This window comes from Lytechinus variegatus, chromosome 9, assembly GCF_018143015.1.
Source record: "Lytechinus variegatus isolate NC3 chromosome 9, Lvar_3.0, whole genome shotgun sequence".
NCBI lineage: Eukaryota > Metazoa > Echinodermata > Echinoidea > Temnopleuroida > Toxopneustidae > Lytechinus > Lytechinus variegatus.
The window spans coordinates 31,878,684-32,010,221 of NC_054748.1; the positions used below are offsets into that span (position 1 = coordinate 31,878,684).

The 131,538-nt window shown below is 35.8% G+C and overlaps 8 protein-coding genes and 1 long non-coding RNA gene across 9 annotated transcripts; 7 read left to right on the forward strand and 2 right to left on the reverse strand.

Moving 5' to 3' along the window:
• The first annotated feature begins 23,357 nt into the window (after positions 1-23,357).
• Positions 23,358-33,818, forward strand: LOC121421971 (mucin-17-like). Its single transcript, XM_041616772.1, has 7 exons — positions 23,358-23,364; positions 24,608-25,683; positions 25,798-26,874; positions 27,136-27,345; positions 29,323-29,626; positions 31,925-32,807; positions 33,803-33,818. Exons 1-7 carry the CDS (start codon positions 23,358-23,360, stop codon positions 33,816-33,818), a joined length of 3,573 nt encoding a protein of 1,190 aa, XP_041472706.1.
• A 2,593-nt stretch (positions 33,819-36,411) lies between these two features.
• Positions 36,412-39,494, forward strand: LOC121421972 (cell surface glycoprotein 1-like; the record flags this gene model as incomplete). The annotated part of the gene is made up of 2 exons (XM_041616773.1): positions 36,412-37,056; positions 39,414-39,494. Coding segments are annotated over 2 exons (726 nt in total), but the record flags the coding sequence as incomplete, so codon positions are not given.
• A 502-nt stretch (positions 39,495-39,996) lies between these two features.
• LOC121421002 (cell wall protein DAN4-like) lies at positions 39,997-40,671 on the forward strand (the record flags this gene model as incomplete). Its single annotated transcript, XM_041615576.1, has 2 exons — positions 39,997-40,066; positions 40,220-40,671. Coding segments are annotated over 2 exons (522 nt in total), but the record flags the coding sequence as incomplete, so codon positions are not given.
• Positions 40,672-48,404: 7,733 nt separating this feature from the next.
• Positions 48,405-49,424, reverse strand: LOC121421973. The gene has a single exon (XM_041616774.1). The coding sequence runs from the start codon at positions 49,422-49,424 to the stop codon at positions 48,405-48,407; it is 1,020 nt and encodes a 339-aa protein (XP_041472708.1).
• Positions 49,425-49,577: 153 nt separating this feature from the next.
• On the reverse strand, positions 49,578-52,474 carry LOC121421974. The gene is made up of 2 exons (XM_041616775.1): positions 51,928-52,474; positions 49,578-51,865 (listed from the first exon to the last, which is right to left on the reverse strand). Exons 1-2 carry the CDS (start codon positions 52,472-52,474, stop codon positions 49,578-49,580), a joined length of 2,835 nt encoding a protein of 944 aa, XP_041472709.1.
• Positions 52,475-53,483: 1,009 nt separating this feature from the next.
• LOC121421976 (mucin-like protein) lies at positions 53,484-85,064 on the forward strand. The gene is made up of 21 exons (XM_041616776.1): positions 53,484-53,495; positions 56,138-56,323; positions 60,109-60,333; positions 64,190-64,445; positions 65,018-65,215; positions 66,184-66,300; positions 66,948-67,153; positions 69,725-69,809; positions 71,323-71,529; positions 73,510-73,623; positions 74,082-74,330; positions 74,749-74,940; positions 75,409-75,593; positions 78,149-78,335; positions 78,923-79,054; positions 79,749-79,841; positions 80,704-80,832; positions 81,060-81,185; positions 81,577-81,689; positions 83,739-83,958; positions 84,931-85,064. The coding sequence occupies exons 1-21, from the start codon at positions 53,484-53,486 to the stop codon at positions 85,062-85,064; spliced, it is 3,366 nt and encodes a 1,121-aa protein (XP_041472710.1).
• A 1,610-nt stretch (positions 85,065-86,674) lies between these two features.
• Positions 86,675-91,499, forward strand: LOC121421977 (fibropellin-3-like). The gene is made up of 6 exons (XM_041616777.1): positions 86,675-86,765; positions 87,089-87,208; positions 87,734-87,847; positions 88,848-88,961; positions 89,966-90,079; positions 91,297-91,499. The coding sequence occupies exons 3-6, from the start codon at positions 87,796-87,798 to the stop codon at positions 91,497-91,499; spliced, it is 483 nt and encodes a 160-aa protein (XP_041472711.1). The 5' UTR covers positions 86,675-86,765; positions 87,089-87,208; positions 87,734-87,795.
• Positions 91,500-91,684: 185 nt separating this feature from the next.
• LOC121421978 (cell wall protein DAN4-like) lies at positions 91,685-95,388 on the forward strand. The gene is made up of 5 exons (XM_041616778.1): positions 91,685-91,892; positions 93,364-93,497; positions 93,798-94,029; positions 94,380-94,493; positions 95,240-95,388. The coding sequence occupies exons 1-5, from the start codon at positions 91,685-91,687 to the stop codon at positions 95,386-95,388; spliced, it is 837 nt and encodes a 278-aa protein (XP_041472712.1).
• A 797-nt stretch (positions 95,389-96,185) lies between these two features.
• LOC121421026 lies at positions 96,186-98,273 on the forward strand. Its single transcript, XR_005970923.1, has 3 exons — positions 96,186-96,263; positions 97,268-97,339; positions 98,234-98,273. It is a non-coding gene; the product is annotated as an uncharacterized LOC121421026 (long non-coding RNA).
• Positions 98,274-131,538: the final 33,265 nt, after the last annotated feature.

Sequence of the window (131,538 nt, forward strand, 5' to 3'; positions counted from 1 at the left end):
ACTGTCGGATAAAACACCCGACAAGACCTTTCATAAAACACTTCCCAGGAGTTAATCAATTTCAAAATGAATGTTTCTTTAACTTAAGAAGTCGGTGTTAAGGATTCACAGACGTGTAGTAACATATCATTATTTTAAATACTCAATTTAGTTCCTTATATGGAAGAGCAATTTACCATGGCTCTGAAATCAAATTTAAAATGAATAGTGAAAGATAATCATATCTATATATTATACACAGAACATATAGTACGGGATATATAAAGGCTATCTTCTTGTCTGGGGTGAATACTTCATTTATAATATTATTTTGTTTTATATTATATTTAATTTGATTTCAGATCATATCCAATAGGTACACGTATTTCAGTAACAGTTACTGTTCAACATGTTTCAGATACAGTACTTGATAAAGCAGCTTATTAATGGCATTTCAAATTTGAATATTTTTTTGAAAATATGGTCACATAATTATTCCAATAACAAGTCTGAAAGGATATGCAGTTCCAACGTTCTTCCGAATGAGTGCCTTAGTACAGTGATGTGTACGTGTGATTGAAGTGATAGTGAAAACTAAGTGCCCTCTCTTTTTTGCAGAAGAGAAGCATTTTAGAGGGCGCACAAAGTATTCATTTCAGGTACAAGACAATGTCTTTCATAAAAAAGGCTGCTCCTGGTTGAAAAAAATATGTCTATCTAAATAAATAGCGTAAACATTACTGAGCAAAATGCTGAAAATTTCATCAAAAATCTGATAACAAATGACGAAGTTATTGAATTTTAAAGTTTTGCAATATTGTATGAAAACATTTATATGCACGTCGACATGAATATTTACTGGGTGGGGTGATAATGTCTCACCCCAACTCTCCCTTTTTATGTTATTACATAAAATCATAATCATTTCAGATTTTCATGCATGCGTGTATAATATGTCTCCCTTATAACAAAATACGTTGAAGCAATGAATATTTCTGTTTCTGTTTATGGTAACTCCCATAGGAACTCGGCAGGACAGCGTTTTGCTGGTAAACGCTAAGCTGGTATATAATCAATTACCTATAGGAAACATTTTTCATCTAGGTTTATCAGTCATAGTGGCTGACGTTATAGACGACAAATATCACCATCGGGCCTTTTTTTATTGAATTAAAGACAATCGCAGAGTTGGGATTCGAACCCACAACAATGCGATTATGAGTCCAATGCTCAAAAAAATGCAATTAATGTAAGTGCAATAAATCGGTTGTCAATCCAATTGCTTTAGTTTCTAAATGACAAAATTCAAATCAACATAATTTTACATGTGTGTAATAAAAACAAAAGAACAAGTGAGGACATGACATCATTAATCTGCTCATTGAATATTCATGAACACATGCTTAGAACTGTTTGACCGAAATAATGTAAATCTTTGGAATATCATAGCTTTAATCCTTTAAATGAAACTTCAGTTATTTACCCTATGGTATTACTATTAGCCTGAATTATTATTTGGATATTGTATTCTATTTGTGCATAAATGGCTGAGGAAGAATATATATGTGTTTGTTTTTCTTTACGTGAGAGAAAGAAGTAGGATTTAGGATGGGGATGCGCACTTGATTATGATTATATATTTACAATGCCTAGTCTTTCAGTAATATGAACTATCTTATTCTGAAATATTTTGTTTAATTAGGCTTAATTTGATTTACACTTATATCTACGTGATTCTTGTTTATTATATTTTTCATGTTGAATGAAATAAATAGAATTGAATATGGGTAATCATGAAATATCCTTTTATACGTTTGTGTGTGTGCATCCTTTTAATCACATACAAACACCACTCTTTTCTGTTTAAGATATTGTTTAACTTTGTGAGCAGCAGATTCAAAAAAATTCTCAAACCAAGATGAAATATGTGTACAAGTGCATATATTAGAACTAATAAACCCTGAAAACAACCATTACTGAGAATGAAAAGGTAAAACTGCAAGGCAAACCACGATTTTGTAAATAGGCGTCTTATAGACGCCTAAATAGTACACATAAGTGTATGGGATGAAATTAAGATGGTGTTTCCGGTCACTTCATACTTCCATTTTTGAAGCACTAAATAATTATTTTCGAACGCAATTTTCTCTGGGCTTCATTTTCTGTAACATATCACAGACACAGGTGACAAGTGTAACCTAACTCAGATTTTTAAAAGTCAAACCAATGTTAACCAATCACTTTAAGTCCATTATTGTTATGCCTGTATGTTGTCATTTATTGATATTTTTTTACCTCGCCGCTGTAGGTACTTTCAAATTGTAATCTGTTCGTGAAATATTGTAACTTTTGTTATAAGACTCGTAATCGTTAGCAGTTGGTTTCGAATGAAGTAATTTGTATGCCTACATAATGATGCCAATTGAAGATGTTTGTTTGCATACTTGTATAGTAAAACGTGCAAATCAATACCCATTAATCTGAAAGTACAAAAACGCGTTTATTAAGGTTTATACATCCAGATTTATTATACTCAGAGAGCAATATAATTGAAATATATGAAGACGAATATATCTATGGTGATCTCCTTTTTGTAATTGTGTTGTTTTATTTGCGTGCTTTGTTTGTTGAAGTGAAGAACAATGCATTGTGCATTTAATAATCAGCTGGTTTAAAGTTCTATTTTTAGGGGTATGGTTCACACAAAACGGTGTTATCGAGATTAAAAAACTACCACGTCCTTGATCAAGTCCAGAGACGTTAAATTGATTCTTACCACAAATCTAAAGATTACCCCTGAGAATGGTTAATATTCAAGTACTTTTTTATAGGAGCCTTAAGTTTTCGAAAGGGAGTGGGGGTTGGTCACGGATCACAAACATACATATTGGTAAATGTTTTTCTTTGGTGATTAAGCCCACTGCATGCCTATTGCCATCAGTAACCATAGGTATTAATGTACACACCATCACCATTATCATCCCATCATCATCATTATCATAATCATCATTACCCTTATCATCATCAATATCATCATCATCACTACCACTGTCATCAACGTCATCACTATCCTATCGTCATCATCACCACCGCCACCATCATTATCATCATCATCATCATCATCATTACCAACATCGTCATTACCATCATTCTCATCATTATCATCATTACCATCATCATCATCACACTAGTTTTACATCCTCCCCAATCATCATTATGACCCCAAGGAAGAACAGCAGTATTTTCCAAATACAGCTGAATTGGGTGATCTTCCGTTATTGTATGTATCTCTCTTGTATATTGTATATTTTTTTTAAATCTGATTTCGGAAATAAAACAAACAAACCACCACTATCCTCATAAAAAAAAATAAAAATCGTTCTCAGGGTCCTGGCAGAAGATGAATTTATTACTGCACATATCACAAAATCATATCTGTCGACTAAATATTATATTTCATAATCACCAGATGGCTGCACATATTTCTCCTAGTGAAAAACGTGTCAAAATTTAAAATGAATATATTTCTTCAACGATCATAATCCGTTTCAATACTATAGAAAATAAGAAATAATGGTGCAGGCCCAAGGTAATATTACCTGCATTATTGATATTTCTTAATCATATGGTGCAGTTTGTAAGTACTAGTATATAATCGAGTGTCATACCAATTCACTTGGGTACTATTAAGGAAACGGATAAACTATCAATTTATTCATGCACTTCATAATCCACATGAATTACGTTCTCCTTGTGACGTCATTCATTGGACGCTCACAATATACTCAGCATCACTGAGTTACTCTTTCAAAGTGATTACAATAGTCCAGGATAGGCCCCATAGAAACTTGACCAAACCTTGTTTTTTTATATATACAATATTTTTTGATGGTTTCTTGTCAATTCGAGGGTGCTGATTACGAATCTGGATGATGCCACTCGTGTAACCTTGAGCATTTTCCGCAAATTGGCAAAATCCAATATGGCCGCCAAAATATGCAAATTACCCATAAAAATCCTAAAATTGTCCGCACATTGGCTATGAAATGCATGGAAGCGTGTGGCAGGAGTAAAATACACTCTGAAAAAATAATTTTTTGACAAATATTTATTTTCCTGATATTCAAAATGGCCGCCATAGTCCATTGTATACTCTATTATGTACAATATGAATAGGGAAAACTAATTTTTACAAAAATGAGCACTAAACCGTAAAAAATCGCGATATATGAACGAAGTAATATTATGCAAATCATCATTACTAACGAGATATATCATTTATTATGTCATAAATGGGAACATTTCTGCATTTTGATGTCTAAAATGGTCGCCACAGGCCCAAACAGTATTGCGTACAATGGCAATGGGGGACAAAAAATTCACAAGAGTGATCACTAAAATGCATATTATTAAGATTAAACGAGTGGAATACTGACTAGAAACATAATTGTTAACGAAATATATTATCAATATGCCATGTATGTGATGAATGTTGTATTTAGATATTCAAAATGGCTGCCAAAGGCCCTAAAAGCATTATCCACAATGAGAAAGTGGGGCAAAGAAATCACAAGAGTGATCACTAGAATGCATATTATATGTGATAAATTCATGGCATACTGTTTGAAAACGTATTTTCTAACGAAATACATCATTCAGGTTTAAAGTTTGTGTTAAATACTGTATTTTTACTTTCAAAATGGCCGCCAGAGACATTAACAGTCTTATGCACAATGCAAAGTGGGAAACCAATATTCACAAGAGTGAGCACCATAAATGCAGATATTAGTGATCTATGAGTAAGATATTGTCTGAAAGCATAATTTCTATTAAGAGATATCATTTATTATGCCAGATAGGTGATAGATACTGTTATTGGAAAGTCAAAATGGCCGCTACAAGCCCTACGATATTATACACAATGTGAATGGGAACAAATTATTTCAGCATAATTTGGCTTTGCTTGGCCAATTGGGGATGTATGAGTGAAATATCGTCTGAAAACATGATTTATAACAAAATATATGATATCTTATGTAATTTATGTGATGAATGCTGTATTTTGACATTCAAAATGGCCGCCATAATCCCTATATTTATCATGTACAATGCGAATGGAGAAACTAATTTTCACAAGATTGAGAATCATGAAATGCATATGACTGTGATATACGAGTAAAAATATTGTCTTAAACATGATTTCTAACTAAATACATCACATATTGGTTGTGGAGGTTATGAATGCTGTACTTTGAAATCCAAAATGGCTGCAATAGGTCCTAAAAGTGTTATGTACATTGTAACATTAGACATATAATTTTGACAGAATTTGGCTTTGTTTGACTCTAAATATTGCCTATTATTGTGAATTCTGATGCAAGGGTGAAATATTGTCTAACACCATGGTTTCTAACGAGATATATCATAATGTTGTGTATTTAAGGTGATAAACACTGCATTTTTAAATTGAAAATGGCCAACATAAAGCCCTTATCGTATAATATACAATTTTAGTGTAGACAAATAATGTTCACAAAAAGGGCATATGGCAGCCATTTTGTATGTTGAAATACAGTATTTATCACATAAATTACATAAGATATGATATATTTTGTCATAAATCATGTTTTCAGACGATATTTCACTCATACATCACCATTTGGCCAAGCAAAGCCAAATTCTGACGAAATAATTTGTTCCCATTCACATTGTGCATAATATCTTAAGGGCCTGTAGCGGCCATTTTGATTTTCCAATAACAGTATTTATCACCTAACTGGCAGAATAAATGATATCTCTTAATAGAAATCATGCTTTCAGACAATATTTTACTCATAGATCACTAATATCTGCATTTATGGTGCTCACTCTTGTGAATATTGGTTTCCCACTTTGCATTGTGCATAAGACTGTTAATGTCTCTGGCGGCCATTTTGAAAGTAAAAATACAGTATTTAACACAAACTTTAAACCTGAATGATGTATTTCGTTAGAAAATACGTTTTTAAACAGTATCCCATTAATTTATCACATATATATGCATTTTAGTGATCACTCTTGTGATTTTTTGCCCCTCTTTCTCATTGTGGATAATGCTTTTAGGGCCTTTGGCAGCCATTTTGAATATCTAAATACAACATTCATCACATACATGGCATATTGATAATATATTTCGTTAACAATTATGTTTTTAGTCAGTATTCCACTCGTTTAATCTTAATAATATGCATTTTAGTGATCACTCTTGTGAATTTTTTGTCCCCCATTGCCATTGTACGTAATACTGTTTGGGCCAGTGGCGGCCATTTTAGATATCAAAATACAGAAATATTCCCATTTATGATATGATAAATGGTATATCTCTTTAGTAATAACGATTTGCATATATCACTTCGTTCATACATCGCGATTTCTTTGCGGTTTAGCGCTCACTTTTGTGAAAGCTAGTTTTTCATATTCATATCGTACATAATATAGTATACAATGGACTATGGCGGCCATTTTAAATATGAGGAAAATAAATATTTTGTCAAAAATTGTTTTTTTCAGGGAGTATCTCACTCCTGCCACACAATTTCATGCATTTCGTAGCTAATGTGCGGACAATTTTAGGATTTTTATGGGTAATTTGTATATTTTGGCGGCCATATTGGATTTTGCCAATTTGCGGAAAATGCTCAAGGTTACACGAGTGGCATCATTCAGATTCGTAATCAGCACCCTCGAATTGACAAGAAACCATAAAAAAATATTGTATATATAAAAAAACAAGGTTACGCCTCTTCTATCCTGGACTACAAATATCATTTATACATTCAGGTTATCCCGAGAACATCTCCAACGCGGCATCTAAGCAATACCCATAATAAACTAACAAGTTAAAATTATTAAACTTCTGTTTGTTAGTGGTGTAATGGACCATAAAAGGAGGGGTCAAAACATGTGGAAATGTTTCTTTAGAATTCCAAGCGAACAAAAACTACGACCTTTCAAAATTAAAATCTGATTATGTATCAGAATTTGACATGGCTCTTGAATGAATAAAAATATGAAATGTAATTTTCTACAAAAAATATAACACATGCTAGTTTTAAACATACAGTAAATATCTTTTCATACGTAACGCTATTTGATTTGTTATGACTGTGTTGATTTTGTTTTAACTATTATATTCAAAGTTATGGATGAAAGCCATATTCACATGCTATATATTGTCAAGAAATGTCTATTTTGATAGCACTTATCTGTTTACTTTATGTTGAGTGCCTGATTTTAAGACTTATTTTGTCTTCCTTGGCTCCCCACAATAATGTACATTTCTTTGTATTACTTTTGAATAGCTCGGTTCACTTTTCTTTCCTTTTTTATAATGTTTGTTTCGTATTTTGTACATATTTGTAGTGTTATTATATTATTTTGGAAATAATTTATTTGACTTGAATGAGATGTGATACTTTCGACATGCAGGCTCCTTTGTGGAAAAGGATCCAATGAAATCGACACAGCAACGTCTCCTCTATCTATGAAACAGAGGTTCCATAAAACTACAACTATTATTATTATTTGTTTGGCGTCACCTGTGCCTGGGAGGCGAAAAGCCAACTGAATCACTATGACCCGCAGGTCTCTCCTCCCGATATAACTGATTGGTGGACCACTACACCGGATAGTGCAGTGGGTTCCTAACGTGCAAAGGTGGTGACTCTCCTCTACACGGGGCCTGCATTTAACATCCTATCCGAGAGACGGAGTGTTTTCCATTGTAACATAGCCTGCATACTTGATTTACTAGGTACTAAAGACACCTTTTTGCCACAATGGGGGCTACAAAAACATATAATATTTAAATATAGTCAAAATATGGAAACGGACGGGGAACTAAAGCTCCCTGTGAACGATTTTTTTTACAGAGGATGCTGATGTAAATTTGAAAAGCACTATGAAATAAAGGTCGCTTTGGTCCAAGAAACTTAACAAGCAAAGAAACAAAAGGAATTGCACTATAACATGAAGGTCATTTTGGTAACGTTTTTTTTTTTGGTCGCTGAAAAACACGATATTATTATAGTGTTGAAATACGAAGAGAGAGGTGTGGTAAATTCGGAGGGCTCCCATGGGCGCAGGCTTAAAAAAACAAAAACTTTCTTCAGGAAACATTTTGACTGATGCCTCATAGATCTATTTTTTCCAAGTCGATTTTACAAGTCACGCTGCTTTGTAAAGTAGTGGGAATGCAGTTTTGCCATTTCGGGGTCTCCAAAAGATAGATATTTTAATAAAGTTTAACCATGGATTTAGGTGGAGGTACATTCTTCATGATTCATGCGCTTATATTTTTGATGTGCCAGAGCTTCATTATATTAACCTGTAAAGCAATGTCTCCTCTAAATTTTCCAAGAGATGCTATAAAACAAATGGTGTTTTACCGATACCGAAATGCATTTTGCCCATATTTACCCATATCTTACGTTGTGGCAGACACACCAACAAAAGCGATATGAGAAGCGGATGGAAGCTATTGTGTTGGGATTGTGTTATCTCGAATAACATACCACTAACCACTTTTTGGTCGGATTCATGAGTGTGACTGTGACACAGAGCTTTGCTTTGGTCTCGTTTTAGCCCAATGTCACGTTATACATTCTGACATATTTGCCCTCTTTCGAATGAAATTAAGGCACTAATACTGTCATGAAGCATATCAATGTTTTCGATAGTATATTCTCTTTCATGTAGAATGTTGACATTGTGCATTACTTGCTGTTATTCATAAAACAATTCAGGGTTCATGAAAAAAATACTCTGTTTTTTATTATGATCTGCTTAATTCATGCAAATTACTGAGGTTATAGTATACAAGGATATCCAAATACATTTTTATGACAATTTTCTTTCCTTTTTACCCAATGTCTTTGTTTCCAATTTTAGAGCAGTTCTGGTCTACTTTTTCACTATATCGACATAATATGCAAATTTATGCAAATTACTTTATTATTTGCATAGATACAGCGTGTCTCTTTAGATGAATATTTTCTTTGACTCAAGGAACATTTGTGCCAAGTGGGACATCTTTACTAAAAAAAATGCAGCGTTCAAAATCTAAATAAGTCTACTAGAACTTGTCCATTGGATATCATTTACTATTTGGCTTTATAGCCCTGCAGCCTTTTACAGCGCAGTGGAATTTTTCAAGGATTAAATTCCTGATAGGTACCCATTTACCTCACCTTGGTTTAGTGCATCAAAATGAGGATAAATTCCTTGCCGAAGGAACTGACGCCATGGATGGGATTTGAGCCCACGACCCTCTGTTTCATAGTCAAAATACTCATCCACTGGGTCACAACGCTCCACATGATAATGTTCCAAATGATAACATGTTTAATTTTACCATTCTCCTCTCCTTTTCGTTCCTCTTCTCTCTCTCTCTCTCTTTGTTGGCATTGACACTCCGTGGGGTCCACAGCCACCCAAAACCCCATCTGTATACCCGTGAAATTTTCTGTTGAGTTGCAATTATCATTATACTTCTCCTGACATGAAATGTCATTTAATGTGCTATTTACTTATGCTCCGGCTCTTTGCCCATGGAAGGAGGTGTAGTACTATTTAACTACAGCAAATATAGCCCCCTTCAAAGTTCAATGCCAATTCAAACAGGATCCTGTCTTGAATTCTGTTGGCTAACTCTCTCATGCTCAGCGGGCCAGTCACACCAAATTAACCGACTCCAAACGAACGATGGTACATGTATGTCATTGGAAGTAACGTAATAGATTTGATCGGTCTGGAGTCGGTTTTGTTGGTGTGACTGTAACCGAAACCGACTCCAAACCGATCGATGGTATGTCATTGGAGATAACGTAATATCTTTGATCGGTCTTGAGTCGACTTTGGCAGTGTGAAGAGCAACAATAATTTTACCAGCATATTCTGCTGATTGTTGAGAAATAGTTCTTAAACATCAAACTCCTCCGCGCTCTTGCTCTTTATATACGAGGGTGGATGTTTAGCACAAGCCTTGGAAATTGAAGTCAAGAAAAAAATTTTAGTTACAATTTCGGCAAGTATGACATTCTAACTCACATCATACTCATAAAAGTGTTTCTGTTCTTTCTTTTTACATTTGATTTTATCAGACATAGGTATTCATAATTTATGATGAAAGTTATAGATATTCAACCTAACGAAATTACTTTGTCGTTGCACACGAGAATCTTCATTAAATCATGATGTATTATACGCCTACACTTTTATAATTTTCTGAGTTAGAATGCATAATACCCCCACCAATATTAATTTTTCTCTCAATATGTAGAGCCTTCTGTTATCATCAGGACGTGTTATTCAAAGTATTTTACAAGTAGGAATTTAATAGATTTCTCTGAACATGTTGAATTTATAGGTGATTGCGGCGACTTGAAACGGTATCGATATTCCTCTAAATAGCAAAAGGTCTTTATGATAGGCTAATCATTTCAGATTCAACTTACTATCAAAACCTTTAATAATAGATATGAGTAAAGCGTAAATCACGAGGATATATATTAATTCAAATATATTTAGCAAGCTGAGGAAAAATGATTTATTATAAGTGACGACGTATGCTACGGTATACAGAAATGAGGAAGCTAATCGTTTCAAAATTCAAATTTCAATTTGAAATATAAATTCAAATTCAAATTCAGATCGCTATCAAAATTTGAATTGAAACTGGTATTAGTGTTCCCATTCAATACCAAGTCACTTTCAATGTTAAAATCAATATCAACTTCAATTTTTAATTGAAACTGAAATTCAAATCCGAATCGTAATTTGAATATAAATCTGAATCCTAATCAAAATTCGATCTAAATTTAAGTCAAAATTTAGATCCGAATTCAAGTTCAATGCTAATTCAAATCTTGTTTCGTTTCCCAAAATCGTAAATCTAAGGTTTTTGCCGCCACTAACCGGATATAACAAAATAACCGATAATAACAAATTTGAGAATTTTTTTTGGATCCTAATTTAAATGATACCTGGTATATATGATATGATATACAGTTAAGGACAGAAGATGATATAATAATAGATGCGTAGCGTAGAGAGTTGCCACAAGTTGCTTGCAATTATCTATTTTTTTCAATAAATAATAATAGTAATAATAATAATAATTTATATATATATATATTATATATATTACAAATTCTGTTTTATACAGTATATGACAAACGTGTTTTGTATTTCCCAACTGGAAAAACAGAAATGGAAAATAATAAAATTAATTAAAGAAATTATACTTTCCATTATTCTGATGGGAAAAGTGTGTAAGATTTTTTTTCTTTATTTATGCAATAAATTAATAAACTGGTCTTTTGCCTTTTTTCCCTGTAATTCACAACTGTTTTATGATATTGATATCATTATCATAGTATGTCACAAATGATTTGTAGAACGTCATTATTGATTGTGATTACATACTCAAAGTGGTTCAAGATGTATGAAAGAAAAAAGAACCAAATATAAACATTTTTTTAATATCTTTTATTTTTCGTTCTGTTATAGTCTCTGAATGTTTAAAATATGTTTGTTCTTTCATATAGGTGAACAAATTCCTTCTACTAAAGGTTCTTACTTTTATACCACAGGTCAGCATGATGGTTTAGAAAATACTGCTGCACAGAGTACGCTTTCTTCACTGACTCATTACCCATGGAAACAGTGGGATAACATATTATATATAACGGTTAATTGAGAGGTCATAGGTCAGCATGAAGGTCAGTGAAGGGATGCCGAGGCCTGTTAAGGGGGCTGACCTATTAAGAACAATATGGGTGACAATTTTTTTTCTCGTCATGGTGAGTCTTACTTTAATTTCACTAATCTGTGTGTGTGTTAGTGTGTGGGTGTGCGTGTGAATGCGCGTGAGATAGGGTGGGTGTGTGTTCGAGTGTTTGTTGCTTGTAAGTGTTTTGAGTTTTTTTTAGTCGTTTATCAACCACATATGATTATTTATGTGTGAATTTGACCTTAAATGTCATTATCCAAAAGATTTGACCAACAACGGCGCGGCTCGAACCGCAAACCTACGTATCAGATTATAGGTTGGTTACAAACGGACCGTTTACGCTTAGTTCAATCAATTTCGAGTATTTCAAAGAGGTGCTCTGGCATGAGGTTGCCATCGTCTCAATTATGTACAATAAAATCAGTGGGAATTTTCCAATCCATTAAAATCAAATCTTATTTAATTGTTCATAGAGTCTAGTGCAACGGCAATTTTCTGCGAGCCATTTTGGCCTATTTTGGAGAATTTAAATGATTAAAGTTGTGTTTTATTCATATGTGGGGCATCGTGGTTTAGTGGTTACGAGCTCGTCTTTCCTTCAAAGGGACGCTGGTTCGAATCTCAGCCACGGCGTGTTTTTCTTCAGCAAGACATTTATCCACATTGTGCTGCACTCAACCTAGGTGAGGTGAATAGGAACCCGGCATGATTTATTCCTTGAACGCACGAAGCGCCAAGCCGGAGTTACAGCCTGGGTAGTACATACTGCGCCATTGAAAAGAAAACTAGAATTATGCGCCTCATGAATTCTATATAGTTATATATCATTATTATTATGCATTATTATGTATCTTTCAGTTGAAAATAATTATTTGTAACACATTCGGTTAAAATCTTGTTCCTAGATTCTTGTAACAGATTCAGATGGAATAATTTCAGGTTGGTATGTGCTGGCTGTTTAGGGGGTGTGGTACACTCTAAAAATGAAGTGCTAATTCAGCTCTTAAAGAGCGTGTATAGTGCTGATTTGTCTAGTTCAAATTTGAACGAAAAAAATCAGCACTCCGAAGTGCAGTCACTATACACGCTCTTTACAAGCTGAATTAGCACTTCATTTTTTAGAGTGTAAGGTGGGTGTGGTAAGTGATATCAGAAATGGGATGAAATCGGCAGCTAATTTATTGCATATCAATGACCACATTACTGTTTCAACATGATGATGTAATGATTAATAGAATTTGCTTAAGCAACCAAAACTGGTTTCGGTTGATCATTAATTTACAACGCCCTTAACTTCCCAAAGGATTTTCCTCTAAAAAAAACTGGCATAAACTCCGGCCCAGCCTAATTTTCATACCCTTTGTTTCAGTCGGCAGTGCTCACTCAATCGTTTTCCAACTTTCTGGTGTCATTTGAAAGTTGACTTTATTGGCTTCAATATATAAATAAGTGTTTTCCTATAAAGTGATCTATATTTTATATTTGACGGCCATTTAAAAAAGTGTATAGTTTTATTATTATTATTTTGGCTACATTCTATGCATTCAGAGATAATTTGTTGGCTATGAACAAGTTAGTTTGGCTCTTGCCTTGTTTACCGTCACAACAAATGTTTTTATGTTACTGTTTCTCATAAGTGCACAATTATCGTCAGCAAACAGGGAAAACTTGAGAAGAAAAGAAGATTTGATAATATCATTGACATGTAAAAGGAACCAGAGAGGGCTCAAGTCAGATCCTTGAGGGACACCACAGTTGAGATTCTATATTGAGGATCTGACGCCATTGACCATCATTATATTGACTTCTGCGAGGTAGATAATCTTCACACCATTTTAGGGTAAGACCTCTAACACCACAAGAATAAAGTTTTTTGTAGTATGTAATGGTCAATGGTGTTAAATGCCTTTAAGTCTATACAAAGCCAAATAGAACAAAAATATCCTTTCCAAGTTCACTTTGAATAGAATTACATGAATTAGAAAAAATATAATTTTGAGGGTCGTGGGTTCGAATCCCAGCCATGGCGTAATTTCCTTCAGCAAGAAACTGATCCATAATGTGCTACACTCAACCCAGGTGAGGTAAATGGATACCGGTAGGAAGTAATTCCATAAGAAGCTGTGTGTGCTATGAACTCCTAGCTTAGCCGGGTAATATAGGAGCGCCTTGAGCACCTTATTATTATTCACAATTTTGAAAACTGGTGCGACCTTTGCAAACTTTTCAAATGATTAGGCACGATCCCTATAGAAATTGATGCATCAAATATAAAGCATAGGTTTAATGAAATAATGTTTAGATTTCTTAATAACTTTTACATGTTTTATGATCTATACCATCGGGGCCACTTGATTTTGAAGCATTTCAAGTAGAAACTATTTTTAATATTTCATTTGGAGAAGTAGGTCTGAGAAACAGAGAGTTTGGTGATTTATTTTTAGTTAAAAAAGAATCATATGAAACACTCACAGCGGGAATATTATCAGCAATTTTCTTACCGGTATTAAAACAAGAAGAATTAAAATGTTCTACTATATCTCCTAATGAATTAAATTTTGGGTTATTGCAATACATAAATGAAAGTAACTTCTTAAAGCGTTTGTTACCCAGGATATCATTTATAATTTTAAAATCTTTTGTGTGTTTCCTTTTATTTGATTAAAGATTTAAGAATAATATTCAGATTTAGGTTTGCGTAATAAGTTTATAAATTTGTTCTTGTACTTAATATTTCTTTCGTTTAACGTACTTTTCTGATTAACAAATTAACAGGAAATGAAAGATTAAACATGTTAAAAGTAGAGTATTCAAATTCTAGGAACAAAAGGCATTGTATAGACGAGTGGCAAACGCACAGAAGCGTTGTTTTTAGCGTACCAGTACGATAACATTAGGGGCAGTCACACCTTTCACGGGCGACCACCGCTAGACGCATTGTTTTCACTAACAGAGCACTAAAAGTAGGCCTACCGGTATCGATAAACTCACAGAAGCTTAGTCGAATTCCTAATAATCTAGCAATGAAAGGCTAAGTATTGTAAATACACATAGAGAGGAACTGAGACAGGCAAAGAGAAGCAGAAACAGACAGAGACAGAGAAAGAGGAGGGCTAAACTGTATGCCTCGTAGAATAAATAAAGAACAATATCAAATGGAAATTGAAAAAGAAGGGTTGCGTTTAAAGATCAAGTCCACCCAGAGAAATGTTGATTTCAAGAAATAGAGAAAAATCCAACTAGCATTACGCTGAAAATTTCTTCAAAATCGGATGTAAAATAAGAAAGTTATGACATTTTAAAGTTTCATTTAATTTTCACAAAACAATGATATGCATAACTAATTGATAAGCAAATGAGACAGACGATGATGTCCCTCATTCAAGATTTCTTTTGTTTTTTATTATTTGAATTATACAAAATCTATTTTAATACAGATTTGGCATTAAGGACCAACTTGACTGCACCATACATGTATAGTATTAGACATTCGTAATTCCACATGTTCAGGGAACAATCAATTGTTGTTTCATTTGACAATGAGTAGAAATTAGAATATTTCATATTATTTGATAAAATACAAAAGAAATAGGGAGTGGATGACATCATATGTTTCCTCATTTGCATACAAACCAGGAAGTGCATATAACTGTTTTGTGAAATTTTAAAATGTCACATCTTTTACATCCGATTTTAATGAAATTATCAGCATTATGCTAGTTTGATTTTTTCTCTATTTATTAAACTCAACATTTTCTGGAGTGGACTTGACCTTTAAAGAATGACATTGTGAGTGACTATGTATAGTTACCGTTCCCGAAGCGGTTTCAAAATCCGTGCCATATGGGCAATGGTTGATTTTTTTTCCGTTGAATTTTAGTACCGTGGGGAAGACCAGAGATACCGCATAAAATTGTTCGACGCTCAAGGCAAACCTAGATTTGGACAGGGTTCACTAACCGCCCTTTTACACGGTAAAAAATCGTAATTTTAATGATACCAGTGAATAATAAGACGAATGACGATTTTTTTAGCACGTGTGAAACCCATACTAGAACATGATTAGAATAAAAAAAAACGCCTGCAGTCATCATTGCAATGTTAATTCAAGATCCACGCGTGACATAAAGCCCTAAGAGGGTTCGAAAGATTTTCTGTCCAAAACCTTAACAATTTGTTTTAGTAAAATATTTTATTTTTCTAATTGAGCAAGTCTGAAACTGTCATGATTCGTTAAATTATTCTTTATTCACCAAATCAGCGTTTCGCTGGGAGTAAATTTTACCTAAATCAAATCTTATAAAATCGAAACTTAGAGAGTCAAAAGGGGCCGAAGCTTTCGATCCTAGCATAATCTTCGTCGGAGGCAAAAGGACAAACATATAAAGTGGAACAAACATAATATAGACCATAGCCATGCGACAGCAACACTAGAAACAAGGAGTCAAAAGGGAAAATAGAGAGTTGTAATTACCAATCAGGTTAGAGAAGGGGATAAAGGCAATTGAATAGGCAGACACAAAGGAAAGTAAGTATAATTAAGGCCAGTAATAGACCTTAAGCTGTGAGGGAATCGAAACTTGTAAAGAGATATCATCTAATGCTAGACAAGGAGTTTATTGACGCCAATTTATGATTTAATTCAAACATATAACAATTCTTAATGATAGCGTGATATTTTGGTTTAATGACTAACCATTTTCCCCATAAAAAAGATTGTTTGAACAGGTTTTGTATTATTACGACCGAAAACAAATGATTGATAACGATAAGAACATTGAAAATTGATGTTTTTATATATCCAAATTAATCGTCTTCAGTGGGCGTGTCATACAGATCTGCAATAAAATGCAACTAAAAATCTATTGCAACTTGATTTTCAACAAATGAAATGATATCGTATTCTGTTGTATGTAAGCTATGGAATGGTAAAGCTGGATTTCCCCAATACCCGATTCCGAGAATTGCCTTTTATTACGTGCAATTACGTCGGTATGCCCTGTGAGGAACTTGCCATTAGGCAGACGTCCACGAGGCCGATTTTTTCGGTATCAATGCGACTATCGTATTTGTTGTGTAATATTCTTTATAACTATGCTAAAAAATACGACTACTACTAATAATAAACTTCCGAAAATGACTTTGGGTAGGCCTATTTTCGTTTACATTAAATAATAGGCCAAACCGAAAGTCTGTAGTTAAAGTAGACAATCATCTTGAGGAAAGGAAAAACAATACTAGAAAATCGGCCTCGTGGACAATCGGCCTAGTCGACCCTCGCCTCGTGAACACCCCCCCCCTCCCTGGTTAAACATGTATGGCATCCCCTCCTGCACGTAATGAAACACAATGGCATACATTAAATTCTAATCTCCATGATAAAATCACCAAGAAGCAATCGTCACGTCGAAGACCTCCATAAAAAAACGATTAAGAAGAGATTATAAAACCGTATTAGAATACATTTCTGTTTCTGTTTGTGGTAACTCCCGTAGGAACTCGGCAGGACAGCATTTTGCTGGTAAACGCCAAGCTGGTATAAAAACAATTACCTATGAAACATTTTACGTCTAGGTTAATCAGTCATAGTGCCTGGCGTTATAGACGACAGATATCACTCTCGGGCCTTTTTTATCAAAGTGGAGACAATGGCAGAGTTGGGATTCGAACTCACAACCTTACGATTATGAGTCCAATGCTCTAACCACTGGACCACAACGACCTGCCACCCCCAAAACCAACAATAGGTCGACCAAAATATTGATTTTTTTTTATTGAGCTTGAATTTGATTTCCTAAGTTTTAAAATGATATATAACATGTTCAAATTGACCAATAATAGCCATTACAATTACTTAATTGAATACAGAATAAATTCACCAAGAGCTTATAGTCGGGTATGATCAAAATAATGGTTACACTTCGTAATTCTGAAGGTTCGTAATTCCGAAACACGTAAATTGCCTATACCTCAATGTTCGCTAATCCGAAAACGCAAAGGGTTCGTTAATCCGAGCATTTGTGGCGTTATTCCGAAGGTTCGATAATCCGAAAACAAAACAAGATTCGATATTCCGAAGGTTCGTTAATCCAAAAACGAAATAAGGTTCGTTGTTCCGAAGGTTCGTTAGTCCGAAAACGAAATAAGGTTCGTTAATCATTACGTTTTCGGACTAACGAAGCTTCGGAATTATGAACCTCATTTCGTTTTCGGATTAACGAACCTTCAGAATTACGAACCTCACTTTGTTTTCGGACGTACGAAGCTTCGGAATTACGAACTTCATTTCGTGTTCGGACTAACGAGCCTTCGGAATTACGAATCTTCGGAAATACGAACCTTCAGAATAACGAACCTTCGGAAAATTTGAATCTTCGGAAATACGAAGCTCCGGAATTACGAATGTATGCGAAAATTATTGCATGACCGTCAAGTTGGGTAGGACTTCGATTTTTTTTGCTGGAAGTTGTAGTATGGGGTGTCTACTTAAAAAAATCCGATGAGTGCCACCGGGGCACCCTTGGGCATTTTTTCTATTGACGTCATAGGCCACGCCTACATTTTCATATACCTCTTAAATATGAATTTCAAATTTTAAGGAATAAACATGTCATGTTTGGTATCAAATTAAAGCTAATGAAAAATTAAATATAAATTTATGGATGAAATGACATTTAAATCACGCGTAGGTTAGTTAAAGGTCATTAAAGGTCCAATTGCCTTACAAATTTAAACAATACTTATAATGTGGAAAATATCATGTTTTAAATGCAAACAAGTTGCATATTATGTGAATTTATTAGCGAAGATTAAGCCGAGGGTGTCCATATTAAGAATCCGACTGGAGCTACTAGTCTAAATCGGATATATCGCTGTTACCATAGTAGCAACCATAATTTTTTCACACGAAACGCATATTAAATGTTTCCGTTGTAGATGCAAAACGAAAAAAATCTCATGTCACACAATTTGCATTGCAGGACAATTACGACCATGACGACGAGCCCAGTAGTCTCTTTCAATATCAACTACCGTCGTAGATAAGCGTTTGCGTCCTCCGGCGAAAGGTCGGGAATTACTGCGAGCACGAAGCGCGAGCAGAAATTTTTAAAATGACCATATGATTGTCAAAACGTATAAATGACCATATGATTGTGATTTTTTGCATGGTTAGCTCCCCCTCCCCCTCACTTTGAAAACCGTTCCGCGGCCCCTGGGATATTTTGAGCACTTGAAATCAGAGTAGGATTCATGGGTTGATATATTTTAACAAATAATGCGAGCGCAAATCGCGAGCCAAAATTTTTCATAAATTGTCATAAATGCGGGATTTTTAATAGTTTGTTATAGAATTGATATAGGTATACATAACTCACCAATCTAAGTGCGAGCGCACAGTGCTAGCTAATAGGCCTTCATTTTTTTAACAATCAGACACCTGAAAAGGGATATTTTGATAATCTTATGGAATACACAAAGTCATTAGGTAGGCCTACTTGGCAAATCAAATAATGAAAGCGCACAGTGCAAGCTGCAAAATGTTGACATTTTATAGAGCACTAAAAAAATCAATTGGTAAATGAAACAAAACAATGAAAGCTCGATTTCCGAGCTGAAACATGTTTTGTTTATTGACTTAAAAACTTGATATTTAAAGCTACATATCACCTTATTGAGCAAGATATGTATCCCATCAAACAGGCAATCCGAACGCGAAGCGCGGACGAAAGTTTAATAAAGTGATATCAAATATTTTTAAAAATCATTTTCCAAGTCTTCCCCTGACCTTATTTTATTAACTCGTATTCCTCCTCTTATTTTTCCTCTTCTTTTTCCCCTTTTTTTCTTCATTTTTGCTCCGCCAATAGGGGGGGGGGGGGGCGGGCCCCTCCCCCCTTGATCTGCCTATGCAATGTTGTTTACATACGATACACGATAAGTGGCAAATGCTTAGCCAAGAGCATGGTACGTAGCCCCGATTTAAATCCACATGGAACAAGATATGATAATTCCTTGAGAGTCAAGTTGCATGGGAGTCATTATAATCAGTCGCTCTCCAGATAAAGCTCCTGAGGAAGAGCACCTTTGATAATCATGCTCTTTTGCTGATTTGTGAGTTAGGGGTAGGCTCATGATCTTTGAAGCATCTGTCTTCTTGCTAAATGATGTGAAGTAGGTGCTAAGTAATTTTAGAAAGACTATATTTTGGAGATACGATGAAACGTATAAATATTACACCTTTAATTGATCCAGTCCACTTCTCCTGCATCGGACTCTATAGATTAAGATCTTATTCGAGAGGAAATCTTTCCCTTGCCAATTTTACACAATATGGTATCACAACCTGATAGGGAATTATGTGTGCAAAGCTAGTTTTTTTTTCTAAAAACTTCAATGCCATATCTTTAATGTCAATTTCTTTTCCATCAGTATGCACAAGACTTGTAAGTTGTAAACCGAAAATGATAACACTGGTAGAACAGAAATGTCAGTGTCGTCGAAGAAAAATTATATATGCTTCTAACCTTTAAATGCACATTCCATTTTCCATAAGCTCTAATTTGATACCAAACATGATATGCTTATCCTGTACACTAGATATGTCATAATTAAGAGGTTGACCTTTGTGAAAAGGATGGCGTGGTTTATAACGTCAAAAAATGACGTTGCCCACGGTTGCCAAAGTAGCCTTTGTCAGATTTTCAATCTGCACATCCTCAACATATCTTTCAGCAAAAAACAAAAATAGACCTACATTAATAATGCCCAATGTGTTTATATTCTAAACATGATTTACACTCCATATTGTTGCATTACTTACATTTGTGACCCAATTTGACCTCTTATGACCTTAAAGAGAAATGACAGTAGTTGCAGTAAACACTGATTTCATGAGAGAGTCTGTTGTTAGTATATCATCGAAGATCTAGATCTGGTACAGTTACATAAACCGAACCTTGTGAAATCTTGAAATCTACGCTGAAAAATGTTGACGCTGAAGATCACCATCACAGATAAGCGCACGTGGGGCAGTGTATAATTATTGGTTTTGAGTGTCGGGCCCGACGCTTGACCCGAATCCTGTGCTTATTTGCTGATTTCTCAGCAGTTAAACAATTTCTTCCATAATCCTTTGGCACATATGTTTATTTATACAAACAAACACTTTGGTGGTCATTTTATCGGATTTTGTACGAACTCATTTTGAAATCGTTACCAAAACTGGCATTTACCTTTAAATGACCTTTAATAGCCCTGGACACGATTTAAATGCATAGCGATTCATATGATCATATGTGGATTTTATTTTGCATTTCATTTAATGCAGCAGTCTGAAGAAGTAGTGTCCAAAAACTCTTGTATCTTTTCTTTTCATTCAACTTCATGACTTCAAATTTTCACAGTATGAAAAAGAAGAATGGCTCTTTCAGGGAAGTTATATTTCTAATTTTGTATTTTGGAGACTAAATTACTATTTTGGCTATTGGCTGTCGAATTATTGGGGGTTTTGGGGTGGTATGTCACTATCATGATGTCTGTCATGGGGGTGGGGGAGGGGGGTTAATTGCATGGGTGGTAACTAGGAGCAGATTTTTGCTGTTATGGTGTTTGTGATTTTGCTGAACAGGTTAAATTTTATTCATTTTTGTTCATATCATTGATTGTATTTTGTTTATAATTGTGCCTCTATGTGATTGTGCATTTTTAAAGAAGCGAATGAAGAAATTATAATTTTGTTGCGTTATTATCATCATTATTGTTATTATTATAATTATCATCATTATCATTGTTACTTCTACTTACAGTACATGTACTTCAATATCTTTAGGCTGTACCTTCTTCGAATGAATGTTCAGACTTAAATCAGCGTTTTTATTTACCAGGCATGTAAATATTTCTACCGTGTAGACAGTATTGATTTGATAAATTTTCTTAGTAACTATCCTTTATATTAAGCATGGGCTAATTTGTACAAAATCATACAATATCCGGGCGTCGTAGCGCATATCTTTAATACAATCCAAGCTACGTAAGGGAGTTAAAAATTAAAAGAGGTTCGAGCCCTGGTCACGTCATTCGGATAGTAACGTTAAAGGTCTGATCCAGACGTAAATAATCAGATGTGTTGACACACGTCTGTAATAACTCCATTATACACACACACACACACACACACACATACACCACTCCCTTAAGGTGGTATGACATAATACATACCTCCATTACGAGCGGGTATCAATTGTTATCAAGAGAAATATTTTGCGTTGAACAACAGTAATATAAAATTTTCTATGCTTTAGTATGACATTTGTAACTGTGAAAATCAAAGGGTTGTTTTTACAGGCAATTCCAGCAATCCAAAATGAGCACGTGCGCGTGAGGGTGTGTGTTTGTAATTTTAGAGGGTGTGGTTGGGTGTGTTTGCCCTTACTCTTTTCATGTAAGAACGACGAGTATCAATTTAACCAATATAAAGTATATTTCTGACCAGCCACTTCAAAACAAGCAATAGTCTCTCTGTTAATTACAGCTGAAAATGTCATTTTAATGGGTAATTAAAATCAAGTATTTACAGGGTCATTTTCGTGGTGCACTTTGGATGATTGTATTCAAAGTTAGTTTTCTACAAGTACCCCATTTCGGGTGCTTGGATATGTATTTCTCCTTGCCGAAATTAAGTGCACTGCGAGAGTGACCCTTTGATTTTAATTTTAATTTAACTTTGATTTTAATTCTTATGATAATACTCTATATTGCTTATTGTCTTGTAATTGTTTTTATCTGTGATTCATGTTCATTACAGTTTGTACTGCAGACATGATGTTTTTAATAAAATCCATTTATCTATCTATCTATCGTAATTATTTTCCTTAAAAATTCCAAAAATCTGAAGTTGAAGAGATGAATAAAAGACTAGATAGAAGACTTGTTGACATCATTTTTGCGGACTTCTTGGCACGATTGCATAGTGTGCACATCCCCAAAACTCTCGCAGAATTTCTTCTCATTTCAACCATTTGATATGAGTTATTGTTGAGCATTAAAAGACAAAAAAAAAAAAAAAAAAAACAGGGATTTTCAAGTTAAACGAAAATCTCCAATTTTTTTTGGCAACTTATTGTTGATTTTGGGTGGCAAGTCACATTTTAAGAAGTACCCCTCTTCGTTTTTCTTATAGGTTTACTTTCAAAACAAACCCAGCAAAAATTGTGGTGTTAACCGGTGTACATAGAGGACCACACCAGTTGTTTCACACCGGTGTTAAATTGGTGGTGTTAGCTTTACACCCAAAGGTGTTATTGCAACACGTTTGGTTGTTACATTTACACTCTTTGGTGGTATGTTCAATCTCTAGAATGTAATTTTATCACCTCAGGGTGTGGTCCTCTATCAACACCAACTGGTGTCAGTTTTAACACCACCGCTTTTACAGTGAACGTATCCCAGAATAAGTGCAATATGTGCCTACCTGTGACTTCTATTTTATTAGTACAATTTTCCGCTACTGATAAACCATGCCCTTCCCTCAACGAAATCATTCCAATAATCTTGCCTCGATTGTTCTTGAATCTTACAGATCCCCACAGCGTGCTGGGCGCAAACTACAATGACTGGTAAGCCCGGGGTTCATGGCTTCTGATATGTGTTTTGTTCGATTGACCTTGGAGTAGTTTGCAGCTGCAAACACCCTGGTTTGTTAAAATTGGCTCAAATATCAGGAATAATTGGAATCTTAATATGGGGCACCGAGTGTAAACCAATGTACCTAAACAAAACATGCAATTCTTATTTTGTTACAAAATAAATGGACAGTCATTATTTTATAACCCAATCAATAGACAGTCATGATTTTGTTACGAAACTGACTGTCAACTGGGGCAGATCTTGCAGGAACGCTTTGTGTAAAAAAAGGAATGCAGCATTTAGAATGTATGAATTGTAGACCCCGTAAAATGAGCGATCATGACTTCTTTTGGGGGACGAATTCATCACACATAAACAAGGACCCTTTTTTGCTTTTCGAATTGATCGTATAACAAGAATACCTCGATTTCGGAATGAATACCTTCATTTTGGGGTTGAAAAAGTCATCAATGATCAATAAAAGACTATAAGGGATTTTAGGAGACCTTATACTTTGGGATGGATGGTCAAAGCAATGATGTTTTTCAGCCTAAGAATATTTACTTTGCTTGTTCTCGATTTAAATCTGAGTCACAAATAATATATATATACATAACAATATATAGAAAAAGAAAGGAATTGTGGTCTTGCTAAACATTTCGAAGAACTATTGTCAAAAAGGAATACATAAACTAATTGTTCTAGAACAATTAAATATGGGTTTAAGTCTATTGTTCTTTCCTTTTTTATCATATGCAGCGAGTTCAGCAATTAGTACAAAGACTGAAGGTACCACAACAGCTGATACAACAACAAAACAAACTGGATCAGCTAATACAACAGGAACTACATCACTAGATACAACACAAGAGACTGCACAAGCTTATAAAACAACGGAAGAGACTACTCCAGCTGATACAGCAACAGATAATACTACACCAGTTGATACAGCAACAAATGAAACTACACCAGCTGATACAGAAACTGAAGAAACTACATCAGCTGACACAAAAGCTGATGCAACAACTGAAGAAACTAGACCAGCTGATGCAACAACTGAAGAAACTACAAAAGCTGATACAACAACAAAAGAAAATACACCAGCTGATATAACAACTGAAGAAACTACACCAGCTGATACAACAACTGAAGAAACTACACCGGGTGATACAACAACAGAAGAAACTACACCAGCTGATACAACAACTGAAAAAACTAGACCATCTGATACAGCAACAGAAAAAGCTACACCAGCTGATACAACAACTGAAGAAACTACACCAGGTGATACAGCAACAGATGAAACTACACCAGCTGATACAACAACTGAGGGAACTGCATCAGCAGATACAATAACTGAAGAAACTACTTCAGCGGATACAACAACAGAAGAAACTACACAAGCTGATACAACAACAAATGAAGAAACTACACCAGCTGATACAACAACAGAAGGAACTACACCAGCTGATAAAATAACATATGAAACTACAGCAACTGATACAACAACTGAAGAAACTACACCAGCTGATACAACAACTGAAGAAACTACACCAGCTGATACAACAACTGAAGAAACTACACCAGCTGATACAACAACTGAAGAAACTACACCAGCTGATACAACAACTGAAAAAACTACACCATCTGATACAGCAACAGAAAAAGCTACACCAGCTGATACAACAACTGAAGAAACTACACCAGGTGATACAGCAACAGATGAAACTACACCAGCTGATACAACAACTGAGGGAACTGCATCAGCAGATACAATAACTGAAGAAACTACACCAGCTGATACAACAACAGAACAAACTACACAAGCTGATACAACAACAAAGGAAGAAACTACACCAGTTGATACAGCAACATATAAAACTAAACCAGCTGATACAACAACAGAAGGAACTACACCAGCTGATAAAATAACAGATGAAACTACAGCAACTGATACAACAACTGAAGAAACTACACCAGCTGATACAACAACTGAAGAAACTACACCAGCTGATACAACAACTGAAGAAACTACACCAGCTGATACAGCAACAGATGAAATTACCCAGGCTGATATAACAACGGATGAAACTACACCAACATATACAACAACTGAAGAAACTACACCAGGTGATACAACAACAGAAGAAACTACACCAGCTGACAAAACAACTGAAGAAACTACACTAGCTGATACAAGAACTGAAGAAACTAGACCAGGTGATACAACAACAGAAGAAACTACACCAGCTGACAAAACAACTGAAGAAACTACACTAGCTGATACAAGAACTGAAGAAACTACACCAGCTGATACAACAACAGAAGAAACTACACCAGCTGACAAAACAACTGAAGAAACTACACTAGCTGATACAACAACTGAAGAAACTACACCAGCTGATACAACAACAAAAGAAACTACACCAGCTGATACAGCAACAGAAGAAACTACACCAGCTGATACAGCAACAGATGAAATTACCCAGGCTGATATAACAACGGATGAAACTACACCAACAGATACAACAATAAAAGATACTACACCAGCTGATGCAACAACAGAAGAAGCTACACCAGCTGATACAACAACTAAGGGAACTACACCAGCAGATACATTAACTGAAGATACTACTTTAGCAGATACAACAGAAGAAACTACACCAGCTGATACAACAACGGAAGAAACTACACCAGCTGATACAGCAACAGATGAAATTACCCAGGCTGATATAACAACGGATGAAACTATACCAACAGATACAACAATAAAAGATACTACACCAGCTGATGCAACAACAGAAGAAACTACACCAGCTGATACAACAATTGAAGAAACTACTCCATATTACACAACAACGAAATTGACTACACCAACTGATACAACAACAGAAAAAACTACTCGAGCTGATACAACGACTGAAGAAACTACTCCTGATGATACAACAACTGAATTAACTACACCAACTGTTACAACAACCGAAGAAACTACATCAGCTGACACACCAACTGATGCAACAACTGAAGAAACTACACCAGCTGATACAACAGCAGAAGAAACTACACCAGCAGATACAATAACTGAAGATACTACTTTAGCAGATACAACTGAAGAAAGTACGCCAGCTAAAACAACAGAAGAAACTTCATCAGCTGACACACCAACTGATACAACAACAGAACAAACTACACAAGCTGATACAAAAACAAAGGAAGAAACTACACTAGTTGATACAGCAACATATAAAACTAAACCAGCTGATACAACAACAGAAGGAACTACACCAGCTGATAAAATAACATATGAAACTACAGCAACTGATACAACAACTGAAGAAACTACACCAGCTGATACAACAACTGAAGAAACTACACCAGCTGATACAACAACTGAAGAAACTACACCAGCTGATACAGCAACAGATGAAATTACCCAGGCTGATATAACAACGGATGAAACTACACCAACATATACAACAACTGAAGAAACTACACCAGGTGATACAACAACAGAAGAAACTACACCAGCTGACAAAACAACTGAAGAAACTACACTAGCTGATACAACAACTGAAGAAACTACACCAGCTGATACAACAACAAAAGAAACTACACCAGCTGATACAGCAACAGAAGAAACTACACCAGCGGATATAATAACTGAAGATACTACTTTAGCAGATACAACAGAAGAAACTACACCAGCTGAAACAACTGAAGAAACTACACCAGCTGATACAGCAACAGATGAAATTACCCAGGCTGATATAACAACGGATGAAACTACACCAACAGATACAACAATAAAAGATACTACACCAGCTGATACAACAACTCAAAAAACTACTCCAGCTGATAAAACGACTGAAGAAACTACTCCTGATGATACAACAACTGAATTCACTACACCAACTGTTACAACAACCGAAGAAACTACATCAGCTGACACACCAGCTGATGCCACAACTGAAGTAACAACACCAGCTGATACAACAACAAAAGAAACTACACCAGCTGATACAACAACTGAAGAAACTACACCAGCAGATACAACAACTGAAGAAACTACAGCATCTGATACAGCAACTGAAGAAACTACAGAAGCTGATACAACAACTGAAGAAACTACACCAGCTTATACAACAACTGAGGAAACTACACCAGGAGATACAACAACTGAAGAAACTACACCAGCAGATACAACAACTGAAGAAACTACAGCATCTCATACAGCAACTGAAGAAACTACACAAGCTTATACAACAACTGAGGGAACTACACCAGCTGATACAACAACTGAAGAAACTACACCAGCTGATACAACAACTGAAGAAACTACACCAGCTGATACAACAACTGAAGAAACTACACCAGCTGATACAGCAACAGATGAAATTACCCAGGCTGATATAACAACTGAAGAAACTACACCATATTACACAACAAATCAATTGACTACACCAGCTGATACAACAACAGAAAAAACTACTCCAGCTGATACAACGACTGAAGAAACTACTCCTGATGATACAACAACTGAAGTAACTACACCAACTGTTACAACAACCGAAGAAACTACATCAGCTGACACACCAACTGATGCAACAACTGAAGAAACTACACCAGCTGATACAACAACAAAAGAAACTACACTAGCTGATACAACAACAGAAGAAACTACACCAGCAGATACAACAACTGAAGAAACTACAGCATCTGATACAGCAACTGAAGAAACTACACAAGCTGATACAACAACTGAAGAAACTACACCAGCTTATACAACAACTGAGGGAACTACACCAGGAGATACAACAACTGAAGAAACTACACCAGCAGATACAACAACTGAAGAAACTACAGCAACTGATACAACAACTGAAGAAACTACACAAGCTGATACAACAACTGAAGAAACTACACCAGCTGATACAACAACTGAAGAAACTACACCAGCTGATACAACAACTGAAGAAACTACACCAGCTGATACAGCAACAGATGAAATTACCCAGGCTGATATAACAACGGATGAAACTACACCAACATATACAACAACTGACGAAACTACACCAGGTGATACAACAACAGAAGAAACTACACCAGCTGACAAAACAACTGAAGAAACTACACTAGCTGATACAAGAACTGAAGAAACTACACCAGGTGTTACAACAACTGAAGAAACTACACCAGCTGACAAAACAACTAAAGAAACTACACTAGCTGATACAACAACTGAAGAAACTACACCAGCTGATACAACAACAAAAGAAACTACACCAGCTGATACAACAACTGAAGAAACTACACCAGCTGATACAACAACTGAAGAAACTACACCAGGTGATACAACAACTGAAGAAACTACACCAGCTGATACAACAACTGAAGAAACTACACCATCTGATACAGCAACAGAAGAAACTACACCAGCTGATACAACAACTGAAGAAACTACACCAGGTGATACAGCAACAGATGAAACTACACCAGCTGATACAACAACTGAGGGAACTGCATCAGCAGATACAATAACTGAAGAAACTACTTCAGCGGATACAACAGAAGAAACTACACCAGCTGATACAACAACAAAGGAAGAAACTACACCAGCTGATACAACAACAGAAGAAACTACACCAGCTGATAAAATAACATATGAAACTACAGCAACTGATACAACAACTGACGAAACTACACCAGGTGATACAACAACAGAAGAAACTACACCAGCTGACAAAACAACTGAAGAAACTACACTAGCTGATACAACAACTGAAGAAACTACACCAGGTGTTACAACAACTGAAGAAACTACACCAGCTGACAAAACAACTAAAGAAACTACACTAGCTGATACAACAACTGAAGAAACTACACCAGCTGATACAACAACAAAAGAAACTACACCAGCTGATACAACGACTGAAGAAACTACACCAGCAGATACAACAGAAGAAACTACACCAGCGGATACAACAACGGAAGAAACTACACCAGCTGATACAGCAACAGATGAAATTACCCAGGCTGATATAACAACGGATGAAACTACACCAACAGATACAACAATAAAAGATACTACACCAGCTGATGCAACAACAGAAGAAACTACACCAGCTGATACAACAACTGAAGAAACTACACCAGCTTATACAACAACTGAGGGAACTACACCAGGAGATACAACAACTGAAGAAACTACACCAGCAGATACAACAACTGAAGAAACTACAGCAACTGATACAACAACTGAAGAAACTACACCAGCTGATACAACAACTGAAGAAACTACACCAGCTGATACAACAACTGAAGAAACTACACCAGCTGATACAACAACAGAAGAAACTACACCAGCAGATACAATAACTGAAGATACTACTTTAGCAGATACAACAAAAGAAAGTACACCAGCTGAAACTACAGAAGAAACTACACCAGCTGATACAACAACAGAGCAAACTACACAAGTTGATACAACAACAAAGGAAGAAACTACACCAGTTGATACAGCAACATATAAAACTAAACCAGCTGATACAACAACAGAAGAAACTACACCAGCTGATAAAATAACATATGAAACTACAGCAACTGATACAACAACTGAAGAAACTACACCAGCTGATACAACAACTGAAGAAACTACACCAGCTGATACAACAACTGAAGAAACTACACCAGCTGATACAACAACTGAAGAAACTACACCAGCTGATACAGCAACAGATGAAATTACCCAGGCTGATACAACAACTGAAGAAACTACACCAGCTGATACAGCAACAGATGAAATTACCCAGGCTGATACAACAACTGAAGAAACTACACCAGCAGATACAACAACTGAAGAAACTACAGCAACTGATACAACAACTGAAGAAACTACACCAGCTGATACAACAACTGAAGAAACTACACCAGCTGATACAACAACTGAAGAAACTACACCAGCTGATACAACAACTGAAGAAACTACACCAGCTGATACAGCAACAGATGAAATTACCCAGGCTGATATAACAACGGATGAAACTACACCAACATATACAACAACTGACGAAACTACACCAGGTGATACAACAACAGAAGAAACTACACCAGCTGACAAAACAACTGAAGAAACTACACTAGCTGATACAAGAACTGAAGAAACTACACCAGGTGTTACAACAACAGAAGAAACTACACCAGCTGACAAAACAACTAAAGAAACTACACTAGCTGATACAACAACTGAAGAAACTACACCAGCTGATACAACAACAAAAGAAACTACACCAGCTGATACAACGACTGAAGAAACTACACCAGCAGATACAACAGAAGAAACTACACCAGCGGATACAACAACGGAAGAAACTACACCAGCTGATACAGCAACAGATGAAATTACCCAGGCTGATATAACAACGGATGAAACTACACCAACAGATACAACAATAAAAGATACTACACCAGCTGATGCAACAACAGAAGAAACTACACCAGCTGATACAACAACTGAAGAAACTACACCATATTACACAACAAAGAAATTGACTACACCAGCTGATACAACAACAGAAAAAACTACTCGAGCTGATACAACGACTGAAGAAAATACTCCTGATGATACAACAACTGAATTAACTACACCAACTGTTACAACAACCGAAGAAACTACATCAGCTGACACACCAACTGATGCAACAACTGAAGAAACTACACCAGCTGATACAACAACTGAAGAAACTACACCAGCTGATACAGCAACAGATGAAATTACCCAGGCTGATATAACAACGGATGAAACTACACCAACATATACAACAACTGACGAAACTACACCAGGTGATACAACAACAGAAGAAACTACACCAGCTGACAAAACAACTGAAGAAACTACACTAGCTGATACAAGAACTGAAGAAACTACACCAGCTGATACAACAACAAAAGAAACTACACCAGCTGATACAGCAACAGAAGAAACTACACCAGCGGATATAATAACTGAAGATACTACTTTAGCAGATACAACAGAAGAAACTACACCAGCTGAAACAACTGAAGAAACTACACCAGCTGATACAGCAACAGATGAAATTACCCAGGCTGATATAACAACGGATGAAACTACACCAACAGATACAACAATAAAAGATACTACACCAGCTGATACAACAACTCAAAAAACTACTCCAGCTGATAAAACGACTGAAGAAACTACTCCTGATGATACAACAACTGAATTCACTACACCAACTGTTACAACAACCGAAGAAACTACATCAGCTGACACACCAGCTGATGCCACAACTGAAGTAACAACACCAGCTGATACAACGACTGAAGAAACTACACCACCAGATACAACAGAAGAAACTACACCAGCGGATACAACAACGGAAGAAACTACACCAGCTGATACAGCAACAGATGAAATTACCCAGGCTGATATAACAACGGATGAAACTACACCAACAGATACAACAACTGAAGAAACTACACCAGGTGATACAACAACAGAAGAAACTACACCAGCTGACAAAACAACTGAAGAAACTACACTAGCTGATACAAGAACTGAAGAAACTACACCAGGTGTTACAACAACAGAAGAAACTACACCAACAGATACAACAATAAAAGATACTACACCAGCTGATACAACAACTCAAAAAACTACTCCAGCTGATACAACGACTGAAGAAACTACTCCTGATGATACAACAACTGAATTCACTACACCAACTGTTACAACAACCGAAGAAACTACATCAGCTGACACACCAGCTGATGCCACAACTGAAGTAACAACACCAGCTGATACAACAACAAAAGAAACTACACCAGCTGATACAACAACTGAAGAAACTACACCAGCAGATACAACAACTGAAGAAACTACAGCATCTCATACAGCAACTGAAGAAACTACACAAGCTTATACAACAACTGAGGGAACTACACCAGCTGATACAACGACTGAAGAAACTAAACCAGCAGATACAACAGAAGAAACTACACCAGCGGATACAACAACGGAAGAAACTACACCAGCTGATACAGCAACAGATGAAATTACCCAGGCTGATATAACAACGGATGAAACTACACCAACAGATACAACAATGAAAGATACTACACCAGCTGATGCAACAACAGAAGAAACTACACCAGCTGATACAACAACTGAAGAAACTACACCATATTACACAACAAAGAAATTGACTACACCAGCTGATACAACAACAGAAAAAACTACTCCAGCTGATACAACGACTGAAGAAACTACTCCTGATGATACAACAACTGAATTAACTTCACCAACTGTTACAACAACCGAAGAAACTACATCAGCTGACACACCAACTGATGCAACAACTGAAGAAACTACACCAGCTGATACAACAACAAAAGAAACTACACTAGCTGATACAACAACTGAAGAAACTACACCAGCAGATACAACAACTGAAGAAACTACAGCATCTGATACAGCAACTGAAGAAACTACACAAGCTGATACAACAACTGAAGAAACTACACCAGCTTATACAACAACTGAGGGAACTACACCAGGAGATACAACAACTGAAGAAACTACACCAGCAGATACAACAACTGAAGAAACTACAGCAACTGATACAACAACTGAAGAAACTACACCAGCTGATACAACAACTGAAGAAACTACACCAGCTGATACAACAACTGAAGAAACTACACCAGCTGATACAACAACTGAAGAAACTACACCAGCTGATACAGCAACAGATGAAATTACCCAGGCTGATATAACAACGGATGAAACTACACCAACATATACAACAACTGACGAAACTACACCAGGTGATACAACAACAGAAGAAACTACACCAGCTGACAAAACAACTGAAGAAACTACACTAGCTGATACAAGAACTGAAGAAACTACACCAGGTGTTACAACAACAGAAGAAACTACACCAGCTGACAAAACAACTAAAGAAACTACACTAGCTGATACAACAACTGAAGAAACTACACCAGCTGATACAACAACAAAAGAAACTACACCAGCTGATACAACGACTGAAGAAACTACACCAGCAGATACAACAGAAGAAACTACACCAGCGGATACAACAACGGAAGAAACTACACCAGCTGATACAGCAACAGATGAAATTACCCAGGCTGATATAACAACGGATGAAACTACACCAACAGATACAACAATAAAAGATACTACACCAGCTGATGCAACAACAGAAGAAACTACACCAGTTGATACAACAACTGAAGAAACTACACCATATTACACAACAAAGAAATTGACTACACCAGCTGATACAACAACAGAAAAAACTACTCGAGCTGATACAACGACTGAAGAAAATACTCCTGATGATACAACAACTGAATTAACTACACCAACTGTTACAACAACCGAAGAAACTACATCAGCTGACACACCAACTGATGCAACAACTGAAGAAACTACACCAGCTGATACAACAACAAAAGAAACTACACTAGCTGATACAACAACTGAAGAAACTACACCAGCAGATACAACAACTGAAGAAACTACAGCATCTGATACATCAACTGAAGAAACTACACAAGCTGATACAACAACTGAAGAAACTACACCAGCTTATACAACAACTGAGGGAACTACACCAGGAGATACAACAACTGAAGAAACTACACCAGCAGATACAACAACTGAAGAAACTACAGCAACTGATACAACAACTGAAGAAACTACACCAGCTGATACAACAACTGAAGAAACTACACCAGCTGATACAACAACTGAAGAAACTACACCAGCTGATACAACAACTGAAGAAACTACACCAGCTGATACAACAACTGAAGAAACTACACCAGCTGATACAGCAACAGATGAAATTACCCAGGCTGATATAACAACGGATGAAACTACACCAACATATACAACAACTGACGAAACTACACCAGGTGATACAACAACAGAAGAAACTACACCAGCTGACAAAACAACTGAAGAAACTACACTAGCTGATACAAGAACTGAAGAAACTACACCAGGTGTTACAACAACAGAAGAAACTACACCAGCTGACAAAACAACTGAAGAAACTACACTAGCTGATACAACAACTGAAGAAACTACACCAGCTGATACAACAACAAAAGAAACTACACCAGCTGATACAGCAACAGATGAAATTACCCAGGCTGATATAACAACGGATGAAACTACACCAACAGATACAACAATAAAAGATACTACACCAGCTGATACAACAACTCAAAAAACTACTCCAGCTGATACAACGACTGAAGAAACTACTCCTGATGATACAACAACTGAATTCACTACACCAACTGTTACAACAACCGAAGAAACTACATCAGCTGACACACCAGCTGATGCCACAACTGAAGTAACAACACCAGCTGATACAACAACAAAAGAAACTACACCAGCTGATACAACAACTGAAGAAACTACACCAGCAGATACAACAACTGAAGAAACTACAGCATCTGATACAGCAACTGAAGAAACTACAGAAGCTGATACAACAACTGAAGAAACTACACCAGCTTATACAACAACTGAGGGAACTACACCAGGAGATACAACAACTGAAGAAACTACACCAGCAGATACAACAACTGAAGAAACTACAGCATCTCATACAGCAACTGAAGAAACTACACAAGCTTATACAACAACTGAGGGAACTACACCAGCTGATACAACGACTGAAGAAACTACACCAGCAGATACAACAGAAGAAACTACACCAGCGGATACAACAACGGAAGAAACTACACCAGCTGATACAGCAACAGATGAAATTACCCAGGCTGATATAACAACGGATGAAACTACACCAACAGATACAACAATAAAAGATACTACACCAGCTGATACAACAACTCAAAAAACTACTCCAGCTGATACAACGACTGAAGAAACTACTCCTGATGATACAACAACTGAATTCACTACACCAACTGTTACAACAACCGAAGAAACTACATCAGCTGACACACCAGCTGATGCCACAACTGAAGTAACAACACCAGCTGATACAACAACAAAAGAAACTACACCAGCTGATACAACAACTGAAGAAACTACACCAGCAGATACAACAACTGAAGAAACTACAGCATCTGATACAGCAACTGAAGAAACTACAGAAGCTGATACAACTGAAGAAACTACACCAGCTTATACAACAACTGAGGGAACTACACCAGGAGATACAACAACTGAAGAAACTACACCAGCAGATACAACAACTGAAGAAACTACAGCATCTCATACAGCAACTGAAGAAACTACACAAGCTTATACAACAACTGAGGGAACTACACCAGCTGATACAACGACTGAAGAAACTACACCAGCAGATACAACAGAAGAAACTACACCAGCGGATACAACAACGGAAGAAACTACACCAGCTGATACAACAACTGAAGAAACTACACCAGCTTATACAACAACTGAGGGAACTACACCAGGAGATACAACAACTGAAGAAACTACACCAGCAGATACAACAACTGAAGAAACTACAGCAACTGATACAACAACTGAAGAAACTACACCAGCTGATACAACAACTGAAGAAACTACATCAGCTGACACACCAACTGATGCAACAACTGAAGAAACTACACCAGCTGATACAACAACAAAAGAAACTACACCAGCTGATACAGCAACAGATGAAATTACCCAGGCTGATATAACAACGGATGAAACTACACCAACATATACAACAACTGACGAAACTACACCAGGTGATACAACAACAGAAGAAACTACACCAGCTGATACAACAACAGAAGAAACTACACCAGCTGATACAGCAACAGAAGAAACTACACCAGATGATACAACAGAAGGAACTAAACCAGCTGATGCAACAACTAAAGAAACTACACAAGCTGATATAACAACAGAAGAAACTACACCAGCTGATACAACAACTGAAGAAACTACACTAGCAGATACAACAACTGAAGAAACTACACCAGCTGATACAGCAACAGAAGAAACTACACCAGCTGATACAGCAACAGAAGAAACTACACCAGCTGATACAACAACTGAAGAAACTACATCAACTGTTACAACTATTGAAGAAACTACACCAGCTGATACAGAAACAGATGAAACTACAGCAGCTGATACAACAGAACAAACTACACCAGCTCATACAGCAACAGAAGAAACTACACCAGCTGATACAACAAGAGAAAAAACTACACCAGCTGATACAGCAACAGAAGAAACTACACCGGCTGATACAACAACAGAAGCAAGTACACCATATTACACAACAACGGAAGTGACTACACCAGCTGATACGACAATAGAACAAAGTACACCAACTCATACAGCAACAGATGAAACTACTCCAGCTGAAACAACAACTGAAGATACTACTTCAGCAGATACAACAGAAGAAACTACACCAGCTGATACAACAACAGAAAAAACTTCACAAGCTGATACGACAACAAAGGAGGAAACTACACCAGCTGACACGGCAACAGATAAAACTACACCAGCTGATACAACAACAGAAGAAACTACATCAGCTGATACAGCAACAGATGAAACTACTGTAGCTGATACAACAACCGAAGAATCTACTTCAATTGACACAACAACGGAAGAAACTACACCAGTTGATACAACAACAGAAGAAACTACACCAGCTGATACAACAACAGAAGCAACTTCACCAGCTGATACAACAACAGAAGCAACTTCACCAGCTGATACAACAACAGAAGAAACTACACCAGCTGATACAACAACAGAAGCAACTTCACCAGCTGATACAACAACAGAAGGATCTACACCAAGTCATACAGGAACAGATGAAACTACACCAGCTGAAACAACAACTGAAGATATTACTTCAGCAGATACTACAGAAGAAACTACACCAGCTGATACAACAGAAGAAAATACACCACCTGATACAACAACAGAAGGATCTACATCAACTGACACAACAACGGAAGAAACTACACCAGCTGATACAACAACTGAAGGCACTACATCGGCTGATACAACTGAAAGCAGCACTTTGAAGGATGTTAGTACAGCGATTCCTACAACAACTAAAATGCCTACTACGACTTCTGTTATCGTTTCTACTACAGGTGTGATAATGCTTCTCCTTTTCTCTTTCTTTATCTCTCTCTCGTTTCCCTTCTCTCTTTCTATCTCACTGGTTTATCTATCGATCTGTTTTTTTATCTATCTATCTATCTATCTATCTAGCTAGCTAGCTATCTTTCAATTTATCTCTCTTTATGTTCCAATGTTCTTGTGCCACTATTTCCTTGTAAATTAATTCAAATCCGGCATTACCATCAATAATCATTTGACGTTTATCAACATACCATTTATCTATCTGCTGCTGCTACTATTACTACTACTACTACTACTACTACGAGGCTGTTCTCACTTCGTTCCTAAAACTAGTTTACTGGAAACTAGTTTAGTTTAAACTAGTTTAACGCGTAGTGAGAACGGTCAAAGCGGTCTTGGAAGCGATCTTCCAAACCAGTTTGGAAAACCACCTCGCGATGTAGTTTTCAAGATCGCTTTGCCTTGTTAAACTGGTTTTAGCGTAAGTGAGGACACAACCGTTCTTCGGGGAGCGATCCTCGCACGTTTTGAGCGCGCTACTCCACACGACAGGTGTAGAATGCCTATGTTGCGGTTTCAAATTTCGCGCGACAAAGTGTCACCCTTCTGAGAGCGTCTCCATTGCAACAAGAGCGCTTTACGTGAAGTGATTTTGAAAACCACTTTCGTGTGATCAAGTGAGAACGCTGGCAACGCGATCTTCCAAAGTGGTTTCCTGAATCGGTTTCCAGTAAACTAGTTTTAGAAAGCGTCATGAGAACGGCCTCTCTTACTTCTACTACTACTACTACTGCTGCTGCTTGTACTACTACTACTACTACTACTAATAGTGTGTTGGTAAACTTCGAGTTTCGAGTCTTGAGGTTCAAAAATTTCATTGGAATTGGTCATTAAAGACCGTCGCTTTTAATTGCTTTTAAGCCGCTATTATCCACATATTAGCGAAATCATGCACGTAAAACACTTTTACTCTGGTGCCGCTAAAATCTTCTAAGGACATAAAAGGAAATGAAGTTGAAATGTTGCAAGCTTGTGATTCCATTGGGGCAAAATATGCTTTATCGTTTCTCAGATAATCGAAGCGAGCTATGCAGTAGAAAATGATTTAACTTCTCGATTGGACGATTATAAAAAGATATGCAATTAGAGGCTGGAGAGTACACTCATGTAGCCTCCCGCGATTAATATAGAAATTTTAGCTAAAAACACTATGAATAAATTCAATTTAAAAAAGGCTCTATAATGACATAAGCAAAAATCGTTAAATACACTTTTCCACCATTAGTAGGAAAAACTAAATTTGATTGATTTGTAAATAGAATGTGAAGGTCTATCTACATTAACGAAATATTATAATTCGGATGAGAAAGGCGAGACTCGAATTTTTACAAACTTCGAGTTAAAACCGCTGTCCTTTATTACCAATAGTAGGAGCAATCAATTTGATAGATTTGTAAATAGAATGTCGAGGCCTATCTACTACTATTAACAAAATATTATAATTCCGATTTCTGATACTTTGTTTATAGTAGAAGATACACCTCGACATCCCATTTACAGAGCAATCAAAATTATTTATTCCACTATTGGCGGAAACGTGTATTAAACGATTTTTGTTTATGTCATTACAGAGCTTTGTTTTTTCCTTATTCGTTTGATTCATAATGTTTTAGCCACAATTTCTTTTTAATCGCGGTAGGCAAACACTTCTCATGGCTATTCTCCAGCCTTTAATTGCGTAACCTTTCATAATTATTCAATCGAGAAGTTTAATCATGTTCTTCTTGAAAGCTCGCAACGAATGGCTGAGAAGAGCGTAAACACGTTTGCTCCGATCAATTTCTTACAACATATCAATGTCATTTTCTTTTATGATTTTAGCGGCATCAGAATGAAAGTGTTTACGGGCGTGACAGAAATATTTCGCAAATCCGTGAGAAAAAAGCGGCTGAAAAGCAATAAAGTCTTAAATAACTAATCCAATGGAATTTTGGCAACTTAAAGGTATTGTTTAACTTTGTGAGCAGCCGATTTAAAAAATTATCAAACCAAGATGAAACATGTGTACAAAGCCTGAAAATAACCATCATTGAGAATGAAAAGCTAAAACTACAAGGCAAACCCCGATTGTGTACATAGGCGTCTTCTTGACGCCTTAATAGCACACATAAGTGTATGGGATGAAATTAAGATTTCAATTTTTGAAGCACTAAATAATTATTTTCGAACGCAATTTTTCTGGGCTTCATTTTTGTAACATATCACAGACACAGGTGACAAAGTGTGACCTTCTAGCTCAGATTTAAAAAAAAGTCAAACCAATGTTAACCAATCACTTTAAGACTCGAAACTCGAGACTCGAAGTTTAGCAACACACCTACTACTACTACTATAGTACACTACTACTACTACTACTACTACTACTACTACTACTACTACTACTACTACTACTAGTACTATTACTTCTACTACTACTACTACTACTACTACTACTACTACTACTACTACTACTACTGTTACCACCATTACTACTACCGCTATTGCTACTACTACTTCTATTTACTACTATAACTACTACTGCTACTACTATTATTACTACTATATAGTACTACTATTACTACTACTACTGTTAGTTATTACTACTACTACTATTACTACCACCACCACCACTGCTACTGCTTCTACTTCAACGATTACTACTACTCCTACTACTGCTGCTACTACTACTACTACTACTACTACTACTACTACTACTACTACTACTACTACTAGTACTACTATTACTACTATTATTACTCCTACTAATGCTTCAACTATTACTACTAGTACTACTATTACTACTACTACTGTTACTATTACTTTTACTATTACTACTACTACTTCCACCACCACTGCAGCTACTGCTACTACTACTATTACTACTACTACTACTACTACTACTACTGCTACTACTACTACTACTATTACTACTGCTACTACTACTTTTACTACTTGTACTAGTACCACTACTACTACTACTACTACCACCACCACCACTGCTTCTGCTACTACTTCAACGACTACTACTACTACTACTACTAGTAGTACAACAACTACTATTACTACTACTATTACTACTACTTCTACTACTTCTCCTACAACTACTATTACTACTACTACATCTAATACTTCTACTTCTTCTTCTTCAATTACCACTTGTATATGCATCCTCATACATGTCATAGGGGCGGCGGCGGAGCGAAGCTTAATGTCGGGGCCAGCGAAAAAATACACTTTTTTTCTATGAAACAATTACCATTGATGACACTGGTCAGTGAGGCCGTATACTGGCGTTCTTCTTAAAGCAGCTGTGCTTATGGTCGCTCCCCGGCATGCATTGCTGATTGCTGATTATTTTTACCATGATGAATTCATTTTTTGTTGCGTAAAATGTTTAATTGTTGTGTGGTATCAATCATTCAATGTTATATGTTAATGGATAGTAACGGTCATTACATCACAATGATACTATAGTGATTTTGATAATTATTATAATGATTCATTTCATTAATGATGATAATAGATGACGATAGAATAATACTCATAAAATACAACATATTAATATTTTGTTTATGTTTAATGATGGGCTATTACTCAGATCATATATGAAATTATCACAATACAATTCAGATATCAACGAATGTACATCGGGCATCGATGGCTGTGATGTAAACGCCCGGTGTGTGAACACCATAGGAAGTTATACATGTGAATGCCAAGATGGATACGAAGGCGATGGATTTTCTTGCAATGGTGATTATATTCATTCATAATGCTAATAATTATACTTGACTTATATATCGCTTTACAAAGAAACCTTTGTTATAAAGCGAAAAATAAATTCAGGGCTTAGACGTACAAACACTCCAATACCCCGTCTTCGAACCCCATTCACACCATCCCTTGGGTCATCATACAATCTCTTTTATATTATCTCCCATACCAAGTTCCTTTGACGCCATTTTCCCTTTCTCATTGAGTGCTGCAGTCAGTCGGCAAGCCCAGAACAAGTAATTTCTTTTATCCAAGTGATATTCATGACTAAAGGATTTTTGCATTGTTAATGAGCTTGGTGCGGACGAAAACTCCTCATTTTATTACGCCATTGCTGCTCTAAATATTGACCAAATGTAATGATTTTGGTATCTTTATAAAAAAGATTGTGCAATATAGGTGAAACCTTCGATCTAAAACTTGAAAGAAAAAAATATGCAACAAAAGTTTTTGTTTTTCCACTTAATTTGTCTTTGAGACCAATTGATTTTTAAGTTATGATACAGCTGAGAATATAAGCTTTAATATGATACAATTTCTATAAAAGAGGTATTTTAGATGGGTCAACAGTCAGCTTTTTATAGGCCAAGTACATTTAGCAGCTCAAAAACAAGAATACTGCGCTCTGATTGGTCATAGAGACCACACAACTTCGCATATTCCAATGTTCCCCACACTGCGCCTCTGCAAGGTCACACTTACCATGTGCTAATTTATTCAAATTACCCGCGCCTGTTGTTTTGAAAAAAAATTACTCAGCAAATCAGAACTCTGAATTTTATGTTACTCAGAAATTTCATAAATCTCGTCTTGCATCTTGATGGAAAAAGCTGGCTGCTGACCAATCTCAAAGAAGCCACATTGTAAGAAAGTATATAGTTTGAGTTTTCTGATGATATAAATAATGTCTGTGCCTAAAACACAAAATTTTGCACAATGCAAGTGAAGAAAGAAGAAGGAAATTCTGTTTGAGGCATCTTATCAGCTCACAAAATCACTTATTTATCAATATAGTTTATTCAAAAGAAATAACTAATATAAAAGAGTAACATTTATTCCTTCCTATGGTACAACAATACTCAATATTACTCAAGGAAAAAGTGGCTTAATTCTTTGAGAATGAAAGTCTCACAATTCACGAGATTTTGGAGGGACATGAATTCAGCCATGAGAGGAATTATATAGATAAATCTTGCTCATTTGCCCATTAAAATGGGGACTTGCAGACTGACTGGCTTACCAAACCAACCACCCTCTCCTTTCCCGTCGACAAAAATATCATTTGAATGTCATTTACGCTTGCTAACACCCCGGGAAAAAAAATTATTAAAAAAAATATAGCGAAATCTGTCCAACAAACACAACGGTGCTTTCCTATTGGTAAAATATTGTAGAATATAAAGCAAATAATCTCTTAGTTTTTAGTGGTTAGGACAAACTATAACTTCCTCCTCGGTTGGGCCTATTGACCTATGGATGCACATTCTTTCTTTCCTACGGTTCGTTTTGGAAATATATAGCTTCATCTGAAACTCTTTGGAAATGACAGAATATAAAACAAATAATCATCTTTTGGTTTTAGTGGATAGCACAAACTATGCCTTCCTCAGCGACAGGCATGTGATTTTGCGCGCTTTCTTTTGTCATATACGCTTCGGGGAAAACATAGCTACATGAAATTTTCGTCTTGGAAATGATAGTTGGTCCGTCATGCTCATCTGCTAATTATTTGCTTTATTTTTTAATTTTCTGTCTAGAGCGTATTTACATCGATTATGGTCCCGGACTTGACCAGTCACTAGGATATGTTCAATACAGCTTTCTAGCGTGGTTTACTGTAAGACTGGATACAGGGTTTCCTATCAGCTATGGTCACTTATACACCTATATAACAGTGAGTATTATGTTAAGTACAATATATCAGTGAGGTGATGCCATGTTTGAGTCTAGTATTGTGAATCTCAGCGGGGGGGGGGGGCGCTTGATGCGCTCTCACAAACCCAGTGCTACTCGGGTTGGAAACCGGGTCTGACGTTCCACATCCCGTTCGAGTTACTCATGTGACCATATACATAGGTCAGGTAGAACCTTATCTCTGATATACACAGAGCTGAATTTGGCACCAATTAAGAGAGCATTTTTTTCTGTTCGTCTCCATAGAGGTAGCCTCTTTCATTTAGGGCTCTGTTTATTTTGTTGATTTTTGCATTAATTTGAGGTTATATTGAATTTAGTTGTTAACACTGTACTCTGTATATTTCAAGGATCTTGCTAGACCTTTTTCATTTCATATTTTGGTGAGTTAGCTCAGTACTTAGAAGTTGTATTCTATGTATCATATCTGAACTTGCTCAACACTGCCATTTTCAGTTTCCTGTTTTGCACTCATTCCTCTATTCACTGTCTATTTTACTCATTGTTCAGGCAGTTCAGTTTGTACTTCACTTCTGCCTCTTTAATCACAGACAGTAGTGGCATTCCATCTACAATGGAGGTGATTAAATTCCTTAAGTTCTTCTTTTGTGTATCATTGATTGTATTTCTTTTAAATGTTAACCATGTATTCACTCTGCCTTCTGATGCCAGAGATACCTATTCATGTTCTGTTATTCCCACTGGCGTAAATCCGTGTTGATGGGTGGGGGATGACTGAAATATGTTGGCATTTTTTGCAATCATGTATTAAGATATGCAAGAAATTGTCATTGATATGTCCACAGTGGTGTACCGTGGGTCACTACTCTCAGTCCTCCATTTATCCTGAACACTCATCTGCTTCTGATCTCGCCAACATATTCAGTGAATTCTTTTGCAAGAGTATCAGTGATATTGTGTCCTCTTTTGCACCAAACAGCTATTCAGTATTGTACATAAACTCTCCACCCCCTCTCAGTCCTCCATTTATCCTGAACACTCATCTGCTTCTGATCTCGCCAACATATTCAGTGAATTCTTTAGCAAGAGTATCAGTGATATTGTGTCCTCTTTTGCACCAGACGTTCCTAGTGATCAACAACATCCTGTGTGCTCTTTGAATTGCAAACTGAGTGAGTTTACTCCAGTGACTTAAGTTCAACTTTGCCATCTCATCAAGTCTTGATCCTCTTCCAACCTGGTTGCTCAAAGACTATATTGACGAATTTCTACCGCTTCTCATAAATATGATCAATTCATCACTCACAACAGGTGTTGTCCCTGAATCATTCAAATCATCACTAGTTCTTCCTCTGTTGAAAAAGCCCAAACTTGATCCGAATGACTTTGGCTATTATCGCCCTATTGTCAATCTGCCATTTGTTAGCAAGGTTTTGGAGAGAATCGTCGCATCCCAGCTCACATGGCTCATGTGCTATGTGGACAGTCATCATTTGCTTCCTGAGAAGCAGTCAACATATCGCAACTTCATTCAAAAGAAACGGCTCTCTTGAAAGTACTCAACGATCTACTGCTTACCGTCGACAATGGTAACGAGGCTGCACTCTTTCTACTGGACTATTATGCGGCATTTGACACGTTAGATCACTCAGTGTTGCTCTGGCGTCTTGCACATGACTATTCCATTACCGGACCGGCTCTAAATTGGATTGAGTCATACCTGCAAGATCGTACTCAGCGGGTGATTATCAATGGAACTTGCTCAGCACCTTTCGCTTTGAGCTGTGGAGTCCCCCAAGGGTCTGTTGTGGGCCTTCTTCTGTACACTGGTCCTCTCGCAAAAATTATCACTAACCTTCGGGGTGTGAGTTATGCCATGTATGCAGATGACACGCAAATCTACATATCCATGGCATCCGACCAGAATATATATGCTGTTAATCTACTGAGTGACTGCCTCAAGGACATCAAGGTCTGGTCAGCGAAGAACAGACTCCGTCTCAACGAAGCAAAATCAAAACTGGTACATCTTTCATCGCAATTTAGAGCTACGTAGCCTCTACCAGACTTCAATACGGGAGAGGGTATACTTATTGATGCCTGACTCCTTCGTCTCATCCCATCTAGACTATTGCAACTCCCTCTTTGCCGGCCTCCCAATTTCTTCCATCTCCCCCCTCCAGCGAATCTTCAACACCGCAGCAAGAATGGTAACCTTGAGCAAGAAACACGAACACATCACCCCTATTCTCCGATCACTTCATTGGCTTCTGGTTCACTCTCGCATAACATTCAAAATCCTACTCATTGTATACAAAATTACCCATAATGTGTCACCCAAATATCTCCAAGACCTTATTTTACCTTTGTTCTTCCACTTCTGCCAGATCCCTACGTTCATCATATTCCAATAATTTGATTCATGGCCCTCGCACTAAGATCCGATATGGTGATCGTGCATTTTCTGTAGTTGCTCCCACCCTCTGGAATAAACTCCCAACTCATATTCAAAATGCTCCATCCGTGTAAATTTTCATATCGTCACTTAAAACTACCCTTTCTCATAACTTGTTTTCTTTTTATTTTTTTTATTGTTTTAATGGATTGACTGTTTATTATTATAATCTGCCAACCTGTGCGCTTTGAAACACCAGTATAAAGCGCCCTACAAAATGTATTATTATTATTAAGCATGTGCCTTCCCCCTTTATGGCGTGGTACTTGAGGAATACAACCCTTGTATTGGAGTTAACAGGAAGAATGCACGTACCACGATCGATGATCCCACTACAAATCCTCCATCCATCTCTCAATAAAATACCTTGGACGAGAATATTGCCTAACTATAAGAAGTTCAAGTAATAATTTCGATAACGAAACGTGACGGTATTATTCTTCCGTTTCATCTCATCATTACAGTGTACATCAACGGGCATGATACATTTTTCGAACTACTATCCAAGTAGCTATCACCTGTACAAGTACATCAACCCGTCGTCATATAACCTTTTTGATATCTACCGCGATCCATCTATTGCGGTATTTGGTGCACCGGTCGACCTTTACCGCGGTAACCCAAGGATCTATTATCAGGTAAGTCATGCAAGTACATCTTTCGAATTAGTATCCACGTAGCTAAACCCTATACAAGTACATCCACCTTCCGTCATATTAAGCATTATTTGTTTATATCTACCGCGATGCATCTCTCATGCTATTTGGGGGCACCGGTTGACCTTATGCCGCGTTAATTCAAGCGTCTACATGTATTATCAGTTAAGTTATTCAAGTATATAAATTTATTTTGAACTACTATCCGCACATCTATAACCTCTACATAGCCAGTCATTAGTATGAGCAATATAGGGCTAAGTAGCATATCACAATAGGTTTACACATTACCTTAATGCTTAATGACAAAGTTACTGCGGTAGAAAGTTAACTAAGTATTGATTATTTTGATTCATTACAGAATTATGGAAGTGAGTATCTGTCTTGTGTTAATTGGTTTATGGTTTATGAAGAAAAAAAAATTCAATCTGTAAAGAACAATTGAACTGGAAATTAGACATATTTTGTCTAAATTAAATCACACTTTGAATTGTACTTTATCAAAATAAATTATGAACCTGAATGAAACATCAAACCATGTCTCTTTGTGTGATTATTGACTTTTGCCAGCTCTATCTTAACTTGCAAAAGAACCATAAAATTATCAGTAGTAATCATAATTATCTTCATGAAATATCTGCATTATTTTCCTAGCAAATATTCAAGAAAAAGCTACACCAGTAATCCTTTTGATGTTTGTACTGGAAAATAAATATCCAGGAAAATACAATAAATTCAACTTGAATTTAAGTATAAAAATTTCACTTGACAAATTGTAAATCCTACTCAAAACAACTCTTTAAAAGTTTGCTTAAATTCTTTTGACTAACCACATTAAATTGCTTTGGTCTAGTTTGATTCATAATACACTCAGTTATTTCATAAATCTGAAATGCTTGTATAATATCTCTGTCAATAATATTCCATAGATATATAAGCTTTCATGGACATTGCTACTCATTGCTTTATATAACAATGCAAATTTAGTGTGCTAACTTCAGTTTTGGTTTCATGTCCCAAATCTACGTAGCTTACATAGGCCTATCCCTCTTTCTATGCAAAGAAACTGTTATTTCTTGAATAATTATCATCAAAATAATTTCTCCTCAACTCAATTATTTCTTTCCGTTCTCCTTGTCATTGACAAGTATAACACAATGAATTTTATACCATTTTTCATACAAGTCTTGTCGCGTTCTGTTATCTATACAGCGACCTCACAATATGCAAAATTTATGCAAATGAACATTTAACCACGTGAACCTAAAGGTTTTCTTCACTTTCATTTTTACATTTTAGATAATTGGTTCAGAAAACCTTTTAAAACAATATCTAAGCACACTTACTTCTTTGGCAGGAACTACGAACTTTGTTTACATAATACTATTTGGACAAGCTTCATCCTAGCCGGAATCTGCTACTTTTCGGAGAAATTTCAGGCCCTCGGTCGAAACTTGTTGCTCGATGTTTTATGACATGTTTCGAAGCTGAAGTTTTAGGCCGAAACCGATTTTTACCTATAAACATATATTATGGTATCTGCAACAAATAAATAGTTTCGATCATCGAAACATCCTCCCGCCCCACCGGATGAGGAGACTTTTTGAAACCTTGAAATTTCTCAAACAAATATATATCACATGACATGGAAATGAATAAATACATGTATAACATATCAATAATTTTCAAAGAGTTGAGCTGAAATGAAAGTTCAGTCTCAAAGTCCTTAATTTGGTCAATATAACCTTCTGTTGGGTAGATAACCGCTAGTTTTGTAATGGGTCTACGATAATCTCCGGAAACAGTTTTTAGCTTCACATTTCGAACTTTACCATCAGGTCCCGGATAAACCTGAATTATTCTTGCTATAGTCCACTTTCCACGGATTGCATTGCTCTCTGCAGTCATTACAACGTCACCAACTCTAACGTTCCTTCGATCTGTGTTCCACTTTCTACACGGTACTAACAGTGGTAGGACGTTTTGAGACCACTGCTTCCAAAAAGAATCCACTATTAGCTGAACGAATTCTACGCGATCGCGAGGATTCTTGGTTTGCTTAAATGGACCCTGTCATGCCTGTGGGACATTTCTAGAAGACCTACCTAACAACATATCTTTTGGACACAAATAATTTCCATCATCTGGGTCATTGCATTTCCGTCCTATCGGTCTCTCATTCATAAGGTTAGCTACTTCAAGAAAGCATGTATACAACTCAAATGGTGTGAGCACTTGCTCACCAATTGCTTTCTTGATTGATATTTTGGCACTTTTAACAAGAGATTCAGCGCACCCATTTTGGTGGGGTGCATTAGGGGTGATGAACTTCCACTGTATCCCCTTATCTGCACAGAAATCTTTGAGCTCATCTTCACTCCATCCCGATATCATCTCGCGAAGTTCGCGTTGAGCTCCCACAAATTGCGTTCCATTGTCGCTAAGGATCTGAGCTGGTCGTCCCCTCACTGATAAGAATCTCCTTAGGACTTGGAGAAATTCCATTGTTGAACAGTCAGTTGCCATTTCCAGATGAACGGCACGCGTATTTACACTTGTAAAGATTACACCATAATGCTTGGCCCTCTTAATACGACCAACCTTTACTTGAAAGGGGCCAAAATAGTCACAGGAGGTGTAATGAAATGATGGAGTGTGAGGTGCGACACGATTACTAGGTAAATCAGCCATCTTCTGGGTCTCACGCTTGCATTCTGTTGACCTGCATTTAACACAGCGATGCTTGACGGTTTTTGCCAAACGATGTCCTTGTAAGATCCAAAACTTGCGTCTCGCCTTGGCGGTTGTCGTCTCAACACCTGGGTGTCCAATCTCATGAACGTGACGTGTGAAAAGTAGAGTTATGTGATGGGAACCTGGGAGTAGAGCTGGATGTGTAGATTCATATGATGTCACTAAGTTCTCAACTCTTCCTCCTACTCTGATTACTCCTTCGTTATCAATGAAAGGAGTAAGGGTTCTGAACTCTCCTCTCTCAAATCTGCTTTTCAGACCCTTTTGCGCTTCCTTTGTCCAATATAGCTCAGCTTTCTCCAACTCTGCTGGGGCTAATGTCACATCAGCTTCTGGCATGGATTCTTTCTTGAGCTTTGACTTGAGAATCCGTACAAATCTGAGAACGTAGGCAGTCACTCTGACTAACTTTCGCCAACTTGAGAAATGTTCAGATTCGATGGGGGCAATTGATGTGCTGTTGACAACTAACACTGTCTGATTAATCTTTCGTCATTCTAGATTCTCAAGACTCTGGTCGATATTCACCTTGTCTACTGGCCACTCTGTTTCGTCGAGATGCAGGAATCTAGGACCGCACTTCCATTCTTTCATAAGGTCGTTTACTGCGATTCCTCTTGACACTTTGTCTGCTGTGTTATCTTCACCAGGTATATGTTTCCAGCTTGAGGGGTCAGTGAGAGTCTGAATCTCCCCTATTCTGCTTGACACAAAAGGCTTATATATCCTGGCCGAAGACTTGATCCACTGTAGAGTTATCATGCTGTCCGTGAAGAACATTACTTTCTCAACTTCTAATCTCATCTCTTCAGTGATCGACTTGTACAGTCTGGCAGCTAACACGGCGGCCTGTAGCTCCAGTCTGGGTATTGTCAATGTCTTTAATGGTGCTACCTTTGACTTGGATGCAACAAAGCGAGTCTCGAACTTGCCATCTCCGGTTTGCCACCTTAGATACACACATGCACCATAAGCATTTTCTGATGCATCAGAGAAAATGCACAACACTGATTTACCTTGAGCTTCAGGAGGTGTTAGACATCTTTCGAGAGATACTTCATTCAATCCTTTCATTTCCTCGAACAGAAGCCTCCAGTCCGCATCTTCTTCTTCAGTAAGAGGATCGTCCCAGTTGTAGCCTCTTTGCCACAATTTCTGCATCCCTATCTTGGCTCTTACAATCACTGGGGCAGCAAATCCTAGGGGGTCATATATGTGGGCGATTTGACCTAGGATTTTCCTCTTGGTTAATCTTTCTTGACTCTCTCCATCTAATCTTGAATTCAGTACACTGTCTCTCAGCTTTACTTTGTAAGAGAAGGTGTCATTTTCTCTGTCCCAAACTACTCCTAGGACCTTCTCCTCAGCTATGTCATCTAGTAATTTCATCTTTCCTTGGGTGAGGTCTCCCACATCAGATTCATTGGAAATCCACCCTTTGACTTTGAAGCCTCCGTCATTTAACACTTCATCTATCTCTGCACTTAGTTTCCTGGCTTCATCTACAGTCTGTACAGAGTCGCATATGTCATCCATATACACATTCCTTTTCAAAACAGAAGCAGCATGAGGATGTGTACACTCTCCTTGTTCTGCTGTAAGCTTCAGAGCAATCTGGGCGATTGCAGGGGCTGGTTTGTCACCGAAAGTGACAACCTTCATCATGTAGACATCAGGTTCTCTGTTTCCATCCATGTCTCTCCATAAGAACCTATGGACATGTTGATCTCTCTCAGGAATTGACACACGATGGTACATCTTGGAGATATCCCCACACAAGGCCACTTCATTTTCCCTGAATCTCAAGAGCACTCCGACCATACTGTTCAAGAGATCGGGACCTTTCATCCAGTATTCATTTAACCGATGACCTTGGTAAGATGCAGAAGAATTAAACACAATTTCGATAGGGGTGCTCTTTTTTTCTGGTCTTACAACAGCATGATGTGATATGTAATGAACTGGTCCTTCATACTTCTCGATGTCTGCTGCTGTGAGTTTCTTAGCAAACCCCATTTCTTCCAGTTCATGGATTTGCTTGTTGTACGCTTCCGCGTGCTCTGGGTTTCTATATAGTCTTTTTTCAGTTGACTCAAGGATTTTCACTGCTTGACTCTTATTATCTGGGAGTTCATTAGGATCCCTTTGCCATGGATAGCCAATTTCCCACTGCTTTCCTTTCTTCTGTGAAGAAGCTCTGATGATCTCTTCCTCTTTCTGTTCATCAATGGTTAACTTAGTCTCTTGGCACTGACAACTTACACCTTGAGATTCCATTCGCCAAAACTCTGACAAGTCTGGACTCTGAACTGCTACATGAAGGACATTGACACATGTGGTTCGCTTCTCTGTGCCACCAAAGATCACCCATCCTAATGGAGTCTTTCTTGCTATGAAGTTACCTCTCTTCTTTAGTTTACCACCTACTATGTATTTTGGATGATCTATTCCAATCAAGATCTCCACTGGCCCACTATCTCTGTTCAGGTTAGGGATATTAAATTGATCTGCGAGGTCTTTCAGACTAACAGCTTCTTCCTCTGTTATTGAAGGGACGCCGACAACTTCAATAATCTGGTGTTTCTTGGTTGTGTTTGCTTCTCTAATCGGCACTCTATATCTGAAAGTTTCCAACTCTTCTTCAACGTCGCCAAGCTTTTTGATTGTGATGCTCGTTTTGGTGCCTTTCAACTGGAGTCTCTCGGCGAGTGAATTTTTGATCAAACTAACTTGTGAGCCGCTATCTAACAGGACGTTTGCTCTAGTATCACTGTCAACGTCTATGGATAAGATTGGCAGCAACGATGCTCCAGCTGTAGTCGCAACGTTAATGTCATTTTACCGCTCTCATTTTCCATCTGTTGACTGGCTTCAAAGTGCAACAAAGGATGGTGATAGTAAGTGCACCCTTGCTCTGGACATTTCTGCCTTCTCCTACAGTTTGCCATGTAGTGGTTTTTCCCTGCTTTCTTTAGGCAGCTAAAGCAGCATCTATTCTCCTTGAAGAACTTCAGTCTTTCTGGGGCAGCCATAGAGATTGTACGCTTACACTGATCTACCCAGTGTTCATCAGTCTTGCAATGCCAGCAGCGATGTTGTCTCTGAGCTTTGTCTCGTGGCTGCTCTTCATGGTATCTATCACTATGGTCTGGTTTGCTCTTTTCTTTGTATGACAAATGATGAACATTTGCTGACTTTCCTTCACTTTGCATCTGTGATCTCAATGGTGCTGACGCTCTCATCCTAGCTTTCATTTCTAGGTTCAGCCATGTCAACAAAGTTTCAAAGCTTGCAGCTTGCTTCTCTGATTCTTGGTATCTAAACCAATTCTTCCTATCAACAGCGCACATTTTTCTCTCTATGGTTGCTAACATGTGACTGTTGTCCATGTCACCCTTCTTTCCTACTAGCTTAAGGATGTTATAGCTTCTTCTAACAAGGTTGACAAACTCACAAAATTTGTTGTCTTCGTTCTCTTTCAGTGGTTTGAATTTGCTCAGGTCGTTGATTATTGTATCTGCAACAATTCTAGCATCTCCTGATACATGGAATCTAATAGATCCCAGGCAGCATCATAATCCTGACCTATACCTTGGATTAAGTCGTATGCACGGCCAACGAGACAGCTTCTCAGGATTGTCATTGCATCACGTTTTCCATAACGCGAATCAACCATGTGAACGAAGTCTGACTTGAATATCTCATAGTCCCGAACATCTCCAGCAAACTTGGGTAACTTCGGCTTCTCCACCTTAAAATTGCATCTAGCATCTGACATACCTGGAGAAGTGTCTGGGTTCTGCAGTGGAGGGGGATACAAGATTGCCGATTCTGGAGGTATAGGAGACCCTCCCTGCATTGGCGGCATCTCTAACTGTGGTAGTACTTGTTCTGTTGGCGTCTTGACTCCTGAGCTGGTTTGAGAACAGTAATCTGTAACCTCTATCTGCAGTTTCAGGAATTCTTTCTGGCAATCATCCATCCACTGTTCCTCTATCTCAAACTCAGCATCATCATCAATAGTCATAGTAAAGTTCTCATGGGCTTCTTGTAGGTCTCCATATGCTTGCTCAAACTTGCTGTATGCAGACTGAATTTCTGGCACTTCTCTGTTATTGTTAAGCAAGATCTGAAGACCGTTACTGTGCCTGGTAAGCCTGGCCTTCGCTCCCCTTCTCTTGAGTTTCAGCGACTTCTTGTCCTCCGCCATCGTAGTAACAACTCAGCGAAGTTCCACCAGAAATTGAATAGTATGGTTTATGGTTTATGAAGAAAAAAATTCAATCTGTAAAGAACAAACAATTGAACCGGAAATTAGACATATTTTGTCTAAATTAAATCACACTTTGAATTGTACTTTATCAAAATAAATTATGAACCTGAATGAAACATCAAACCATGTCTCTTTGTGTGATTATTGACTTTTGCCAGCTCTATCTTAACTTGCAAAAGAACCATAAAATTATCAGTAGTAATCATAATTATCTTCATGAAATATCTGCATTATTTTCCTAGCAAATATTCAAGAAAAAGCTACACCAGTAATCCTTTTGATGTTTGTACTGGAAAATAAATATCCAGGAAAATACAATAAATTCAACTTGAATTTAAGTATAAAAATTTCACTTGACAAATTGTAAATCCTACTCAAAACAACTCTTTAAAAGTTTGCTTAAATTCTTTTGACTAACCACATTAAATTGCTTTGGTCTAGTTTGATTCATAATACACTCAGTTATTTCATAAATCTGAAATGCTTGTATAATATCTCTGTCAATAATATTCCATAGATATATAAGCTTTCATAACCCTGGACATTGCTACTCATTGCTTTATATAACAATGCAAATTTAGTGTGCTAACTTCAGTTTTGGTTTCATGTTCCAAATCTACGTAGCTTACATAGGCCTATCCCTCTTTCTATGCAAAGAAACTGTTATTTCTTGAATAATTATCATCAAAATAATTTCTCCTCAACTCAATTATTTCTTTCCGTTCTCCTTGTCATTGACAAGTATAACACAATGAATTTTATACCCTTTTTCATACAAGTCTTGTCGCGTTCTGTTATCTATACAGCGACCTCACAATATGCAAAATTTATGCAAATGAACATTTAACCACGTGAACCTAAAGGTTTTCTTCACTTTCATTTTTACATTTTAGATAATTGGTTCAGAAAACCTTTTAAAACAATATCTAAGCACACTTACTTCTTTGGCAGGAACTACGAACTTTGTTTACATAATACTATTTGGACAAGCTTCATCCTAGCCGGAATCTGCTACTTTTCGGAGAAATTTCAGGCCCTCGGTCGAAACTTGTTGCTCGATGTTTTATGACATGTTTCGAAGCTGAAGTTTTAGGCCGAAACCGATTTTTACCTATAAACATATATTATGGTATCTGCAACAAATAAATAGTTTCGATCATCGAAACAGTTACTAATATTTGCTAAAGACAAACCATGATAATCACTGATTCAATGAAGCGAATTAATATAAAATGTTCTGTTCATCTATCCCCAATCTAAAATGAAGACCAACTGCAGTATTATGTAATATATATAGTTGGGATTATCCCCTTTTTAACGCTGCATGAATCGAAAAGAGAAGTCCATCCCAACAAAAAATTGATTGAATAAAAAAAAATTCAACAAGCATGACAATGAACATTTAAAATGATTGGTTAACATTGGTTTGACTTTAAAAAAGATCTGAGCTAGAAGGTCACACTTGTCATGCTTGTCACCTGTGTATGTGATATGTTACAAAAATGAAGCCCAGAAAAAATTGCATTCGAAAATAATTATTTACTGCTTGAAAAATTGAAATATAAAGTGACCGGAAACACCATCTTAATTTCATCCGATACACTTATGTGTACTATTTAGGTGTTTATAAGACGCAAATTTACAAAATCGGGGTTTGCCTTTTTTTTAATCAGCTGCTCACAAAGTTAAACAATACCTTTAATCAAAATCGGATGTAAAATAAGAAAGTTATGACATTTCAAATTTTTGCTTCATTTCACAAAACAGTTATATGCACATCCTGGTCGGTATGCAAATGAGGAGACTGGTGACGTCATCCACTCACTATTTCTTTTGTATTTTATTATATGAAATAGGGGATATTCTATTTTTCTCCTCATTGTCAAGTGAATCAATGATTAATTCCTCACTGAACATATGGAATGAGCATTGTTTTATACTATGTGATTCAGTCAAGTTGGTCGTTATTGTCAAATCTATAGAAAATGAAATATTGTAGAATTCAAGCAATAAAAGACGAAAGAAATAGTGAGTGAGGGACATCATCGACTTTCTCCTTTGGGTTGTGCATATCACTGTTTTTTGAAAAATAAGACAAATTTTGAAGTGTCATAACTTTTTTATTTTACATCCGATTTTGATGAAATTTTCAGCGTTTTGCTAGTTTGATTTTGCTCTATTTATTCAAATTAACATTTTCTGGGGTGAACTTGACCTTCAATATTTAAACACATTTAAGCGCAGAACTACTAATAATTCAATCTTCGAAGAAGGAATAATATTTGAACTAGAAACAGAAACGTACTTTAAATCAGCCGACTTTTTTATTTCCTGAAAATGGGACAACACTAATTTAGCGGTTAAAAGTTGAATAAAAAAAATGGGAAGTTTGTTATAAATAAACGTGGCAAAATAAAGACAATCAATTTATGATAATATTCTGGTAATGTAAGAATACTAGTTTAATGTATATTTTACATGTCAAAATTATTATTAATCATTAATTTATTATTATTAATTTGTTATTGTTATCGTTAGTTTTATTATCATTTTTCTTTTTTATTTTTCTTATAACTATTTTTTACATGTATTATTATTAGACCATTTACAACTGCTAGATGATTATAATTTCCATCACTGTCAGTATCAATATAAACATTAGTATTGATACTATAATTGCTATCATTATCGTGATATTTTCTGTCCTTTATCATTACCAGTTAATTGTTGATGTTATTGTTTATTTTATCATTATATCACCATTCCCATTGTTTGGTAGGTATACGACATCAACAGGGGGTACGGAAACTCAGCTGCTCTTCTCTCAGCGGTACAAGAAAGACTGTATGCATCTCTGTCACTTCCGGCAGGGTTGGAGTCCTTCCGGTTTATCAATGGAATCAACTTTATCTGCAAGGTCACGTGGCAGAATGTGCAACCTCAGGGGTCGGTGCCAGGACAGGAGGTAAAGTTGGAATTATATATATATATATATATATATATATATATTTAATTCGATATCACTTTTTGGAAGTCAAAATAAAGGAAAGAAATTTCAAATAAGTAAATACAAAAAGCAATAGAGATTAAGATAGGCCCAGGCCATGACGAATTACCATGATTACTGTCGATGCAGGGCAGTAGAATAAAACTTAATGTACAATATCGGTATGTCTAACAGGTACATAACTTATACATATAAAATATATTTTTAAAAATGATTATGTGAAATGATAAATAACAGCCAAAAGTGAGGGTAAATATTAGAAAATACAGAAAAAGAAATAACAATACCCATATATATTCATACAAAGTTTACAAATAAGCATAAACAAATATCATGAGTAATTCTGACCACAATACTAAATCTGATAGGCCTACTATTACGATAAAAAATTATGGATAATAAACAAATTGTATACCATGTCATCAATGTCAATATGATATCTAAATTTCAATATGTACATTATAGACTTAGAAAGAAGAAGGAAAGCAATAGAAAGGAAAGATCTGGAAAGAGAAAGAGGAATGGAGACGGAATGAGGAGAGGAGAGAGGGGGTATAGGAAAGGCGAAGAGAGAGAGAGAGAGAGAGAGGGAGGAAAAAAGGGGGGGGGGGAGAAATAATGAACAAAATCAGTTATTGCTCCAAAAGATTGTAGTCGCCCCAGGTGGATTCGTCCTTTGCATAATATATTGAGAAAAATAAAAACAACCGCCATTTTACTCAAATTATCTCTAATCGGAAAATATATTGTACGTCTGGCCTCGAGTAAAGAAAAAAAAAGATTTGATTCGTTGGGTGTTTTCTTTTGAAAGAAAACCCCTTGACATGCTTGAACCAATTTCAATGGCTAGGAAATCTACTCGGTAGCCATTATTCTTATTTTGCCAAAAGTAGTCTTTTTTCAAAAGTTCGATACACGACCAAGAAAATGATAATATTCAACGTTTTAATTTTAAAAAAGGCCGTGATTTTCGTTCAATTAGTGGCTTTTTTTTAAAAGAAATTCTGCCCTATCGTATACCACATTGTTTCCATCAGTTTTTGGCTACCTGGCGAAATTGGAAAGATGGAACTTATTCTACTAACTGAAAATTCGATGGTCCCATCACTGTAAAACAGGGAGGGGTAAAGTATCACCAGTTGGACAGATGTCCCTAGAGGACTACACCCTAAGGTTTTGAAATTGCACCTTAGAAATTGAAAATAACACCAAATAATCTGAGTATAAGTAACAAATAAAGGCAGGGGCGGATCCAGCTTCCGCCAATAGGGGGAGGGGCGATTTTTTCACCCATATTTTCCCGATCGGCCGCTCAAAGTTGATTTTTGTTTATTTCTTTGAAGGGGTTGTCCCAGTGGCGTAAGGGGCCAACAATTTTTAGGGGGCTCGATATGGCGAATTGCGTAAAATTATTAATAATAACAAAAAATGACATTTTCATTAAAAAAATCCGAGTTCGTGATAGATTTTGACATGATATTTGGAAAATGATATTTATATATTACCCTTATCCCTTTCATTTTCTTTTTTTTCTTGGTCATGGAATGCCCATGTCCTAACAGTCATTTCTTAGCTTAAACTTAGTATAATAATATCATAAGCCCTTGTTTTTAATAGTGGAACGCGAAGTGCAAACTATTTTTTTTTATTTCATGTGTTTTGTCCTGAAAATTGAACATTCTGGGCAATGTTTTTTAACCTGAAGAAGATGCGTATATAACCTAGAAATATGCATTCTGGCCTTGTCGCTAACTGACCTGTTAAGGACGTCTTGCAGTTAGCCATTAAGATGATACATATTTCAACCAATAAATAATGTGAGCGCGAAGCGTGAGCTAAAAAATTTGAGATTCCGACCTCAAAAATGACGTTCAATGCACTTTTTGTAACCATGAAAGGTATAGGTATATATCCAAACAATTGATGCGAGCACGAAGCGCGAAAGAAAAAAAATTCAAACCTAAAAGCGGCACACTCTATTCATGTTTTATAAATCATGAAGAAGGATGGGTATAATTTGGTATCTTCCTATATCAATAATGTGAGCGCAAAGCGCGAGCAGAAAATTTTTGATATTCTGATCTAAAACAGGATAATTTAGCACATTATGAATAAAGATCAAGCTGCGTATTTCAGTGAACATGCTTGCGCATGTTTAAGAGTTAGACAGATTCTGAATATATTTTATTTTTTATCATGAAATAAAAATTTGATATTCTATATGAAAAGGGTCAATTTAATCACTGTGTAGGGAAACTGTGAGGTGGATGTGGATAGCACTCAAGAAATGATGCGAGCCGGAAGCGTGAGCTGATATTTTATTATCATTTTGACCTAGGATCGGGACATTCTAGGCCTAAGGACGTTTTGTCATCATATGAAAATGATGACTATCTTCATATTCCTCTCTCTAAGCGCGATATGAAACTTGTCGATATCCCTTTCTGAAAGGGGGACAAGTCACTTACTAGGAAATCCTAAAAATATATATAATATTAATAATAACAAGCCTAATGAATGGGTTAATTTGTTGACATTGAGGCCTGAAAACTTGATGTTTAAGCACTTTGTATTCATGAATAGGATTCAGTGGTTGATATATTTTTAACACATAATAACAGAGCAAATCGCGAGCAGATTTTTTTTTTATTTTTATAAATTATCATAAATGCGGGATTTTAATTAGTGTGTTATAGAATTGATATATAAGTATTCATAACTTACTAATCAAAATACGAGCGCACAGCGCTAGCTCCCTTTTCATAAACCTATCCTCCAATTAGCCGCCTAAGAGTAATGCGGATAATTCAATAAAAATTGCGTTCATAAACTCCGAAAATAAGCCGCATTATTTTTACGAGCGCCCGTCCTGAAAAAGGGGGATAATCGCCATGACAACTGGACACGCCCCCTCCAATGCGGTTGTGTTGGAAAAGGGTGACCTTGTGACCGCACCATGGCAATTATCCGCATAATTTGGAAATGCGTTCATAAACTCAAAATCTTGTCCCGATGCTGCTATTATGCGGATAATAGCAGCATCAGAGTAATGCGGATAACTCTTGTCCTCCTCCAATTTTACGACCAAATTATGCTGCTATTAGCCGCCTAATTCATTTTAATGGGGTTTATGAAAGGGGTTTTGGAATTGTTTAGGCATGAAATTTTCTTTTTGAAATTCAGATACCCCCGGCCAAATTAATTTTTGGTATCCATTCTTCAAATTGTTTTTGCTCACTCATGCGTGAATGAGGAATAATCAAGTAATATCTGATGAAAGAAGGGATTCTAAGCTTTACATTGGTAGGTCATTTGTCTGTTTTATTTGTGATTAAGTTATGGCAAATCATCGCTTAATCTCGGTTTCTTTTTTTACTGGGACGCACTGTATATTCCGGGCTGGTAATAAATTAACACCGGAGTTTTTGCAGCGAATAGGCCTACACACCAGATAACACCACAGTTTTTGCTATGCACAAACATGCTTATAGTCCCATCTCTGTTATGGGGCGTTGCAAAAAAAAAAGACTTGCGATCAATTGCAAGTCTACTATCGGTCCGTAAATCATTAATATGTCTTTTAATTAATTTTAAATTTGTGACTGATTTCTGATAATGCTTCTTTTAATAGCTTGCAACAAGAAGTGTAATCTGATTTGCCACTACTAATATTGATATATTGATTGCGACAGCATCTTTGCCATTAAATGCAAATATTTCTTTCTCTTGCGATGCCCCCTTAGACTGTAACCTACCAAGCTATTCTCTTCACTGACGGAGGAAGAAGCGGTGTTTTGACGATGTACCAGGGAGGCAGCTTCAACTGGAATCCATTCTCTAAGTCAGTGCCAGCTAGAATCGGTTACAGCACCAGGCATGATTGGTATAACGTCTACGAAGGAAACTCTCTAGCTGTAATGTATGAAAGCTATCGTCCTGATCTCAGAGTTGGCAACACTGGTCTTCTGGTAAGATATAGGTTCCGGGGGGGGGGGGCACTTCCATTGACGAGTGGATACCATGCGTGACAAAAAAGGGAAGGATATCTTTTTCAAGATAGTATAGGGCACGTTACATACTTAACGTAATAATGGTGTCAAAAACACAAATAATGAAAAAAGGTATTCATTTCGCTAAGAAAACTACGTGTTTATGGTCCAATTTGCGAGGGTATATAAAAAAATACTTTATAAAGGATGTACTTTTAGCCCCAACACTTAGGGTCCAATTTGAGCGAACCAATGAAAGTAGAGTTAAAGCCGACGTCCGTGATAACGTCCGTGACATAACAATTAAGATATCGTTGTACTCGTTTAGAGGGTCAATTCAGGGAATACCTGTCAAGGGTTCCGTTTTGTTTCCAATAATATTGTTAAGGTAGGGTTTCACACGCCAATACTTGTTAAGGGGTGCATTTTCAGAACATGGGAAATACTTGTTTAGGGTGCTTTTCGAAACCCAAGGTCACCATGGTATTCACTCGTCAATGGAAGTGGCCCCCGGGATACATGTAGGTTCCTACTTTCTTACATTTAGGGTTGCGTCTTACAAAGAATGACAAAATCCGATCAACCACAACTGCAGCAACTATCGTTCATGTTAATACAATATGCTTTCTAGAAAAGATGTATACATACATTTATCAATGTTGTTTTGACGTGTGTGCCCCTCTTAGTTTACACAGGACATTGTGCAAATTCCCTAGAAGGGGGGGGGGGATGGATAAGGAGTTCCATATCGTTAAGGTTGATCAGATCAATCACAACTCTTGGTAAGACGGGGCTCAGACGTAAATGTTTAATTTGAGCGCCCTATCACTGTAAAGAACACTGTTTGAAATTCTAAGCACGTTTTTTTTTAGCCCGTCACTCTAGCAACATTTTTCTTTTATGTTTAGCCATTCAACTTTTTATAAAATTATTTAGACTTTTTAAGCAATTTGTTTTAATTTTTGAACAACTTGTTTAAACCTTCAACCAATAGTGTTAAAATGACGGGCTTAAAATCTTAAACAGCATTTTAACAGGTAAATACTAAATCGACTTATTTATTAACATGATAATAATAAACATTAAGTTTTAATAATAAACTTTAATTTGTATAGCGCAGCTTTTATATGGATATATTTAGCAGCGTTGTTCAGAGCTCTTTTCACTAATGTCTGCACAGCATATTTTCTTCTAAAGAGAATTAATTTGAAGAGAGCCAAGGATGGAGAGCTTCTTACATGTATATCAATTGGCAGGCTATTCCATAGCTTGGGGGCAGCAAGTGCAAACGCACGATCACCAAGTTTGACTTTTGTTTTAAGAAATGGGATCTGAAACGATAATTTATCTGTGGAACTTCGCATGCTTCGTCTGTGTGATTGGGTTTTAAGTTTGAGTAATTCTGTAATGTGGGGCTTGACCGATTAATGATTTATATACAATTAACAGCATTTTAAATGAAATTCTTTGGCATACAGGCAACCATTGGAGTTCTCTCAGAAGAGGTTTAGTAGAACTGAACTTTGAGACACGGTAGATAAGTCTTACACATGAATTTTTGACTCTTTGTAACTTAAAAATAAGACTATCAGGTATTCCAAACAATAAACCATTACGGTAGTCAAGTAGTTGATTTGCATACATTCGTGACCTGGGTTTCCATATTGAGGTTTGTATCAATTAAACTCCTAAATTCCTTGCAGTTTTAGAGGGTTTGACATTGGAGTCTCCAATTTTCATACAATTAATATTAATTTTAGAGATCTGCTGTTAGGTGCCAATTTCTGTTTTCGCTTCTTCATGTTTGGAACAGAAAAACATTAAATGTGCACATTTCCTTTCGAAAAAATACGACATAGATGGTATTTCTATGCAGTTGAGGTTGATCGGATCAAACGCATCTCTTCGTAAGTCGGGGTCAAGCTCTCTCATCAACCCAAAATGTCAGCTCGTATAAAAAAACAATTTCTGGAAATGTGAATGAATTTGAAGACCGTTACTTTTTCCATTTTCATTTCTGATAACAATGTTGTTGTTTTTCACTGTTTTATGTGTACATTCGGAAGTAGAAGTAGAAACTAATAGTAGTTAGTAGTAGAAGTAGTAATAGTAATAATAATAATTAATAATAATTAATAATAATAATAATAATAATAATAATATTAATAGAAGAAGAAGAAAAAGAAGATGTGGTAGTAGTAGTAGTAGTAGAAGTAGGAGTAGGAGAAGTAGTAGTAGGAGTAGTTAGAAGTAGTAGTAATAGTAGGATTATTACTAGTAGTAGTTGTAGTAGTAGTAGTAATAGTAGTAGTAGTAGTAGTAGTAGTAGTAGTAGTAGTGGTAGTAGTGTTAGAAGTAGTATAGTAATTGTAGTAGTAGTAGTAGTAGTAGTAGTAGTAGTAGTAGTGGTAGTGTTAGAAGTAGTATAATATAGTAGTTGTAGAGGTAGTAGTAATAGTAGTAGTAGTAGTAGTAGTGGTAGTAGTGTTAGAAGTAGTATAGTAGTTGTTGTAGTAGTAGTAGTAGTGGTAGTGTTAGAAGTAGTATAATATAGTAGTAGTAGTAGTAGTGGTAGTGTTAGAAGTAGTATAATATAGTAATTGTAGTAGTAATAGTAGTATTAGTATTAGTAATAGTAGTATTAGTATTATTAGTAGTAGAAGTAGTAGTAGTAGTAGTAGTAGTAATAATAATAGTAGTAGAAATACGTGTAGTAGTAGTAGTAGTAGTAGTAGTAGTAGTAGCAGCAGTAATACGTGTAGTAGTAGGCCCAGTAGTAGTGGATAGGAGAAGTACGGGGGACAGTGGTTAGTAGCACCTACATCAGTGGCAACAGGCGGTAGTTGTTAACATGATCGTGTAAATCATTGTGGAAATTATGCTCATGCAGTGATTCTGAAGATAATATTTCCTAACGGGTCGTTTTCAAATTACGACTTTCATAATACTCTCCCCAGTCAGCAAGGTCCGATTAATCCGTGTGTCAGTATATAATGCATAGTGGGTATGTGCCGCGGAGGGGACCCCCATTTTCACCCTCAGATTTCCGCTCCAAGGCATAGTACTTTTGTCTTACTGAGAAAAAGAACGAAGAAAGCCGCTCCAACGCATAGCATTTTCTTCTTATCGAGAAAAAAGAAGAAAGAAATCCGCTCCAAAGCTTCGCATATTTTCCGTTACGCCGTTCCGATCGCATTGACCTGTTACGATGAGCAGCATTTTTGGTGAAAAGCGGCCGCAGAGCGCTGTCCGACCATCGCCTCTGCGCTAGTGCACCCAGCGCCCATGCCGCCGTGCTAGCTGCATGCACGTTCCTAGGGATGCATACGCACTCACACACAGGCGACCCGTTCCAAGGATCCTCGTTTACACAAACATTTGTAGTTCCGAAGCCCGTTCTGAGGACCCTCCTTTTTACAATAAGCCCGCTCCAAGGCTCCCGTTTTTTGTCTCGCCCGCGGCACACCCCACCACTTTTTTTGGGGTCGAGTGCCCCCCCCCCCGGGGGGTTAACCATAGTTGCTCCAAGATCTGCAAAGGCATGGGTACTTGTACAGGCTTTTGCATTACTCTGGCCCTGTTTTCTGGAATGATTTCCCCTGGTAATCCGAAATGCATTTCAGTTTGCACATTTAAACGTTTATTCAATGCTTCATATGCCTGATTGACAAATAGGCCTACTCCTTCTTTAGTTTATCATGACATATACTTTTCTTTATTTCTCTCTTTCTCTTTCTCTCCCTCTTTCATTCCGCCTTTACATTATACAGAGTGGATGTAGGGCATTAGAAATCAAATATAATTAATTTTATAATTATTATCTCTTACTGAACAGGGCAGAGACATCTACCGTCTTGATTCGAACCCTGACTGGTACATCAACCCGCGTCGATACTGTCAAGATTGGTACAGCGATGATCTGAGCAGGCCATCCTGGGCACCGTGGGCAGAACCATGCCCCTGTACTCGCTGGCAGGCCCGTATCGATCGAAGGTATACTCGCTGCAACTACCCTAGCTACCGCTACGGTTATGGCTACGGTTATGGCTATGGTAACGGCTACGGCTATGGAATTCCTAATTATTATTATGGTGAGCACTGAGCAGTGTATTTCTCTACCAGTGCATTAATTTTTGGAGTGAAGACATTCCTTCATTATACCTGTACGTGAGTCATTTTATAGGCATTCTTTAACAGTTCAAAGATCTCATGTAGGATTCTCCCAGAACGTCCTTGACGATCATGCCGTTAGTAGAGCAGTTTAGCTCCATCCAACGACTGTCTTTATTCTAAGCGTAACCCTTGTTTTGAACTCGACCTTATTATTACCATGTGCAAATTCACAGTCTCAACCGTGTCAAAATTAAAGTGGACCGGGCGATCAGGGCTTAAATCAATCAAATGCCATCAAGACCACGGTTTTAATTGGCCTGATGCCCCTCACTTTAGATTTGGGCAATGCTCCCATTTGATTTTCTCCCAGGTGCTGTAATAAAGAAATCTGTCCGATAGAAAGGTGGGTTTGTCCTCAAAATATAAAAAAATAAAACCTATTAGCCTGGATCATGACAAAGTGCAATACCACCGTTTAAATCGGGATACTAATATCGCTATAGGGTTTATTTGTATTTACATGTAATTATGTTTTCTGTCATATTAACAGACAGTAGAGGGACAACCTGCTACCAGCCTCGATGGCCCAGATTTGGAGGTGGATACAGATGTACCTATGAGATATCTGCTTTGATCAGGGGCTATAGAAGTCTTTGGCGGTCCAGCCATTACCAAGCAGTCATGCCATCGAACGCTAGATTCTTTTCATTCTACTATTACTCCTCTAGTTACTATTATGAATGGATTGGTGAGTTACCATGTACATGTTGAGCGTTATGGTCTGGTGGGTCCGACTCTCGCCTTTGAGAGGGTCGAAGGTTCGATTCCCTGCCCATGGCGTTATTTCTTTCAGCAAGAAGTTGATCCGCAATGACAGGTGAGACAAATGGGTGCCCTGCAGGATTTATTCCTTATGCACGAAGCGCTTAGCTGGAACTAAACTCGAAGTAATAATATAAAGTGCGACATTAAATAGGCAACTAATCAAAGCATCTTAAATCCTGTAGGCCTATATTATCATTATTATTATGTACCATGACTATAAAGCGGCAGTTTCACCGGCTGAACTCGCTCCAGATCGACAGAGGCTATCACGTTATTACCGGTGACATGCCATTGGAGTCCGTTTCGTTCACGGGGCTGCAGCATTGCCGTCACAAATACTTCCGGTGCATCTCCTGAACAGTGGCACTGCGTCATGGTTCTCAGATTGTGTGGCTTTTTTTGGGGGGGGGGGGTATATCTATGCCGTCCCTTCATCTGCGGTTCGAGAAAAATATTCCTGTCAGGTTACCATTTACTTCACCTGGGTTGAGTGTAGTATAATATGGATAAATTTCTTGATGAAAAAATTAATGCTGGGAGCAGGATTTGAACCTACGGCCCTCTGATCAAAAGACGGCAGTCATAACCACAACACCATGATGCTTCCATATTATCAAAACTTAAGTCATCTACATGTAACTGGTTTGAATAGTGTTCAGAATGGTATGCAGACAGTCAGCAATATGAAAGATTGGTATTTATACATGTACAGGGGGAAGGTACATCTAATAAAATAAGTCAAAATCTTAAATGTATAACGCATAGTTTACGTGAATTTTGTACTGTTTTTTTTACACAAGTTCAATGCAGCTTAATTTCCTGCATTTATTTCCTCTCCATCAATTTATCCTGTTCAGTAGTTAATTACGATGTAATTGCCATTTTATATAGAGAGAGATGTCTTACCACGGTTCTACTGCTGTGGACTTGCTGGTGGAAATTTCTGTAGTCTTTACGAGCGACGTCGTCCACGGGCTCACTGCTTTGGATATAGGCGACCATGGTGGGGTATGTATATGTCACCAAACTGAAAAAAATGTAAATCATAAATTTTACTGTTGTAGCATTTCCATTATTATAGTAATCTGCTTTTACACAGCGCATAATACGTCTCCACTTCCGGTCATCGGATTCTTACTTGCCGCTATATGTGCACTATCTCCACTCCTTGGGGAGCATAAAAAGATACATTGAAAACAACAAGACCTTTAAGATATTATATCAATAAAGAAAAAAATACGATAATCGAATACAAAAGTTCTATTTTTCGTTTATGATCATGACAATTGGGCAGTATGCGAAAACATTGTTTTTTCTTTCATAATCATGATAGTAGCAAGGCTCCTAAAATAGAGAAGTGCACAGTGTCCATAATTAATGCACTATTAACTAATCAAATTAAATGATTTCAGCAGGTTTAAACTGACTTTCCAAATTTTATATGACAAGTTTTTACGAAACGGTCCTCAGTGATATCCCCATAGAAGCAGACAGTGTTAGTTTTTTTTACCTTAATTTGATAGATTTGATAAAAAATGATGAACCCAAGGAACAGTCATCCAAGTACGTTTTCCGACTGAAAGCGTTGTAATTATTGGTAAATTTTGATATGAAATACGTTTCCAATTCTTTTCGATTTCTTGGTAAACTTTTAGGATGGTTTTGGGGTGATCCGCATATCAATACTCTGGATGGGAGGAAATACACCTTCAACGGCCTTGGTGAATACATTACGATGTCTTACAGTCACGGTGATCCATTCGTTTTGCAATCAAGAACTGGCAAGGCTTTTAACAACAGTGAACCCGTTGAGCACGGAACGGTCTTCATAGGGTTCGCTGCTACACAAGATGTCACGAAGGTACGTGCGATTCAAAATTCATTTCATACAGTTTATCATTACAAGAACAATTGTGAGAAGTCAAGGACCGTTTTGATGTCATCCAATTTGATTTGACCTTTCAGTGGCGAATAAAACAAATGTGACTGTTGTCTTTTATAATTGCGTGAGGTTTAAAGGGGGAGTGAACTGTGTGTGGTCTCTCATTGACTCTGTGTTATAAATACATAGTCTTAAAATATACGTTTTCAGATATCTACCAAGACTACAGGGAATAAATTGACCTATAATTGTACTTGTTTTGTGCAACAAAAATGCTTTGAGGGGAAAAGTTGTTTTGATACTTGTTTTGTAACATAATTATTGCGGTATAAAGGTATTAAAAAGTTAATTAGCATGTTATTCAAGTGGGTCTATATTACAATACTAGACTAGCATTATGGGTCAGGAAACTGGCCAGATTCGAGTAGTTGAGGACTCGAGATGGCGGTATTGATTCGTATCTGCTTTAAGGTTCAGAGCGCGGAAATAGCCCACCATGCTGCATAAAGCTTTTTTTTGTCCTCATGAGAGGTTCTTATTATATTAACATCAATAAAACACAAATAATACCATACACAATTAGCTTCACATTTCACAAGCTTTTGATTTCATTGTACTGTTTTTCTGTTATTTTCATCTTATTACTCTTTTCAAGAAATCTCAAATTAGTGACTAATTCTCTTATAGTAATAATAATAACTGTATTTATAAAGCGCCTTTTGCCTGAGGATACAAAGCGCTGCTATTATTACCCGGCTTTAGCTCAAGCTACCACCACCGGCGCTCAGTGCATGCAAGGAATTAATCCTGCCGGGTACCCATTCACCTCACCTGGGTCGAGTGCAGGACAGTGCGGATAAATTTCTTGCTGAATGAAAACACGCCATGGTGAGGATTAGGAAAGGCGAGAGTCAGAACCACTAGATCAGGACGCGCCCTAAAAGTCTGACAGCAAAGAAAAATAACTGATTGTTTTTTTTAAGTGAACTAAGCCAGCATATAGACTCTATGTGTCGTGTAATGTGCGAAAATCAAAATTACGTTCAGAAAGGCCATGTTTCCATTTTCAACGTCGGGTCAATCAATAAAGTTTTCGCATTCATTTGAATATTCACATTAAACCGGATCTTAATGAAATAGCTTAGTTTCTGCCAAAATGAAATCATATGTGGACAATGCAACAAAACATGATCTATAGTTTCTATTTGTTTACAATGAGTACAAGCCATTCTGATGTGATCTTCCATCGACATGATCGAGCTAAATTCTCTTTGTACGGCAAAATCCGATGCAGCAATTTAAAATGATGTCATTTAACTCTGTTATTATTTTTTCATACTTAAATTTCAGCAATTTGCTCCAGTCATATTCTTCTGCAAGTGACAGCCTATCCAACAAAAATAACACCGTTGGCTGTAATTTTTTTTAGCTACAAAATATGTGTAGAATTGTTTTGTTTTTGATATTGTGATGTCAATTGAATAACCGGTTTTAATTTGAATCAATTTATCGTTTTTTATTGGTTGATCACCGTGATTCTCAAAATGAGCAGTGTTCAACTTTTCGAACCAATGTTTTGGAAAAGCGGTTTTAATTTTAGCATATTGAAATAAGATACAAAGAGAATTATAATTATAGAGTTCTTCAATTATCCATTTTCAATTAAATGACTTACTTTTAGTATACCCTTATCGTACCATTTTCTGAAAAACAATAGCCCGTTTTCATGTTTAATATATAAATTATTCCATAGTATTTCATTTTCAAATTGACTTACTTGAAGTATATTAAGATATTGAAGTTCAGCCCATGAAGTGAGTAATATTTTTTATGTAATTTAATCATGTCTAATGGAGAACAGTTAAATTGAATGGATAATGATATACCTCCTAATTTATGCAACCAAAACATACGAATACATTTCCATGGTGGTTCATCACCTCTTACAATTTTTGGTAACCAGGAAATTGTGAGTGATTTAAATCTAGAGTTTATGTCAATCATGCCTCAGCCCCCACACTCGGGTGGATTAATGATGTAAGCTCCTTTCTCTTTTTTAATTTTTAGAATTCCATAAAAATGAATTAATTATTTTATTAAGTTCTTTGATATAATTTTGGGGCATGATGTAGCATGTGCCTAAATATATCAATTGTGATATAAGTAACATTGTGTTAATATGTATTCTCCCATATAGTACATTAGATTTCTCATCTTCCAAAGATTTATAATACGTTTGATTTTATTTATCTGGACAGACCATTTAAGGACATTAAATTTATTTGTGTTCTTGCATAATACAAGCCCATGATATTTAATTGGTTCATCAGACCATTCTAAGTTGCATACACCATTTGTTTCATTATCATTTATGGTAAGTGGCATAATCTTTGTCTAGGTTAAAATTTAAAATTAGCTGTATACGTACATTTGATTTATACGTGTTGACTGTAAAATGTAACTTTGCATTCCCCTTTTTTATTACACTGTGCCTTGATTGCTGTGCACCGTGGATCTGTAATCGCCCTATTACTATTCAATATTGATCAGGTTGAATTTCAGCTGAACGACAACAGGACAGAAATGAGTATTCTTGTTAATGGTTCCTCCATTGATATGACAGATTTCCTAAACGGTAAGCATAGAATATTAAAGATTGATGATGATGATAATGATGATGATGACGATGATGATGATGATGATGATAACGATTATGATTATAATGATGATAAAGATAAAGATAACAACGATGATCGTTAAAATGACATTTTGCGATCTAGTTAATACTTTGGTTTCTCCATTAATATGACAGACTTCATAAAGTAAACTCCTCAAAAAAGGTTGGAAATCTGACTTTGATCGAAAATCCCTCATTGGTTCTAATAAATATCAATATGTTAGTAGAATTACTAAATACATCATTTAATTTTCTTTATAATGATACCCTATATGATATTATTATGGTTCACATGGAGGTGCAGTGCCTTGAAATGTGGGCCAAGAACAAAATTCAAAAGTTGCAAAATTACACAATATTGAAAGTAAATTTTCTTTTTTCCGTGGTGATGAGTGAGTTTCTCAGCGGTTTATTTTCATTGTGTTCATGCACCTTAGCATCCACATTAGCATGGAATCAAACACACCTCTGCTCAAGCAAACACATAACAAACAAACTACGACTCAAACCATGTTATGCCACCACAGAACCATCACTCCATACACCACAACAAAACATAAAAAAAGAAGAAGCAAGGGCTTGATTTGAATGGATTTTCATCTCTATGAACACAGACAAAAGAATCATGATCTGTATTGACCCTCAATGACTATTTATGCTCTTTTTGCAGCTTTTCAATTCAGAACTCGTCCAACATTTTTGACTCCTGCTCTTTTCGTGATGGCATGATCATAACAAGCATTGTATCATTTTACAGAAAACTAAATGATCTTTGAATGATACCAAATATGCATTGTGTAGAATCGGGAGTTGGGAGAAATTGATAGCGAAACTGAGATTTCGAAACTTTTTGAGGGGTTTATTTATTGACGTTTGATAAAGATGACGGTGACGGTGGTGGTGTTGATGATACTTTTTAATGATAAAGACGATTTTAAAATGATGTTGTCTCACTATGCAGTTAATGGTCCTTCCATTAATATGCCAGATCCCGTAAACGTTAAAATAAAGAATTAATAACTATTTTAATAGAAGTTCTTAAAACATCTGATAGGAAGGCTGAAATTATACTAATGATATAACGGTTATGATGAGGAGGACGGTGAAGATGATGATGATCAAGACGGTGGTGATAATGATGATGGTGATGAAACTGATGGCGATGATGATTCTGATGGTTAAGATGATGGTGATCATGACGATGATAATGATGATGGCCTTGGTATTGGTGGTGTTATTTTAAGTGCTGAAATGATCATGTTGGCGATGGTGGCAAAGCATTAATTTTGTTAACAATTAAAGTCAATATGACTACTGCTGATCGAACCAATTACTTAATGAATATAACTTGAAAATATGCCCCAAATGAAAAAAAAAAATCAGAAGACTTAAATGAAACCAAATTATATGTAGGCCTACCTGACATCTAATACCAAATGATGAATCTTATCATCTCTGTGTTTATACCTAGATGGATATGACTCACAGGATCCGACTTTCATCTTATCCTCGGATAATGAGACCGAATCCGAGGATGAGATCAAGGCCACGGCTCTCTTTCAACCAGAAGGCTATTCGAGTACGTCCTTCACAGTGACCTTTAAGAATGGGATCTTGGATATTGGCGTCATGGTCCCGCCTGAGTATTCTGAGAACGCAACAGGGAGGGGTCTGCTTGGTAAGCCATCTGCACTGAACCACTCGTCATCGATAGTTTTAACTCTAATTCATGTAATTATCATAACGATGTAAGATGTAAAAAAAACACCGCAGTTCGTCACAAACATAATGAACACAAACAAATATTGAATAATTATTTTCCAATTTTACCCAACGTTATTTAAATTTGATCAGTTTCTAATTCTAATTACCTTTATTGATAGGGGGGAATCGTAACAATAAGCACAGTTTACCCCTTTTAAACGAACATGGTGTTACACAACAGTCGTAGAATGTAAAATGTATAGTTATTTTTATGTCAAGTATCTGCATCTGGCAGCGTTTAATGCAGCCTTATTTAATTTAGTAGTGTTTTTCAAGTCGAATCCCCAGTCGAACCGGTAGAACATAAAACTCGGCAAAGTCTGTGCGATCATGTACTTGTAGACCTTGAAAGTGCATGATGCCAAAGAGATCGAGCCAAAATTACCGGTGTCGTCGGATGGATCTGAATCAGAAGTGATGGTATTGCTGAAAAAAAGTTGGGCCATGATGAGTCAATTGCATTTTGTGCAGAATACCGTTCATGAACCATCTGGACTAATGGCCAAAATTGGTTATTGTCATTGGCGGTGGAAGCCAAGAAACTAAGAGGGGGGGGGGGGTGGGGGTCCACCTGAAATTTCCGGATGGACACAGGTAAAAAAAAATTGACAAGCCTAGGGAAAAAAAGTTATCAACAACCAAAATTTTAGGGGGGTCCACTTGAATTTAGGGGGGGGGGGACCAGGAATCAAAATGGACAAGCAAAAAAAAAGAATGTTATCAACCAAAATGTTAGGGGGTACCACCAAAAACTTTTGATAAGCAAAAAAAAAAAGTTATGAACAAAAAAATTAGGGGGGCGTCCCCCCCCCCCCGCTTCCGCCCCCTATGGTTATTCTTGGATGCATGGGATAAGCTACTCTTCAAGGCCTGGTCCCACTGGCCGACGGACACAAAACGTATTCAAACGGATACAGCGGACAAGTAAATTTCGGGATCGTTACATGGTTACATGGTTGTCATCCGCTCCAGACAATCATGACAATGGCTCAAAATGGGCGAACAATGATATTACAGTGAACGAATGATAGATGGATATACATGTAGAGCTTATGAAACACGTACGCAAAGAGTACACGACGGATACATAACGTTTTCCATTGGATGGCAAGATTCTTTTCCGTTTTACATCCTCTCTGCATCCGTAAGTCAAGTGGGACCAATCCTTCACACGTTTTCATTTGAAAGATGGGAGGTCGAAAGATCCGTCTCGGAGACAGCGACATCCAGGAACCATGATAGTAATGTACGTTCGAACGAATGGCCTTGCAGTACGGGGATCGACATAATCATTTTGTTTCCAAACGAAAGAGTGCGGCAATGGCTTTCTGCATCGTCAAGGGTATCCACACAGCACTTTTCTTCCCCTTCTTCTGATGTTTTATGAATCTTAATTGCCCTATGGATATTACGGGGTTTCCTTGTCACTTGATTAGGGTTTTGGGGTCTGGACAACACATTGTCTATCCTCCTATTTTGTGACAAAGTTTTCATGCGAGGAGATGAATAGCATGTTTTGTTATTCATCTTCCTTAGGTCCTGAATAACATGTTTTATCTGATCGTCGGCTCTCCCGGGCCTTTCTCGATCGAACGCCAGCCCATGGTGTAACGGAGACAAGAGTCCCCTTAATCATGTTAATCCAGTGTAATCGTATCATTCATATATTCACAGAAGGAATTTAGAGAAGGCTCTAATTGGAGAAAACGGAAGGGACAAGACCGCGGAGATTTGTTTGACTGCCATGGCCAAGTGAAGGCAACGGTCGTTTGCAAATCTTGTTTTAATGAATGATGAAGCGGATTTTTCCCCAATCGTTTTGTCGAGCACAAACAAATTTGGAGCTGATATATATTTTTTTTCTGTTTACCCAACTTTACGTACATTTTCTCAGGTAATGTCAATGGAGATAAAACAGATGATTTTCTTTTACGGAATGGAACGTTACTTACCGATCAGCCCGGGAAAAATCTAACAGAAGAAGAAATATACCAATTTGGACAATCATGTAAGTTGTCATGTTTTATTGGCACACGTATATTCATTCGCAAAGCAGATGATGTTGATGATTGTTGTTGGATGAAGATGATGATGACCATCATTTGATGGTGATGATAATTATGAGCATGATGGCAATCATTTTAATATTGATAATGGTAAGTATGATTTCTTGTTATTTATGGTGGTAGTGGGGATATTGGCGATGATGATGACGATGTTGAAGACGATAATAAAAATAATATTGCCAATGGTTACTATATTGACGATGATCATAATGATCGTGTTGCCTGGAGATAATGATTTATTCCGCGATTAATGATGATGATGATAATGATGACGACGAACAAGACGATGATTTTGATGAGCCATGGTCAACTGAAAGCCGATGGTCATCTTTCACGAATCGAAACAGCCATTAAACCTCCTTAGCTCTAACTGAACGATGTCTTTTTATTATTCCTAAAGGGATGATAACGGAGAACGAGTCGCTGTTTGAATACGGTGATAGGGACTGGAGTTACTACAAACCAAGTAACTACACACCAATGTTCTTAGACGCCCTACTCGCCCTCGACCCAAACAGGACCAGAGAGGCCTGGGAGACTTGCGGGGATAACGAAGCGTGCCTTTTCGACTTCCTTGCTGTCAACCCCGATTTGGGAAAACAGACGATGGACACCGGGAACCAACTCGACAACGAACTCCTAAACCTTGGTGAGATTCGTCGTCGCTATCATTAATCCCATATAATGAGTACTATCATACATTCCTGTTTTACTTTTACACATAATTTCGTTATATTGAAATTTTCACATTCGACTGACACTATAAACACAATATAACACTATAAAATACAATAACGTTGCAGCTGAAAATGGGCAACCAGCCATAATTTTACTTAATTACGTCATGCATATTTTCAGTGTATAATTTTATATGCATTTTCATTTTTTCGGGAATATAAACAGCAACTAACACCGGCAGTCTTTAAATATATTAAGCCTTGAAATTATGATTACATGGCATGGTTTTTCTTTGAACGGAATTGAAATAGTTTTAATGCAAATTCGAGTACCATTTGTGATTAATATGAAATGATAATATTCATATTTCGTTTTTTGTAACTTTATAGATAATTTCCCTCCGAACATAACAAGCGTCACGGAACTTACGGAAACAGATGCACTACAGGAGAATGACATTCTCTTCGTGCAAGTGGGCGTGAACGTTACCTTACAGATTACTGCACATGACCCTAACGATGATGATGACGTATACTTTACTTTCAACGATACAACTCCGGATGGCGCCAATATAAGCGCAGGTGAGATTTTTACGCGTGTGAGTGCGTGTGTGAGTTTTATTGCTTGCTACACTCCTTCTATCGCCTGAAAAATGATTGGGAGTTTTTATTAAAATTTCCAAAGATATATTGTAGTCGCATGAGTGAAATGAAGTTTGAATGATTATGGGTGCTCTATCATTTCTCTCACTCTCTTTCCCTTTCTGTCTTTCACTATTTTTTATCCAATTTCTGTCGTTACCTTTCGACCTTCTCTTTCTCTATTTCCCCTCTCTCCATTTTGTCTTCCTTTTTGTATCTGTCATCTCCCTCTTGCCGTAATATCTCACGTTTTCCCTTTCCGATGTCTCTCCCACCCTGTCTCTTCTGTATGTTCGTCCCTCTCTGACTCTGCTCGTCTCCGTGCTGTTTCCTCTTATCTTAACACTTTTTCTCACATTCTCTCCCATTATATCTCATTTTTCTCCCCACTCAACCCCTCTCGCGTAGATGGCATTTTCACCTGGACACCCACTAATCTGAACATCTCCTCCATTGAGATTATCGCGATGGACAACCGAGGCGCAGAGACTTCCCTCTCCTACAAAGTCCTCATCTGTCAATGCGAGAACGATGGCGAGTGTGACTTTGAGAGCCAGGCAGAGGGACAGGATCTCAATGCTAACGGCTTTGCTGTAAGTACATATATATTCATTGACGAGCTTTGCTGGGGGGGGGGGGGTCGTTAACAGAACACAAACAGTAGGCCCAGTCACAGCTTTCGAATCGTAGTGTTGACACAAGTCTTTAGTACCTATATCTTTGTCGTAATTCGTTACAATTTATTATGTATCATTTTTTTTATTTTATCATTCAATTTGCCTCATATAAATACACGAAAAACATGTGTTATGTATTCTCATACTTTAATGTAAATTATACCACTTTTTTGTATTCCTATTACATATCAATGTTCAACTTATGAATTTCTTTTATTATTCTGAGTTTTACCGATTTTTATATAGTTCTATAACCACTAATTCATACTTTTCGGCCAAAAATCGTGTACTTTTTTGGTTGTTAAATACTTGAATTTAATTGCATTTACTTTATTTCTTTGTATAACATATTGTAAATGTTCTTGTATTGCATTGTATCATTTTAAACACAATCTTTTAGATATTACTCTGATTTTTATGTCATCTATAATATGTTATTGATTTACATGTATTTATGTTTTTAATGTCAGGAACATGATGTAAAACAGTTTTTAACTTGGCTTGTCATCCTGAATAAATATGTTTAAATAAATAAATAAATAAATAAATAAAGTCTTAAATAACGCGTTCGTGCGACATGAGGTATTGCCCGGTGTAACAGAGCCTCTGTTAGCGCATTTTCTGATGTTAGTGCTTGAAACGTCTACGTAACTTTGCACTGTCGAAAATGAAATAAAACAAATTGAGTTGAATTGAATAGAATTTTAGACTTCGGCACTGATCTACTAACGCTGGATAGGTGACTTAACCCTAAAAAGACTGGGCTATTTTGGAGGCTAGAAAAACTGGGGGGGGGGGGGGCCCCTAAGATCTCGGCCGTTGGTCGTCCGATCGCAACCAAATTTGGCACACACATCCTTTGTCATGTCCTCTAAAAGAAAACATTGTCAAAATACTGATATTCATTGTATTTTTTAATATATGCATAATTATGCGAATATGCAAATTTTTATTAAAAAAATTGAATTTTTCATACTTTGGTACCTATTGCGGTCCATAAATTCCCGTTTCAAGGTTTTCAGCTGTAAGAAGAGGTTGTTTATCATGGAATTGTGTTATTTCGTGCTTGAATTATTAGATATGCTTATGCAAATTAGTAATTACTAAATATGCAAATAAGTACTCTACACGCGTTATGTAGAGAAATACAACATTTGGCATGTTTTATTGCATTACACTCTCTTGCAATGAGCCAAAGCAATCTTGGAAGATAAACAAGTGATGTGTTACATGTACACTAGCTGGTGAAAACAAAGCATAAGAGATATCACATAATTTATGCAAATTATATTCATAATTAATTATGTGAATATGCAAATTTTTATCAAAAAATTGAATTTTTCATATTTTGGTACTTATTGCGGTCCATAAATTCCTGTTTCAAGGTTTTCAGCTGTAAGAAGAGGTTGTTTATCATGGAATTGTGTTGTTTCATGCTTGAATTATTAGATATGCTTATGCAAATTAGTAATTACTAAATATAGTTGTGCAAGCGATTCTGGTATTTTGCACTACTTTTCTTATGTTTTTCTTTGATTTTAATTTCTTATGTATTTCTTTATTTTGCGTTTCTTATGTCTTTCTTTTTTTATGCAATGTTTTTCATTATTTTCATATCCTAGAACTGCTACTTGAATTCACAAGTGACATGATATAGAAAGAAACAAATAAAAATGTAGTTAGAAAACAATGTGTATAACATTCATTCAAATACCATACACTTTACACACAAACGAATACAAATTTCAATTTCTTACGTGACATGTGATACGAAAATGTTACGTAACTCCGCAACCGCGGCATGGGGGTATACAAATTTGGTATCAAAAGTTGCGCAAAACTCAAAAGAAAGAAGGCATGAAATGGCGGCGCAAACGCGTCATGTGCAAAAAAGTAATCGCGATTTATGTACAGGGGGGCCTAAAAGGCCCCCCCAGTCTTTTTAGGGTTAAGTATATTCCAGATGACGAGATAATGAAAAGACGAGTTAAGTGACGAAAAGACGAGTTGTTGGAACTCTGAAAGCAAAATAGTTTGGGAAAAGATGACGGAACTCGGAAAGCCCCCTTTGCAAGGTTCAACAACTCTTCATATATATTTGTCCATGTCCAAAACAAGCTGTCTTTCCAAGCTCGTCGTCTTATCTTGTCCTAAACAGGTCAACCAGCCGAGTTTCGAATATTCATCATTTTGTCTTTTAATCTCCAACAAGCCGCGTCGCCAATTTTCAACAACTCGTCATCTTGTCTGTTGTCAACACGTTTTCTCATTCCAACCCACAATCACAATCACATATGTGTTTCATCTGCAGGTATGATATTCTTCAACAGTTGTTAATTATTCATTAAACACACATAGTTTGAGACCTTTTCAGCATTTTTCATGAACTAAGTTCACTCAAAGCATTCACATTTAAAAGAGCATAGAAATCAACGATTTTTTTTGTCTACATGAATGTAATGATATTACAGGTGGTCACGTGCAACTGCACTGGTGGGTGGTCAGGTGACCACTGTGACGTTGACTACGATGCATGTGAGGGTAGCGGGCCTTGTTATGAGGGGGTTATCTGCTACGATGAGCCCCCGTCCTCAGAGGAAGAATACAGATGCGGGCCCTGCCCTCCTCAATTGACAGGCAACGGGAGTAATTGCTTCGGTGAGTTATAAGAGAACCCAACCAATAAGGGAAAGTTGTTTTTAGAGGAAAAGGGAAACAAAATAGAGAGACAGATGGGTAAGGTTTGAAAATGTCGCATTATCATTAAGAGTTATTGATTTTCAAAAAGTTGTAACACAGTGAAGTCATTGCTTGTACGTGGACTTTAAAATGGCTACATTGGTGGTATCATTGTGAGGTAGCGAATGGACAACTCTTTCATTTTCTCTAATGCACAAAGTGGTTAGAATGTTTTTTTTTATAAAGCTATTCCTTAAAATTATGTTTTTCTTGCACGAGGACATGAAAAATTAGCTATTGCGTTTCCAGTATTTGGATTACTTTTCCATGGGAATCGGTACTCGTGAGAGAATCACAAATGCATGATAAATAAGTACACAGCCTGTATCGGAAAGTTCTCTTGAAGTGATGAACAATAATATTGCACTCTTTTTTGTTTAATAAAGAGTGAGCTATCATCATGCGTAGAATATGTGATGTATAATTGATTTCCTTTGTCCCAAAAATGATTTACAATTGCATACAATAACAATATTTCCTCATATCTCCCATCTTCATTCGTTAAGACTTCAACGAATGTGCTGAAGATGACACCAACGAATGTGACCAGATTTGTGAAAATGATTTGGGTTCCTACACATGTTCTTGTAAACCAGGCTATAGGCTTGGCCTTGATCAACATTCATGTAGGCCTATCGGTAAGTCAATGTGTGGGAGTCTGTAAGGATAAAACCTGGTGTGAATTGGGGTAGGGTGTATGTGGGGTTTGGTACCTAGGTGAGGGTGTGTTTGTGCGCGCGTGTGTGTGAAAAAGAGGGGAATTTCGTAGGTGTGTGCGTGGGTAAATTGATTGGTGGGTGGATTTATGTTGGTGAGTGTGTAAGCAGACAGAAATTAAATAACAAAATTATCATCTTCGTCGTCGTTGTAAGAAATAGTAAGATAATAGAATAGTAGTAGTAGTTTGTAGTAGCCATAGTAGTAGTAGTAGTAGTAGAAGTAGTAGCAATAGTAGTAGGAGTAGTAGTATTAATAGTAGTAGTAGTATTAGTAGTAGTAGTAAAATAAAAGTAGAAGTAGATGAAGAAGATGGAGAAGACAAAGAAGAAGAATAAGAAGGGAAGAAGAAGAAGAAGTTGTGTAATTCTAAAACGACAAAATTAATAGGTTACAAATTGGATGCTTATACTGATGATATTATAACAAAACTGATAATGGTCATTTCTATAGTAATATCATATTATTAGTAATGAGAATTGGAGAAAACCTCAATGCTGTTAATAGTAAAATCAATATTTAAAAGGTTATAATTACGATAATAGTTAAAAATACCCTTAACATCACAGTTCAATTTCTTTACATATTATTTTTTTAAATACTTTACTTCTTTAGATATATCCTGTACTGAGGAACTAATGAATTCCACAGGATCTGAAAACTGTACTTGCGAGCCAGGCTTTGAGCTCATAAATGGATCGTGTACAGGTAAAATGTTAGATCAGGCGGCAGTCACAGCAACTAATAAATTACGGTCAATACAAATACATTATTTCAAACGACACACATTGACCGATTTTGAATCAATGATGTTGTGTTGACTGTGGCATCATTGTAGGCTTATATCTTAATGAGAAAATACTGCCTTCTACGTTCGTTCAAAATGTTAGATCATATGGCAGTAACAGTGACTAATCCTACTACAATCCGATCAAAAGAATTACATTAGGCATAAATCTTAATGAGAAAATATACTGCCCTCTACGTTCGTTGGTAAAACGTGAGATCAGGTGGCAGTCACAGCGACTAATCCTACTACAGTCCGATCAAACGATCAATTACATTATATCCGATGACATACATTGAACGGTTTGGAATCAGGGTTATTGTGTCTACTGTGGCATCACTGGAGGCTTATATCTTAATGAGAAAATATACCGCCCTCTACGTTCGTTGGTAAAACGTGAGATCAGGTAGCAGTCATATCACTGATCTCTCCCCTAGAGAGATCAGTGAGTCACATCGACTAATACTACTACAGTCAGTTCAAAAGAATTACATTATTTTCAACGACACACTTTGATCGATTTGGAATCAGTGTTATTGTGTTGCTTGTGGCATCATTGCGGGCTTATATCTTAATGAGAAGGAAACAAAAACCCCGTTAATTTTAGCAGTTTAAGATAATTAAGAATTATTCTGATATTAAAACGCGAAATAATAACTGAATGATATGTTTTGAGGTAATTCGTTATTGCAGTATTATAGAGCAATTATGCGATTTTGGAAATTGTAATTGAAATTAAAACTTGAATTGAATTTCACTTTCATCCTTTTATTCTATTTTCAGATTTTGATGAATGTCTGGCTGGTGTAAACCAGTGTCCACCTGATATAGCTATGTGCAAAAACCTACCAGGAGATTATAATTGTACTTGCCATTCTGGATATGAAAACATGTCGCCAAAAGAGTGTCGAGGTAAACAAATATGAACTAGTTGCTATATTCTTGACTTATTCAGTTATTGTTTTAAAATTTATTTAATTTTTATTACTTATTTTTTATCTACCTATTTTTTATTCATTATTCTATTCATCTAATAATTTATGATGGTATTTATCTGTTAATCTTCTTATTTGTTTATTCATTTATGCATTGATAGATTTTCTTTTTCATTCATATACTTTATTTAATTTATAATTTAGACATCAACGAATGTGAACGTAACTTGGATAATTGCAACAAGACTAAATTCAACTGTGTGAACACACTGGGTAACTTCTCATGCGTATGCAAGGAAAATACAACAGAAGTCGATGGAGTTTGTCTAGGTAGGAAAAATATTCTTATGTTTTACATTTGTCACATTATATTCGTGTTTAAATAATACTTAAAAAAAGATAATAATGATTAATTAAGAGTTAATAAAAAGGAGATGAGTACTTTCTATATCTTTTCTTTACCCAGGCAGCATCTCCAACCCTCTCCCAGGTCTTATTGTCTTTATCATGCAACATTGGGATTGTTCTTGTTTAACTTGTTGTAACTTTGTATTCTTTATGTATTTGAAATGCCAAATAAAACAGCAACAACGATGTTGATGATAATGGTAATGGCAATAATAATACTCATAATAATGATAGTAATGATACTAATAATTATAATATTGATAATGATACTAATGAATCAATCTGTAACATTCTTGTTGATTGTATAAAATAGGTGCAGTGACGCTGTCACTCAACGTCCGTTTTTCATTTATCAACGGGCTTGACGTTGTTACCTACCCAGAGACAATTGACTCCCAAGAAATCCAGCAGAAATTGGCACAAGATGTAAGTTTTTTTTTTCTCGAAAGGCTTCATTTTACAAAGGTTTAGATCTGGTTAAAATTCGCGTTGAGGGCCTACGTGCAAGTGATATATGAATAGCTCACTTGCAAAAGGGGTTGGGTCCATTTTTCATCAAATTTGATCGTTATGTCTTAATGTATAGATTTTTAGTAGCTCTATAAGATGATTCCAAAGAAAAGTTGAAATTCCTATTAAAAAGTAAACTTAAATGGCAAAAAAAAAACACTTTTTCAAAAGGGGTTAAGTCCATTTCAGTTTAGTTGCAAAATTGAGTTAGGTCAACACGGAATACAGGTAGATTTCTCATTTACCTAATTTTATGTTTCCATGGTAGGCTGTCATGAAAATTCAGTTTCGCATAAGAATATTTCGATATGGGAGAATTAAAAAATGGTTTTCTTGGAGCGGACCTAGTCCCTTTTGCAACTAAACTCTTGTAAAAAACTCATTTGTCAAAAGGGGTTAGGTCAATTTATCATATTTTTTTTTTCTGTCTATAAAACCTCTAAATTTTTAGTCACTCTGATGATACCAAAGACAATATGAAATTCAAATAAAAATGCGAATGAAAATTGCAAAGAAATATCACTTTTTTAATCAAAAGAGATTGGAATCATTTAAGTTTACTTGCTAAAAGGGTTAGGTCCACAATAATATTTTTTTTGAAAATAAATATAAAAATATTGAAGACGGGTAGATTTCTTTTGTACCCAATTTTACATTCATATGATAGGGTAGTACATCGTGACAATTTATTTTCTCATTAGAATATTGTAATAAGTGAGAATTAAAAACATGTTTTTTCTCGGAATTGTCCAAAGTGGACCTAACCCCTTTTTGCAACTACACTTTTCATATAACGCGTAATCTCATCGGGCAATACCGCGTCCAATGATCGTGATCTGATCAATGTGGCGAAGCGAATTAATCGCAGCACGTGAATCTGAGAATTAAAAGTCTAGATCGGACTTAAATGTTTGTGTAAACCTCTCCTAGGGCCCGTTGCAGAAAAAATCAAGTTTAAACGCAACACAAAATAATAAATCACAATATCATAATACGTGAATTTCATTAGTTGAAAATCAAATTTCCATCAGATTTGTTTCATGGGGTTTGTTTGAACAGGTTCCCTTTGCAGAAAGAGATGCAATGAACTGAAGAAAAATGTAACTTAAGTTTCAACCAATCAACAGCGCGTATTTGGGACTTACGTCTGATTTTCTACTTGTGTTTTAACGAAACACATTGTCCAGCGGCACCAGCTCATTTGACTTTTTTTCATTTATGGGAATCATCTAAAGTTAGTATGGTTAAAACACGTCTATATTTTCAGTAATACTCTTATGGTGCGGTAACTGAGCAATATCAATGATATTTTTTTATTATTATTATAATTTATCATGGGCGTTGTGGCGTGCGCCTGTAATCAAAGCTATGTGGGGAAGTTGCAAATTGAAGCGGAGGTTCGAGCCCCGGTCACGTCTTTCGGATGGAACGTTAAAGGTCGGTCCCAGATGTAAATAATTATTACTGATTGAAACACGTCTGACAAAACTCAAATACACACACACACGCATTTGAATATCAATATAGTCGAAATACAATTGGAATAATGTTCATTTTATCTCTCATATAATCATATGTCCCGTTCTGGCTGGCATTCAATATTCAAAGCATTATAGGTTTTTCTTTATTGATTTTTGACTGAAAATTTTAGGAAAAGGCGTTTAATCATTTTTATTTAAAAAAAGCAAGATAGGAATAATAATCTGCTGTCAAAATATTGTTGTGTGATAATGTAAACGATTCTCGGAACAAAATTAAGTATAACATAATGTATAAAAACTGATTCAAATAAGCAGTTCCGTCCATCAACAATTGTCATGAGAGAGTTTGAAAGAAAGGTATTTTTCGCAATTTGTTTGGCACGTTCCGGTGTGTGAAATACATTCAAAGCTTCTGCAAGTCTCGAAGATCAAAATAACGATATGTTCTTTAAATCGAAATTACTCTCTCTTCATTATTTTTAAGGTCTTGCGTTACCTCAACACGTCATCAGAACTAAGTGAAGACGAGTTACAGGCCGTATCTGTACAGAACTACAGCTTGGTAGGAAGTTTTCTTCAGATTTCCTTCCGGGTAGACCTGAAACCCGACTCGTCACTGACCGAATCTGATCTGGAGAATATTTTCATGGAACTTCTTCCAAGCTCACGGCTCATTGAACCAAACCATAAAGTTACGCCCGAGGGTAGGTATTCCTAAAAGGTTTGTTACGCAGAAGTCCTAATTTTCAATATTACTTATTATTTATTAATTCATTTCAATATGTTTAACCAGGGTAGCCCACTCAGCAATAAACTGGTCTCCCGTGGGGCCCTGGAATACATGATAAAAACAAGTACAAAAAAACCCATTTAAATACATATGAAATATACACAGAAATATTCTAAATAACTTAACCCATATCATAGCAGAAAACAGAGTAGCAAACATACGGCATCGTTAAAAGCATGATACGAATTATAAAAATTACAGACAAAGCAGTACATATAAATAAGATTAAGTAGATAGACATAAAAGTTGAGGCAATAATAAAACTTGAAATTTAAAAAGATGCACTTTAAGTTTCTGTTTAAAGATTGATAAAGATTTTGACTGTTTCAAATTAAATGGCAAGTTGTTCCAAACTAAAATCGCTGAGTAAAATAAAGAGTGCTTAAAATTTTCGGTATTAATCTTAGACTTTAACATATTTTCAATAAATGGTGATGATTTTATTGTCTTGTATTTTGACTAAATGTGTAATTTTTTTATTGATTGATTTGAAAGGAAATAAAGAGGGACGCGAAGAGCGAGACACAGATCGATTAAAATGAATGTTGTATTATACCAGGCTGTATATTTTATCATGGTTATGTTTTTCCCTTCTTTCTCTTGATTCTTCTTTTATAATCCTTTTCCTTTTCCTCTCCTCCCTCCACATCCTTTTCTCCTCCATCATCATTATCATCTCCTTCATCTCCATTATCATTATTTTAATCAACATTATCACCATCCTCACAATCAACACCAATCATCATCATCGTCATCATCATCATCATCAACAACATTAACGACAACAAAAACATCATCATTATCGCCACAATCAACAACAACATCATCATTATCGCCACAATCAACAACAACATCATTACCAACTTCACCTTCTCCTGTTTTACAGATACCAACGAATGTGAGCTTTCTACGGATGTGTGTAGTAATGGTAACTGTACAAATACAGACGGTAGCTATTTTTGTACCTGTTCTGTGGGTTTCCAACTCGGATACGGGGATGCTTCTTGCATAGGTGGGTAACGAGTTACCAGATATAGATCTTTATTATACAAACCATGAATACCCCTCTCCCTAAAGCGAAAATATAGGTATTACCTTGTGCATACATGTGTGATACTCTTAACACACTTGATTTATTTCACTCTCGGCATGTTAGGTGTGCCTACTTGTTATTCAAACAGTGAGTTGATAATTGACAAATTCTACTGTTATATGTCATTGCAGTAAAGTCTTTTCCAAATTATGGCTAAACGTATTGTCTGTCAAATGTGCATGTCAGAGATACCAACTAAATCGAGAACATTTCAGTATTTTAAAGGCTTAAATTCAGTATAATTAAAAATCATTATGTTTGCAAAATACCATACGAAAACACATAGCCGAAACTTGAGTTCAGAAATTGCATGAAACCACCAGTACTCTTTTATCATTTTTCAGTAATGATTACTTCTTGGCAGCTATGGCACGTTAAAGGACAAGTCCAACCCAACAAAAAGAGAAAAATTCAACAAGCACAACACTAAAAATTTCATCAAAATCGGATGTAAAATAAGAAAGTTATGACATTTCAAAGTTTCGCTTATTTTTAACAAAATAGTTATATGAACGAGCCAGTTACATCCAAATGAGAGAGTTGATGATGTCACTCACTATTTCTTTTGTTTTTTATTGTTTGAAATATGAAATATTTTGATTTTCTTGTCATTGTCATGTGAAATGAAGGTTCATTCCTCCCTGAACACGTGGAATTTCATTATTTTAACATTTTGTGCTTCAGGCAAGGAGGTCCTCATCATCAAATTCGTAAAAATTGAAAAATTGTATAATTCAAACAATAAAAAACAAAAGAAATAGTGAGTGACATCATCGACTCTCTCATTTGGATGTAACTGGCTCGTTCATATAACTATTTTGTTAAAAATAAGCGAAACTTTGAAATGTCATAACTTTCTTATTTTACATCCGATTTTGATGAAATCTTCAGCATTGTGCTTGTCTGATTTTTCTTTATTAATTCAAATCAACATTTTTCTGAGGTGGACTTGACCTTTAATTTTTGTAGCTGGTATCAATCCTGATGCATGTGCCCACGGCACTATGTCGTTATCATTCTTGCTTTAGCGTGTGTGTATTTGAGTTTTGTCAGACGTGTATCAATCATATATGATTATTTACGTCTGGCACCGACCTTTGACGTCACCTTCCGAAAGACGTGACCAGGGCTCGAACCTCTGTGTCAATTTGTAACCTCCCCACAGCTTGGATTACAGGCGCACGCCACAACGCCCAGTTGTCCAGCAGTCGCCCGAAGCCTCCTCATCACACTCTTCTTTTTTTTAATTACCTTTTAGAAACTTCTACTTTCTTTTTCCTCCTGTTATCATTTCTATACTCCTATATATTTTATTACCACTTGGAATATCTAAGGAGGCGGTCCTCGGCCTGCCCCTACCTCCTTGGTACTGACCTGAACTTAATACTCCCAACCCTGTAATAACCCATATTCATGATAGGACGTCATTGAACATTAATTTAGTAGGAGTCAAACTTATCGCTTTTCAATAATTAATGGTCTTCTCTTTGTATTTTTGTTTGTTTTAGATATCAATGAGTGTCTCGGGAATCATACATGTAACCAAACGTGTATCAACTCACCTGGAAATTACTCGTGTTCTTGTAATCCTGGCTTTGAGCTCGATGATGATGGGTTTACATGCAGTGGTATGTTTCATCTACATAACACGCTCCGTTACCTTACTTTACCGCTGTTCCTTCTCTTTAAAGAGGTTGGGTGTCATCACTGTCGGATCCAGAGGTCCAGGGAGGGCTGGGGGTGGGGGAGTTGGGGGGGGGGGGACAGCGGGCCCGTGCTTCCCCCTTACCGCGATAAAACATATAGTTTGTCTCCTTCCTAAATCATTTGTACGTTTAGGTTAATTACTAATAAGCAAAACTCCGTTCTTAGGACATTTGGAGGTATTTTTACTGCAAATCGACTGATAGAAAAATGTATCTTATTCTAAAAAAAAATATTTCTTTCTTAGATACCAATGAATGTAATGCAACAGACGTGTGTAGTAATGGGGACTGTACAAATACATATGGAAGCTACTATTGCACTTGTGATGACGGTTTCACAGGAACTGGAAATGACTCTTGTATAGGTAAGGATTTTCCTTGTATGTATTTCTGCTTGTAATATGAATACTTCTACTTCTAATACTTCGATTACTTACATTATAATATTACTACTACTACGACTACTACTACTACTAATTCTAATTTAAACTTCTTCCGTGTACTTCTCTTTTTTCTCCCTCTTAAAGTCTTCGCTCTTTTTAGTTTGTTCTCCTATGTGTTTGTTATTCGCTTTGCTTTTCTCTATATCTTCTCTTTTCTTCTTATCATTATTCTTTTTATCATCCCTTTTCTCCTCTCTTCTTCTTTTTAGTCATGCTCTCCTCCTACCCCTTCTCCTTTCCTTCTTCTTCTTCCTCCTTTTTTTTCTTCTTTTTCTTCTTCTTCTCCCTCTTCTCCTCCTTCTTCGTCTTCTTTTCTTCCTCTTCTTCTTTATTCTTCTTCTTTTACTCCTTTTACTTTCCTGCTTCCTGCCCATGCATTTCTCACTCATGTCCCTTCCTATTTTGTTTGACTCTAACGATCTTACGTTACTTTTTTTACGTATGTAGAAATCGATGAGTGTGAATCGAATCCTTGCCAAAATGGAGCGACTTGCATAGACGGGATCAACATGTATAACTGTACCTGCGCACCTGGTTATACTGGAACCAATTGCACAATAGGTAATTGACCAAAAAATAAATAGTAGGGCGATCTATAGAGAGGTTGAGGGACAAGAGTGTGGTCGATTTTCACCTTTTTATTTGAGCTAAACTAGGAGAGTGGCTATAAGTACGCGTACCTTAATGCCAATCCAGGTACAATGTCTTAATTTGAAATCAAAGTGATTAGTTAACATTGGTTTGACTTTTAAAAAATCTGAGCGAGAAGGTCACACTTGTCACCTGCGTCTGTGATATGTTACAAAAATGAAGCCCAGAAAAATTGCGTTCGAAAATAAATATTTAGTGCTTCAAAATTTGAAATATAAAGTGACCGGAAACACCATCTGAATTTCATCCCATACACTTATGTGTACTATTAAGGTGTCTATGAGACGCCTATTTACAAGTTCGGGGTTTGCCTTGTAGTTTTAGCTTTTCATTCTCAATAATGGTTGTGTTCAGGGTTTATTAGTTCTAATACATGCACATGTACATATGTTTCATCTTGGTTTGAGAATTTCTTAAATCAGCTGCTCACAAAGTTAAACAATACCTTTAAGAGTAGACATTTCAGCTTGTTAAACAAAATGAAGAAGCAGGGGCTTGAATTGGTTGGATTTTCATCTTCTTCCGTGTACTTCTCTTCTTTCTCCCTCTTAAAGTCTTCGCTCTTTTTAGTTTGTTCTCTTATGTGTTTGTTATTCGCTTTGCTTTTCTATATCTTCTCTTTTCTTTCTATCATTATTCTTTTTATCATCCCTTTTCTCTTTTCTTCTTTTTAGTCATGGTCTCCTCCTGCCCCTTCTCCTTTCCTTCTTGATCTTCCTCTTCTTCTCCTTCTTTTTCTTCTTCTTCTCCCTCTTCTTCTCCTCCTCCTCCTTCTTTTTTCTTCCTCTTCTTCTTATTCTTCTTTTACTCCTTTTACTTTCCTGCTTCCTGTTCATGCATTTCTCACTCGTGTCCTTTCCTATTTTGTTTGACTCTAACGATCTTACGTTACCTTTTTTTACGTATGTAGAAATCGATGAGTGTGAATCGAATCCTTGCCAAAATGGAGCGACTTGCATAGACGGGATCAACATGTATAACTGTACCTGCGCACCTGGTTATACTGGAACCAATTGCACAATAGGTAATTGACCAAAAAATAAATAGTAGGGCGATCTATAGAGAGGTTAAGGGACAAGAGAGTGGTCGATTCTCACCTTTTTATTTGAACTAAACTAAGAGAGTGGCTATAAGTACGCGTACCTTAATGCCAATCCAGGTACAATGTCTTAATTTGAAATCAAAGTGATTAGTTAACATTGGTTTGACTTTTAAAAAATCTGAGCGAGAAGGTCACACTTGTCACCTGTGTCTGTGATATGTTACAAAAATGAAGCCCAGAAAAAATTGCGTTCGAAAATAAATATTTAGTGCTTCAAAATTTGAAATATAAAGTGACCGGAAACACCATCTGAATTTCATCCCATACACTTATGTGTACTATTAAGGTGTCTATGAGACGCCTATTTACAAGTTCGGGGTTTGCCTTGTAGTTTTAGCTTTTCATTCTCAATAATGGTTGTGTTCAGGGTTTATTAGTTCTAATACATGCACATGTACATATGTTTCATCTTGGTTTGAGAATTTCTTAAATCAGCTGCTCACAAAGTTAAACAATACCTTTAAGAGTAGACATTTCAGCTTGTTAAACAAAATGAAGAAGCAGGGGCTTGAATTGGTTGGATTTTCATCTTCTTCCGTGTACTTCTCTTCTTTCTCCCTCTTAAAGTCTTCGCTCTTTTTAGTTTGTTCTCTTATGTGTTTGTTATTCGCTTTGCTTTTCTATATCTTCTCTTTTCTTTCTATCATTATTCTTTTTATCATCCCTTTTCTCTTTTCTTCTTTTTAGTCATGGTCTCCTCCTGCCCCTTCTCCTTTCCTTCTTGATCTTCCTCTTCTTCTCCTTCTTTTTCTTCTTCTTCTTCTCCCTCTTCTTCTCCTCCTCCTCCTTCTTTTTTCTTCCTCTTCTTCTTATTCTTCTTTTACTCCTTTTACTTTCCTGCTTCCTGTTCATGCATTTCTCACTCGTGTCCTTTCCTATTTTGTTTGACTCTAACGATCTTACGTTACCTTTTTTTACGTATGTAGAAATCGATGAGTGTGAATCGAATCCTTGCCAAAATGGAGCGACTTGCATAGACGGGATCAACATGTATAACTGTACCTGCGCACCTGGTTATACTGGAACCAATTGCACAATAGGTAATTGACCCATAAAAAAATAGTAGCGCGATCTATAGAGAGGTTAAGGGACAAGAGAGTGGTCGATTCTCACCTTTTTATTTGAACTAAACTAAGAGAGTGGCTATAAGTACGCGTACCTTAATGCCAATCCAGGTACAATGTCTTAATTTGAAATCAAAGTGATTAGTTAACATTGGTTTGACTTTTAAAAAATCTGAGCGAGAAGGTCACACTTGTCACCTGTGTCTGTGATATGTTACAAAAATGAAGCCCAGAAAAAATTGCGTTCGAAAATAAATATTTAGTGCTTCAAAATTTGAAATATAAAGTGACCGGAAACACCATCTGAATTTCATCCCATACACTTATGTGTACTATTAAGGTGTCTATGAGACGCCTATTTACAAGTTCGGGGTTTGCCTTGTAGTTTTAGCTTTTCATTCTCAATAATGGTTGTGTTCAGGGTTTATTAGTTCTAATACATGCACATGTACATATGTTTCATCTTGGTTTGAGAATTTCTTAAATCAGCTGCTCACAAAGTTAAACAATACCTTTAAGAGTAGACATTTCAGCCTGTTAAACAAAATGAAGAAGCAGGGGCTTGAATTGGTTGGATTTTCATCTTTATTGACACAGACAAAAGAATCATATTCTTTATCGACCCTTCATGACCATTTCAGCTTGTTTTGCAGTTTTTCAATTCAGGATTTATCCAACTCTTTTGAATCCTGCCCTTTTCGTGATGGCATGATCATAACAAGCATGTGTCATTTTAAATAGAATTAAATGATCTTTTGAAGGAAACTCGGATTTCCAAACTTTTTATGAGGGGTTTATTATAATAGTGACCAAGATTAATCCAAATCAGAGTAAGGCAATTTCTAATTTGTGTGCATCAAAATGATTGCACCTTATGTGTAGGAATGTAGCTTAATATCTTTAAAGTGAAAAGATTGCATATAAGCGTCAGAGATCATTATGGTAATTACATTCGAGTAAATGTCTGGACAATATAGTGCATCATTGAATAGGCTATTACATAATCATAAATTTTAAATGACATGATTGTTTTGTTTATGATAATAATTAGTGTAATTATTATCATTACCATTACTACTATTTACAATATTGTTATCATTATTATCATCATTATTATTATCATTACTATTATTTCTTCATTATTATTGTTACAAAATGACATCCAATTAATCGTGCAATCTCTATTTTGTCAGCTACAACTACCACACAACCCACGCCAACTATTCCAGAAGATACTAGTTCCACAACGACTTCTGTTTCTGATTCTACCACTTATCTAACAACGATATCTTCACCTGGTATGTTCAGAAGGGAAAATGAATTAAGAAATTGTATATCAACACATTTTGCATTTATGTTTCTGCCCGTAAAAGTAAAAATGTGTGCACGGATATAAACTATGATAATCGATAATTTAATTAAATTATTTGGAGTAAATATAAAAAAGGTGATGTATAGTAAGTCTATGCACGTAAGCACTATTCAATAGACCATATAATTTCAATTTGTTATTATTATCATTATTATCATTTATATTATCAATATCACTATCATGATGATCATCACTATTATCGTAACAAAATGACATCCAATTCATCAACTCATCCATTTCTGGAAGATATAGCCGCCACCACCACTACCTCTTCCACTACAACTGCCACCACCGCCATCGAGGGCTCGTCAGCTACAACTACCACACAACCTAGAACAACTAATCCAGACGGTACGAGGTCTACAACTCCTTTTCTTTCTCATTCTCCCACTCATTCATCAACTATCACCTCACTTGGTATGTTCAGAAGGAAAATCGATTTAGAAAATTATTGTCAACACATTTTCATGTTTCTGCCCGTAAAAGCGAAAATATATACACACATATATAACCGTCAATGATCAATTATTTAATCAAATTATTTTTGGAGTAAAAGTCAGGGTAACGTACATAATGCGCCATTGAACATGTTGAATAGTCCATGTGATATCAATACTAATATTATTATCATCATTATCATTATTATTAGTGTTATTATCATAATCATTATTATTATCATGCTTATTATCATCATCATTATTATTGTTTTTATCATCATCATCGTGACAAAATGACGTCCAATTCACCAATTCATCCATTTCTGGAAGAAATAGACACCACCGCCACAGAGGGCCCGTCAGCTACAACTATCACACAACCTAGCGTCACTATTACAGAAGATACTAGGTCTACAACTACTTCTGGTTTTGATTCTACTTCTGGTTCTACCACTCATTCATGAAATATAAAGGGACCCATTTCGTAAATATATATATATGTTGCTTTGAGAGCTTTACAGCAATTAAAAAGCTACTGAAATCCTTCAATTTGATTGGCTGAAATAGGAATTTTGCATTTGTTACCATAACATGTCTTTATGAAACGGAACCCAGAAGTAAAATGAATCATAAATAAGAAATAAAGCAAACTAAATATCAATACATTTTATTCTACATCTTCTACCTGCAAATTACCTCATGAAATGCCCTGAATCTAAATTTACTCATTTACTTTAGCAACCGGCGGCTTGAGTTCTACTCTCTTATGTAACAGTTTTGCTCTTTTCAAATTACCATGGGAATGAATTAAATACCATTCTAGTCGACTCACGTGATACTTGTGACATTACCTGCATTTGTAGTTAATATAAGCATTGACTGCAGCATATGAATTCCTTAAAAAAAATTAAGTACATGTAATTTCAACTATAAAAAGGGCAAACCACACTTCCTTATAGTAAAGAAATAAAAATTACATAACTTTAATGGCAATGATACTCTTCATGTGTAAAATCATGAAAAGGAAATTACTAAAAGGAATGGTCGTTTTCATCAAACTTATATCGATTCTTCACTTGAATTGTGCTTTGGCCGAGTGGTCTAAGGCGCCTGGCTATACATGGAAAGTCCAAGTTTCGATCCCCGGCTGCGGCACATATGCCCGTGAGCAAGGTATTTAATGCTCTGCAATGCTCTTTTATCCTGCTTTAAAATGAATTTAAATGCTATATGCATTATTGGTAACTACGTGTGCACTTATTAAAAAAACAGAAAATATTGTTCAGGGGATCGTATCTGGCATTGAATGAAAACATAATTGTAGAATCCTGATTATCTCCTCTCTAAACTTGTCTGAAACAAAGCGCTAATTGGTTAACCCATGAGCAGTACAAGTCCATCACACAGGTATTTTCAATATTACAATTTATATATATATTTTTTTTTATTAGAAACGTTCGTAAGCACCATCAGGATTGAGATCACAGCCAACAGCCGAAATGGTGTACTGCTTGTATTCACAGAAGAACTTAATGATCGGTCTACGGACGCTTTTATGGATTTGGAATATGTCTTTTGTGGAGTGGTGAGGCAATAGACCTATTTGATTTATTTGTTATTGCTTTTATTCGTTTAATGTGATGAGATTAGGTTAAGTCAAAATAAATGAAATAGGATTAGATTCTATTTTATTTACTTGACTTTATTAGATTTGAGCATTTTTAGTAATTTGTGTGTATGCTTCTTGGAATAGGGTCATTGTTGAAAGGTGCGATCATCAGGACATCTTTTTAAAATAGTATATATTTTTTGTAACAAATGTTTCATTATATTTCAATCTACTAACCATCACGTTTCTATCTCAAATAAACATTACCATTCACAGGTTTCAACGTATTTGAATGTAAGCTTAAATTCAACTCAGCTCATCAGTATCACGTGCGAGGTAGTTTCTTTCCAAACTGGTAGTGTGATCGGTGATCTTCGAATCAGTCTCACAGCACCATCTCAGGATTCCGCTGATAATCTTGCTGAATCAGCTACTGATCTATCACCTGCAAATGAGACATTACAGTTCTCCGGTGATTCCCTTTACATCGAAGACTTAGCAGTAGACAGTAAGTGCACATTTAAAGAAATAAATCTTTATTACCTTTCTGTTAAATAAGTCATTATTTAGCTAAAAATGAAAGAAGTGATGATAATTTGCTTCAAGACTGTTTATAAGGACAAAACTTTTTTGAAAATATTATATAATGCCTCAAATATGTTACTTCTAGTGTTTTCAACCCCCCCCCCCCCCCCCTTCCTAACATCAAAATATGGCAGGCACTAAAAACAACAACAAACACACAGACAAAATAAAATGTTATATTGGTATGTTCTTTATATGTTTTACGAGATACCGATGACTGTGAGGTCGGTCCTTAAATCATCGCTGGTATTATTCTTTGCCATATTTTACTAGATATCGATAATTGTGAGAACAACCCCTGTAAAAATGGAGGGAACTGCACGGATGAATTCAATACGTTTAGTTGCGCATGCCAGGAGGATTACACAGGAAAAGACTGTTCAACATGTAAGCATAAATTGATTTTTTTTAAATCACCTTGAATGCAGTCAGTCATCAGTCTTTTGGTAAGATTTGTAAAAAAAAGAAAGAAAAAACGGCCCTCATGAACACAATAATAATGTCATATGTTACCCAGGGTAGCAACTTCCGTTATGAAAATTGTTCTACCAGCGGGCCCCGCTTAATACTTTGTCCAATTAACAAAACAACAACTTTATTTCACGCGTGATAATCGTCAAAGTTTTCATTCATAGCAAAAATGTCGAATTTAAAATTTTGCATTGACCATCAGTATCCCTCAATATATCTTGCTTAGTCACTTATACTTTAAAAAAATATTTTGAAATCGCGAGTATATCAGGTATAATGAAAAGATTAGGGAAACATATATTTCCCACCACATGATTACCTGTTCTATTTTACATGCTTTCTATCATAATTCCAGCATGGGCGCTCATAGGTGTGAGCGCTCAACTCATTATGGTCGTTCTCTGTATCTTATCCCGGTGGTTCTTGAACTTTTTAGCTAAGAGTTTTGTTTTATCCTGTAATTGTTGAATTACAATGATATCAAACCACGTGAGTTTGCATTTCCCATTGGTCGAGCGGTTTCACACTCAAAAATATGAAAATAATAACCTTGAAGTTTCATACATGTACATGTAGGTAAATTATTAGAACACACAATCATAAATATATATATATATCAATATAATCTAACAGAATCCATTTATATTCATTTATCCCCATAGTCTCTGGTAGGACTGGCCTATCACCTGGTGCTATTGTTGGAATCATACTTGGTGCTATGTCGGGAGCTCTGATCTTCGTTATCTGCGCATGTTTAATAATGGTCCAGACAGTGCGTCGTGATCAGGCAAATAGGATAATGAGGGAGTAAGTTATATTTGTATGATTATTTAAAGCAGCCTACTTTAAATATTAACTTTTTTCCTTTTTCTTCTTGCGGTGATAATATGATGCAATTGACTTAAGTTTTTATCTGTTATGAATTGGTCAGACTGATCCTAATGAAACGATTGGTTGAATTCTATCACGTGACTAATCATTTACATGTGTTATAGCTAGCAGAAATATTGTCCAACGACTGATACTAATGACTAGTTTAATTGACTGGTCATGGGTTTGATTGCACACCAAAAATTATAAAGATTAACCTTCCTATATCAAAAATTTTGTGTGTACTTTGAGTTTTTGACAGACGTGTATCAATCAGGTATGATTATTTACCTCTGGGACCGACCTTTAACGTCACCATCCGAAAGACGTGATCAGGGCTCGAACCTCTGCATCAATTTGTAACTTTCCCACAACTTGGACTACAGGCGCACGCAACAACGCCCAGTTTTATCATAAAACAAATAATACACATAATTTGAATCGGGCATTAAAATAAATGCTCACACTTGTAAATACTTTTCATGTTAGAATGTTTCAAAAGTACCCTTTCTTATAATTCTATATCACCTATGCCTTCGACGATAGATAATATTTGTGTAATATATTATAAAAAAATTCCAATCCATGTTTACACATTAATTTTGAATGTAATTCAACAGGATGCGTAAGCCTAGCAACTACCGCATCTCAGAGCACCGGCGTATGTTCGTTGACCGACAGTTGGATCGTTCATCAGACGATTACTCGATCGAAACTTCTCTTGATCAACGACAGTATGATATCGGTAAGGCTGTTGATCGGATTAGACAATATCAAGGCATGGATAACCCCGAAAGTGAAATAATTTATTATCGGGTAAGATTTTTTTTTCTTCTTAATTATTTTGTACCCCCTTCTCCCCCCTGATCTCTCTCTCTCTCTTTGTTTCATTCACTCTCTTTATTGGTTTTTCTTCATATAGTTGAATCGAGATCATTTATTTATTCAATTCTCTTAAAAATACTGGCACATTTATTAACGGCAATGTACATGATTGTGTATAGAATGTTAAAGTATAAACAATGCATAAAGAATGTGCGTCTTTTAGAAAAGACCGATAATGGAAATTAGGAACCTTTAGAAAAGCCTAATATTGCTTTGCAAAATAAAAGTTCTCACGAAAAATTTACATGAAAAAAAATCATGGTGATATAGAACATAGATTATACATTAGAAATTTATAGGGATTGCAAAAAAAAACAATGAAGAAGATTGAATTATCATTGATATTTTTAATATAAGTGAATTCAAGTTTTATCCAGTTTTACACAGTTAAATTCGATATTATTTAACTCATAATTAATCAATTAAAATAAATTATACTTATTCATTGTAAATCATGATATATCGAGTTATAATATGGAGATGAATAATTATGTAAGCGGAATAAAAACCCTTTTTCGCAGGTAATCCAAAATAAGTTAATTCCTCAAGTATCTGATACCATATTTCCAAAGCTAAAAATTATTAGAATGCAGTAAGACTTGTAAATCAAATAAATTATGTATATTGCTAGTCCTGCCACTTTCTGTAATTTTTTGTGTGTGTTTCCTAGGGAGTCTTTTCATATCTAATTTGTCAGACACGTTTTTGGTTGAAGTATATATTCACGTGTGTATAGTAATGTGGTTGATCAATAAAAATAAACACTTTAGAATCCCAACCTCCTCAAAAAAAGGTGAGAATTTGGTAAATAGTTAAAATGTTGCACGTAGAGTAAACACTACATAAGTATGCTGTCGTCAACAATTTTTGTTTAATGTCTTGGCAATTTCTTTTTATTTTGATTATTACCTTTGATTTGTTCTTTTAATGAATAGAGACCCGGTGCTTCAGATAACTTTGCTCTACCATATGTAGCTGATGGCGAGAGAAGCTTTGACAGCCGTGAAGTAAGTATCCTCTATCCCCTTACCCCCACGTTCGCCATATGGTTTTAAAATAAAAAATCATATATATATATATTTATATATACTAGTATAGTGCGTCCCACCGAGATTTATCGATGATTTATCATAACTTAATCACATATACAATAGACAAATGACCTACCATTGTAAAGCTTAGAATCTCCTCTTTCATCTAAAATTACTTTATTTTTTTCTCATTCACGCATGGTTGAGCAAAGACAATTTGAAGAGGGGATACCAAAAAGTCACTTGATGGGTTGTATCTGGGTTTTTTTAAAAAAATCACATGTTTAAGAAGTTCAATATCTGCTCTTTGATTTCATACCTCAATTACAGAAAATAGACAAGAAATAACAAAGTTCTGGTTATTTGAAATAAGGCTTTAATTCCATAAAAATAAAGAGGCATTACAGGCTATCGTCCAGACTCACTGGACACTCCGTTGACGATCAACCATGCATTAAATATTTTGTTAACCGTGAGATAGTTTTTGTGGGAAACCGGTGAAAACACGTTTATTTAATGAAATTGTGGAAATATAAGCATTGTTTCGAGGGAACAAAACTTTTTTATTTCTTGAACATTTTCTTCGATTTAGGTATCAAATAAAGGGGTAGATATTTAGCTTTTTAGATATGTCATTTTCTTTTCGAATTCAGATAGCCCCCACCAAATGGTTTTTTGTATCCTTTCTTCATTTTTTTGCGCACTCGTGCGTGAATCAGGAATAATCCTAAGAAATTTTAGATGAAAGAGTAGATTGTAAGGTTTACATTGGTAGGTTATTTGTCTATTGTCTTTATGATTATGATAAATCAGCGGTAAATCTCGGTTTCTTTTTTTTATTCATTTTTTTTACAACTTTATTGTTTACAGAGCGCCATCGAACGGAGCCCGTTAAACTACAGGTACTAAAGTCGCATCTGCAAACAATCCAAGCACTTTTTATCCATTTGATTTGAACTCAACCCAGATAAAATAAATTGGTACCCGACAGGATTGTTTCCTTGAAGGCACTAAGCAATGGAAACAGCCGACCTAAAGCCGGGGTAATAAAAACATCAGTGCGCCACGGAAGAGATTATCATCTACAATGACCATATACAAATGCTTATTCATTGTCACCCAGATCGACATTAGAACTGTTCTAATCATCATGGAATAAACCTGTTTTGTAAGCTAAGCATTTCTAAGTGAATTCAATTAATTTTATTTTTATTTCGTTGTATTGCTGCAGGAACGTCCTTAGCACAGTTCCGCGCATCCCGTCGGTGAAGAAACGCCCAGGCTTGCAAAATGCCCTTCTGCGCTCATGCAATGCGCGAAGGTATGGTGCTAAGTGCGCTCCTGCAACAACGCAGCATATTATTAAATTGTGATTAGCCTATCATACAAGGAAACCCATATTTTTTTACTTGCAAAATATTCAAAAAATATGTTTCAAAAAGGGAAACAATAATACGTAGGTGGAGTTCGAGCTTTTTATAGATTTTTTGGTCATGTTTGAACTATAGTTATTCACGTGATAATTTCATCGTTTTCATTAAGTGTTTTGTGTTTTCGGAATTTTAAGGTACATGTATGCATTATACAAAAGAGGAAACAATTATGTTATATATATATTTTTTGGCCTGTTTACATAAAATACATTTGCACTTTATAAAGAGAATAATAAAGGAAAGTCCTCCCTAGAATAGGATATGTCAATCTTTATATTTTTGTCAATGGTTTGTAAATCAACATCTTGCAATAGACGGAAATGGCCTCGTTATCGGGGGAGAAATTCATCAACGTTTGTTGTACAAAAGGTTGTCAGATCTGACAACTTTGCTAGATGTTGATTGAGCTGATGAGCACAGCTCCTGTGAAAACTGTCGGATAAAACAACCGACAAGACCTTTCATAAAATGCTTTCCAAGAGTTAATCAATCTCACGATAAACTATTTAATATTTCTTTAAATTAAGAAGTCGGTGTAAATGATGCACAGATGTGTAATAACATATCACTGCTACTTTAAATACTCAGTTTAGTTCCTTATTATATGGAAAAGCAACTTACCATGGCTCTGAGATCGAATTTAAAATGAGTAGTGAAAGTTAAGCATTGCTGTATATTATACACAGAACATATAGTACTGGATATATGAAGGCTATGTTCTTGTCTGGGGTGAATACTTCATTTCTAATAATATTTTGTTGTATATATATTTAATTTGATTTCTACATCATGTCCGATACGTACACGTATTTTAGTAACATTTACTGTTCAATATGTTTCAGATACAGTACTTGATAAAGCAGCTTATTAATGGCATTTCAAATTTGAATATTTTTTTTGAAAATATGGTCAAATAATTATTCCAAGAACAAGTCTGTATGGATATGCAGTTCCAACGTTCTTCCGAATGAATGCCTTAGTACAGTCACGTGTACGTGTCACTGACGTGGTATAGTGAAAACCCACCAAACTAAGTGCCCTCTCTTTTTTGCAGAAGATAAAAAAAAATTTAGGGCGCACAAAGTATTCATTTCAGGTACGAGACAATGTCTTTCATTAAAAGGGCTGCTCCTGATTGAAAAAGAAATATATTTATGAATAGATAGAGTTAACTTTACCGAGCAAAATGCTGAAAATTTCACCAAAAATCTGATAACAAATGACGAAGTTATTGAATTTTAAATTTTTGCAATACTGTATGAAAACATCTATATGCACGTCGTCATGAATATTTATTGGGTGGGGTGATGATGTCGCACCCCAACTCTCCATTTTTACATTATCACAAAATCATCATTTCAGATTTCCATGCATGCTTGTATACTATGTCTCCCTTATAACTGACAAAACACGTTGAAGCAATGAATATTTCTGTTTCTGTTTATGGTAACTCCCATAGGAACTCGGCAGGACAGAGTTTTGCTGGTAAACGCTAAGCTGGTATATAACCAATTACCTATAGGAAACATTTTTCATCTAGGTTAATCAGTCATAGTGGCTGACGTTATAGACGACAAATATCACCATCGGGCCTTTTTTTATTGAATTAAAGACAAAGGCAGATTCGACCGACGACCTTGCGATTATGAGTCCAATGCTCTGAAAAATGCAATGAATAAAAATGCAATAAATCGGTTGTCAATCCAATTGCTTTAGTTTCTAAATGACAAAATTTGAATTAACATAATTTTACATGTATGTAATAAGAACAAAAAACAAGTGAGGACATGACATCATTAATCTGCTCATTGAATATTCATGAACACATGCTTAGAAATGTTTGACCGAAAATATGTTAATCTTTGAAATATCATAGCTTTAACCCCTTTAAATGAAATTTCAGTTATTTGTTCGTCTTATTTTCTTTTTCTGTCAAAACAGTATCACTATCAGCCTGAATTATTATTTGGATATCGTGTTCTATTTGTGCATAAATGGCTGAGGAAGAATATATATGTGTTTGTTTTTCCTTATGTGAGAGAAAGAAGTAGTATTTGGGATGGCGATACGCATTATATTTACAATGCCAAGTCTTTCGGTAATATGAAATGTCTTATTCTGAAATATTTTGTTTAATTACGGTTAATTTGATTTACACTTATATCTATCTGATTCTTGTTTATTTCATTTTTCATGTTGAATGAAATAAATAGAATTGAATACAGGTAATCATGAAATATCCTTTTTATACGTGTGTGTGAGTGTGCATCCTTTTAATAACATACAAACACCACGCTACTCTGTTAAGTCCGTTATTGTTATGCCTGTATGTTGTAATTTATTGATATTTTTTTACCTCTCCGTTGTAGGTATTTTCAAATTGTAATCTGTTAAATATTGTAACTTTTGCTATAAGACTCGTAATCGTGAGCTGTTGCTTTCGAATGAAGTAATTTGTATGCCTACATAATGATGCCAATTGAAGATGTTTGTTTGCATACTTGTAGAGTAAAACGTATAAATCAATACCCATTACTCTGAAAGTAATAAAATGCGTTTATTAAGGTTTATACTTCCAGATTTATTATACTCAGAGATCAATATAATTGAAATATATGAAGAAGAATACATCTGTGGTGATCTCCTTTTGGTAATTATGTTGTTTTATTTGAGTACTTTGTTTTTTGAAGTAAACAACAGTGTATTATCCATATAATAATCAACTGGTTTCAGGTTTTATTTTTAGGGGGATGGTTCACACAAAACGGTGTTATCGAGATTAAAAAACTACAATTTCTTTGATCAAGCCCAGAGACGTTAAAAAAGATTTCTTACCACAAATCTAAAGATAACCCTTGAGAATGGCTAAAGGTCAAGTCCACCCCAGAAAAATGTGAACTTGAATAAGTAGAGATAAATCAAACTAGAATAATGCCGAAAAAAAATCATAAAAATTTGATGTAAAATAAGAAAGTTATGGCATTTTGAAATTTCACTTATTTTTCACAAAACAATAATATGCACAACTCAGTGACATGCAAATCAGTCAGTCGATGATGTCCATCCCTCACTTTTTCTTTTGTTGTTTATTGTTTGAATTATACAATATTTCATTTTTTTACATATTTGACACTAAGGACCCATTTGACTGAACCATATAGTATTAAACAATGCTCATTCCACATGTTCAGGGAGGAATTAATCGTTTCTCTTGACAATAACGAAAAAAATTAGAATATTTCATATTTCATATAATGAAATACAAAATGAGAAGTGAGTGGATGATGTCATCACTCTCCTCATTTGCATATCGAACAGGATGTGCATATAACTGTTTTGTAAAATGAATCGAAATTTTAATACATTACTTTCCTATCTTACATTTTGATGAAGTTTTCAGTGTTATGCATGCTTGTTGGATTTTTCTCTTTTTATTAAAATAATTTTTTTGTTGGGGTGGACTTGTCCTATAATATTCACGTATTTTATTATAGGAGCCTTTAGTTTTCGAAAGGGAGTTGGGGTTGGTCACGGACCAGAAACATCCATATTAGTAAATGGTTGTCTTTGGTGATTAAAGGCATTTCCTAACATTGATTTGACTTTAAAAAATCAGAGCTGCGAGGTCCCAATTGTCGCCTACGCCTGTGATATGTTACAAAACTGAAGCCCAGAAAAAATCGCGTCCAAAAATCATTATTTAGTGCTTCAAAAAAGTGAAATATAAAATGACCGGAAATACAATCTTAATTTCATTCATACACTTATGTGTTGTAATTATTATCGGCACGATAGAAATTACAAAAAATCTTCATTTATAACGTATCAAAAGCATTTCTTTCAATTTTTTGGTTGGTTTCAAAGTTTTTAGGTTGACAGAAAGGCATTCATGTACATATTTCATCTCTCCTTTGATTTTTTTAAATGACATGTCTACAACGTTAGCATATGCCTTTAAACCCATTGCATGCCTACCGTCATCAATAACCATAGGTATTAATGTACACATCCTCATCATCCTCATCATCAAATACAGCTGAATTGGGTAATCCTCCGTTATTGTATGTATGTATCTCTTTTGTATATTGTATATTTTTTATCTGATTTCGGCAATACATGTAGAACAAACAAACAAATCACCACTATCCTCCTAAAAAAATAAAAAAATCGTTCTCAGGTTCCTGGCAGAAGATGAGTACATTTACTGAAATATTACAAAATCATATCTGTTGACTAAATATTATGATATTTCATAATCACCAGATGGCTGCACATATTTCTCCTAGTGAAAAACGTGTCAAAATTTAAAATAAATATATTTCTGTTTCTGTTTGTGGTAACTCCCGTAGGAACTCGAAAGGACAGCATTTTGTGCTGGTAAACGCCAAGCTGGTATATAACCAATTACCTTGGAAACATTTTACGTCTAGGTTAATCAGTCATAGTGGCTGACGTAATAGACGACATATATCACTCTTGGGCCTTTTTATCAAAGTGGAGACAATGGCAGAGTTGGGATTCGAACTCACAACCTTGCGATTATGAGTCCAATGCTCTAACCACTGGCCCACACGACCCGTGTTTTCTTCAACGATCATAATCCGTTCCAATACCATAGAAATTAAAAAAATAATGATGCAGCCCCTATGTAATATCGACTGCATTGTTGATATTTCATAATCATATGGTGCAATTTGTAAGTACTAGTATATAATCGAGTGTCATACTAATTCACTTGGGTACTGTTTTTTTTTAACCAAGTGCACATCTAGTGATCAATAATGCATATATCATTTCCATTTATTTGAAAGCAGGATAAAAGAGCATTGTAGAATAAATGCCTTGCTCACGGGCATAGGTGCCGCGGCCGGGGATGAAACCCCGGACTTTCCATGAATAGCCAGGCGCCTTAGATCACTCGGCCACGGCATTGTTGAGAAACGGATAAACTATCGTTTTATTCATGCACTTCATAATTTATATGAATTACGTCCTCCTTGTGACGTCATTCATTGGCTGCTCACAGTATAATCAACATCACTGTTCCTCTTTCAAAGTGATTACAAATATCATTTACACATTTAGGCTATCTCGAGAACATCTCAACGCGGCATCTAAGCAATACCCATAATAAACTAACAAGTTAAAACTATTAAAACTTATGTTTGTTAGTGGTGTAATGGTCTATAAAAGGAGGGGTCAAAACATGTGAAAATGTTTCTTTAGAATTCCGAGCGAACAAAAACGATGACCTCTTTAGAATTAAAATATAATGATGTATCAGAATTTGACATGGTTCGTGAATAAATAAACAAAATGAAATGTAATTTTCTACAAAAAATTGTAACATATGCTAATTTCAAACATAGAGTAAATTTCTTTTTCAATACGTTACGCTATTTGATTTTTTATGAATGTGTTGAATTTTCTTAACTATCATTTTTAAAGCTATGAATTAGAGCCATATTCACATGCTATTTATTGTTAAGAAATGTCTATTTTAATAGCACTTATCTTTTTATTTTATGTTGAGTGCCTGATTTTAAGACTTATTTTGTCTTACTTGGCTCCGCCACAATAATGTACATTTCTTTGTATTATTTTTGAATAACTTGGTTCAGTTTTCTTTCCTTTTCAATTATGTTTGTTTCATATTTTGTACATTCAAAGGAACCTGCATGTCGAAAGTATCACATCTCATTAAAATAAAATCAATTATTTCCACAATGATATAATAACACTACAAATTTTGTAGTGTTATTATATTATTGTGGAAATAATTGATTTGATTTTGATGAGATGTGATACTTTCGACATGCAGGCTCCTTTGTGAAAAAGGATCCAATGAAATCGACACAGCAACGTCTCCTCTATCTATTAAACAGAGGTTCCATAAAACTACAACTATTATTATTATTATCATTATTATTTGTTTGGCGTCACCTGTGCCTGGGAGGCGAAAAGCGAACTGAATCACCATGACCCGCAGGTCTCTCCTCCCGATATAACTGGTTGGGAGGAATGCAGGTGGACCACTATACCTAGTGCAGTGGGTTCTTAACGTGCAGAGGTGGTGACTCTCCTCTACACGGGGCCTCCATTTAACATCCCATCCGAGAGACGGAGTGTTTTCCATTGTAACAAAGCCTGCATACTTGATTTACTAGGTACTAAAGACGCCTTTTTGCCACAATGGGGGCTACATAAACATGAAATATTTAAATATAGTCAAAATATGGAAAAGGACGGGGAACTATAGCTCCCTGTGAACGATTTTTTTTACAGGGGATGCTGATGTAAATTTGAAAGGCACTATAAAATAGGTCACCTTGGTCAAATAAATTTAACAAGCAAAGAAACAAAAAGTATTGCTCTATAAAATGAAGGTTATTTTTGCAACTTTTTTTCGTTTTTTCACCGAAAAACACGATATTTGTATAGTCTTGAATTACGGGGAGGGGGGGGGGGGTTCGGTGGGCTCCCATGTGGGTAGGCTTAAAAAACAAAAAGATTCTTCAGGAAACATGTTGACTGATGCGTCATAGATATGTTTTTCCAAGTCGATTATACAAGTCAAACTAGCTTTGTAAAGCAGTGGGAATGCAGTTTTGCCATTTCGGGGTCTCCAAAAGATAGATATTTTAATAAAGTTAAACCATGAATTTAGGTGGAGATACATTCGTCATGATTCACGCGTTTATATTTTTGATGTGCCAGAGCTTCATTGTATTAACCTGTAAAGCAATGTCTCCTCTAAATTTTCCAAGAGATGCTATAAAACAAATGGTGTTTTAGCGATACCGAATTGCATTTTGCCCATATATACCCATATCTTACGTTGTGGCAGACACACCAACAATAAAGATTTAGGAAGCCGATGGAAGCTATCGTGTTGGGATTGTGTTATCTCGAATAACATACCATTAACTTCTTTATGGTCGGATTCAGGAGTGTGACTTGACATAGAGCTCTGCTTTGGTCTCCTTTTAGCCCAATATCACGCTACACATTCCGACATATTTGCCCTCTTTCTAATCAAATTAAGGCACTTATACTGCCATTAAAGAATAACAATGTTTTCGAGAGTATATTCTCTTTCATGTAGAATGTCGACATTGTGCATTAATAGCTGTTATTCATAAAACAATACAGGATTCATGAAAAAATACTCTGGTTTTTTTTATTATAATCTGCTTAATTCATGTAAATTAGGTAATAGTAAACAAGGATATCCAATTATATTTTGATGACAATTTTCTTTCTTTTCTTACCCAATGTCTTTATTTCAAATTTTAGCATGTTTAGAGCAGTTCCGGTTAAATATATATTCTTAAATACCTGTTTTCACTATGTCGACATAATATGCAAATTTATGTAAATTACTTGCTTATTTGCACATATACAGCGTTTCTCTTTGGATGATTTTTTTTTGACTGAAGGAACATTTGTACTAAGTGGGACATTTGTACTAAAAAATGCAGCGTTCAACCTCTAAATAAGTCTACTAGAACGGGGGGGGGGGGGGTATTCTGAAAAGTCTCGTAAGTTTCCACTTAAATTTCCTTTTAAGTTACCCATTTAATGGAGCGCTAATATACCTCCAAATTCGTATTCTGAAAACTCTATTAGCGCTCAATTAAGTCCCTGTAGGCCACTCCCCTACTGAGCCGAATTAGCCAATCAAATGCGCTCTTACAACATAAAATTATCTTCTAGTGCGCAGTGTCTCTTCACTTTGCTGCCTTGCAGTGCAGCGCCCGGCTGCTGCAGGGGCACTGCACCGCGATCTGTATACAAAGAATTTTTGCTGAAAAATAATGCTAAAAGCATATGCATCGGAGATTAGAGGTTCGTTATGTTGTTAAAATTAACTGTTGTCTTTTCTCTTTCTCTCTCATTTATTGTACGTTTATGCTTTTCTCTTTTTTCGAACGCGTTCTGATTTTCACATCCCCTTATTTGAATCCATTTGTAGCTTTCTTTCTTTTTTCTTTGTTTTTAAACAATATTTTATTTACCTCTGTCTGTAGGCCATAATAGGGGTTCTTCTTTAACTTAATTCCTACTTATTTTAAAAATTACATACTTTTATTTGAGAAATCTTCTCTTACAAAAACCTAATTTGAATAAACATATTTTAAAAATGAAACGAGCATAATTAAAACCCCCCGAAATTTTGTTAAAAATTTGATGTACAAACATTATGACATTTATAAGTTTATATATGGAAAACGATGGCATCACTCACTAGTTTTCTTTTGTATTTTATTCTATATTCGTTTAAATACTAAAGGGGTCTACGCTTACTTTTTCAATGTCAGACACAAGGTTTAATTCACCCCTGCACATTGCTGCATCTACCGTGATTTGACAATTTTATTATTGTCAAAATAGTGTGCAAAAACAAAATACTTTATGATGCTAATAAAAAAAGAAAATATAGAAAAATAGTAGTCATATTTTCCCTATAAGTACACAGTTTCTGTCTCCTTTTCCCCCTTTTCTAATATCTTTATTACCAAATACAGTCCTACTTGTTTTTATACAGGGTGTATCGAATAAAAGGAAACAGAAGTTTGATCGAGTATAATTTGAAAAATATGGATTTTTTTATCATAATAGTCATATCACTAAGAACTACAACTCTTTCCCTTTCCAATGACACCTAACATAGCTTACAGGGTCAACGCTTCACTGAATACAATCCTTTTGAAAATTTATACAAAAGACACGGTGGTTTACTGTACCCCAAAATTATTAGCAATTCAAATGATTTCAGTTAAGCATTCCAATGACTTTTAACCCTTTGCGTGCGGGCCCGCGAAACCGGATACCTCTCCCCGCGGCGGAGCCGTTTTTGTACATTGCTGGTATTTGGATCTGTGGCGGCATTTTCCTAATCTATTGCTAATTGCGCCAAACTGAAGTATTTCCAGGATTTTTGGTAAATGTAAAGATGAAAGATCAGACATTTTTCTTTCTAGAATTAAAGATCTCGCTTCTCAAATCAACAGAATAGATAAGAAATTTACGAGGAAAAAGTCGAGTTATTTTGTCAAATCTTCGCTTTTTCGCAAGTCAATAGGCGCTGTGTACAAAAATGCGTCTTTTATTATTAGCATCATAAAGTATTTTGTCCGTAAGGGCAATCAGCACGCGCGGACAAGTCGGGTTCGATCGATACCGCTTTGTTGTCTGCTCTGGTGCTTTTTTTTCATTGCCTATTGTCACTCTACTCATGAATGGTCTTTTTACCCCCTTGTAAACAATTAATTGGAAGGTGTATAATTAAGACGATAATCCGTTTTGGGTGAAATCACAGTATACCAAATACCTTCATTTTCCAGAATGAATAAAAGGGGTGAATATTCCCTTGCAAGTACGATGACGATGCTGCGCAACGAAAGTTCGAAATTACTTTTTTATTTTTGGCTTCTGGGCTTCAAGACGATGGCCTCAATGTTTTCACTAAAAATCGCATTTGGTTTCTTATTTTCATGAATTATAATTTGTAATAAAGAATTATTTTGTTCCTGAAGATTGCATACCAGTATTCGATTTGTTTTTCTGTTGCAATGTCAAAGAGCGAAGGGGGTAAATGTGACTCAAATAGTTGATCTGAAATCATACCTTCCAACGCTCTCCCTGTCTCGTTATACGTTTCATTTTTCTCTCTTTCATCTTTCATCTCTTTTTCCCCTCCAAAATAACCATGCCACCAATTACTGTTCGTCACAATGAGAGAAATTACATTACTTATATCTATTGAAATTGTAGCATCTAAATTAAAAGTGTTTTATTTTGTTCTTCCTTTTTATTCATTTTTTAACCGATCTGGATTTTTTCACAACCAAAAACAAAAGTAATAAATAAACCAAGAAAGATTTGTATCCCGTTTTGTCTCTATTTTTTTAATCGTTCAATTAAATACAGATGCGTTGGAGTCTGTAGGAGCTATAGGCGTCAGTCCACCTCCCCCTCCATTTATCAAACGTATACAAAAACTCTAAGTCCATAAATTGGTGATTTTTAGGGGCCGGATCACTCCCTCCCACATTCAGCTCAACCCCTCCATTATCAAAAATGCTCAGCGGCCCCTGTTATTTATATATCTTTTTCAAATATTTGGGTGTTGATGCTCACCAGGGTAAGCGCCCCAATAGTATGTTTGCCGTAAAAAAATATAAAGTCAACCTTTTTTTTTTCTTTATATGGACCCTTTTCTGCCACGCTGTTCGCCAGAAAAAAATAAAAAGAAGAAACTGGCCAAAAAATAATAACATTTTTAGGGGGGTAGGTGTAAGACTGAGAGGGGTTTGTCGAGACACGTCAGACAAACCTGTTTTTTTTTTAAAGTATGCCTCAATGTAAATTCTCGTTCTATTTCCTCAATTTCAGGCGAGGAAACTTTCGTTCATGGTTAGTTTAGCGTTTGAACTGATTATGCCTTTGTCGAATTTTCAGCGCAAAAACTTTCACATGGGAGAGAAAGAAAGAATGAGATGAAGAGCTTCTAAACCCTGACATGATAAATTCATTCTATAAAATGTCGTGAATTTCAAATTGAGGTGGGGGACTAGTATTCTATAATTCTTTATAAGTAAATGTTCATGCCATAGCAAAAGCGCACATCATGGTTTACATTATACCTTCTTGGTCTATTTCCTCTTTTTCCCACCCATCCTTTCTGTCGTTTTATCATTCTCCTATACATGTACCTTATATATGTTAATGATCTTCATCTCTGTTCTAATTTATTAAAATTTGTTCTTTTTGCTGACGATACAAATATATTTTTTAGCCACAGTGACATAGGTTATTTACAACAAAATATGAATATTGAACTTAATAAAGTACAGGAATGGTTCTCTGTTAATAACTTAGTTTTGAATATTCAGAAAACAAATTTTATGATCATCAGTAGAAATAATGTAGATAAAAAATCTGTTAAATTATATATAAATGATACTGAAGTAGAAAGGGTGGAGAGTGTAAAATTTGTTGGAATCCACATTGATGATAATTTGAAATGGAAAAGTCATGTTAACAAGTTAAACTCCCTCATTTCTAGAAATATAGGTGTTTTAAATAGATTACGCGATTTTGTCCCACAAAATATTCTCTTAATGCTTTATAACACTTTAATTTTATCATATCTCAATTATGGAATTATTGTTTGGGGGTCTTCAAATAAATATTTATTAGAAAGAACATTAGTTTTACAAAAAAGAGTAATCAGAATGATATCTTATTCTGGTTTCAGAGCTCACACTGCTCCACTCTTTCTTAAGTTTAAAATATTGCCTGTGTATGAATTATATAGTTACAATCTTGGTATCTTTATGTATTTATACTATAAGAAATTACTTCCAATAAATTTTGATTCTTTATTTTGTAAAAATTCTGATATTCACAATTATGATACTAGAAGAAAATCTGATTACCGTGTATCATGTGGGAAATTATCCTTATCCCGAAAGTCAATAATTCATAATGGTCCTTTATTCTGGAACAGTCTCCCTGAAGATGTCAAAAGTTCTCTATCCCTTCATGTATTTAAATATAAACTAAAAACATTTCTTCTGCAAAAACTTTAATTTCGGTTTTTTCCTAGACTAAGTTACCTCAATTCATTTTTTTTTCTAGTCTTTCTCTGCAAAATTCAAACTTTTATTTACAAAATTGGGATTATGTTATAAGTTTTTAACTTTTTAAATGATCCCCCACATTTACATATACTGTTTCTCTTCTTGTGTGATTTAAGTATTGTTCAGATTTTGGTTTATTGTTTTGTGTAGTGTATGTTTTCTTTATGCACTGGAATATATTGTACTGTATTTTGTAAAACTATCTTTACTCTGTATTTTTTTTTTTAATGAAGTGTGGAAAATAAATTTGCATTTTCTATTCATTTTTTTTTTAATTAAAATTATTTTTAAAAATTGCATCGTGGTCATCATGTCGAAAATTTTTGGATTTTTCCCCCAGTTTCTCAAATAATGTCCCGAAAACCTTTTGTAACTGTCATTTTACAATAAATTCTATATCAGATTCCATTTTCTATTTTGATAACGTGGTTAGATGTATTTTGCAAAAGACAATATTGTGATGATGATCATCATCATCGTATAAAATGCGCGACTAAACTATTTTTTATGAACTTGGGGCTTATAGGTTATGGCAAGACAGAGGCCTCAATCTTTCACAAAAAGAAATTTTCTTTTTTAGATTTTTTTCATAAATTATATGTCTCATTTAATTCAATTTTCCACGCAGCTATTATAATGATAAAATAATTTTGTTCCTGAGGTTTGCGCACTGGTATTCGATTTGTAATATCCTGATTTTTTCAAAGATTTAAACGAATAAAAGTGACTAAAATTGTAAGTCTGAAATCATACCTCCCAACTCTCTACTTTTCACTTTCTACGATTCTTTCTTTATCTTACTATTCCCTCGAAAAGAGCCATGATAGCAATTACTGAAAGTAGGAGAAAGTATTTTTTCTTGAATAAATTATAGCATCCGCAATCATAAGTGTTTTTTATTTGTTCTTTCGTTTTGTTCTGAGTATCTCCTTCGTTTTGTTCTATCGTCTCCTTGATTTTCACAAACGAAAACAAAGTGATGAATAAATCATTAAAAAAAAAATCACAATAATTAAAATTCATTTTGTCGCAATCGTTTTAATCGTTCAATCTAATAGTACAGAGGCGGCGGGTTGGTAGGAAGTTTCAGTCCTCACCCATTTCAGCAAACATGTAGAAACAAATCCGAAGTCTATAAAAATTTGTGATTTTTTGGGCCTGTCCACTTTCTCCCACATTCAGCTCAACCCCTTCATTATAAAAAGAAAAACGCCCAGTAGCCCCTGTTTTTCATTTAAAAAAGCCCAGATATTTTGGTTTTAATGCTAACCAGGGTAAGCGCCCCAAATGTTTGTTTGCAGTAACGGAAACATTTTTTCCTCTATGAATCTTGTCTACCATGCTATTTGCCGGTTAAAAAAGGAAGAAAGAAATTGGCGAAAAAGTAAGATAATCAATAAAGTTTGGTCGGTATCAACATTTTTTTTTTTTGGGGGGGGGAGGGGGTCGGGGGGAGTGTAGGTCACACATTAATAAAAGTTTGTAGGATTGACAGGGTTCTATCGGGTGACACGCCAGACAAACGTGTTTTCTCTATAAGGGGAGCCTGAAGGTAATTTCTCATCCTGTATCATTTATTTCCTCCATTTCGCGCGAGGAAACTAGTTCATTGCTGGTTTTATAATTTGAAGTGATTATGTTTCCGTCAACTTTTCAATGCAAAAGTTTTCATCTGGGAGAGAAAAGGAAATAAGATGAAGAGCTTCTAAAACCTAACCTATAATAAATTCATTCTGTAAAATGACATGAATTAACAAATTGTGATTTTTTTTATAATTTCCCTAAATGATTCTTCGTTCATCCTTATATGCATCATCACCCAAGGGAAGCGCTTTTACGGTATGCAATATGAATCACTGACGGATGTCATAAGCACCCATGTTGTCCGAAATGAGACAAAGTTGGGTTTTTTTAGATACGGTATGTTGGTCGAACAAAAAATTCATAAAAGTTTTTTTGTATTGCTAAGTAGAAAAAGCATTCAATGGTTCATCCTACCGATAAACACTAATCTTCCTTTTGTTCGGGGCGTTGACCATCTGCATCCTGCTCTTTTCGGAAGGGATTTGTTTGAGTGGCCGCCCAGACATTCGTTTGTTCGGGTAGTGCCGATATCATGAACTACATAGACGTTTCCCTTTTGAAAAGAGCAGAAGATGAATGGTGTGCTAAACTGCTTTCTTTTCTGTTTTTCACAACAGTAGACAAAAATAATGAGAAGAAGAGGGATGATGGGGAGGGAAAAAGTTCAAAAGTGCACCGAGTTCAGCTCAAAGTACTAAGACATTAGAAGCTTTTTGTTTTTCTGATAATACAATTGATCGATGAAACCAAAAATTGATTTATAATTTATTTATGACATTGTTTAAATTCATTTTTGTTGAGAATTGTCAAATGTAACCATAATATTTGTAAATTCAAATCAAACTTTGTAATGAATGTTATATTTTACTATGTTCAATTTTGTTTTATGAGAGAAGAGAATAAAAGATTACTAAAAAAAGAAGGTATAATTCTATCTAGAGTGATATCTTCTTGATCAAACAAATAAGACGAAAATGGTGAATAAATGAATTTGGTGAATGAATTAGAAATGTCTATTTATTTAACTAAACAAGGCTTCTACTCCATGATTTCCAACATGGTGCAACTCACAACTGCACAGAGATCTTTCTTGGTAAAAAAGTATCGTGAGACAAGGAGTTATCTCCAAGCTCAAGAAGAATTTCATTTAATGTTTCCGGATAGGGACACCCCTACCAAGAAGACAATTTGACTTACTGTGCGCATGTATGAGGTGGACAGATTGAAGGCAAACCCTGAACAAGTGAGACAAGTCATGAATGGGATCCAGCGCAGGTGTCATCTATGTTTGGAGAGTGGAGGGGGACACATCGAGGGACTTGGAGCATAAGCAAAAAATCTGGTTTCATCACACTCATCTTTTCTTTTTCATTTCATCAGCATTAGCTTGAAGAGTTAAGAGACTTATTCTTATTTGTTACAGACATTTAAAAAAAAATGATCAAGAAGTGAAGAAAAATAAACAAAGTTTGAAAATGAATAATTGTTGATATGTTTCATCATTTTGTCTTCATCCTAAAAAAGTTTAATTTTGAAAATGAAAGAATGATGCGTGAGAGTGAACCACTTGAAATTTTGTTACGCTTTTTTCAGAACAATGGTGTTCAGTGATGCATGAGCGTGACGAGCTAAGAGTGCTATCATAAGAAAGGTAATGAGTTGATCTGTCTGTTGATATAAACCCCACTATTGCCACAGTTATATTTTTGAAATTATTATTGATCGAATTTGGGTTTCCTTTTTTTCTATACACCCTGTATACCACCTTTTCCCCTTTATTATATTCCCTTTTTATACCCCTCTCCTTTATTCTCTTCCTTCCTCATAATTTTTGTCGCAGTATTAAACCGAATTGATGATGTTTATACGAAATGAAAGCCACATTTAGCAAGATATGATGAGACTTAATGGACCTCTTATCACCATTATCTTTCCCCACTGGAAAGTCCACTTATTGAGCGCTATGAGAATTTTCAGAATACCAAAAGTCTCGTAACTACTCAATTAAGTCTTCGCGCGGTCATAACGCGTACTATTGCAAGTGCGCGCAACGCAATCCTGCCAAATAAGGAAAGGGTCACTTAAGTGACTTTTCAGAATACCAAAATGCTAATTGAGCGCTAATTGACCGCTAATTGGATATCATTTACTACTGGGCTTTATAGCCTTGCAGCCTTTTATAGGGCAGTGGCATTTCAAGGATTAAATTCCGGATAGGTACCATCTACCTCACCCGGGTTGAATGCAGCACAATGAGGATGAATTTATTGCCGAATGAACTTACAACATGGATGGGATTTGAGCCCAAGACCCTCTGTTTCATAGTCAAAATACTCATCCACTGGGTCACAACGCTCCACATGAAAACGCTCCAAATGATAACACGTTTAGGGCAGTGGCATTTCAAGGATTAAATTCCTGATAGGTACCCATTTACCTCACCCGGGTTGAATGCATCACAATGAGGATAATTTTATTGCCGAATGAACTTACGCCATGGATGGGATTTGAGCCCAAGACCCTCTGTTTCATAGTCAAAATACTCATCCACTGGGTCACAACGCTCCACATGAAAACGCTCCAAATGATAACACGTTTAGGGCAGTGGCATTTCAAGGATTAAATTCCTGATAGGTACCCATTTACCTCACCCGGGTTGAATGCATCACAATGAGGATAAATTTATTGCCGAATGAACTTACGCCATGGATGGGATTTGAGCCCAAGACCCTCTGTTTCATAGTCAAAATACTCATCCACTGGGTCACAACGCTCCACATGAAAACGCTCCAAATGATAACACGTTTAGGGCAGTGGCATTTCAAGGATTAAATTCCTGATAGGTACCCATTTACCTCACCCGGGTTGAAAGCATCACAATGAGGATAATTTTATTGCCGAATGAACTTACGCCATGGATGGGATTTGAGCCCAAGACCCTCTGTTTCATAGTCAAAATACTCATCCACTGGGTCACAACGCTCCACATGAAAACGCTCCAAATGATAACATGTTTAATTTTACCATTCTCCTCTCCTCTTCTCTTTCTTTCTCTCGCCCTCTCTCTCTCTCTTTGTTCGCATTGACACTCCGGGGGTCCAGAGCCACCCAAAAGTCGCATCCAAACGACTATACAATTAAAAAACAAAGAATGTCATTCGTTATGATATGCTCATTTTCTGTTGAGTTACAACATTAATAATAGATACTACTCCTGAAATGAAATATTATTTAATGTGCTATTTACTTATCCTTCGTGCTCTTTGCAAATAAAAGAAGAGGGGTACTATTTAGCTACGGCAAATATTCTTCCCTCTTCAATGAAAAACGTCAATTCAAACAGGATCCTGTCTTGTTTTCTATTGGTTAAGTCTCTCATGCTGAGTCACACCAAATTAACCGACTCCAAACCGACCGATGGTTTGTCATTGGAAGTAACGTAATAGTTTGATCGGTCTGAAGTCGACTTTGATAGTGTGAAGAGTAGCATCAAGTTCACCAGCATATTCTGCTGATTGTTGAGGAACATCAAACTCCTCTGCGCACTTGCTCTTTGTACGTGTTTTATACGAGGGTGGATGTTTAGAACAAGTTTTGGAAATTAAAGTCAATAAAAAAACTTTCTTTTACAATATCGGTAAGTATGATATTCAAACTTACATTATACTAATAAAAGTGTTTCTGTTCTCTCTTTTTACATAACAATTTATCAGACATGTTTGTATTTATAATTCATGATGGAAGTAATACTTGTTCAATATTACTTGGCCGCGGCGCATGAGAATCTTTATCAAATCATGTTGCATTAAAGGCCAAAATTTGTTTTTGTTTTTTGAACTAGAATGTATATTAACCCCATCAGTGTTCCTTTTTTCTCGATATGTAGAGCCAACTGAATTTCAATAACTTAATAAAATGAAGAGAGTTTACAGGGTAGCGTTTAAACTCACTCGACACTCTGTTTTGTTGACGATCAGACATGCATTTAGTCTTTTGTTAACCGTGCGAAAGCTTCCGTGGGAAACCGGTGAAAACACATTTATTTAACGAAATTGTGGAAATATAGGCATTGTCTCGAGGGAACATAACTTTGTTTTACTTCTCGACCATTTTCGGTGATTAAGGTATCAAATAAAAGAACAGATATTGAGCCTTTTAGGCATGTGATTTTCTTTGTGAAATTCAGATACCCCCCGCCAAATGAGTTTGGGTATTATTTCTTCAAATTGTTTTTGCTCACTCATGCGCGAATGAGGAAGAATCTAGGTAATATCAGATGAAAGAGGGGGATTCTAAGCTTTACATTGGTAGGTCATTTGTCTATTGTATTTATGATAAAGTTATGATAAATCATCGCTAAATCTTGGTTTCGTTTTTTGTGGGACGCACTGTATATAAATATATATATATATATATATATTTCATGACAAACGTGTTTGTATTTCCAAACTGGTAAAATGGAAATGGAAAACTAATATGATTCATACAAAAAATCATACCTTTTATTTTTCTGATGGAAAGAAATTTAATATTTTTTGTTCAAATGCAACATATTGATAAACTTGTCCTTTTTATTTTTCCTGTACTTCACATTACTGTTTTATCATATTGATATCATATCATAGTACATGTATGTCACAAATGATTTGTAGAAAGTCACTTTTATTGTGATTACATACTCAAAGCGGATCAAGATGTATTAGGGAAAATAAAACGGTAGATAAAAAAATCCTTCTGTTCTGGTCTCTAAATCTTTGAAATATGTTTGTTCTTTCATGTAGGTGAAACACTAAGGATCTTACTTTTATACCGTAAATCGGCATGATGGTATAGAAAATACTGCTGCACAGAGTACACTTTCTTCACTGACTCATTACCCATGGAAACAGTGGGATAACTTATTATAAATAACGGTTAATTGAGAGGTCATAGGTCAGCATGAAGGTCAGTGAAGGAATGCCGAGACCTGTTAAGGGAGCTGACCTTTTAAGAACAATGTGGGGGACAATCTTTTTTTTCATCACGGTGAGTCTTACTTTAATTTCACTAATCTGTGTGTAGGTATATGTGTATCTGGTTGCATGTGTGTGGATGTGTATGCGAGTGGATGTGTATTTGCGTATAAAAGTGTTTCCATTTTTAAACTTTAATTTATAGACATTTATCAGTCAGATATATCAAAGAAATATATCAGTCTTTTAGAAAGTATACAGTGCAATTATTTATCCGAGGTTGGTCTGGCATTACTATTTTCCCGAGGGGCGAATACCCTCTGGAAAATAGTTATGTTGCCAGACCAACTGAGGATTAATAATGCCCACAATGCTTCCGAAGGAAACGCCTGACATATTTGTTTTATATCGTATTTTTAAGAATTTAGAACCAAAATCTATACGCTGAACTTGCAGAATCCGGCTACCACTCGTGAAATGGCCCACTTTTCCACAAGCGGAACGCGGCCAAGTGCCTGCGCTAATGCATCGCTGGACTTGGCCGAGAGAGACAGCTAGCAGACCAGTGCAGCGCCCGAGAGTTTAGCTGAATATCCAGTTTTCTGAAACAATGACGTCAGAACATTGGTATAGCGAAAGTATATCGGGGTCTGACGTCACGTAACATCATAGTTAAAATGTATTTGGTCACAGTATTTAATCTATGTAGGATATAAGATAAGTTACATTATGTTTAAGTTGTGACCTTAAATGTCATTATCCGAAGGATGTGACCTACAACGGAGCGGCTCGAACCGGGAACCTCTGTATCAGATACTCTTTTGGAGTTGATATGATTTCAATGTGTAGAGTAAAAATCAAACTGAATATATCGAAACTCATTAGAATTTATATTGAAATTCATGTACTTTTCATAGGGTTTGGTGAAACATCATTTCTTGCCAGCCTCTTTTTTTCTCTTTTCTAGAGGATTTAAAACGATTAATTTTTTGTTCACATGTTTTTCCAAGTTGAAAATAAGTTCTTTTAACAAATTAGGCTACAATCTGAATTTCGTTTCTAAATTCTTGGAGCAGATTTTATTCTTAATAGATGGAACAATTGCAACCTTGTGTTAGAATATAAAATAACATGCGCATTGGCTGTGTATGAGACGGGGGAGGGAGTGGGGGTGGGTGGGTGTTGTGGAATCAGATTTGGGATAAAATTAGCATTCATTCATTGCATATCCATAGAAATAATGACGACATTACTGTTTAAACATGATGATGTAGTGATTACAAGAATTTTGTTTTTGTCTTTTCTGTTTTGATGTCATCTTTTGGTTATGTTTTACCCTTTTCATGTGTTTGAATGATTCAATTGAAAATATATCAATTTTTTTCACCACAGGTTCTGTTTAAAGTGAAGTGAGATACAATAAAGGGTATTAAAGGCGCTTCATACTACTTTAGTATATCTAAGAATAAAACAAATTATTACTTTTTGTTTCAAATGATCAGCTTCTTGTAAAAAAAACCACAAGAAACTATTCCCTTTTTTCTATTTGAAGGTATGCTATACAAGGATACCATGAAATGTGTAAAGGAAACATGGGAACCGTAGGATCTATTAATTGTCGGTAGAAATGAATTTGAAAATCATCTTGACATGAACTGTGGAATATAATAAGATATGATGGAATGGATTTGAAGATTATTTTTATTAATCATATACCTAAATACAAGGACACATGGTGTAACATAAGTTCCGTATAACATTTAGTAGGGATTCACTTTGTCTAAGATTAGTTTTGCAAAAAAAACCTTTAACCGATCAGAAGAATAACTTACCATTTTTCTAGAAAAAAATGAAAGCTGAAACAAGCTGAAAAAGGCGTCATTTTATAAGCAAAACAATTACATAGTTTATCAGCTTCAACTTTAGTTAATTTTCTCCTTGTAGAAAATGGAAAGCACATAAAGACAAAACATAAATGTTAAAATCGTCATTTATTTTGTTACTTATTTATTTACTTTTCTAGGGCAGGGTCCATGCGAATCAACAATTCTTTTGTACTACCTATTGATCACACAGTTCATGAGAAACAAACTCCTTAATTTTACAGGTTTACAATTGACATGCATGTACTTCGCGTGCTGGGAGGGGGTGCAAGAAATTGCAAATTTCTGCTGCATGTTACAGTTGTTGATAAATAAAGCTAATCAGTTTACACCCCAAATTGGTGCAAGCAGACCGGCATTAAACAAGCAGAAAAGTGTAAACAAATATTTCAAATCGGCCAATGCTCTAGTATCCAAAGAGCGTCGTTCCCAATTCACATATGCATGGGCGCGAAAGAAGAAGAAGAACAAGAACAACAACAACAACAAGATGAAGGAGGAGGAGGAGAGGAAGAAGGAAAAGAAGGTGAATATGTAAGAAGAAGAGGAATAATGATAATAATAAGATGATGATATAAGAAAAAGAGGATGATGGAAGTAGGAGAAGAAGAAGAAGAAAAAGAAAAAAAAGAAGAAAGGAAGAACAAGAGGAGGAGGAAGAAGAAGAAGAGGAAGGAGGAGGATGTAGAAAAGAAGAAGAATGGAATTCACAAAGCGCTAAAATGTCATGAGTTCATATCAACTAACAATATATTTTAGCGCCTCGCACATATGATTGCTTAGTAAGACACGCATCCCGTTAGTGTGGGCCTACATTATTACGACAGACGCCTAAAGTGGACCGAAGGCGCCACGAGATCATTGCTCCACTGTATGTCAATATTCGCTATTATTAGTATACGCCATTTCTAAACCCCCTTAAAAAAGTTTGGAAATCTGTGTTTGACCATTAATTTCTCCCAACTCCCAATTTTACACAATGCATGTTTTACATCATTCAAAATATCATTTAATTCTCTTTAAAATGATACCATGCTTTTTATGATCGTGCCATCACGAAAAGAGGAGGATTCAAGAATGTTGGATGAGGTCTGAATTGAAAAGCTGCAAAACGAGCAAAAATAGTCATGATGGGTCAATACAGAACATGATTCTTTTGTTTGTGTCAATAGAGATGAAAATCCTTTTAAATCAAGCCCTGCTTCTGTAGTGATGGTTCTGTGAGATAACATGGTTTGAGTCGTGGTTTGAAATACCCATGCATGTTTCTTTGTTATGTGTTTGCTTGTGATTCCATGTTTATGTTGATGTTAAAGTGATTGGTTAACATTGGTTTGACTTTTTAAAAATCTGAGCTAGAAGGTCACACTTGTCACTTGTGTCTGTGATATGTTAAAAAAAAGAAGCCCAGAAAAAATTGCGTTCGAAAATAATTATTTAGTGCTTCAAAAATTGAAACATAAAATGACCGGAAACACCATCTTAAATTCATCCTGTACACTTATGTGTACTATTTAGGCGTCTATAGGACGCCTATTTACAAAATCGGTGTTTGCCTTGTAGTTTTATCTTTTCATTCTCAATAATGGTTGTTTTCAGGGTTTATTAGTTCTAATACATGCACTTGTACACATTTTCATCTTGGTTTAAGAATTTTTCAAATGGGCTGCTCACAAAGTTAAACGATACCTGTAAGGTGCATAAAAATAATTAAAATAAACCGCTGAGAAACTTAACAAGGAAAAAAGAACAGTGATTTTCAATATTGTGTCATTTAGCAACTTTTGAATTTTGACCTTGCCCCACATTTCAAGGCATTGCACCTCCATATGAACCATAATCATATCATGTAGGGTATCATTTTAAAGAAAATTATATGTCCTATTTGATTGATAATTATTGATATTTATTAAATCCGAGGAGGGATTAATGAACAAAATCAGATTTCCAAACTTTTTTTTAGTTTAGTTCAGTGATCAGTTCGGCCTGAGTCCACTTGGAGAGGATAAACATACCAACTGCTGGCTTGAAGCTTGAAGGTGGACTCAGACCAAGGCGTCTCAGACCAAGGCGTCGTTAGTCCGGAAGTCAAAAAATGGAAATAATACACATAATATAAGTCGAGCTGCCTACGACGCCGTGTGCATCGAAATACGAAAGTTAACCACGTTGGTTCCGCCCATGTATTTACAAACACAACTATTTAAGGCGGAATAGTTTTTCGTATTCAATCTCTAAGCACGATTTTGAGGAAAGGTATCATTTTTAAAATTATCATTGTACATTTTATATGTGTACCATAACAAAAAAATCAACATACAAATCATAAAGTGTACATAATATGCGATACAAATACCAAAAAAGGCTAGGACCATAAAAAAAACAAATTACTTATTAGGAATGAACCCAAAAGACAGTAGTAGCAAGAATTAGAAAAAAAAACATCTAAAACTTTAGTTAAAAAACACTCTTCATCTGCAGACATACCCGCAAACACACTCACACACTCACGCACGCACACAATTCCAAAAACTTTATGGAGTTTTTATTAAGTACACCCAACATATTTTTTAAACGGGATTCAGTTGGGCAATCTGTAAGAGAAGTTACTGGTAAAAGTTAGTGAATTTAGAGGAGAGGAAATTCTCATTATGTAAACATGTTGAGTAGCATATGAATGAACGTTTGAATTGAGTGAAACTTAATGAAATAAACAATGCTGCGACAGAACCATCTGTGCTGAGAGTCTTCAACGCAACTTGCTGAAAATTGAGAAATGGGAAACAGATTAATGCATCATCTTGAATGCCAGCAAGACAGAAGAGATGATTATCAGCAGGAAGCAAAACCAGAATCACCCTCCTCTCTACTTTACGAATTCAGCCTTAAAACCGACAAAGAACATCACCCTACTTGGTGTCAACATTGCAAATACTTTGACCTGGGCTCCCTACGTCACATGCCTCGCCAAAAAGGTTGCAAAGAGGTTATACATTCAAAGCCACTCTAGAGATCCACTTCCATTCAAGGCAAGAGTAACAATCGACAAAGCTTATATTAGGCCCTTAATGGATTATGCATGTGCGATTTGGGCTGGAGATGGTACAATTGTACTCACACTTCTTGGTAGGTTACAGCGGAAAGCACTCCGCCTCCTGCGAATTGAAGACCCCTTCCAAGGTTTGCCTTTATCCACTCGAGTACCGGAGAACTGTTGGATCTCTCTGTCATTTCTTTACGTTCTACCGTTACTTTTTCCTCAAAAAATCACTTGATTTGTCTTGAATTCTCCCCCCCCCTTGGCCCCCTGTCCATTTGACGCACTCTACTGCAGCTGCCCACCCCTACATGGTCACTGTCCCAAAATGAAATACTTCTCTTCATCTATCATGTTTATCTTCATATATTTCAAGGGCGGCTTGGCTGTGGATTTCACTGCCCTCCAACACATTACCTTTAGCTGCCAACATGGACATTTTTAAGAATAGTGATAATTCATTTAATAAGCTTGAGGTAAAACGGTTACGTTATTATGTTTTTTACGCGGCAGTCATGGTCCACTTTTCATCATCTTATGATGGCAACATCAGGCCCAAAGAACAATCTAAAAAATAAAATAAAATAGAAATATTTCAATTTTTCAAAGAAAAAATCCCATTTTAACTGGGTGTATAAACATTAAACATGTTAAAGTATTCAAAGTAATTAGCTCATTTAAAGGCAATATATTGCTATTTTTGAAGAGGGGTTTACTTGCACTTTTTATATGGGATTTTGTAATTAATCAGAATGATTTTTTCTGTAGGATATTTAGTTTTAGAATGTTTTAGATTTGTAGGAATGACTCAACAATAATTCTGATGTGTTAAGATAAGGCTATTATAAAGGATAATTAAAACATTAGAAGGTAATTTATGTGTTTGCTCCAGTCCATGATTTCATTAAAAATAACTCTAAGAAGCTTTTTATTCTTCAATTTATGAATTACAAGATTATCAATTATGAAATTATGATAAGTCATTGGGCACTCTCTTGTTTCATAAGATATGATATAGTTTGCTTTGGCAACATTCCATGGATTCAGAGATAATCTATTGGATATGAACTATGTAGAGACTTTTGCTATTTCCTTGTTTAATACCGTCAAAACAAGTGTTTTATGTTACTGTTACTTATATTATGTCAATGATATTATCAAATCTTTGGCCCTCAAGAGAGGGCCCAAGACAGATCCTTGAGGGACACCACAGTGAGATTATTTATTGAGGATCCGACACTATTGACCAGCATTATATTGACTTCTTTGAGATGGATAATCTTCAAACCATTTTAGGGCAAGACCTCTGACACCACAAGAGTCATGCTTTTTAGTAGAATGTGATGATCAATGGTGTCATATGCCTTTAACAAGTCCATACGAAGCTCGATACAAAGATTATTCTTTGCACGTTCATTTTGAATAGAGGCACATAAATTAGAAACAGCTAATTTAGTCTAGATTTTTTTCTGAAACCAAATTGAGTATCAGTTAAAACATTATTCAGCTGTAAACTTGTATACAAACTTTCATGAATATTTCTTTTCAAATAATCTTAGCAAATAAAGCAAGGATAGCCACTTGTCTATAATTAGTCAAATCATTTGCATTCCCTTTTTTGTAAACTGGTACGACCTTTGCAAATTTCAGATGATTAGGCACGATCCCTACATATTATATTGATGCATCAATAATTAAACCATAGAGGTTTAATGAAATGATGTGTTGCTGTGACTTTAAAAGGGGGGGGGGGGGCATTTACATTAAACATTTTGATTATGGCTTCCAATGATGATATGCCATAATGAAAATGAATAGGAACAAATGATTCTATACACGAAGAAACAGAATTACCGTTACACCCCTCTCTGTGTGTAGGAAAAACATGAAAAAGGAAAAAAGATCTTTGAAGAATATGAGGTTGGCAAACGCGGCGCTCAAAGGTTTATCCCTCCTCTTTAAAATATCTCAAAAGTGTCCCTTTTCTTATCAAAAGGATTAATTCTTATAATATCCCGCCCTACTAAATGTCTGTTTTGTCTTCTGGTAGCATTGTTATGATATCTTATCCTTTTTAACCCTGGTTTTCATAAGTTCATTTGCCGATTTTTTTTTCAACTACTAAAAAGCTGAAGCTAAAAAGCTTTATAAAAATTTGAGAAAAGAGGCCATTCACAAGTTCTTATATTGGTCAGATCAGACTGGACAGAAAAAAAATTAACCCACATTATTTAGAACAAAAAAAAAATGACGTCACTTTTACGTCGCTTTATCCCCCTCCCCCACCGGTAAAACAAAATCCGGTGTCGCCCTTGAAGAAGGATGTTTGTTTTAAGAGTTCAATGTAAATACACTGGAACCAATCATGCTTTTTACCATGAACACCAAAGCCTACTTCTGATTCTGTAGAGACGTGATTAGCGAGAAAATACATTGAAATTTGCACCATTGCATTCATTTCATTTTTTTTTGGTCTGACAGTCAATTAATCTACATTAGGGGGGGGGACAGAAAAAATGACATGATCTATTCGTGTAGTCTATCGATACAATTACCCACGCTCAGATTCCCACCATTTGCGAATAATAACGGATACACCATTATGATAATGATAAAGAATTAAATAATTTCATCAATGGAAGGAATTTTTACCGTAACACCCTTCTTTGTGTGTTGGGAAAGGGGGAAGCTCGTGGAAAAAATATGAGATTTGCTGAAGTGGCGCTCAAAGTAGGACGTGTGTAAACAACCCCTTCTTTTTAAAGATATCTCAAAAAGTGTCTCATTCCTGTCAAACGGACGACCCTTATTTCTATTATGTTTGCTTGTTCTTGCTCGTGCCCGTTGGACATTCCCATCACATAGTTTGATTTTCTTTCAACAAGAGTTCTTTTCAGCTTAGCGGAACTCCCGACGTAATCTCCAAAAGGGTTGGTGATATAGGGGTCAGGACAGCGACCATTCCTGTGAATTCAAAATAATGGAGGTCATAACACAAACAGAGAGAAGAAAATGGAGAAAAACAGAGATACTAGTCTCTTAACTTAATGTTACTACTTTAAGTTAATTTATATATATCATAGGCTCATCTCCACCTTTCAAAATAACCCGATGCCCGCCCATGCTCTGAAAGTGGGATTTTGATCATCATTTCATCAATTCACTGCACCCCCTCCCCCCTCATCCAAGGTTAGCAATCAATCGCTAATTTCAAAGAATAACTCAAAGTGGTTCGTCAGTCCAAAATGCGCGTGCAACGGTCATTTTGTTAGGCCGTTTACATCATTGAGCAATTAATCGCTAACCCGACGAGGCCCGGACCTCTCCCCCTCTCTTTTTCAGAGGAGAGGTAGGGATAGAGAAACCGTTGGAAACAGAAACAGACAGAGAGAGAAGCAGACAGAGAGAGAGAAGGGGTAAATTTCATGCCTCGAATACATGTCAAATGGGGAAAAAAGGGTTGTCGCCTAAAGAGTGACATTGTGAGTCGTATACCCTTACAGAGGCGGTTTTAAAATCCGTGCCAGATGAGCAATGGTGGGTTTACTTTTTCTTTGAATGTTATTATCATGGGGAAAACCAGAGATATCGCACAATTGTTCGACGCTTGAGGTCAACCTAGAGGGGGCAGAGCTCATTGCCTTTTCACAAACGAATCTTGAATCATCGTTGAAATAATAATTGCTATTGTAATCGTGACTGTGATAAGCGTTCGTGATTCTAACCATGTTCTAGTTTGGTTTTAGACGCGCTAAATATTTGTCATTAGCCCTATCTTTCACTTGAATCATCATTCAAATTACGATATTTTTGTTTTCCTTGTGAAAGGGCGGTAAGAGGGTTCGAGAGTTTTTCTGTCCAAAAACCTCGTTAACAAAATATTGGTCTGGCGCAATCGCCACCGTCCTGGGGCCCGTAACACAAAGCTTACGAATCATCGTAAAACATTTTTCTGCGATTGACTGTAATGACTACAATGTACAATCAATCGTAGAAATTAAGCTTAGGATCAATCGCTGACCTTTGTGATACGGGACCCATATCCAAATTATATATTTCACGTGCTCCTATTCTCACAAATCCAGTTTACATGGTTAATCAGATTCATTGTCATAGAGATGTGCCAAAGTAGCCAAAACAGGAATGCTAATTTCCTAATGAGCTCATCTTATGTTGTGTAGATAAACTCCAAATCGGCCAAATTTCCGCAAAATTTCATAAATTTTGCAATGCAATATTACGATTGCGATTTCATGTATTATAGTCGGAGTCAAGTCATTTTGTTTTCAATCAAAGGACGAACATTGCCCAAAACATGGAATTTCTGAAGCCACCGCTTCCTAATCCATTCACATAATATCTATAAGATATGGTGTTTTCTAAATTCTTAAAACTCATTTAACATACATTTACGTAATGCTAAATCAAGAAATTGTGTAATATTTTTGTTCATTTGAAAAATGCGCAATGAATTTAATTCATATTCTTTGATATATCAATTTATATTGATTTTTTGTTCAAAGTGCATGTATTTCTTTAGTTATGTTGGTTTTACTTTGTTTTTAATAAAAATATTTCTTTTTTTTAATTGGGCAAAAGTCTGAAACTGCTATACCATATCAATTTGTTGTGTACAAAAAACGCTCCTTTTATAAGGCATAGAAATGGGACGTTTAACGCACAGTCACTAATACGCGCCGCTGTCTTCGCATCGTGCAGGCAATCTACGTGTATAGTGGCGGGCTGCTACATTGCGGTGCAGGGGTGTTCAACTTACATATCGTGAGCGCACTCAGCTGCGTGTTTTCACTTCTTCTCCTTTCTCTCCTTTTCTTGTCATTTTTCCTCGCATTACTTGTTTTTATAAATTTCCCTCTCACTTTCCTTGTTTTCTCACTCCCTTCAGTTTTGTTACTCTTCTTGATCACTTGCATTCATTGGCACACCCCCCGGTCAAAAATGGTACGGTCCTATCCAACATACACTCAAGTCGTCGCTGTACGAATAATGAAAACGTGCAAAATTCTTCACGCGCTGCGTTGCCTAGCTATGCGTGTGTACTGTGTACACACAATGCCATCGGCTGAACCCGCCAAACTATAGTGACCAATTATTGCAAAAGCTTTTGCAAATGTGAAAAGTGACAGAGGTTTTTTTATCCAATCAAAATAATTCTTAGGTATTCGCAATCTACAGCATTTTCTGCAAAATGTCTTTTTTTGATAGGGTCTATTGTGACGTATATATTTTTTTACAACAATGTGAAGTCGCACCAAACGTTTCGTTTCCTGCACTTGCCCATTGGCTCATGTACAAATGGATTTCCAAAATCATCAAAAAAGGTTCCAAAAACCTAAAAAGTGACAGAACTTAATTTGACTAAAATTAAATGAAAATCATATCATGTTCAAGGTGAGAATCTGCTCTATTCTATTCTGTTTTGATAGATCACCTTGTTGACGCGTTTGGGAGATATCTTAGCAAATCCGTCAAAAAAGGCGTATTTTTCTATTATTCTCCATAGGGAAATAATTTAACACGCTACGCACTGCAAAAAAGGAGCGCAAACAAATTGATATGTACTTCTTTGATTTATTCGTTATTCACTAAATCGGCGTGGCGCTTGTAGTAAATTTGACCTAAATTGAATCTCATCAAATCGAAAATTGTAAAGAGATATCAAGTACTACTAGGCTCTGAGTTCATTGACATTCTATCAAACATATATAATAATTTTTAATGATATACAGTGTGTCCCAGAATAAACGAAACCGAGATTTAGCGATCATTTATCATAACTTAATCAAATAGAATAGACAAATGACCTACCAATTTAAAGCTTAGAATCTCCTCTTTCATCTGATATTACTTAGATTATTTCTCATTCACGCATGAGTGAGCAAATGCAATTTGAAGAAAGGATATCAAAAACTCATTTGGCGGGGGGTATCTGCGTTTCAAAAAGAAAACCACATTTTTGAAAAGTTCAATATCTCCTCTTTAATTTGATACCTAAATTACAGAAAATGGTCAGGAAATAACAAAGTTCTGGTCATTTGAAATAAGGCTTGAATTTCAATAATTTCATAAAATGAAGAGGTTCTCCAGGATGGCTTTCAAACTCTCTCGACACTCTGTGTTGTTGACGATCAGCCATGCATTAAATCTTTTGTTCACCATCGAAAGCTTCTGTGGGAAACCGGTGAAAACACGTTTATCTCATGAAATTATGGAAATACAAGCTTTATTTCAAATGAACAGAACTTTTTTATTTCTTGACCATTTTTTGTAATTTTGGTACCAAATTAAAGAGCAGATATTGAACTTTTCAGAAATGTGGTTTTCTTTTTGAAACCCAGATAACCCCCGCCAAATGAGTTTTCGGTATCCTTTCTTCAAATTGTTTTTGCTCACTCATGCGTGAATAAGAAATAACCTAAGTAATATCAGATGAAAGAGGAGATTCTAAGCTTTAAATTGGTAGGTCATTTGGCTATTTTATTTTTGATTAAGTAATGATAAATGATCGCTAAATCTCGGTTTCGTTTTTTCTGGGACGCACTGTACAGTGCATATCAAAAAAAGTTTACACTTTGAAAAAGCCCTGGGAATTAAAAAATATAAAACATGTGGATAATTTTTTCACATATAATCTTGGGTTTGGGTCTCATCTATCCAATGAAAGTAAAAGTTTTGACAGAATGTTACACTTGAGTGAGCACTGTCCATTTTTTTAAAGCTCGCAGAAATCTGTTCGTGCAGAAATGCTCGTTTTCAAGCTGTGTCGAGGACAAAGGGCGAAATCAAACTTACCCTGTGATACATTTCTCATACATTTCCCTTAATAGTCAATTGTAATAAAACGGATACATTCAAGCATTTTGTAACAATTTTGCCACCGAAATTGAAATTTCAACACCTAGTAAGCACAACCTTTACCCTTTGTGTGCCAGCTGGATCTAAGGACATTACTGGATCTAAACAAAATTTTATATCAGACATCTCCAGAATTTTTAAACACTTTTATCATTTGAAGTGGATTTACATTTTATTTAATACTTGTTTGTCCACACTTTTCACAAGCTTAACAATGATAAACAAAACGAAAATCAAGCCTAAGCCATTTCATGTAAATCACAGCTCAGTGTAAAGCAAATATCGTCACGATGGCCTCGGTGTGTGTGGGGGGGGGGGTGGGATGGGGCTCAATGCACTCTTCGAGTTGTTTTTGGCAAAGAAACAAATTCAAAAAGGTAAAAGATATCTTCAAGTCAATTTTAATAGCTAAATTCTATGTGTCCTTCATGATTTAGGTCTACTTTTATTTGTATAACTTTTTCAAAGTTCTGCGCAAATCAGTTTTCACCAACTTTTCAAAAGTAAGTGGTGCTCACTCAAGCGGAAATATTTTTCGACAGTCACATCGTCATTTGCTTAAATGGACCTGTACCAATGTTAAAATGTGGACAAATCTTCAGGATATTACAAATGTATAATTTTACAGGACTTTTTCTAAGTGTAAACTTTTTTTTGATACGCACTGTATATATATATATATGTATATAAATATATATATATATATATAAATATATATTATGCTAACGTACTAGTTTGATTTAACCAACCATATATTTCCCCTATAAAAGAGATATTTTGAACAGGTTTTGTTTGATTATAACATCATAAACCTGATCAGTAGATACGAATATTGAGAATTCATACATTCCATACATACTCTTATTGTCCACACATCAATTTGTAAAAAAGAATAATCAAACTCTTGGTACTTTTAAGCCAATACTGTATATCTTTTACCCAAAGCAGACATTGATTTAAAACTAACCAGAATTGGATAAAGTTTTAACCGAGTGTATATTCAAATTAATCATCTTCAGTGGGCGTGTCATACTTGGGGCCAGTTTCACAAAGAACTGCAATATAATTTGATTTTCAACAAATGAAATGCGGGTATTCGGGACTTGCAACAGGCCCTTGTTTTCCCCAATACCTGATTCGGAGAATCGTGTTTTGTCAATATGTCACGTACGTCGTTATGCCCTGTGAGGAACTCTTTCATTAGGCAGAGCGTCCACGAGCCCAATATTTCTACTGTGTAGACAGCATTGATTTGGTAAATGTCCTCAACTACCCTTTCTTTTAAGCATTGGCTAATTTGTACAAACCATCCAACATCCGGGCGTCGTAGCGTATATATGTAATCCAATCAAAGCTACGTGGGAGAATTAATGCCTAGGTTCGAACCTCGGTCACGTCTTTCGGATGGTGACGTTAAAGGTCTGTCACAGACGTAAATAATCATACCCGTCTGTAATAACTCTATTATACACACACACACAAACACTCATACACCACTCCCTTAAGGTGGTAGGAAATAATACATACCTGCATTACGAGCGTGTATCAGTTATCAAGAGAAATATTTGAACAACGGTAATATACATTTTTCGAAGCTTTAGTTTAACAATTCGTAAATAACACTACCCGTCAGTAATATCTCCATTATACACACACACACAAACACTCATACACCACTCCCTTAAGGTGGTAGGAAATAATACATACCTGCATTACGAGCGTGTATAAATTGTTATCAAGAGAAATATTTGAACAACGGTAATATACATTTTTCGAAGCTTTAGTTTAACAATTCTAACTGTGAAAATTATAGGGCTTTTTTACAGGCAATTGCAGCAATCCAAAATGAGCACGTGCGTGTATGGATGTGTGTTTGTAATGTGAGAGGGTGTGGTTTGGCGTGTGCAGTGGCTTACCGTGGGTCACGGCATGGGGGGGGGCACCAGCAAAAAATTGAGCCACTTAGTGAGCGCGCGAAGCGCGCCCAGTTGCCAGGTATACTGACCTTATAGATAAATTGTAAGGACAGTGCTATTATGTATCTCACTGGTCAAATAATGGGAGCGCGAAGCACGAGCTTAAAATTTTTGATATTCAGATCTAAAAGGGGACATTATGATAAATCTTTTGTAATCATGATACGTACCTGTCTCGCTAAAAAAAATTCGAGCACGAAGCTCGAGCTGAAATTTTTGTAAATACTGACCCCCAAACAGGAAGATGTTACGGACTATATATTAGGAATCCATCAAGAGTATACACATCTCACCATAGTCATCTAATGCGAGTGCCAATAAGCGCTTGCTGAATTTCTTAGAAATACATCTAAACCTGCATATAAAGCATTTGTAATCACGATTAACATACCCATCTCAGTTATTCAAATCTTACGAGCGCGAAGAGCGAGCTGAAAATCAAAGAAATTCTGACCTGAAGACGGGCATTTTAAGGCTTGTTTGTAGGAATTCACGAAGACCATACGTAGTTCACTAACCAAATGATGCGAGCGCGAAGCGCGAGCTAAAAATCTTTTATATTCAGAATTCAGAAAAAGGGACATTTTAAGGACAGATTCTATGAATTCATTGAGAGCAGACACATTTCACCAATCCACTCCTGCGAACGTCAGTTTGGTGTATATTGACTTAAAAACGGGAGGTGTTAGTACAACAGGATTATATATCTCGGTAAACAGACAATGCGAACACCAGGAGAAATGAAGAAATAGGCCCTGAGCAAATTATGTGTCATAAAGTTATGAA

Excerpts from the sequence above, each read along its gene's own strand:
- LOC121421971 (XM_041616772.1), top strand. Across the intron at positions 25,684-25,797 it reads GAACTGAAGAAACTACACCA|ACACCAGCTGATACAGCAAC; the intron begins GCTGATACAACA and ends ACAAAAGAAACT. Across the intron at positions 27,346-29,322 it reads CAGCTGATGCCACAACTGAA|GATACAACAGAAGAAACTAC; the intron begins GTAACAACACCA and ends ACTACACCAGCA.
- LOC121421973 (XM_041616774.1), bottom strand. The coding sequence starts at position 49,424 with ATGCCAGAAGCTGATGTGACATTAGCCCCAGCAGAGTTGGAGAAAGCT.
- LOC121421974 (XM_041616775.1), bottom strand. The coding sequence starts at position 52,474 with ATGGACAACAGTCACATGTTAGCAACCATAGAGAGAAAAATGTGCGCT. Across the intron at positions 51,866-51,927 it reads ACAGATGGAAAATGAGAGCG|ACGTTGACAGTGATACTAGA; the intron begins GTAAAATGACAT and ends TCTTATCCATAG.
- LOC121421976 (XM_041616776.1), top strand. Across the intron at positions 67,154-69,724 it reads CTACACAAGATGTCACGAAG|GTTGAATTTCAGCTGAACGA; the intron begins GTACGTGCGATT and ends AATATTGATCAG. Across the intron at positions 83,959-84,930 it reads CCATAAAGTTACGCCCGAGG|ATACCAACGAATGTGAGCTT; the intron begins GTAGGTATTCCT and ends CCTGTTTTACAG.
- LOC121421977 (XM_041616777.1), top strand. The coding sequence starts at position 87,796 with ATGTATAACTGTACCTGCGCACCTGGTTATACTGGAACCAATTGCACA. Across the intron at positions 88,962-89,965 it reads TGGAACCAATTGCACAATAG|AAATCGATGAGTGTGAATCG; the intron begins GTAATTGACCAA and ends TTACGTATGTAG. Across the intron at positions 90,080-91,296 it reads TGGAACCAATTGCACAATAG|CTACAACTACCACACAACCC; the intron begins GTAATTGACCCA and ends CTATTTTGTCAG.
- LOC121421978 (XM_041616778.1), top strand. The coding sequence starts at position 91,685 with ATGACATCCAATTCATCAACTCATCCATTTCTGGAAGATATAGCCGCC. Across the intron at positions 93,498-93,797 it reads AATATGTCTTTTGTGGAGTG|GTTTCAACGTATTTGAATGT; the intron begins GTGAGGCAATAG and ends TACCATTCACAG. Across the intron at positions 94,494-95,239 it reads AGGAAAAGACTGTTCAACAT|TCTCTGGTAGGACTGGCCTA; the intron begins GTAAGCATAAAT and ends TTATCCCCATAG.